A 137,469-nucleotide genomic window follows, 5' to 3' on the forward strand; every position below is an offset into this window, starting at 1 on the left:
TGTGTGTGTGTCCTGCTGCCCCCTGCTGCCGGTGACAGGCCCTGCCGTGTGTGTGTGTGTGTGTGTGTGTGTGTCCTGCTGCCCCCTGCTGCCGGGGACTGGCCCTGCCCTGTGTGTGTGTGTGTCCCGCTGCTCCCTGCTAGTGGGGACGGGCCCTGCCCTGTGTGTATGTGTGTGTGTCCTGCTGCCGGTGACGGGCCCTGCCATGTGTGTGTGTGTGTTGTGTGTGTGTCCTGCTGCCCCCTGCTGGTGGTGACGGGCCCTGCCCTGTGTGTGTGTGTCCGTGTCCTGCTGCCGGGGACGGGCTCTGCCGTGTGTGTCCGTGTCCCGCTGCCCGCTGCTGGCGAGGACGGGCCCTGTCCTGCGTGTGTGTGTGTGTGTCCCGCTGCCCCCTGCTGGTGGGGACGGGCCCTGCCCTGTGTGTGTGTGTGTGTGTCCCGCTGCCGGGGACTGGCCCTGCCCTGTGTGTGTGTGTGTCCCGCTGCCCCCTGCTGGTGGGGACGGGCCCTGCCCTGTGTGTATGTGTGTGTGTCATGCTGCCGGGGACGGGCCCTGCCCTCTGTGTGTGTGTGTGTGTCCTGCTGCCCCCTGCTGGTGGTGACGGGCCCTGCCCTGTGTGTGTGTGTCCCGCTGCCCCCTGCTGGCGGGGACGGGCCCTGTCCTGTATGTGTGTGTCCGTGTCCTGCTGCCCCCTGCTGGCGGGGACGGGCCCTGCCCTGTGTGTGTGTGTCCTGCTGCCCCCTGCTGGCGGGGACGGGCCCTGCTCTGCTTGTGCTCCCTGCTATCTGTGCTGTGTGCTGCCCCCCGGGGTACCGCCCGTACCTGTATCACCATCTCGGCCTGCAACCGCAGCGCACTGGCCGCCCGCCTCCCGGTCTTCCCCCAGCCAGTGATGATGCCCCGGATTTCTCTCTCCTCCTCATTCCCGCTGTGCCCCGTCAGGATCCGGCCTGGAGGGAGCCACAGGTCAGGTGGCACAGTGCAGCCCCGCTCCTTCCAGCTGACCCCAGGCTTCCTTCCCCACTGCCCCGCGCAGCCTCCCCTCCTGACCTTGGTACGCGCACGTCTCCTCCCAGCCGGCCAGGGGCAGGTCCAGGATGCGGCTCATCTCCGCGCTGCAGGGGAGACAGACGAGCCTGGGACGGCACCTCAGGGAGTCATACCCCGCTCCCCTCCCAGAGCTGGGGAGAGAACCCAGGAGTCCTGGCTCCCAGCCCCCCTGCTCTAGCCCACCAGCCCCCACTCCCCTCCCAGAGCCGGGGAGAGAACCCAGGAGTCTGGTGGGCATCTCACCGGATTTTGGGGGTGAAGGCCAGAGGGTGGGTGAGATTGAGCAGTGCGATGTCGAAGTCAAAATTCAAAAGCCCTTTGTAGCCCTCGTGGAGGATGATTTGCCCCACGCGGAGGCCTGAGGGCTCCTGTCGGATGGTGGTCAGTCCTGGGGTCACAGACATATCAGCCCCCCTGGAACAGTGCCCCCTGCCCAGCTCCCCACCGGCTCCCCATGCCACGGTGCCCCCTGCCCAACCCCCTACCTGCTCCCATGCCACGGTGCCCCTTGCACAGCCCCCCACCTGCTCCCCATAACACAGCACCCCCTGTCCAGCCCACTGCCCGCAGCACAGTGGCCCCTGCCCAGGCCACGGTGCCCCTTGCCCAGCCCCCCACCTGCTCCCCATGCCACAGCGCTCCCTACCCACTGCCTGCAGCATGGCACCCCCTTGCGCCCCCCACTGCAGGCTCACCTAAAACCACCATGACTTGGTGCGGGGCCATGGCTCGCCCAGCCTCTGCGTCCCAGACGTTGTGAGCTGCGGTCAGGACCCAGGAGGGGGCTACGATGGAGCCCCCTGCGCTATAGGAATGATGCTGGGGCAGGGGGAAAGCAGTCTCAGTGGGGGTGGGGTGGAGGGTATCGGGGGGACTTCTTACCTTGTCTTTCAACTTCAGATACACTTGCCAGGGCCACGGCTTCCCCTCCGCCTGCTCCCCATGGAAAACCCGCCCGATGGACGGGCTGCGCCCCACAGCCGAGACCTTCGTCTGGAGACACAGAGGCAGGGGCTGAGGGGGGGCTGGAGGGATCCCCCTCCCCTCCCAGAGCTGGGGAGAGAACCCAGGAGTCCTGGCTCCCAGCCCCCCGTGCTCTATGCCCTGGCTCCCATTCCCTTCTAGAGCTGGAGAGAGAACCCTGGAATCCTGGCTCCCAGCCCCCCTGCTTTAACCCACCAGCCCCCTCTCTCCTCCCAGAGCTGGGGAGAGAACCCAGGAGTCCTGGCTCCCAGCCCCCCCTGCTCTAACCCACCAGCCCCCACTCCCCTCCCAGAGCTGGGGAGAGAACCCAGGAGTCCTGGCTCCCAGCCCCCCTGCTTTAACCCACCAGCCCCCACTCCCCTCCCAGAGCTGGGGAGAGAACCCAGGAGTCCTGGCATCCAGCCTCCCCCTCCCCCTGCTCTACCCCACTCCCCTGCCAGAGCCCCCCCCACTCACCCAAGCCCCGCAGCAGCTGGGGGAGGGCCCCCCGGTCACGGTAGCTCTGCAGGTAGAAGGATCTTTGGGTTCCTGGCTTCTTGGTGGCGATTCGCTCCATCTGCTCCTTGTGGGCACCGCCGACCCCCAGAGCGAAGATATCTGGGGTGGGTGGGGTGGACGGAGTCACTAGGGAGTGTCCTTTAGGGGCAAGGCCCCATGCCCTAGCCCCCTGAGCCAGCCAGGCCCCGCCCGGGGGCCGAATGGGAGCCGGCGCCCCCTAGAGGGGACAGGTCCCTGCCCCATTCCCTGCCCCCCTGAGCCAGCCAGTCTCTGCCATGGGGCCGGATGGGAGCCGGCACCCCCTAGAGGGGACAGGCCCTTGCCCCATTCCCCCCCCCCCTGAGCCAGCCAGGCCCTGCCCTGGGGCCGGATGGGAGCCGGCGCCCCCTAGAGGGGACAGGCCCCTGCCCCATTCCCTGCCCCCCTGAGCCAGCCAGGCCCTGCCCTGGGGCCGGATGGGAGCCGGCGCCCCCGAGAGGGGACAGGCCCCTGCCCCATTCCCTGCCCCCCTGAGCCATCCAGGCCCCGCCCTGGGGCCGGATGGGAGCCGGCGCCCCCTAGAGGGGACAGGCCCCTGCCCCATTCCCTGCCCCCCTGAGCCAGCCAGTCCCTGCCCTGGGGCCGGATGGGAGCCGGCGCCCCCTAGAGGGGACAGGCCCCTGCCCCATTCCCTGCCCCCCTGAGCCAGCCAGGCCCTGCCCTGGGGTCGGATGGGAGCCGGCGCCCCCTAGAGGGGACAGGCCCCTGCCCCATTCCCTGCCCCCCTGAGCCAGCCAGTCCCTGCCATGGGGCCGGATGGGAGCCGGCGCCCCCTAGAGGGGACAGGCCCCTGCCCCATTCCCTGCCCCCCTGAGCCAGCCAGGCCCTGCCCTGGGGCTGGATGGGAGCCGGCGCCCCCTAGAGGGGACAGGCCCCTGCCCCATTCCCTGCCCCCCTGAGCCAGCCAGGCCCTGCCCTGGGGCTGGATGGGAGCCGGCGCCCCCTAGAGGGGACAGGCCCCTGCCCCATTCCCTGCCCCCCTGAGCCATCCAGGCCCCGCCCTGGGGCCGGATGGGAGCCGGCGCCCCCTAGAGGGGACAGGTCCCTGCCCCATTCCCTGCCCCCCTGAGCCAGCCAGTCTCTGCCATGGGGCCGGATGGGAGCCGGCACCCCCTAGAGGGGACAGGCCCCTGCCCCATTCCCCGCCCCCCTGAGCCAGCCAGTCCCCGCCCTGGGGCCGGGTGGGAGCCGGCGCCCCCTAGAGGGGACAGGCCCCTGCCCCATTCCCCGCCCCCCTGAGCCAGCCAGTCCCTGCCATGGGGCCGAATGGGAGCTGGCGCTCCCTAGTGGGGACAGGCCTCTGCCCCATTCCCTGGTACTATGTCCACTTACCCAGGTTCTGGTCCGGGTCAGGGACGGCTGCCTGGATTTGTGCTGAGACCCCGGCTGGGTCCAGCCCCACACTGTGTCTCTCTGGTGGGGCAGGAAGAAGGAACCTGAGCGAAGATGCCCCACAATGGGATGGGGGGGGCTGGGCTGGGGTCCTATCCCTGTGCACTGCCTTTGGGGTGCTGGGGGTACCAGGGAGAGTGGGGGGGCTGGTGGGGGGCTGAGGAGGCACGTGGGTCCCTGGGGGTCCTAGGGCGGGAAGGTTTGGGGGATCCCCAGAGGCAGGAAGGTGTATGGGGTGTGTTAAGCCCAAATGTCTGCCCGGGGGTGGGGTATTTGCCCCATGGTGGGGGGTCTGTCTCACCACTTGTGATCAGAACCACGATGTGTTTCCTGGTGCTGGTTCTGGGCGGCTCCGTCTGGATCAGGGACAGAACCTGCCTCAACGCTGCCCCCATATTGGTGCCTCGCTGGGTGAAGCTGTCTAGGGGTGGGATACGACACCCCCATCACCACAACACCACAATACACGACAACCTCGTCACCACAACACACACAACCCAGTCACCCCAGCAATCCAGTAATAACCCTCCAGCAACATAACATACAACAACCCTGTCACCACAAAACACAACCCAGCAACAGAATGAAACAACTCTCCTCCACAACACTATACAACAGCGCAGTGACAACGCCATCACCACCCAGCAACACAACAACAACCCTGTCACCAGGACAAACCTGTTACTCTAACAACACAACACACAATGACAACCCCATCACCACAGCACAACACAACAACCCTCTCATACAGCACTACATAACAACACCACTACCCCATCATCCCAACACAACAACTGCACCATGCCAACAATACCAGGACAAACCTGTCACCCCAACACAACATTCCCGTCAACACAATACTGCACCACAGTTACAACTCTGTCACCACACAACAGCCCTGGCACCACAACACCACATCACAACACACAGTGATAAACCTTTAAACAGAACACAACACACAACATACCATTGTCACAATACAACATCCCTGTTGCCACAGGAAAATGACACAACCCAACATGCAATAACACAATGACAACATTGTCAACCTAAAACAACACACAAGGATGATCCTGCCACCCCAACAGCACAAAGACAATCCTGTCACCACAATACGATGACAAACACAACTTGCCACACCATCACAACACTAACAACACAACAGAACACAACACACATCAGCCCCCATGACTACAACACAATAACCCCATTACTAGAGCGTAACTAACCAACACACAACAACCTCATCACCAAGACATGAAAAGATGCAACAACACAATGGCAACAACACAATGACAACTCCACCACCAAAATGACACAACACAACACACAACAACAACCCCATCACCACAACACACAACACAGCTACACCCCAGGAACTGCATCACACAGCAACACAAGTTAACACACAACACTCAGCGTATCCCAATGCAGTGAAACACAACATAGAACACAAGCCAGTGTCAGGACCCACAACTCACTTGTTTTCTGGAACTGCTCCCAGGCCTCCTCCAAATCTGTGCCACCCTTGGTCAGAGCCGACACCAGCTGGGCTGAGCGGCCGAATGCCACCATCGCGAACCAGATTTTGTCACAGACCTGGGTGGCCTGCGAGTGCCCCAGTGTTAGTGTGGGGGCTGGGGTGGGGCAGAGCTGGGCTGGCAGGGGCTGCGGGTCGGGAGTGAGGGGCACCGGCAGAGCTAGGGGGGCAGGGCTGGGCTGGCAGAGGCTGCGGGTTGGGAGTGAGGGGCACCGGCAGAGCTGGGGGGGCAGGGCTGGGCTGGCAGGGGCTGCGGGTCGGGAGTGAAGGGCACTGGCAGAGCTGGGTGGGGCGGGGCAGGGATGGGCTGGCAGGGGCTGCGGGTCGGGAGTGAGGGGCACCGGCAGAGCTGGGGGGGCAGGGCTGGGCTGGCAGGGGCTGTGGGTGGGGAGTGAGGGGCACCGGCAGGACTGGACTGGCAGAGGCTGTGGGTCAGGAGTGCGGGGCACCGGCAGAGCTGGGGGGGCAGGGCTGGGCTGGGCTGGCAGGGGCTGCGGGTCGGGAGTGAGGGGCACCGGCAGAGCTGGGGGGGCAGGGCTGGGCTGGCAGGGGCTGCGGGTCGGGACTGAGGGGCACCGGCAGAGCTGGGGGGGAAGGGCTGGGCTGGCAGGGGCTGCGGGTCGGGAGTGAGGGGCACCGGCAGAGCTGGGGGGCAGGGCTGGGCTGGCAGGGGCTGTGGGTCAGGAGTGCGGGGCACCGGCAGAGCTGGCCTCCGCTTACCTGGTCCATGATGGTGATGATGAATTCCCAACTTGTTTTCAGATTCTTGGCCCCGATGCTGCCCAATGTGTGCAGGACAAAGTATATGTTGGTGCCTGGGGGTAGGGGTGGGTTATACAAAGACAACAAAGTATCCCGCCCTCTAGCCCCTAGGGTCCCCAGCCCTCCACCCCAGACATGGCTTTGGGGTACCCCGGCTGGGACGAGACAGCTAGAGGGAAAAAAGGGTTTTGAGACCAGCAATCAGGGGCGACCCTCTAATCTTCATGGGAGTTACTCCTGCAGTCTACCTGTCCACCTGTCTGTCCATCCATCCATCCATCTCCCCTGCCATCCATTCATCCGTCCATCCATCTCCCCTGCCATCTATCCCATCCGTCCATGCATCCATCCATCCATCTCCCCTGCCATCCATTCATCCATCCATCCATCTCCCCTGCCATTCATCCATCCATCCATCCATGCATCCATCCATCTCCCCTGTTATCCATCCATCCATCCATCCATCCATCCAACTCCCATCCATCCAATCCAACCTGCCATCCATCCACCCAACCCATCCATCCATCCATCTCCCCTGCCATCCATCCAATCCAACCATCCATCCATCCATCCATCTCCCTTGCCATCCCATCCAACCATCCATCCATCCATCTCCCCTGCCATCCATCCCATCCAACCATCCATCCATCTCCCCTGCCAAGCATGCATGCATCCATCCATCTCATCATTCATCTCCCCTGCCATCCATCCATCCATCCATCCATCTCATCATTCATCTCCCCTGCTATCCATCCATCCATCCATCCATCCATCCATCTCCCCTGCCATTCATCCATGCATCCATCCATCTCCCGTCATCCATCCCTCCATGCATCCATCCATCTCCCCTGCCATCCATGCATCCATCCATCCATCTCATCATCCATCTCCCCTGCCATCCATGCATCCATCCATCCATCTCATCATTCATCTCCCCTGCCATCCATCCATCCATCCATCTCCTCTGCCATCCATGCATCCATCCATCCATCTCATCATTCATCTCCCCTGCCATCCATCCATCCATCCATCCATCCATCCATCCATCCATCCATCCATCCATCTCATCATTCATCTCCCCTGCCATCCATCCATCCATCTCCCCTGCCATCCATGCATCCATCCATCCATCTCATCATTCATCTCCCCTGCCATCCATCCATCTCATCATTCATCTCCCCTGCCATCCACCCATCCATCCATCTCCCCTGCTATCCATCCATCCATCCATCCATCTCCCCTGCCATTCATCCATGCATCCATCCATCTCCCCTGTCATCCATCCATCCATGCATCCATCCATCTCCCCTGCCATCCATGCATCCATCCATCCATCTCATCATTCATCTCCCCTGCCATCCATCCATCCATCCATCTCCCCTGCCATCCATCCATCCATCTCTCCTGCCATTCATCCATCCATCCACGCATCCATCCATCTCCCCTGCCATCCATCCATCCATCTCCCCTGCCGTCCATCCATCCATCCCCCCTGCCATCCATCCATCCATCCATCTCCCCTGCCATCCATCCATCCATCCATCCATCTCCCCTGCCATTCATTCATCCATCCACGCATCCATCCATCTCCCCTGCCATCCATCCATCCATCCATCCATTCATCTCCCCTGCCATCCATCCCATCCATCCATCTACCCTGCCATCCATCCCATCCATTCATCCATCTCCCCTGCCATTCATCCATCCATCCATCCACTCATCCATCCATCTCCCCCATCATCCATCCACTCATCGATCCATCTCCCCTGCCATCCATCTATCCCATCCGTCCATCCCCCCCATTCTCCCATCCATCCATCCCAACGCACCCCTCCATCCCTCTATTCCCTCACTCCCTCTCCCTCATCCACTCTCCTGGTTCAGATGGCTAGAGTCCTGTGCGGATACAAAAATGTGTATCTGCATCCGATCTGCGATCTGCAGAAATTGTCTGCGGTTATTCACAGATTTGCAGGGCTCTCCCTACTGTGGCCAGGCTGTGGCTCTGAGGTGCCCACCCGCTGGAGCCTGGGCGGGGAGAGCCAGGTGGGCAGCTCTGGGGAGTGTCAGTGCTGTGGTTCCTCACAGCTGCCTGCCTGGATCTTACTGTCGGCCCTGCGCAGGTACAACATTGGCATCCACATCTGTGCTGCTCTCTGCAGAAATGGTCCGTGGATATAACGCGGATACACGCGGATTAGCAGGGCTCTGCAGCTGACTGCGTGATACCCAAGGGGATCTTTGGGGCTGGTTTTGGGTCCCCTGGCTCAGGCTGGGGGGCAACATGCTGACCCTGACCTGTTTGTGCGTGCGAGGTGATTTCTTCTGACACGTCCAGATGCTCGGCCACAGAGGTCACGTTGTCGTAGGCATAGCGGCCTGTGGGTTCAGAGCTGGTCAGCAGGGGGTATGGATGGGGGTGGGCTGTAGGGGGACCTCCATGGGATGAGAGGGCCTGGACAGCTACCCCAATGGGGTACAATACAGACCATCCCTTGGGAACCATGGGAGGGTCCCTGAGCTGGGTGGCTGGAAGGGGTTGGACGGATGGAGACATGGGGCATATGGAAAGACAGACACACAAGGGGCAGGATCCCCAGGTTGGTGGGACCACTGGGACTCGGCGTGTGACTCACCCTCACAGCGCGGCTCCTTCCCCGACCACTGGCCTGAGTTCTGGCAGACACGGCGGGCAGAGCCTCGCAGCACTAGGCCCTGGAGGCAGGTGAACGTCACGGCTTTGCCTGGCTCGAAGACGCAGACTTGGAGATGCCCCCCGAGGGGGATGCCTGGCCAGGGGCACAGAGAGTCTGCAGAGAGACAGACCCCAGCTGCCTTAACCACCTGGGGTAGGGACTGCACAGGTTGGAGTCCCCACAGAGTGGGGGTACACGGGGACGGACGATGGAGAGTCCCACCCTCCCTACTCTAACCACCAGTCCCCACTCCCCTGCTAGAGCCCAGAGAGAACCCAGGAGTCCTGGCTCCCAGCCCCCTTGCTCTAACCCACCAGCCCCCACTCCCCTCCCAGAACTGGGGAAAGAACCCAGGAGTCCTACCTCCCAGCCCCCCCTGCTCTAACCCATCAGCCCCCACTCCCCTCCCAGAACTGGGGAGAGAACCCAGGAGTCCTGGCTCCCAGCCCCCCTGCTCTAACCCACCAGCCCTCACTCCCCTCCCAGAGCCAGAAGAAAACCCAGGTGTCCTGGCTCGCAGTCCCCCCTGCTCTGACACACCAGACCCCACTCCCCTCCCAGAGCCCGGAGAGAACCCAGGAGTCCTGGCTCCCAGCCCCCCCTGCTCTGACCCACCAGCCCCACCTCCCCTCCCCTTCCAGACCCCGGAGAGAACCCAGGAGTCCTGGCTCCCAGCCCTCCTCCCTGCTCTAACTCACCAGCCCCCCTCCCTTGCCAGAGCTCGGAGGGAACCCAGGAGTTCTGGCTCCCAGCCCCCCCTGCTCTGACCCACCAGCCCCCACTCCCCTCCCAGAGCCCAGAGAGAACCCAGGCATCCGGGCTGCCAGCCCCACTCACCCTGGGGGACGCACACTGCCATGCGGCCGCTCCACTCGCCGTTGGCCAGGCAGGTGTGGCGGGCGGCGCCGAAGAGCTGGTGCCCGGGCTGGCAGTGGAAGGTGATCGTGTCCCCGATGCTGTACTTGCTCTGCCGGGGCTCATGCCACTCGTTCTCGAAGGTGATGTAGCCAGTGCAGGTGTAGTCTGCAGGGGAGAGAGGGGAGGGGCAGGACTCCTGGGTTCTGTCCCTGGCTCTAGGAGGAGAGTGGGGGCTGGTGGGTTAGAGGAGGGGGGCTGGGAGCAGGACTCCTGGGTTCTCTCCACAGCTCTAGGAGAGGGGTGGGGTTCTACTCACTGATGCAGGAGGGCCTTTGGGCTGACTCGAAGGCATTCCTCAGAGGCGACCACTTCCCACTGGACTGACAGACCCTCCAGCTCACGGGGTGGGCATAGCTGTTTGGGGGGCAGTGATACTTGAGTACACTGCCATTGGTTCGGATCTTGGGGTACATTACCTCGCCCCCTTGGATACCTTCCGCATCTCCACAGACTGCATCTAGGAAAGAAAAAGCAGGGGCTGCGGGTCAGGAGTGAGGGGCACCGGCAGAGCTAGGAAGAGCAGGGCTGGGCTGGCAGGGGCTGCGGGTCAGGAGTGAGGGGCACCGGCAGAGCTAGGGGGGCAGGGCTGGGCTGGCAGGGGCTGTGGGTCGGGAGTGAGGGGCACCGGCAGAGCTAGGGAGGGCAGGGCTGGGCTGGCAGGGGGCTGCGGGTCGGGAGTGAGGGGCACCGGCAGAGCTGGGGGGGCAGGGCTGGGCTGGCAGGGGCTGCGGGTCAGGAGTGAGGGGCACTGGCAGAGCTGGGGGTGCAGGGCTGGGCTGGCAGGGGCTGTGGGTCGGGAGTGAGGGGCACTGGCAGAGCTAGGGAGGGCAGGGCTGGGCTGGCAGGGGCTGCGGGTCAGGAGTGAGGGGCACCGGCAGAGCTGGGGGGGCAGGGCTGGGCTGGCAGGGGCTGCGGGTCGGGAGTGAGGGGCACTGGCAGAGCTGGGGGCGCAGGGCTTGGCTGGCAGGGGCTGCGGGTCGGGAGTGAGGGGCAGGGTCAGAGTTAAGGAGGGCCGAGACCCCCCGAGGCAGTGGAGGAGGAATTTCTTACCGCACAGGCTGTGTCGGAAGAGAAGGAAGAGGAGGAAGGGGACGTGTTCCATAGCCCCAGGGTCTTTGGGGGCTGGAGTTGTGGGGAGAACAGAGGCTCCTTTCCCGGCTGCGTAGGAAGGCAGAGTGGAGGAAGGAGTGTGGGAGCTGAAACCTCAAGCTGGAAAGAGGAAATGGCACGTGGTTCCCAGAAAATGATGCTGCTTTATTCCTCCCCGACCTGGAAGAGAATCCTGGAGTCCAGTCTCCCAACGCCCACCCCCACTCTACCCACTAGACCCCACTCCCCTCCCCAGGCAAGGCTAGAACCCTGGCGTCCTGCCTTCCAGTTCCCCCAACTCACACTCCCCTCCCAGCACTGAGGAGAGAACCCAGGAGTCCTGGCTCCCAGCCCCCCTGCTCTGACTCACCAGCCCTCACTCCCCTCCCAGCGCTGAGGAGAGAACCCAGGAGTCCTGACTCCCAGCCCCCCCCTGCTCTAACCCACCAGCCCCAACTCCCCTCCCAGAGCCGGGGAGAGAACCCAGGAGTCCTGGCTCCCAGCCCCCCCTGCTCTGACCCACCAGCCCCACTCCCCTCCGAGAGCCAGGGAGAGAACCCAGGAGTCCTGGCTCCCAGCCCCCCCCGCTCCAACCCGCCAGCCCCACTTCCCTCCCAGAGCCGGGGAGAGAACCCAGGAGTCCTGGCTTTCTCTGCACCCTAGATCTCGGTTACCCTCCTGTGATGAACTGGGAATGTTCTTAATGTTTTCTCTGAATACTGTGTTGGTGCCTCAGTGTCCCCATGGCAGTTCTTAAGTATCTGGCAGAGCAAAGGGCCAGTGCCCCTAAATGCCTGGCACTCTGTCTCCTAGCGACTGATGGCCTGGGCCCCCCCTCTGCAAAGGTGCCAACTGAAGGTGTTGGAGACAAAGGGATCAGGTGACCTCCTGGCCCGGGAAAGGGGCTGAGCGGAGGAGGGGCTGGAGGGGTGGTTAGTCTGGAGCTGGCTGGGGACGAGGAGTGAAGTGCAGACGTGGGGGTCCGGCTCACTGCCCCCCAGAATGGACCCGGCCGAGGGGTCCGGTTCGCTGTACCTACAAGCTCTGTGTTAGACCCTGTTCCTGTCATCGAATAAACCTCTGTGTTACTGTCTGGCTGAGAGTCACGTCTGACTGCGAAGTGGGGGTGCAGGACCCTGTGGCCCCCCCAGGACCCCGCTGGGGTGGACTCGCTGTGGGAAGCGCACGGAGGGGCAGAGGATGCTGAATGCTCCAAGGAGAGACCCAGGAGGTGAAGCCGTGGGAGCTTCTTGCCCTGAACAAGTCTGCTCCAAGGGAGAGGAGGCTCCCCAAAGTCCTGACTGGCTTAGTGGGGAGCAGTTCCAGAGCATCGCCCGGGGACTCCGTGACACCTCCCACTTTTGCTCTCCTCCTCTGTCTCTGAAATGGAAACTAAGTCAGAAAACCTGGACTCCTCCTCCCTTGCACCAGTCAGTGCCCCGGTCTGGGGCCAGATTGAATCTCGGACCTGGCTGGATCTGTGCTGAGAGGCGATGGGGCTGGGGTTGGAGTCTGTCCGCTGAGCTCCTCTCTCTATATCTACACACACACTGTGTGAGGGAGGAGGTGCCCGGCCTGAGCCCAGCCCCACCTAGATATTGATTTTATGGGACACTCACCATCCTGCTACACATCCTGGACTCCTGGGTTCTCTCCCTGGCTCAGGCAGGGGAGTGGGGGCTGGTGGTTAGAGCAGCTGGGGCTGGGAGCCAGTACTTGTGGGTTCTAATGTCTGTGCAGGGGGCTGGGTGCAGCTGCACAGGAGTTAGCTGATATTTTGGGAGCTGGTTCCCTGCACGGGGTTTCATTTCATGTTCCCTTTTTGCTGTCCTGCTCTGGGAGTTGGGGGTTCAGAGACGTCACAGCCCCTTGGGTGACCAAAAAAGGGAAGGGGAGAGGGGTGGGGTGGAGGCAGCTGACTGGAGGGAGGAACTCTCCCTGATCAGAAGCAAGGATAGCGGGGTCGAGACCCAGAGAAAGAAAGAGAAAAAGATGCTGGAGCAGTTAGGCTCTGGCGGGTCAGGGCAGGGGGGAATCCCCGTTCTGAGGGCCCAGCTGTCTTAGTGCCCTCCCCGGCCCCAGCCATGAGCGGCTAAGTAGGGGTTGGTCCCTTGGGAACCGCAGAGGGGATGGATCCCTAGACCTGATGTGGGGTGGGTAGGGGCAGGGTGGGAGGAAGTCCCAGGACAGGGGTTGAAGGATGGGAATTGGGGAGCACGAGGTGGGGTGGGAGGTGTGGAGACATCAGAGGGGCTGAGCAGAAGAATGGGAAAGCAGGGAAGAAGGGAAGAAAGACAGGGTAGGGGGATGAGAAGAAAAAAGGGAATGAGAGAAAGGAAACGAGAGAAAGGGAGAGAGAAGGAAGGAAGGGAAGCAAGGAAGAGCAATGAGTGAACTTTAGGAGCCCTGCTCCCAAATATATCTCTATTCCTCCCTCCCCACAACCCGCAGATGGCTGCAGCTGTTGCGGTCCTGGCCCGTCTCCTGCAGCTGGCATAGGCCAGCCTGGGCAGGGATGCCCGATGCCACAGCCTGGCCCCCTGGTATTTCCTCCTGGGCCTCCGCCTCATTGCACTCCTTGTGGCTGACGGGCCGTGGGCTCCAGTGAAACCAGACCTGGCCTGTAATTGGACCTTGGTCAATGGGGACTTCCAGCCATTCCGTGCTGCCCTGTGCTACAACCAGCGCTTCCCAGCCCCCATCTCCTCTGCCTGGGGCTTCACCTTCCTTGCCACCCTGCTCCCCGCGGGCCTCATGATGCTGATTCATGCCTAGTTCGGCTGATGGGCTGCAGTCAGAGGAGATGAGGAGTTAGCAGGACCAAGTGATGCAACGAATATGGCTGCCAAACCCAGCATGGCTGCCAAAACCACGCTGGCTGGAAAGCCCAATGTGGCCACTGGAGCCAACTGGATTGACATAATAAATATGGACTCTGAGTCCCAACGGGTTGACCAATCCAAGATGGCCACTACAGGAGCTAAGATGGCTGCCAGCTCAGCCTGGTACTCTCCAGCATTTGGTTTATGCATGGTGCTGCTCCAGGCTACTGAGCTGGGCTTCTTGTGGGCTATGCTGGCCCTACAGTTACCCTTGGTGTCAGGGGCCTACTCCTGGGGCCTTCCTGAGGCTCCCACCTGCCCCCCGGCCCTGGAGTGTGCCCTGTTGGGGCAAGCCGAAAAGAAGATGGCGCTGGAGACTCTGGCCTTCACAGCCTGTGTCAATATAACCTCCTGTCTTGGGATCATAAGGCTGTGGAGGGCGGCCCAGTGCCAGGGCAGATAGGGATGAGGGAATGAGTGTGGGAAGAAGGGGAGTAGGGAGTGGGGGAAAGAGGGTCTGTTTGAAAGATTCAAGATGGCTTCCCAGCCCAAAATGATTGGAATATCCAAGATGGCTGCCCAGCCCAAACTGGCTGGTGTATCCATGACAATTCCCTAGCCCAAGATGGTTGATGTATCCATGATGGCTGCCCAGCTCAAGGCGATTGGCATATCCAAGACGACTGCCCAGCTGAAGGTGATTGGCGTATCCAAGGTGGACACTTGAGGTGGCAGAGGAGGGGAAGAAAAGGAGGAAACCTGTAGAATTACGTACTATTGAGCAGACCCCTCTCAAAAAGCAGAGACACCCATCTATCTACCATCAGTGACATGCAGCGGCAGCTCCAGGCACCAGTGCTCCAAGCGCGTGCCTGGGGTGGCAAGCTGCGGGGGGCGCCCTGCCGGTCCCTGAGAGGGCGGCAGTCAAGCAGCCTTCCATGGCTTGCCTGCGGGAGGTCCACCGGTCCTGCAGATTCGGCGGCAATTCGGCGGTGGGTTCACTGAAGCTGTGGGACCGGCGGACCTCCCACAGGCAAGCTGCCGAATCCGTGGGACGGGGGACCTCCCACAGGTGAGCTGCCAAAGGCAGCCTGCCTGCCATGCTTGGGGTGGCAAAAAAGCTAGAGCTGCCCCCGGTGACATGGGTGTGGGCACCGACACAGAGGGGAACCTGGACTGACCTTGTGGGAGGGGTGAACAAATTCCCCTCCCCTTCCACAATGCCCCTCTGCTACCATGCGTGGTCAAAGATGGCCAAGAATGCAGCCATCTTTGGAGTGGGGCATGGGGGCTGGTTATATGGGAACCCCTCACCTGGCACTGAGATGTGATCACCTCTGGGGAGGCACAGAGGGCCTTTTTATATGGGGACTCCTCGCTTGCTGGTGAGGTCAGCACTGAGTACTAGGGGAGAGCTCCCATACTGAGCCTCCCACTTCAAATTGCTTTCAGAATTGGGTCCTATAGGGCTGATTTTTTGTGGTTCAAACATTTATCCAAACTGCTTTTTTTTTTAAATGATGAAAACTGGTTTATAAAATTTATGATTGTCCCAATATGCTCAAAGTTCAACTTAAATACAAGAGCCTGTGGAATGGGAGCTGGGGCGGGGGAGGGATGGGAAGGGAGTGGGGTCTAGGGAGCGGGTGAGAGCAGGGGGTGGGAGCCAGGACTCCTGGGTTCCTCCTAGTTGCAGAGGAATCTGTGAAGTCCTGGCAGGTTTCCCTTTGTCGGATTGTGTTTTAAATTCACAACATGGACTGAGGCGCAAGGTGGGTGGGGGGCGGAGGCAACTGGCTCGTGTGGTGACTCTCCCAGAAGGAAGGAAGGAAATAAGAGAGGGAAGACGAACAGAGGGAGAGCAAGAGAGACTCAATGAGCGGAACAGGTACCGGGACACAGGGCTGCAAGGGTGGGTGGTGGCTGGAAATCCAGCTGGGGGTGTTGTGAGCTGCTGTCACAGTGTCGTGCCCCCCAGGTTGGCGTAAGAGGGTTGGGGTGCCAGGTGTGTGTATCATGGCTTGGGGATGGGGAGCTGGAAAAGTCAGGAGAGAACTCCTTGCCTGGGTGGAGCCAGATGTGGTTGGACCGGTTCTGGATTGAGTCAGAGCTGCAGGAGAAGAGGGAGAGTGAAAGTGAATATGGGACATGGAGAAAGGAAAATGGGAATAAAAAAGAAATAAAAAAAGAGGGAACAAGGGAAAGAAAGAGAATGTGAGAATGTTGGAATAAGGAAAAGAAAGAAAGAAAGAAGTAGTAAGGGGAAAAAAGAAAGAATGAATACAAGAGAATGAGGGAATAAGGGAGAGAAAGAAAAAAAGAATGAGGGGAATCAGGAAGAGAGAAAGAAAGAATGAATGAAAGAAAATGAGGAAATTATGGAAAGAAAAAGAAGAAAGAAGGAAGGAAAGAAAGCAACAGAACAAGGGAATAAGAGAGAAAAAGAAAACAAGGGAAAGAAAGAAAGGTCTGAACAAGGAGATAAGAAAGAAAGAAAGAAGAGTACGAGAGAATGAAAAAAAAAGAAATAACGGAAGGAGAGAAAGGAGAACCAGGGACTGAGAAAGAAGGAAAAGAGGGAATGCGAAAACAAGACAAAGAAGAAGTGAGTGGATGAGAAAAGAGAGAGAAAGGAACAGTGGAATGAGGGAACAGGAAAGAAAACAGAAGAAATCAAGGGGAGGAGAAAAAGCAAAGAAAGAAAGGCATGAGAAAGAGGCTGAAGGAAAGACTGAGTGAAAGAGGGGAATAGGAAGGAAGAAGATGAGAGACCGAGGACAGGGAAGAGCGAGGGAGCCAGACAGGCAGTGGAGGGTGCTCTGGCCTCTCTCTCTCCGCAGATGGCCGCCATTTTTTCTGGCGTCTCGCGGCTCTTCCAGCCAGCCTTGGGGTGCCTCTCGGCGGAAACCAGCTGCCAAGGCCTGACGCCCTGGTACTTCCTCGTTGGCCTGCGCCTGGTGACTCTGGTCCTGGCCAGCGGACCCTGGGACTCGGACCAGTCCATCCTAGCCTGCGACTGGCTCTCGGAGAAGGCCGGGCCCCAGACCTTCTGCAATGCACTCTGCTACAACCAGCACTTCCCAGCCCCCATGTTCGGCATCTGGGGCTTTGCCTTCCTGGCCACCATCTTCACCATCGGGCTGATGCAGCTCGTACGGAGCAGGAACATCCAGGTGGTCGTAGTGGACAGGGACGTGGAGGGGTTGGCACCTGCTGGAACACCCAGTGTGGCTGCCGGACCAAACGTGGCCACCGACGTCAAGCCGCTCGAGGCAGCCAATATGGCCGACAACGCCAAGCCACTTGACCAATCCAAGACGGCTGCTGGCGAGCCCTGGCGCCACGTGGTCTTTGGCTTGTGTGTGGGGCTGCTCCTGGCCACAGAGATGAGCTTCCTGTGGGCCGTGCTGGCCCTGCAGATGCCGGCCATGTTGGCGAGCTCCTTCCGCTGCGTCCCGGGGAGCCCAGCCTGCCCCTCGGTGCTGGAGTGCACCCTCCCGGGCCGGGCCGACAAACGCATGGCGCTGGCCACCTTGGCCTTCACGGCCTGCGTCAACATGGCCGCCTGCCTGGGCTACGGGATTGTGGGGCTGAGGAGTGGGGCCTGTTGCCAGGGGCAACAGGGGGTGGGGGAAGGAGAGGGCTGTGAGGAGTGTGTTGGGGGTGGAAGGAGCCGTGGGGGGGAGGCAGAGGCCGTGGGGGGAGGGGAGGGGGAAGGGACGATTGTGGTGGAGAGGGGGAGCTGTGGGGGGGAGATGGGGGGCTGTAAGGTGTGTGGAAGGGCCACGGCAGAGGAGGAGAGTAGAGGGGATGGGGGGGCCCATGGAGAGGGCAGGGGCGGTGGGTGGGGAGGGGGTATGGAGATGCAGGAGCTGGATGGAGGGAAGGAGGAAGGGAGGCTCCTGAGGGGGGATTGGGAGGGGGGTAGTGAGGATAGTGCGGGGCTGGAGGGAGGCGTGGGGTGGGGAGGGGACTGGGGGGTGAGGATGGGGGAAGGGAGGAAATGGGGAGAAGCAGGGAGGGGAGTGGGCAGAACAGCAGGGATGGAGGGTGCCAAGCCTGTTGTGGGGAGGGGGAAAGGAGGCATCTACATGAGAGGTGAGGGGCAGCTCTTCATACAGGGACCCCTGGCCCGGGGCTGGGACGCAGCCCCTCTGGGATGGGATGCAGGGGCTGGGCACGTGGGGACCCCTTGCCTAGTGCTGGCACGCAGCCATTCTGGGGTGGGGTGCTGGGGCTGTTCATAGCGGGACCCCTGGACCGGCACTGGGACCCGGCCCTTCTGGGGTGGCAGGGGCTGGGCACATGGGAACCCCTCGCCCGGCACTGGGACCTGGCCCCTCTGGGGTGAGGTGATGTGGGGGTTGGGCACACGGAGACCCCTCACCTGGCACTGGGACATGTCCCCTCTGGGGTGGAGAGGGGCTGGGCACACAGGAACCCCTCATCTGGCACTGGAACACAGCCCCTCTGGGGCAGTGGGGGGTTGGGCACATGGGAACCCCTCTGGCACTGGGACACATCCCCTCTGGGGTGGAGGGGGGCTGGGCACACAGGAACCCCTCATCTGGCACTGGGACAGGCCCCTCTGGGGCAGTGGGGGGCTGGGCACATGGGGACCCCTCACCCAGCCCTGGGACAGGCCCCTCTGGGGTGGGGCCCAGCAGGGCTGCCCAGAGGATTCAGGGGGCCCAGGACAAAGCAATTTTGGGGCCCCTTCCATTAAAAAAAGTTACATTACTATAGAATACTGTATTCTTGTGGGGGCCCCATGGGGCTTGAGGAAAATTGGCCACTTGCCTCCCCTGGGCGGCCCTGGCCCGGGGCTATTTATATGGGGACGACTCACTGTCCCTTTCCTGGCACTGACTTGCAGCCGCTTCTTGTGCTTTACTAAGTGGCCGTTAGGTGGCAGGTTTATGCTGCCATTCTAGCTCCTGAGGTTCCCAAGCGTCCCACGCCAGGGGCCGTATGCACCCCTCTTTTCTCCCTCACCTCCTACCAGGGTCCATGCCATTCTCCCCCTGCATGCCTGGGGCTCTGATCATCCCCCCTGTGACAAAGTGGGTCCGTTCTTAATGTTTCCTCTGAATATTGTGTAGGGGCCTCAGTTATGGCAGACCCTCTGTCTCTGTGGCAGCTAATGCCCCGGGCCCTCCCCCCTGCAAGGGGATGCTAAAGGTGTGGGAGAATAAAGAGATCAGGTGTCTGCCTGGCCCGGGAAAGAGACAAAAGCCAGAAAGAAGGGGCTGGAGGGTGTTTCAGTTGGGGCCTGGCTGGGGACGGGGAGTGAGGGCAGACGAGGGGGTCTGGCTCGCTGGGCCCCAGAATGGACCTGGCCGAGGAGTCCCATTCTCTGTATCTACAAGCTCTGTTTTAGACTGTGTTCCAGTCGTCTAATAAACCTCTGTGTTACTGGCTGGCTGAGAGTCACGTCTGACTGCGAAGTAGGGGTGCAGGAGCCGGTGGCTTCCCCAGGACCCCGCCTGGGCGGACTCGCTGTGGGAAGTGCACGGAGGGGCAGAGGATGCTGAATGCTCCCAGGAGAGACCCAGGAGGTGAAGACGTGTGAGCTTCTTGCCCTGGAGACAGTCTGCTCCGAGGGAGAGGAGGCTTTGTGGGGAGCGGTTCCAGAGCATCACCCGGGGACTCCGTGACACCCTCCCACCCCCCTTGATTTCCAGGACGTATTTAGATATGTAAATAGGTCACCCTACCTTGTTCCTTGTTTGCTAAATTATTTCTCCGATGTCTGGCAGATCAGCAATTCCACGCGCCAGCCTGGCACACGCCACAGCCCCGTGGGCGCAGCTGGGCCGGAAGGGGCTGTTATACTGGAATATGCCAATTGCAACCCACAAGCGGTGCTTTGATCTAGAGACAATTGCAGAAGTGTTTGAAGCTGCTGACTCAGCTGACAGAGGCCGATGGGGGAGGGCTGAGTGTGTCTCACATTTTCCCCATAAAGCTTTCCTGATTCCCCCCCAAATCCACAGAGTTCTACCCGTCGATGCCTGGAACATTCCCTGGAGTTTTGGAATTAATGTGAGGTGGCGTTCCAAAGTTATCATGTTATAAAGGGACCCCTGGCCCTGCACAGAGATGTGTCTGCCTCCGGGGTGATGCGTGGGGGATGTTTATCCAGGGATCCTCGCCCAATGTGCAGATACAGCCACTTCTGGGGTGGGGCACAGGGGATGTTTATACAGGGATCCTCACCCGATATGCAGATATGGCCTCCTCTGGGGAGGGGCAGAGAAACAGAGAAGTGCTATTTCTTTGCTCTGTGAATAAAAACCTACATGCAAATTTTTCCTGCATCTTCATATTTTAACTTAAAGTTTAGAGGCTGGGATGGGATTTAGGACTCAGATGTCCCAACAGAAACCAACTCATCTAGTGGGGGGCAGGGGCTGGGAGCCAGGATTCCTGGGTTCTCTGGGGGTGGAGTGGGGTCTAGTGAAGCTTCCTATCAGCCTGTATTGAAGCTGCTAAACTTGCCCCAAGGAGCCACTCAAGGAAGTAATTTCTTCATCAGTCCCGAGTTTTTATGACTTTTCAGAGAACGAAGCACCAGGGGTTGTCATCCTGCTTGGCTGATATCATCTCCCTTGGGGGAAGCCTTCTCCAGACAACCTGAGCCAAGCAGCTCCTCCTTCATGCCCGGAGCTCATAAGGAAGGTCTGGGCACCCTAAGAGAGTCAGCCTAAAGATGCATGAAACTGAGATGGACTTTTCGGGAAGGATTATGAGCAATCAGAGCCACCGCTGAAGGAAACCGCAAATGCCTCCTTCCAACACACGTTAGTTTGCCTGGTGCTGGGGGATGGTCCCCTGGTTCCATCGGTTCTCTCTTGTTCCACGGGACTCTCAGAAAGAAGCCTACATCCGACTCCAAGCTCTACAAAAGCTAATCTTCTAGTGCCCACCACAGCCTGATTAATAAATTTTAAGACCAGATGGGACCCCTGTGACCACCTCTTCTGATCTCCTGTATAACATAGGTCACAGGACTGCCCTGAATTAATTCCTCTTGGAAATAGAACTTTTAGAAGAACATCCCATCAGATTTTAAAATGGCCAGTGATGAAGTATCCATTATGCCTTATCCCAGTGTTAATTCCTCACTGTGAAAATGTTGTGCCTGGTTTCCGGTCTGAGTTTGTCTAGCTCCAACTTCCATCCGTTGGATCTGGACACACTTTTGTTTGCTAGACTGAAGAGTGTATTATCAGAGCTTTGTTCCCCATCATAAGGTTCTGGGGAGTGGGTGGTCTGGCCTAGCATCACTTTTGGGCTGGGGTCCACACGTGAAGGATAGTAGTTGGTGAGCAGGGTCAGAGGAATTGCTAGAGCTGGGTTCAAAAGCAAGAATCGAGGTCAGAATCAGGCTCAGGTCAGAGACTGGAGATCAAAGGTAATACCAGGCTGGAGTGAGGGTCAGAATGTCATCAGAGGCTGGAGATCAGGAAACAAGGTGACGTCTGGTGTCAGAGCAGGCCTGACATCTGTGTAGTTACCCAGAAAACTTCTGGGGCCACCTTCCAGGGTTAAATAGTGCGCTTGACCAATCAGGGGGCTGCAGGGTATTGTCACTCTGGGTCCTTTGGCGGTACTTCCTGTGGTGCCTACTCACTGCAGTGCTCCCAGGAGGTGGCGCCACATGCCCTGCCAGTGGTGCCGTGGGAGTGTCGGCCCTCCCAGGCTTTGCAGCTCCAGGTTCTAGTGTATGGATCCTTATGCCCATGTGGGATCAAATCTCCCTTTTACCATCTCTGTTCAGCTGAACAGACTGAGCTCCTTAAGTCTCTCATGATCGGGGTGTGGTCTAACTCTACAGCTGTTCTTGTGCCTCTCCACTGAACCCCTCCTTCTCTGAAGGCCAGGACATGGAATTGAAGCTGCTTTGGTGGCACTCATGGATAATCTCCAGCTATCAAGGGGTGAGAGCAGACATCCATGCTCATCCTGCTGGACCTTTCTGCACCACTCCACCCTGTCAAGTGTGCTATTCTGACAGCTGAAGGCCAGACCGGACCATCAGATCACCTAGTCTGGCCTCCTTGTAGCACAACCCATTACATTTCACTCAGTTAGACCTGTACTGAGCCTGATAATCTGGGTTTGGCTGAAGTGTCTTCTAGAAAGACCTCCCATCTGTATCTGAAGGCCCTGCACTTTAAGAAAGATGTGGAGAGATTGGAGAAAGTCCAGAGAAGAGCAACCAAAATGATCAGCAGTTTGGAAAACATGAGCTTTAAAGAAAGATTGAAAGAACTGGGAGTGTTCCATGTAGAGAGGAGACAACTGAAAGGGGATAGAACCGCCTTCAAATATGTCAAGGACTGCTCTAAAGAGGATGGTGATGAGTTGTGCTGCACGTCCACGGTGGGAGGAGAAGAAATTGGCTTAATTTGCAGTGAGGGAGATGTAGGTAGGAAATTAGTGAAAACTTTCTAACTCTAAGGTCGCTCGGCACTAGAGCCGGTACCCAGGGAGGCTGTGGAATCTCCATCATTGGAGGTTTCTAAGCAGAAGTTAGACAAACATGTCTGATGCTCCATCGAGGGCTGGAAAATGCACCTGTCCCCTTGGGATTTGCTTCCAGTAGTTACTCACCTTCACACTTAAAATACTGCCCTAGCAGTATCCTGCCTGAGAGAAGTGGGAGATGTCACGGGGATGGTGCTACAATAGTGTGATGCCTTCTGAGAGGGACACACCCAAAGTGTAGGGATGGGAAACTGTCCTTCTCTTGTCATCCCCCTCAACTGTACAATCCTCCAAGGATTGACTCTTTCTCCATCCTATTCAACACTGACATACATCAACAAGCAGCCAGTGCATGTCCTGCAATGCATGTCCTGCAATATATGTCCAGCCAATGCATGTCCTGCAATGCTCTCCTTCCAGACCTGAAATTCCCTCAGCAGATCTGACATCAGCACCAACCCTGCCTTCCTGTTCGCTCTGGTTGCCAGGACTGGGTTAAGTTCATTAAGCTAAGTACCATTGGTTCAGAACAAAAGCATCCTCACAGCAAGGAGATATTTTACAAAAGAACATATATGGCTGATAGGCAGGTCTGAGCTCATGAGGTGTCACTCACCTTCCACCCGGAGATCTTGGCAGGTCTAAAATCCTTCTAGACTACGTACAGGGCCTGGTTCTGTTGGTGAAAGTATCTAGTCCTTCAGTTCTTGGATGGATCCAGAACTGTTATCTTATCCAGGTTCAAGTCTTCTGTCTGCTAAGGCCTTGGGACCAGGTCGGAGCAGTCTGGGGGTTGTTTCCCCAGCGGGTGACATGTCTAAAGCCTTCTTATGTGCCTTAGGGATTTGCATTAATTACGTCCATTGCCGTTAGTTCCTGTAGGGAGCATTCTTATCTCACCCATTGCGTCAGGAATACAATTGCTAGCCGACCAGATTGCTATATAGGTTATTTATACAGTAGTCTTTGATTTGTTCATAGTCTCTGTCTCAACCCGGGCAAATGATCATTGGGTTTTTTTAAGTTTAGTGGCCAAACTGGAAAACGAGAAAGAAACAAATATTCTGTATTTCTCAGCAAAATGAAACAGCAAAAAATGACAACTTGGGCAGAAAGAACTGTTTCTTTCTGGTGCTTTGAATGCCTTTTCAGATTTTGGCTAAATCTGGAAACAAAAGATCCTTTGGAAATTAGAAGTTGAAATATTTCATATTGGGGGCACTGGGGCATTCTTTATCCCTATTTTGTGTGGGGTTTTGTTTGGTGGAGTTCTTTGTTAAATCTGGCTACATCTTGAAATAAAATGTTGTTTCCAAATGGGAAGCCAAAATATTTAGGTTATGGGTGATATTTACCCTTTTTGGGTGGTATTTTGGGAGATGAAATTGGTTAAATATGAAAATGAACCTTCATTTGGAAACCAAAAGTCAGAAGATTTCATTTTCGGGCGGTTTTGACCCCTTTTTTGTGCTTGGTTTTTTGGTTCAATCTAGCTGACTTTCTACTTGAAATGCCATTTCAAAATGAAAAAGCTGCAACATTTTGTTTGGGAAATATTGAAAGGAAATCTTTGGCGTTTTTTGGAATTCTCCACATTGGCGAGGAGCTTCGGGAGCTTTGGGGGCAAATACACTGTTTGTGGGAAATAATCCACCCAGCGCTGCCTCGGTCATATTGCAATAGTGGAGTCTCTGAGTACCTCGTGTGTCTGTAGTGCTGTAGTGTTGCAGTCATCGCAGACAAGATGGCTGTGCTCTGGGAGGAAGGATCAGCTCACGAAGGAAGAACAGCTGAACCTGAGGAAGATGGGGTGAAGCTGTGGGAGAGCGGAAAGCATATGAGTAGTTCAAAGCCACGGTGCTGTCTGCTTTGGTTCAAGCTGCAGACTCACTATTAGTCAGTTCTGAGATGCAGCTGTCTCTGGGGTGGGGTGGGGTGGTGGGGCTGTTTATACAGGAGCTCCTTGCCTGGCACTGACATATGGCCACCTTTGGGATGGGGCAGAGAAAAGCCATTGAGTTGAGGTGATAGCACTGCTTTGCTCTTTCGATAAAAACATAAGCACAATCTTTTCCTATTTATTCATAATTACACTTAAAATTTTGTATCCCTGGCTCTGGGTGAGGAGTGGGGTCTAATGGTTAGAGCAGGGGGGCTGGAAGCCAGGACTCCTGGGTTCTTTGGGAGGCAAGTGAGGTCCAGCATTTTAGAGCAGGACATTGGCTGGGATTCTAGACTTCTGGCTTCTTCTCCCCTCCCGCCCCTTCGCCCTCCCCGTGGGAGTTGGGGCAGGACTTCTGGCCTCCATCCCAGCAGTGATCCCTTCCACAATAGGTGGAGAAGATGATTCCTTTGCCAGGTGATCTGGGAAAGGGCGGGGAGCCGGGTGTGTGGGAAGATGTTGATGTCTTGGTGACATATCTGACATTTCTCTCTGTCTGCAGCTTCCCTGGGGTGGGGATCCCATAGCCTGGAGAGATAGGGGATCCCAGGACAAAGGAGAGAAAAGAGTGACAGAGAGTGAGAGAGGAGAGAATCTCAGCCAAAGGTATCTGGGAAATGGGGACCAGGGAGACAGGGACCAAGACCTTGGCCTGAGGGGGGTGGAGGGGCGTCTGTGCAGGGCCCATGGAGACGGGGACCCTGATCTTGGCCTGACGGGGTGGAGGGGCGTCTGCGCAGTGCTCAGCACAGTGCTGGACCAGACCTCGGTTTAGGGAGGGAAAATTGGTGCAGCACCTGGAGCCATCGGGGCCCCGATCTCGGTCCAGGTCTGTAGGTGTGGCCATAATAAAAAATTATTACAATAATGGGAAGAATGAATGAAAAAAGGATGAACAGAAGAAGAAGGCGAAATGAAGAGAAGAAGGGAGGGAGAAGGAGAGAAGGGAAGTTTAAATGGGAATGAATTCAGGGCAGGTCTCTGGCCTGTGCCATACAGGAGTCAGACTAGATGACCCCAATGGTCCCTTCTGGCCTTAGAATCTAGGAATCTAAGGGCTTGTCTTGAAGCGCCGAGTGTCACAGCTGTAGCTCCTCCGCGTTGACACGACTGGCGCCTACTGGAGGGGTTCTCCTGTGGACCTAGTGAATCCACTTCCCCGAGAGGCGGCAGCTCGGCAGAGAGAAGATTTCTGCCCTTGACCTAGTGCTGTTTACACTGGGGTTAGGTCGGGTTAACTACGTTGCTCGGGTGTGCGGCTATGCCGGTGTCAGGTCTCAGTGTTGTGCAGCCGTGGGACAGACAGAAAGAAGGAACCCAAACAAATAAAAGCCGCCAGATGCCTCTCCAGCGGGTGGCATGAGGGTCGTGTTACCGTCCCCTCCTTGTCCCCTGTGTCACTCCATGCCATGCCTGTCTCCCGGCAGATGATCATTATCTCCACCCTGGTGAGCCTCCTGCACCCGGTGCTGTCGGCGTTGTCGGGGGCCGTGCAGTGGCAGGGCCTGCAGCACTGGTACTTTCTGCTGGGCCTGCGCCTGCTGGCCATGTACTTTGCCAGTTCGCCGTGGGAGAGTGCCCAGCAGGATATGGCGTGTGCCTGGAGCCCTGGCCAGGAGGCGGAGACCCGGACCTTCTGCACCTCGGTCTGCTACAACCGCCACTTCCTGGCACCCGTCCTGCCCACCTGGGGCTTCTCCTTCCTCATTGCCCTGATCCCCGTCACCGTCCTCAGAATGCTGTACCCCAAAGAGGATCCTCACGGCAAGGGGGGGCAGGAGGTCGCGGCGTCGGCCACATGCAACAAGGCCACCGAGCACAGGTTGGCGGTAGAATCCTATGTGGCTGCCAGACCCAAGATGGGAGGAGAATCCAACATGGCCACTAAATCCAACATGGCTGCCACGGTCAGGCTGCTGGGAGAATCCAAGATGGTTGCCAGACCCAAGGTGGTTGGGGAATCCAACATGGCCACTAAATCCAACATGGCTGCCAAGATCCAGCTGGTGAGAGACTTCAACATGGCCACCACCCCAAAGCTGGTTGGCGCAACCAATGTGGCTACCAGAGCCAGCACGATTGGCCTAAGTGGTGTGACTGGGTCACTGGCAGGACCTGACATGGCCGCCCAGCCGCCATGGTGTGCTGGCGTCATCACCGCGTGCATCGCTGTGCTGCTGGCCACTGAGGTCGGATTCCTCTGGGCCTTGCTGGCCCGGCAGCTGCCCATGGTATCAGGGCCCACCTTCCCCTGCTTCCCCGGCACCCCGGCCTGCCCCCCTGCCCTCGAGTGCGCCGTGCGGGGCCAGGCCGACAAGCACATGGCTCTGGTCATCTTGGCCCTCACGGCCTGTGTCAGCATCCTGGTCTGCCTGGGCTATGGGGGCGCGTGGCTAGGCCAGGCCACCTGTTGCCGTGGGAGACAGGAGGGGGAGCGGAGCCTGGAGGGGGGACACCTGAGGTGCTGTGATGGGTGGGAAGAGGGGGAGATGGGGGAAGGCAGGGTGCTGAGGGGCGACTGGGAGAGTGGGGAGTGGAATGCCGGGATGGGGGTGAACAGGGAATGGAAGGGCCAGGGAGAGGTGAACAAGGGACTGGAGGATGAGAGGGGGGACCAGGAATGGAGCCTACTAGGAGGAGAGGGGAGGAGTCTGGGTAGGGGGGCAGGAGGGGAGCAGAGGTGGAGGAAGGGAGTAGGGATGGAGGGGGGAAGGGGTGTGGGGACTGGGGGGCTACAGGGATTGGTCTGAGGTGGAAGGAAAGGGGGTGGGTGGGTGGGAGTGGAGGCAGGGGGAAATATTGTGGGACGGGCAGAGAAAAATATTCAACAAGCCCTTTTTGGGGGAGAAAATGTTGTGACTAGCTCCAGAGATCTGCATCTTTTCATCCGGGAAGGACTTGAAGGTTTGTGATACAATTTTCGAAGGGGCTGAAATTCTTCCAGGGAAGATGCCCCATCAGCCAGCGTTACTGGGGCCAGGATTTCCACGGCTGTTTTGGTGGCACAAGTGGGACTGGAGAAGTTTATTTGTGGGGAGTGGGGTCTAGTGGATTAGAGCAGAGGGGGCTGGGAGCCAGGACTCCTGGGTTCTCTCCTGGCTCTGGGAGGGGAGGGAAGGGGAGGGGGGCTGGTGGGTTAGAGCAAGGGGGGCTGGGAGCCAGGACTCCTGGGTTCTCTGGGGGTGGAGTGGGGTCTAGTGAACCTTCCTATCAGCCTGTATTGAAGCTGCAAAATTTGCCCTGTGGAGCCAGCCAGGCAGGTCTTTCCGAGCAGTCCCGTTTTTAGGCACTTGCAGAGAACGAAGCAGCAGAGGTTATGAGCTCGCCGCCCTTGGGGGAAGCTGTGCCAGGGAACCAGGGCCCAGCCGCCCCCATTCCCGGAGCTCATTGGGACGCAGGGAGCTGGGACCGGCCTGTGTGCCTGGCTGCCAGCTGGGAGACGCGTGGCTCCACGCCGGGCACAGGCTGACGGGCGCCTGGTGGGAAAAGGGGGTAAGGACACGGCAGCCCCTACGGGCAATGGCATGTGGGGCAAAGGTCAGCTGGCGGCCCTGGCGGGAAAGAGAGGTGGGAAACAATGATTGACATGTAACTAACTGAGCCAATGGAAGGTGAACTAGTCTGAAGCTACAACAGGCCGTTTGCAAACAGAAAGTGAAGACGTGGGAGGAAGCCACGTGCCCAGCGCCCCCGCAGCAGCCGCCAGAGCAGGATCCAGATAGGAAGGGGCGGGGCCAGAGTCTCTCCCCCCTGGGCTGGGAGGTGCCTGGCTGCGGCGGTGGGAGCTGCCCCCCGCCCAGGTAAGCCCCACCCCACCCCTGGCGAGCTTGGAGCCGGGCCCCGGCAGCCGCTACACTGCGGGGAGTGGCTCTGTCCAGCTCCTGAGCCTGGGCCTGGCTGCTGGGGCCCCTCGCACCCACCGGTCACGTGGAGCGAGGACAGCTTGGGCCCTGGGGGGTCGGGTGCGGGGGGCGCCTGAGGCCCGGCATGTGAAGGTGGGTCGGAGGGATGGGTATAAAGCGAGTGCCTGGCCGTGGGGGGTCAGCGGGTGTGGGGTGGCGCCCGAGGCCCCGTGTGTGAAGGTGGGTAGGAGGGAAGGGTATAAAGCGAGTGCCTGGCCGTGGGGGGTCTCATAGACTCATAGACTTTAGGGTCAGAAGGGACCAATATGATCATCTAGTCTGACCTCCTGCACAAAGCAGGCCACAAAATCCTACCCATCCACTTCTATAACCACCCCCTAACCTTTGTCCGAGTTATTGAAGTCTTCAAATTGTGGTTTGAAGACCTCAAGCTGCAGAGAATCCACTAGCAAGTGACCCATGCCCCACGCTGCAGAGGAAGGCGAAAAACCTCCAGGGCCTCTGCCAATCTGCCCCGGAGGAAAATTCCTTCCTGACCCCAAATATGGCGATCAGCTAAACCCTGAGCATGTGGGCAAGACTCACCAGCCAGCACTCAGGAAAGAATTCTCTGCAGTAATCCAGATCCTATCCCATCCAACATCCCATCACAGACCACTGGGCATACTTATCTGCTGATAATCAAAGATCAATTGCCAAAATTAAGCTATCCCATCATACCATCCCTTCCATAAACTTATCAAGCTTAGTCTTAAAGCCAGATATGTCTTTTGCCCCCACTACTCCCCTTGGAAGGCTGTTCCAGAACTTCACTCCTCTAATGGTTAGAAACCTTCATCTAATTTCAAGTCTAAACTTCCTAGTGTCCAGTTTATACCCATTTGTTCTTGTGTCTACGTTGGTACTAAGCTTAAATAATTCCTCTCCCTCCCTAATAATAATTCCTCTGATATATTTATAAAGAGCAAGCATATCCCCCCTCAACCTTCTTTTGGTTAGGCTAAACAAGCCAAACTCTTCGAGTCTCCTTTCATAAGGCAGGTTTTCCATTCCTCAGATCATCCTAGTAGCCTGTCTCTGGACCTGTTCTAGTTTGAATTCATCCTTCTTAAACATGGGAGACCAGAACTGCACACAGTATTCCAGATGAGGTCTCACCAGTGCCTTATATAACGGTACTAACACCTCCTTATTTTTGCTGGAAATACTTTGCCTGATGCATCCTAAAACTGCATTAGCTTTTTTAACGGCCATATCACATTGGCAGCTCATAGTCATCCTGTGATCAACCAATACCCCAAGGTCCTTCTCCTCCTCTGTTGCTTCCAACTGATGTGTCCCTAATTTATAACTAAAATTCTTATTATTAATCCCTAAATGCATGACATTGCACTTTTCACTATTAAATTTCATCCTATTACTATTACTCCAGTTTACAAGATCATCCAGATCTTCCTATATGATATCCCGGTTCTTCTCTGTGTTAGCAATACCTCCCAGCTTTGTGTCATCCGCAAACTTTATTAGCACATTCCCGCTTTTTGTGCCAAGGTCGGTAATAAAAAGGTTAAATAAGATTGGTCCCAAAACTGATCCTTGAGGAACTCCACTAGTAACCTCCTTCCAGCCTGACAGTTCACCCTTCAGTATGACCCGTTGTAGTCTCCCCTTTAACCAGTTCCTTATCCACCTTTCAATTTTCATATTGATCCGCATCTTTTCCAATTTAACTAATAATTCCCCATGTGGAACCACGTCAAATGCCTTACTGAAATCGAGGTAAATTAGATCTACTGCATTTCCTTTGTCTAAATAATCTGTCACCTTCTCAAAGAAGGAGATCAGGTTGGTTTGGCACAATCTACCTTTTGTAAAACCACGTTGTAATTTGTCCCAATTACCATTGACCTCAATGTCGTTAACTACTTTCTCCTTCAAAATTTTTTCCAAGACCTTACATACTACAGATGTCAAACTAACAGGCCTATAGTTACTCGGATCACTTTTTTTTCCCTTTCTTAAAGATAGGAACTATGTTAGCAATTCTCCAGTCGTACAGTACAACCCCTGAGTTTACCGATTCATTAAAAATTCTTGCTAACGGGCTTGCAATTTCATGCGCCAGTTCCTTTAATATTCTTAGATGAAGATTTTCTGGGCCCCCCGATTTAGTCCCATTAAGCTGTTCAAGTATGGCTTCTACCTCAGATGTGGTAATATCCACCTCCATATCCTCATTCCCGTTTGTCATCCTTCCATACCCCTAAGCTCCCCATTAGCCTTATTAAAGACTGAGGCAAAGTACTTATTTAGATATTGGGCCATGCCTAGGTTATCCTTAACCTCCTTTCCATCCTCAGTGTTCAGCGGTCCCACTTCTTCTTTCTTTGTTTTCTTCTTATTTTTATGGCTATAGAACCTTTTACTATTGGTTTTAATTCCCTTTGCAAGGTCCAACTCTACATGGCTTTTAGCCTTTCTCACTTTATCCCTACATGTTCTGACCTCACTAAGGTAGCTTTCCTTGCTAATCCCACCCTTCTTCCACTCCTTGTCGGCTTTCTGCTTTTCCTTAATCACCTCTCTGAGATGCTTGCTCATCCAGCTTGGTCTACACCTCCTGCCTATGGCTTTTTTCCCCTTTCTTGGGACGCAGGCTTCTGATAGTTTCTGCAGCTTTGACCTAAAGTAATTCCAGGCCTCTTCCGCATTTAGATCCACAAGTTCTTCAGTCCAATCCACTTCCCTAACTAATTTCCTTAATTCTTTAAAGTTAGCCCTTTTGAAGTAAAAAACCCTAGTCCCAGATCAGGGCCCAAGGCCCTGTGTGTGAAGGAGGGTTGGAGGGACGGGTAAGCGAGTGCCTGGCTGTGGGGGATTGGCGGGTGCAGGGGGCGCCCGAGGCCCCGCGTGTGAAGGTTGGTCGGAGGAACTGGTATAAAGCGAGTGCCTGGCCGAGGGGGGTCGGCGGCTGTGGGGCTGTGGAGTTGGGTGGGGGCAGTATGGCGGAGCAGACAGACGGGGGGGTTGTGAGGGGCACCGCCAGGCAGATGGGGTGCGGGCCGAGCAGGCAGCACACCGAGTGAGCCTGTCAGCCAGCGCTGTGGTGCAGACACAGCACAGGGCAGTGTTAGCGTGTCAGTGTGCGTGCCGGGGGTCGTGAAGTGTTGGGTGTGTGTGTGCGTGGGGGGGTTGTGAGAGGGGGTTCGATGTGTAACACAATGAACAGCTAAGCACTGCTCTCACCGCCCTTTGAACATCTCGTCACCGTAAGCAGGGCACATCACTTCTCCAGCAGCAGAAGTGCCCTAAAAGTGAGGGGGGGCACGTCGCAGGCACCAGAACCATGGCCCCTGAGGCTCTGCCTCCACACTGCCCCTTTCCCCAGACCCCTTCTCCCCAAGGCCCCACCCCCCACTATACCTCTCTGGCCCTGCCCTCCATTGCCGATAAGAAGTGGGAGGGCAGAGCCCCCTGCTTCACCAAGTAGCATTTCAAAGAGTAGATGGGAAGGTGGCTTGAAGTGCTTTAGCTGGGAAGGGGTTAGGGTTTAGATTGTTCTTGTGTCAGGAGTTGAGTCGAGAGGGGCCCTGTTTCGGGAAGAGTACTGCGCCTGACAGTCATTCGGGAGAGGTGTAGCCGTGTCCTCCAGTTATTCCTTAGCCACTCTGCAGCCCCATACCTCAGGGAGAAGAGATTAAGGAGGCATTAGGTGGGCTATTCTGGGGGCACCCCAAAATCTGATTTATGGGGTAACATGTGGAAGCTAATATCCTAGCCCCCAGCACAGCCTGATTTGTAAATTTTAAGGTCAGCCGGGACCCCTGTGACCACCTTGTCTGTCCTGTATAAGCCAGACCATAGCACTGCCCTGAATTAATTCCTTTTGGAAGTAGAGCTAATAGAAAAATGTTCCATCTAGATTTAAAAATGGCCAGTGATGAACTATTCACTTTGCCCATCATGGGCAGCGCCTGAGCCCCCCTTTGGGAAGGCTAGCCATGCGATCCTGTTCCTTCCACCTGAGGCCCCGCCCCTACCACCCCCCATTTGCCAGAGCCCAAAGCCCCCCCCAGCTTGACCTGAGCTGCTGGCCAGCCCCAGCACCAGGCCACCACTGGGCCATCCCTCAGCCCCAGTGCTGGCCCCAGTGCCTTGTCGCCTGCCAGCCACAGTGCCGGGCCGCCAGCCAGCCCCCACCACCTACTGACCTCTGGCTGGAGCTGATGCCCCACTGGCTTTTGGGGAGAGGGCAGAGTGTGGGTCAGCCAGCCTCCCCTGGCCTATTATACCTTTGGTCTATGGTTATTTCAGTGCTAAGTCTTCTCACTGTTAAACCTTTGTGCCTTATTTCCAGTCTGAATTTGTCTAGCTCCAACCTCCAGCTGTTGGATCTGGACACAGCTTTGTTTGCTAGATTGAAGAGCTCATTATCAAAGCTTTGTTGCCCTTTCTAAGGAACCAGACCGTAGGTGGTCTGGCCTAGCATCACTGCTGGGCAGGGGGCCACACATCAAGGACGGTAGTCATTGAGCAGGAGCTGGAGGAATCACTGGAGCTGGGTTCAAAAGCAAGAATCAGGGTCAGAGTCAGGCTGGGGTCAGAGACCAGAGGTCAGAAGTAATGCCAGGCTGGAGACCAGGAAACATGGCGAGCTTTGGAGGCTCAGCAGGCCAGACATCTGTGTAGTTATCCAGACAACCTCCTGGGGTACCCTCCAGGGATAAATAGTGCGCTTGACTGAACGGGGTCGCAGTGTACTGTCACTCTGGGTCCTTTGGCGGTACTTCCTGTGGTGCCTACTCACTGCAGTGCTCCCAGGAGGTGGCGCCACATGCCCTGCCAGTGGTGCCGTGGGAGTGTCGCCCTCCCAGGCTTTGCAGCTCCAGGTTCTAGTGCAGGGGTGGACAAACTACGGCCTGTGGGCTGGATCTGGCCCCTCATGGCTTTGGATCTGGCCTATGGGATTGCCACCCCTGTGATGCTGCAGGCCCTGCACCGCTCCCAGAAGCGGACGGCACCACTTCCCTAGGGCCCCTGGGGGTGGGGGGGCAGAGGGCTCTGCGCGCCTGTGGGTACCTCCCCCGAAACTCCCATTGGCCAGGAATGGGGAACCACGGCCAATGGGAGCTTCAGGGGAGGTACCCACAGGCACGCGGAGCCCTCTGCGCCCCTTCCCACAGGGGCCGCAGGGACATGGTGCCGGCCGCTTCCCGGCGTGGGGTCAGGGCAGGCAGGCAGGGAGCCTGCCCTGGCCCCAGTGCACGCCACTGCCACCCCAGAACCACTCCAGGTAAGAGGTGCCGGGCCAGAGCATGCACCCCGAGCCCCTCCTGCACGCCACATCCTAACTGCTTACCCTCCTGCACTCCTCCAGCACCCCAACCCCCTGCCCTGAGCTCCCTCCCGCACCCTGCACCCCTCCTGCACCATTACCCTGAGCCCCCTCCTGCACTGTGCACCTCCTCCTGCACCCCAACTCCCTGCCCTGAAACCCCTCGTACACTCTGCACCCCTCCTCTGCCCCAACCCCTTGCCCGTAGCCCCTTTCTGCACACTGCACCCCCCTCCCATACCTTACATTCCCTCCCGCACCCCAACTCCTTGCCCCAGCCCTACATTCATGGCTCTGCAAGCAATTTCCCCATCCCGATGTGGCCCTCAGGCCAAAAAGTTTGCTAACCCCTGTTCTAGTGCATGGATCCTTATGCCCATGTGGGATCAAATCTCCCTTTTACCATCTCTCTGTTCAGCTGAACAGACTGAGCTCCTTAAGTCTCTCATGATCGGGGTGTTGTCTAACTCTACAGTTGTTCTTGTGCCTCTCCACTGAACCCCTCCTTCTCTGAAGGCCAGGACATGGAATTGAAGCTGCTTTGGTGGCACTCATGGATAATCTCCAGCTATCAAAGGGTGAGAGCAGACCTCCATGCTAATCCTGCTGGACCTTTCTGCACCACACCACCCTGTCAAGTGTGCTATTTTGACAGCTGAAGGCCAGATTGGACCATCAGATCACCTAGTCTGGCCTCCTTGTAGCACAACCCATTACATTTCACTCAGTTAGACCTGTACTGAGCCTGATAATCTGGGTTTGGCTGAAGTGTCTTCTAGAAAGACCTCCCATCTGTATCTGAAGGCCCTGTACTTTAAGAAAGATGTGGAGAGATTGGAGAAAGTCCAGAGAAGAGCAACCAAAATGATCAGCAGTTTGGAAAACATGAGCTTTAAAGAAAGATTGAAAGAACTGGGAGTGTCCCATGTAGAGAGGAGACGACTGAAAGGGGATAGAACCGCCTTCATATACATCAAGGGCTGCTCTAAAGAGGATGGTGATGAGTTGTGCTGCACGTCCACGGTGGGAGGAGAAGAAGAAATTGGCTCAGTTTGCAGCGAGGGAGGTGTAGGGAGGAAATTAGGAAATTGCTCCCTCTTCAGGTCAGTCTCTAGAGGTTTCCCTCTGGCTCTTAGTGATTTTCAGCTCTCAGAGATTGTTAGCTCCTAGTGGAGGAACTTCATTGCGGAAGGAGGTTGGGCAGAAACTCTGACAACTGATTTGAGCTCTAGTGAGCACTTAATAAAACAAAAGACTCCTAAGGGAGCCCTGCTTAGCTCTGTCTTTGAACAGGGGAGGGGCAGGTTTCCCCATGCCTGGCGTTCTGAGGTAGCGCCCACATAGCCTGGCACTTGTCCCCACCCCTCTTACTTTCACAGTGGCCTGCAGCCAAGCCTCTGGCTTAGCAAGTTCATTTCAGTTGGAGGTGAGCCCCTCACTCAGGACACGCTAAGCACAGTTCTCCTCCCCTTTACCCCTACAATAACGATACAATTTCACTCCCTTCAGCGTTCAGTACTAAAGTGATTTGTAACCCAACCCCAGCCAGAGTTGATCACTTTGGGCCGCACAGTTTGGTCTGCGGTGTACATAGGCAGCATAGGTGTGTTCATGTAAACAGTCTGGTCCTGAAGTGTTCTCCCCTCCTCAGCTAGCTATCAGGGAGAGCTGTTCAGATCCTGCATACCAAGGTGTCCCTTTCCCAGTGCTGACATGCAGCCACCTCTGGGGTGGGGCACAGGGATGAATTGAATTGAGTGTATAGCCTCAATTTGCTCTGTCAATAAAAATATAGGCATAAATTTTTCCTATTTGTTCATAATTCAATTTAAGATTTTCTATCCCCAGCTCAGGGAGGAGAGTGGAGTCTAATGGGTTACAGCAGGGGGTGGGGGCTGGGAGCCAGGACTCCTGGGTTCTATCCCAGGTTGTGCAAGCGGAGTGGGGTCTAGTGGATTGGAGCAGGGTTGGCTGAGATTCTGGACTACTGGCTTTTACTTCCACCGTGGGAGTTTGGGCAGGATTCCTGGGCTGTATCCCAGCAGTGATCCCTCCCAGAATAGGTGGAGCAGATAATCCCTCTGCCAGCTGATCTGGGAAAGGGCGGGGAGCCAGCTGTGTGGGAAGATGTTAATGGTTTGATGATAGCACTGGCATTTCTCTCGGTGTGCGGCTTCCCCTTCTCTGGCTGCTTTACTCCACGTACGCTGGTCCTGCGGGTAGAATTGCAGCTCCCCTCACCCTGGGGTTGGGATCCCATAGCCTGGAGAGATAGAGGATCCCAGGGCGAAGGAGAGAACAGAGTGTCAGAGAGTGAGAGAGGAGAGAATCTCAGCCAAAGGTATCAGGGAAATGGGGTGTGTGTGAGAGGGGATGGGAATCTACTGGAAGCTGGGCTGAGCTGAGACAGAGAGCAGGAGGGACTGAGAAAAGAAGAGTGGGGGCTCTTGGGGGCAGGGACTGCCTCTCACTGGGCATCTGTTCAGTGCCTGGGGGGACGGGGACCCTGACTTTGGCCTGAGGGTGTGGAGGGGCGTCTGTGCAGGGCCCAGGGAGACGGGGACCTGGATCTTGGCCTGAGGGGGTGGAGGGACGTCTGTGCAGGGCCCAGGGAGACGGGGACCCTGATCTTGGCCTGACGGGGTGGAGGGGCGTCTGTGCAGGGCCCGGGGAGACGGGGACCCTGCTCTTGGCCTGAGGGGGTGGAGGGGCGTCTGTGCAGGGCCCATGGAGACGGGGACCCTGATCTTGGCCTGACGGGGTGGAGGGGCGTCTGCGCAGTGCTCAGCACAGTGCTGGACCAGACCTCGGTTTAGGGAGGGAAAATTGGTGCAGCACCTGGAGCCATCGGGGCCCCGATCTCGGTCCAGGTCTGTAGGTGTGGCCATAATAAAAAATTATTACAATAATGGGAAGAATGAATGAAAAAAGGATGAACAGAAGAAGAAGGCGAAATGAAGGGAAGAAGGGAAGGAGGAGGAGGCAAATTGAAGAGAAGAAGGGAGGGAGAAGGAGAGAAGGGAAGTTTAAATGGGAATGAATTCAGGGCAGGTCTCTGGCCTGTGCCATACAGGAGTCAGACTAGATGACCCCAATGGTCCCTTCTGGCCTTAGAATCTAGGAATCTAAGGGCTTGGTCTTGAAGCGCCGAGTGTCACAGCTGTAGCTCCTCCGCGTTGACACGACTGGCGCCTACTGGAGGGGTTCTCCTGTGGACCTAGTGAATCCACTTCCCCGAGAGGCGGCAGCTCGGCAGAGAGAAGATTTCTGCCCTTGACCTAGTGCTGTTTACACTGGGGTTAGGTCGGGTTTAACTACGTTGCTCGGGTGTTGCGGCCTATGCCGGTGTCAGGTCTCAGTGTTGTGCCAGCCGTGGGACAGACAGAAAGAAGGGAACCCAAACAAATAAAAGCCGCCAGATGCCTCTCCAGCGGGTGGCATGAGGGTCGTGTTACCGTCCCCTCCTGTCCCCTGTGTCACTCCATGCCATGCCTGTCTCCCGGCAGATGATCATTATCTCCACCCTGGTGAGCCTCCTGCACCCGGTGCTGTCGGTGTTGTCGGGGGCCGTGCAGTGGCAGGGCCTGCAGCACTGGTACTTTCTGCTGGGCCTGCGCCTGCTGGCCATGTACTTTGCCAGTTCGCCGTGGGAGAGTGCCCAGCAGGATATGGCGTGTGCCTGGCAGCACCTGGCCAGGAGGCGGAAGACCCGGACCTTCTGCACCTCGGTCTTGCTACAACCCGCCACTTCCTGGCACCCGTCCTGCCCACCTGGGGCTTCTCCTTCCTCATTGCCCTGATCCCCGTCACCGTCCTCAGAATGCTGTACCCAAAGAGGATCCTCACGGCAAGGGGGGGCAGGAGGTCGCGGCGTCGGCCACATGCAACAAGGCCACCGAGCACAGGTTGGCGGTAGAATCCTATGTGGCTGCCAGACCCAAGATGGGAGGAGAATCCAACATGGCCACTAAATCCAACATGGCTGCCACGGTCAGGCTGCTGGGAGAATCCAAGATGGTTGCCAGACCCAAGGTGGTTGGGGAATCCAACATGGCCACTAAATCCAGCATGGCTGCCAAGATCCAGCCAGTGGGAGATTCCAACATGGCCACCACCCCAAAGCTGGTTGGTGCGACCAATGTGGCTGCCAGAGACAACATGGTTGGCATCAGCAGTGTGATCAGTTCACCGGCAGGACCCTACATGGCTGTCCAGCCGCTCTGGCATGCTGGAGTCTTCACCGTGTGCATCGTCGCACTGCTGGCTACTGAGATTGGCTTCCTCTGGGCCTTGCTGGCCCGGCAGCTTCCCATGGTATCAGGGCCCACCTTCCCCTGCTTCCCCGGCACCCCGGCCTGCCCCCCTGCCCTCGAGTGCGCCGTGCGGGGCCAGGCCGACAAGCACATGGCTCTGGTCATCTTGGCCCTCACGGCCTGTGTCAGCATCCTGGTCTGCCTGGGCCATGGGGGCGCGTGGCTAGGCCGGGCCACCTGTTGCCGTGGGAGACAGGAGGGGGAGCGGAGCCTGGAGGGGGGACACCTGAGGTGCTGTGATGGGTGGGAAGAGGGGGAGAATGGGGGAAGGCAGGGTGCTGAGGGGGACTGGGAGAGTGGGGAGTGGAATGCCGGGATGGGGGTGAACAGGGAATGGAAGGGCCAGGGAGAGGTGAACAAGGGACTGGAGGATGAGAGGGGGGACCAGGAATGGAGCCTACTAGGAGGAGAGGGGAGGGGTCTGGGTAGGGGGGCAGGAGGGGAGCAGAGGTGGAGGAAGGGAGTAGGGATGGAGGGGGGAAGGGGTGTGGGGACTGGGGGGCTACAGGGATTGGTCTGAGGTGGAAGGAAAGGGAGTGGGTGGGTGGGAGTGGAGGCAGGGGGAAATATTGTGGGACGGGCAGAGAAAAATATTCAACAAGCCCTTTTTGGGGGAGAAAATGTTGTGACTAGCTCCAGAGATCTGCATCTTTTCATCCGAGAAGGACTTGAAGTTTTGAGATATAATTTTCGAAGGGGCTGAAATTCTTCCAGGGAAGATGCCCCATCAGCCAGCGTTACTGGGGCCAGGATTTCCAGAGCTGTTTTGGTGGCGTGAGTGTGACTGGAGAAGTCAGTTTGCGGGGGGCAAGGTTGGCCCAGCCCCCCCCAGGGGGCAGCCTGTCACATGAGGTCCTAACGCTTCAGAAATGTGGCTCTCTGTGAAGAGACTCTGTCATTATGATACCCAGCTCTGGTCAATAGCTAATGGGGTCACCCTCACACACCCCGCTGAGTGCAAAACAGGAAAAGTCGGGGGAATGATCCTTTGGGGTCCTGTCTCGGAGCCCCTGCTATTCCCCTTAGTCCATTCTGAGTATCCACGTAGGTACCTACCTACATCTTCATCTGGGTGAACTCTGCAGGATGGGAGTGTGATCTTGTGGGTGCATCATGGCGGCTGGGAGCCAGGACTCCTGGGGTCTGTCCTCAGCTCTGGGAGGGGAGTGGGGTCTATTGTTTCAGAGCAGGGGGGGCTGGGAGCCAGGACTCCTGGGTTCTCTGGGGGTGGCATGGAGTCTAATGAACCTTCCTATCAGCCTGTATTGGAGCTGCCAAATTTGCTCCAAGGAGCCACCCGGGGAGGAAATTTCTTCACCAGTCCTGCATTTTTATGACCTTCCAGGGGACGAAGCAGAAGTGCTTGTCATCCTGCTGTAGGCCTGAGACCTGATTAACGCCCCCTCTCTCCGCGTATTAAAGGAGCCTTGAGTGAAACTCAGGAGTTCACCACTAAAATAAAAGAAAAGAGAAAAGAATGTTCTGCTGCTGTTAAAGCCCCCCCACCTCAGGAATGTCCCTAACGAGAGTTATACCCACCAAAGCGGTAAAGTGGAGACGCCCAGGCGCTGGGAAATTAGGGAGGACACAGAAAGAGACTCAACAAATGGTAAGATGAACTCTGACCAGCATTTTATGCTGACCCTCTGCACAAACAGTTACCATTTGGGCATGAAAGAGAAAATGTAAAGAACTTGGGCAGGAAGGAGGACACACATGGTGCCAGTGCGTAATTGGTTAAAATTTCTATTATTTATGGGTGTGAGATATTGTGATAGGTTCAGTAAATGTGAAGGAGGAAGGTAGTCTTACCTAAAGAATGTAAATGAAAAGCAGTGCTCTTTGGGAACCATTTCTGGATTGCAGTTCAACATCTGGCTCCTGGAACTCTGACCCTGCTGTACGTCCAAGACATGCAGAGGCATCGCTGGGAAGCCCCAATGAATGAATCCTGCATAGCCATTAGCTGAAATTTATCTGGATACTGGGAGTGGTGAGCATAAGAGATTTGCTTGGTATACGTGTTCTGTGTGCGTTGCTAATAAATAGATGTTTAGAGCACAACTGTGTAAAAGGAAAAGTTTTCTTTCTGGGAAAAGGTTCTGCAGACCAGTAGAGCCCTGAGCCCTGAGGGAAAGGGCTGGCACTTAAATTGGCCAGGTTTCTTCCTGAGCCCCATGGGTAAAAATAGGTGGCTTACACCTTGAGCCCTCAGTAGGGAAAGAGTGGAGGTGCCTAAATTGATTGGGTCACACCTTGATAGGGTGACCAGACGTCTCGATATTAGGGGACTTGTCCCCCGTCCCGACTTTACATTGGTCGGGACGCACTTTGTCCTGATATTGGGGGACCGTCTGGTGGAGGACGCAAGCCGGCGCTGCCAGCGCTGCTCACCTCTTCTTCCTGGGCCCTGGGGCAACGCAGCTGAGCTCCTGGTGCCAGCCCGCCAGCCGGCAGGAGCCTGCAGAGTGCTGCAGCCCCACTCCCCAGGCACGCACAGAGGGGTCGAGGAGGTCTCCGCTGCGTGCTGCAAGGGCGGGGCTTGTTGGCACTGGCAGCAGGCAGAGAGCTCCCCTGCTCCCCTCAACCCGACCCAACCCGCTTGACCTTAGGAGCCAGAGGGACGGGACCTGCCTGCTGGATGCTTCCTAGGAGATGCTCCAGTAAGACTTGCACTGCTGGGACTCACCTGGCAGGTGCAGGTCCCTCTGGCTGGGGAGGGCTCTGCGTGCTGCCCCCCTTCCTCCCTGAGGGGGGAGGTGCAGACGGAGCAGAGGCAAGCTGACGGGGGAGGCGGGGCGTGGAGCTGCCAGTGGGTTCTCAGCCCCCACCAATTTTTCCTGTGCTCCCCTGGGTTTTTTGTTTTTTGTTTTGCTCCACTGCCAGCTTGCTTTTTTTTTTCTTTCCTTTTTTCTGCTCCCCCCGCCCCAGTGTCCCGATATTTCACCTCTGGCATCTGGTCACCCTACACCTTGAGCTCTCGGTAGGGTATAGGTAGGCTGTCCGAAATTGACCAGATCACACCTTGAGCCCACCTGGAAGAGCCTTATATAGGCTCTTCCAGGTGTAAGAACCTCTTTGTTCTTACTGTGGAAAATTACAGCAAAATGGAGTCTGGAGTCACATGGGTAAGTCCCTGCACACCCTGCTGAGTCACAAGGCGTATCTGCCTCCTCTCAATAGGTCAGTTGTGTAGCTGATGGTCCTTAAAGGGCCATCAAGCAGGCTAGGCAGAGCTAACACCAGCTTGTCTGGGATGTTTCCCAGAAACACAGTGCAAATTTGAAATACAGACAGTATAGATCCAATACTAATAACTTCAACTATAACATGATACAGACATACAGACAGCATAATCATAACCAGCAACCTATAACCTGGTCTTAGACACCTTATATGACCCCCTTTACATAAGATTTGGTGCCACTACAGGACCTTGGTTACAACCCATGTTCTATATGGTCCCAGATTATATCAATAATGTCACAGAAGCGTATTGCAATAATATGAAATCTAACTTAAATAAAAGGGCTGTGAAAACTGCGGCTGGGTGGGCACTATGGAAAGTGTCTTGCAATCTCTCAAGGTTAGTAATATCTCAGGAGAACCAGTTAGGAGACTGAGTTGGAACTGGGTAAAGGATCCCTTGAATCAGTATAAAGCCTCACAATATGCCTCTGTGTCGTCCTCCTCTGCAAAGTGCTGCTGCATTAAAGGAAAAAGAAGAGGAGTCTGGTGGACAATGCTATCAACAGTCCCTGTCTATGCTGTGTTCTGATAGTTCAGAGCTCCAAAGGACATCCTATCATGTAAACGAATTGTAAACAGTTGATATCTCAGTAGTCATGTCTCTTTGAAATGTACTGTGAATGGCCGTATGTTAATTAGTATAGCTAAGTACCAGTGATGGACCTCCTTCAAAGTCATCCTAATTACCTTTGTTCCCTGAGGAACTCCGACTTGTTAAAAGACATGAAATTGTATAAAAGATCTTTGTGTCCTGATTCTGTCATCTCAGATCTGCTTAGACTTCATCAGGTGAAGTTTGAGTCGCAAGACTGATGTCCCAGTTATGCTGGTGCGCCCTGAATATGAGATTTGGACATTAGACTATGTGTCCGATCCTTCAGGATTGGTAGAACCTTTTCTTTTATATTATGAAATAAGATTTACAGAAATGTTCATCATATTTGATGTGGGTACCTGGATGGAGGCCTGAGGCTGGAACGCTTTAAGGGAACTGTGTTGTTTGGATTTCGGAGTAACCAGTAAGGTCATAGAGAAACTGTTTTATGCTGGTTTGGTAAATCTAAGGATTGGAATAGCCACCAACTTTATGGAGATTGTCTGCCCCATTCTTTGCAGTTCATCCTAATTGAGTGACCACAGCTGGCCCCCACTACGACCCCGGTCACAGTGGCGTAGTAGGCAGGATGCACATTACCACAGGTTTATTCGGTTTTTGGATCAGAACCACACATTTTTCAAAATTTAATTTTGATATTGGAGAGTTTAAAGGTTAAAAATCGGCTGCAGTGAGTGACCCATGATCAAGATCCTGACAGAAAAAGCCTGGAAGAATTGTGCTCACAGAGGAGTCTGTCTTTTAAGAAAATGGCTGCATAGCAGGAACTGAAAAATCTGTTAATTGCCAGTGATAAGGAAGCAGAACCAGCCCGAATGCTCGTGGTGAGAAATCAGCAGCTGGAACTTGACCAAAAGCAAAAAATAGCTGAGATGGAAGGAGAAGCTGCTGAGAGAGAACGCCTGGGTTCTGAACATGAACAAAAACTGGCAGATATTCAACTGCACGAACTAGAAGCTAAGGCAAAAGTGGGCAGACTTAAGGTGCAACTCAAGAGAATAAAGGAACAACGGGAACTGTATCATCCTGGAAAGTCAGATGCTCTCAACAACAAAGATGAGGATGGAATCTATCCAGGTTGTAACAATGTTGGCAGGTTGTTTGACTCCAAGCAGTTGTCTGTGTGTAACCACATTTACCCCAACGCTGCCACCTTTTATGTAAATGTTTTTACTGGAACGTGGGTGAAAGTAACCCCGTAACTTGTGCAGAGAATGTAAAAGTCAATGGGAAAAGCTGTTTAGGGCAAATTACCGCTTCTAACATCACTTTTGTTAAAGCAGATCTGGTCAAAGAGGAAGATTATTTACCAACTCAGAGTGTGAATATTGTGAACCTCTATGAGTTTACTGTAAGTGTGCCTTTAGCTCAGAGGTTCTCAAACTGGGGGTCAGGACCCCTCCGGGGGCTGCGAGGTTATTAAATGAGGGGTCGCAAGCTGTCAGTCTCCACCCCAAACTCCGCTTTGCCTCCGGCATTTAAAAGGTGTTAAATATATAAACAAGTGTTTTTAATGTATACAGGGGGATCACACTCAGAGGCTCGCTATGTGAAAGGGGTCACCAGTACAAAACTTTGAGAACCACTGCCTTAGCCAGAATCCATATTGAATGGAATGGTGTTAAACATGCAGTTATAGCGGCTGTGAAAAAGTTGTTGCCTAAGGATCTTTGGATTGGGGATGATATTAAAGCTTTGTTCAGTCAAGTTGATGCCATAAACCAGTCACAGGACAGAAATAATCCCGAACCTGTGTCTACCAGGGGCAAGAATTTGCCTGTGGAGGGTTTCTCCAAATGTTTGTCTGAGGAAGATGGCTGTTTGTCTGTGCGAAGAACCAGGGCACACGTGGCAGAAATTTCTGAGTGTCTGTTGGTATCGCAGAAGTGAATCTGGCATTAGATAAGGCTCAGGAAGATGTTTCTCTAGAGCAAATTAAAGTTGGTGAGCAGGTTAAAGCCCTAATTGAGGAAAGAAGGGCTACAGTCTTGGTGAGTGATAAACTGTTGGCTAGTAAAGCTTGGGGAAGTCAGCCTGACCCAGGTAAAAGTGATGTGTGTAAAGTTGCTCAGTGTAAAAAGACACCATTTGTAGAGAACAGCAGTTTCTCTGCTAAGGCAGGGGAAGGCAAAAAAAGTTTAGATGTGCCTAGGCAGCCTTCTGAACTGATGGCATCATTTGGTAACATTTCAAACAGTGTAAGGCGATGTGGCTTGAAGTGTCTAACGTATTGTAAGGGATTTGTGTTTAGATTGTTATTGTGTCGACATTGTTACTTGTTGTGACTTGAGGTGCCTGGGGCAGCCCACACTGGAAATGCCAAGGGCAGGGCAGGCTGCAAAAACAGAGCAGATTCTCACCAAACTGGTGGGTAACACTGAATTAAACTCCCCAACCCGATATGCCCTGTGCTCCCTGATTCCCCCCCCCCCGCCCTGGTTATCAAGAACCTGAAAAAAAACAATCACCTCCCCCTTCCTTATTGCATTCCACTTCTCTGGCTCCCAGTCAGCACCTAAGTCCAGTGCAGTGAGAAGTTATCTAAAAACTCTGCTCACTCTACTAAATGTTCTTCTGACCCTACGGCCAGCCACGTTGCCAGGTAGTTTGGATCTCACCCAAAACGCCACACTGCCACCCAATCCTTTAGTCTGTAAAACTAAAGGTTTGTTAGAAAAGAAAAGAACAGGAAGAAAGTTGTTAAATGGTGAAGCTCTCAGATACATACCTAAGACGTCAAAGTCCATAGATCAGGTTCTTATCAGTATTGGTGAGTTTGCTGGCTTGAAAGTCCTGCTAGAAGACACCCAAAGCTTGGATGGGTCATTCAGTTCTTTATTTAGTGCTTTAATTTGTCGAAAAGTTCCTCCAGAAGTAAGAAGCAGGACTGAGACAAATGAGCTGATGCAGTTGCCTTTTTATATCCTTTGCCATGCAGCTTGTACATCCTCTGTCCCAAACACAAGCTCACAGCACTTGGGCCTGGAAAAGCTTTTGGAGTCCCCTGTCCACAGGCATGTCGCTATGTGTCCTGCTGACTCATAGCTGTAACCCCTGGCTTCTCTCATTGGGTTCATTGTACAGCTGATGGCCTTTGCTAGGCCATCAAGCAGGCTGGATGTGCTGATGCCAGTCTGTCTGGGGGTGTCATCCAGATACACAGCACAAGTTGGACATTCAAATACACCACACATGTTGATAACTCGCAATGCCAAGGTGATATGTAGATATAAAAGTGATTATTGTAGTTAGTGAATTCTAACTTCTCCACTAACACCTCACCGGGCATATCTGGTAAGATCCATCCCAATTTTACAATATTGCTATCAATAATATCATAATAAAGTGTCTCGCATATTCCATACAGTGTCACACTTGTGTCAGTAGAAAGGGGCCCTGTTTTGGGAAGAGCACCGCGTGTGACAAGCATTTATCAGAGGGGCATAGCCGTGTCCTCCAGGTATTCCTTAGCCACGCTGCAGCCCCATACCTCAGGGAGAAGAGATTAAGGAGGCATTAGGTGGGCTATTCTGGGGGCACCCCAAAACCTGTTTTGGGGGTAACTTGTGGAAGCTAATATCCTAGCCACCAGCACAGCCTGATACATACATTTTTAGGTGAGATGGGACACCTGTGATGACTTCGTGTGACATCCTGTATAACCCAGGCCACAGGACTACACTGACTTAATTCCTCTTGGAACTAGAACTTTTAGAAAACCTCTCCTCTAGATTTAAAAATGGCCAGTGATGAAATATCCACCACCTCCATTGGCAGGTGTGACGAAGTGGGGGATTTTCTTGTTTTTTCAATGGTTTGCATGCAGAGGGAGTGGGACTCAGTGTCCCTGGGTGTTACTGCTTTAAGGAGGTGAGGGAGAGGGAGTTTGTTGTTACACAGGACCGGAGAGGGAGCTTAGGACCCCAGCCAATGGCCTGGAGGATGGAGACCCCAGCGACTGGTGACTTGATGACCTGGAGACCCAGCTCAGGAGCTGCAGCTGGTTCTGGCCAGTGGGAGGACAATGGGCTGCGGAGAAAGGACCTCAGTGGCCTGACCAGCCAGTTCCAGCCAGAGGAGGGCGGAGAGGAGAGAAGGTCCAGGTGTCCCGGTTTACGACCCTGTTTACCTAGAGAGAAGCCAATGGATCGAGGGGACTTGGGGCCGGGGATATCGGAGGCCCAGCTGGGAAGTAGGGGGGCTCTGGGCTGGAGAGGGGGATCAGGCAGAGCCCCCCTGGCTGCAGGGGGACTGGGATGTGCTGGGCTGAGGGAGGCCAGGCCTGAAGCCCTGAGAGTTTCCTGTGCTGTGTTCGACGCTCAGTAAACCTCCTGTTTTACGCTGGCTGAGAGTCACTTTGGGCTAGAGAACAGGGCAGGGGGAGGGGGCATTGTCCCCTTCAGAGGGTGGAGGCCCCGGGGGTCCAGAGCGCGTGGACTCTCCGAGGGGGCCCATGGCAGAGACAGATGTGCTAAGGCTCAGAGAGGTGCGGCTCCAGGAGGTGGAGAGGCTTGACCCTGAGAGACAGTGGACCCTGAGAAGGGCTGTCGAACTGGAAGGGGCACCCCCCACAGACCGCATGGGGCCAAGAGTGGGCTCGATCTGTGACAGCAGGTAATTCCAATGGTTAGTTCCCCTCACTGTTAAACCTTTGTGCCTTATTTCCAGTCTGAATTTGTCTAGCTCCAACCTCCAGCTGTTGGATCCAGACACAGCTTTGTTTGCTAGATTGAAGAGCTCATTATCAAAGCTTTGTTTCCCATTGTGAGGGACCGGGGCATGGGTGGTCTGGCCTAGTGGTCACTGTTGGGCTGGGTCCACATGTCAAGGATGGTAGTCAGTGAGCAGGGGCCAGAGGAATCAGCAGAGCCAGGTTCAAAAGCAAGAATCAGGGTCAGGCTGGGGTCAGAGACTGGAGGTCAGGAGACAATGTGAGGTCTGGAGTCAGAACAGGCCAGACATCTGTGTAGTTACCCAGACAATGTGCTTGGCCACCTTCCAGGGTTAAAGAGTATGGCTGACCAATCAGAGAGCCGCAGTGTACTGCCACTCTGGGTCCTTTGGGCGGTACTTCCTGTGGTGCCTACTCACCGCAGTGCTCCCAGGAGGTGGCTGTGCATGCCCTGCCAGTGGTGCCGTGGGAGTGTCACTAGTCCCTAGCTTTGCAGTCCCCATGTGGGATCAAAACACCCTTTAACCATCTCTCTTTTCTGCTAAACAGATTGAGCTCCTCAGGTCTCTCATGATTGGGGTGTTGTCTAACCCTGGAATTGTTCTTGTGCCTCTCCACTGAACCCCTCTGTCTCTGAAGGCCAGGACATGGAATTGAAGCTGCTTTGGTGGCACTCATGGATAATCTCCAGCTATCAAGGGGTGAGAGCAGACATCCATGCTCATCCTGCTGGACCTTTCTGCACTGCTCGACCCAGTCAAATGTGCTGTTCTGACAGCTGAAGGCCAGACCGGACCATCAGATCACCTAGTCTGGCCTCCTTGTAGCACAACCCATTACATTTCACTCAGTTAAACCTGTACTCAGCCTGATAATCTGGGTTTGGCTGAAGCGTCTTCTAGAAAGACCTCCCATCTGTATCTGAAGACCCTGCACTTTAAGAAAGATGTGGAGAGATTGGAGAAAGTTCAGAGGAGAGCAACCAGGATGTCTGGAAAACATGAGCTATAGAGAAAGATTGAAAGAACTGGTTGTGTTCCGTGTAGAGAGGAGAAGACTGAGAGGGGATAGAACTGCCTTAATATACGTCAAGGGCTGCTCTAAAGAGGATGGTGATGAGTTGTGCGAAATGTCCACGGTGGGAGGAGAAGATGAAATTGGCTTAATTTGCAGTGAGGGAGATGTAGGTAGGAAATTAGTGAAAACTTTCTAATTCTAAGGTCGCTCGGCACTAGAACCGGTACCCAGGGAGGCTGTGGAATCCCCATCATTGGAGGTTTTCAAGAAGTTAGACAAACAGCTCTCGTGCTCCATTGAGGGCTGGAAAATGCACCCCTTCCCTTAGGAATTGATTCCATTGGATACTCACCTTCAGGCTTAAAATACTGCCCTACCAGTGTCCTGCCTGAGAGAAGTGGGAGAGGTCATGGGAATGGTGCTATGATAGTGTGATGCCTTCTTAGAGGGACACACCCAAGGTGTAGTGATGGGAAACTGTCCTTCTCTTGTCAGCCCCCTCAACTGTACAATCCCTCAGGGACTGACTCTTTCTCCATCCTATTCAACATCAACATACAGCCACTGAGCCAAGTGGAGATGGCCCAGAGCTCTACCTGGCCTTTATAGGAGCAGACCACTCTCACAGACTGAGAGGTAACTGGCCCTACTGCCCCTTCATCCCTCTCGATAGACCCTTCCCTTAAACCTCTAGTCCTCAGCTGCCTTGGGGTGAGATCCTTCAATGCTCTCCTTCCAGACCTGCAATTTCCTCGGCAGATCTGACATCAGTGCTGATCCTGCCGTCCTGTTCGCTCTGGTGGCCATGACTGGCTTAAGCTTGTCAAGAGAAATACCATGATTTGGGGAGAAGAATCTGTTTCTTTTTGGGTGCCTTTAAACTCTTTTGAATTTTGTTAAATTTGGATAAATTTTGAATCAAAAGGTTTTTCGAAATGCAAAGTTGAAAATTTATTTTTGCGAGGGCTGGGGGGGTGGCGTTAATTGGCTTTTTTGTGTGTTTTTTGTAATTTTTTTGGTCAAATCTGGCTTCATCTTGAAACAAAATGTGGTTTCAAAATAGGAAGACCAAGTGTTTTGGTTATGAGTGGTTTTATCCCTTTTGTTTTTATTTCGGTGGGGAAGGGGTTCATTGGTTAACTTTGAAAATTAACCTTTGCTTGGAAACCAAAATTCAGAATATTTCATTTTTGGGTGTTTTTGACTTTTTTTTGTGCTTGACTTTTTCTTTTGGTTCAATGTAGCTGAATTTCTACCTGCAACATCATTTTAAAATGTAAAAGCCACAATCTGTTGTTTTGAAAATACTGAAAGGAAACCTTCAGCGTTTTTCAGAATTCTCTGAATTTGTGAAGAGCTTCAGTTGCCCACAAGTGCATTTTTTTCTGGTAATAAATTGTTTGTGGGAAATAATCCACCCAGCCCTGCCGTGGTAGCATTGCAATGGAAGAGTCTGAGTACCCCGTGTGTGTAGCATTGCGGTGTTGCAGTCATTACCTACAAGGTGCTGTGCTCTGGGATGAGATCAGCTCACAGACAAAGAACCGGTGATCTGAGCAAGATGGGTGAAGCTGTGGCAGAACAGGAAGCATATTGAGGGTAAGTCCGGTCTGACATTTAGCCATCTCTGGGGTGGAGCGTAAGGGCGGTTTATACAGGTACCTCTTTCCGGGTATTATGCTATGTCATGCTTATAAGAAGCACATGAGATTTTTTTCAGGGGAAAAGGCAAAATGCCGTGGTTATTGAAGATACAACAATTAGCATATGCATTCAATCACACCACACACACACTGTCCCGCCAGTTGATGTTCTAGTTACCAGTCCAGAGTCCGGATCAATCTAGTGGCCAGCCAGGTTGATCACGGGTAAGGAGGAGCCGGGTTCTGTCGATCGCGACAAGATTCCGGGGAAGTCTTGGCAGGATGAACCCGAAGATTCATGGCAAGGCCACCTGTTCATATAGTGATTTTCCTTCATTGGGCCCAGTGAGTTTTGCACTGTCCTGCTGTAATCAATTGTTGTTTGACAAGTGCTTGTATTTTTAATTGTTTTTTCATTTTGTTCTTTTATAACGTTTTTAGAGAGTTACCCCAGGCTGGTTTTGTCACAGCTATTTTGTCCCCATTGATAGGTGCCTGTCTCATCTTTAGAGTCGTCAATCTGCCCTTCTCTGACATGCCAATAGAGGCGTGTTGCAACTTCCTAGTGCCCTTGTGTCTGTCTTTGGTTCCTCCCTAGAACGCCTGGTTCAGTGATGGCCTTCACACTTATTTTTTAACACACCTGTTCCTCATTCACACACAAAACAGAATTGATTTACACAGAACATTTGAACTTGAACATCGAATTGCAATGCAAGGAAAAAACGACGATTGCCTTCTTTTACTTCTTTTAAAATGTTGAACCTACCACTAAGTGGTGACCCTCAAAGGTCTGTCATTGCCTTGAAATCAGCCCAGACACAGATTCTGGCTGATGCATCTCTGCCAATGGCCTATTAGGACATTCCTTTCTGCTTTCAGAAACGGTGGCTGGCAGGATATGGTCAAATCATACACCAATATATTTAATACATGCTACAGGATTATTTTTTATTTTAAATTATACAAAACACAACCATAAAATCCTACTACTACATTGAGATGTGGCCACCCTTGGGGTGGGGCGGAGGGTTGTCATTGAATTGAGTGTACAGCCTTACTTTGCTCCGTCAATAAAAACATATGTATGATTTTTTCCTATATGTTCATAATTACACTTACAATTTTATCTTCCCGGCTCTGAGAGGGGCGTGGGGCCTAGTGGGTTACAGCAGGGGGGCTGGGAGCCAGGATGCCTAGGTTCTTTCCCCGGCTCTGAGAAGGCAGTGGAGTCTGGGGTATAAGAATGGGGGTGGGATGGGAGCCAGGACTCCTGGGTTCTATCTCAGGTTGTGGAAGAGGAGTGAGGACTGGTGGATTGGAGCAGGGTTGTGTGAAATTCTGGACTTCTGGTTTCTACTTCCACTGTGGGAGTTTGGGCAGGATTCCTGGGCTGTATCCCAGCAGTGATCCCTCCCAGAATAGGTGGAGCAGATAATCCCTCTGCCACCTGATCTGGGAAAGGGCGAGGAGCCAGGTGTGTGGGAAGATGTTGATGGTTTGAAGATAGCACTGGCAATTCTCTCGGTCTGCGGCTTCCCCTTCTCTGGCTGCTTTACTCCACGTACGCTGGTCCTGCGGGTAGAATCGCAGCTCCCCTCACCCTGGGGTGGGGATCCCATAGCCTGGAGAGATAGAGGATCCCAGGACAAAGGAGAGAACAGAGTGACAGAGAGTGAGAGAGGAGAGAATCTCAGCCAAAGGTATCAGGGAAATGGGGTGTGTGTGAGAGGGGATGGGAATCTACTGGAAGCTGGGCTGAGCTGAGACAGAGAGCAGGAGGGAATGAGAAAAGAAGAGTGGGGGCTCTTGGGGGCAGGGACTGCCTCTCACTGGGCATCTGTTCAGTGCCTGGGGCGACGCGGACCCTGATCTTGGCCTGAGGGTGTGGAGGGGCGTCTGTGCAGGACCCGGGGAGACTGGGACCCTGCTCTTGGCCTGAGGGGGGCGGAGGGGTGTCTGAGCAGTGCTCAGCACAGTGCTGGGCCAGACCTCGGTTTAGGGAGGGAAAATCGGTGCAGGACCTGGAGCCATCGGGGCCCCGATCTCGGTCCAGGTCTGTAGGTGTGGCCATAATAAAAAATTATTACAATATTGGGAAGAATGAATGAAAAAAGGATGAACAGAAGAAGAAGGCGAAATGAAGGGAAGAAGGGAAGGAGGAGGAGGCAAATTGAAGAGAAGAAGGGAGAGAGAAGGAGAGAAGGGAAGTTTAAATGGGAATTAATTCAGGGCAGGTCTCTGGCCTGTGCCATACAGAAGTCACACTAGATGACCCCAATGGTCCCTTCTGGCCTTAGAATGTAGGAATCTAAGGGCTTGTCTTGAAGCGCCGAGTGTCACAGCTGTAGCTCCTCCGCGTTGACACGACTGGCGCCTACTGGAGGGGTTTTCCTGTGGACCTAGTGAATCCACTTCCCCGAGAGGCGGCAGCTCGGCAGAGAGAAGATTTCTGCCCTTGACCTAGTGCTGTTTACACTGGGGTTAGGTCGGGTGAACTACGTTGCTCGGGTGTGCGGCTATGCCGGTGTCAGGTCTCAGTGTAGCGCAGCCCTGGGACAGACAGAGAAAATGGAAGAAAGAAAGAAAGAAAGAAAGAAAGAAAGAAAGAAAGAACCCAAAGGAATGAAAGCTGCTAGCTCTCTCTCCCGCGGGTGGCGTGTGGATTGTGTTAGCGTCCCCTCCTTGTCCCCTGTGTCACTCCACGTCATTGCTGTTTCCCGGCAGATGTTGATCATCGTGTCCACCCTGGTGAGCCTCCTGCACCCGGTGCTGTCGGCGTTGTCGGGGGCCGTGCAGTGGCAGGGCCTGCAGCACTGGTACTTTCTGCTGGGCCTGCGCCTGCTGGCCATGTACTTTGCCAGTTCGCCGTGGGAGAGTGCCCAGCAGGATATGGCGTGTGCCTGGAGCCCTGGCCAGGAGGCGGAGACCCGGACCTTCTGCACCTCGGTCTGCTACAACCGCCACTTCCTGGCACCCGTCCTGCCCACCTGGGGCTTCTCCTTCCTCATTGCCCTGATCCCCGTCACCGTCCTCAGAATGCTGTACCCCAAAGAGGATCCTCACGGCAAGGGGGGGCAGGAGGTCGCGGCGTCGGCCACATGCAACAAGGCCACCGAGCACAGGCTGGCGGTAGAATCCTATGTGGCTGCCAGACCCAAGGTGGTCGGGGAATCCAACATGGCCACTAAATCCAACATGGCTGCCAAGGTCCGGCCGGTGGGAGACTTCAACATGGCTGCCATCCCCAAGCTGGTTGGCGCAACCAATGTAGCTACCAGAGTGGCCTGAGTGGTGTGACTGGGTCACTGGCAGGACCTGACATGGCCGCCCAGCCGCCATGGTGTGCTGGCGTCATCACCGCGTGCATCGCTGTGCTGCTGGCCACTGAGGTCGGATTCCTCTGGGCCTTTCTGGACCGGCAGCTGCCCATGGTATCAGGGCCCACCTTCCCCTGCTTCCCCGGCACCCCGGCCTGCCCCCCTGCCCTCGAGTGTGCCGTGCGGGGCCAGGCCGACAAGCACATGGCTCTGGTCATCTTGGCCCTCACGGCCTGTGTCAGCATCCTGGTCTGCCTGGGCTATGGGGGCGCGTGGCTAGGCCAGGCCACCTGTTGCCGTGGGAGACAGGAGGGGGAGCGGAGCCTGGAGGGGGGACACCTGAGGTGCTGTGATGGGTGGGAAGAGGGGGAGATGGGGGAAGGCAGGGTGCTGAGGGGGGACTGGGAGAGTGGGGAGTGGAATGCCGGGATGGGGGTGAACAGGGAATGGAAGGGCCAGGGAGAGGTGAACAAGGGACTGGAGGATGAGAGGGGGGACCAGGAATGGAGCCTACTGGGAGGAAAAGGGAGGGGGCTGGGTAGGGGGGCAGGAGGGGAGCAGAGGTGGCGGAAAGGAGTGGGATTGGAGTGGGGAAGGACTGAAGGGGTTGGAGGGCTACATGGCATGGTCTGAGGGGGAAGGAAGGTTGTGCAATGTGAGGGGGCTATGAGCTTTTGGCAATCATGGGATTGCCCATGATGACCCCCTTAGGCACTTCCAAGTATCCACCTAAGAACCTGTCTAAGTCCAGGGCTGCCTGGGGGGGGGGGGGGCAAGTGGGGCAATTTGCCCCAGACCCCGCAGGGGCCCCCACAAGAGTTTTTCGGGTCCCCTGGAGCGGGGTCCATCACTCACTCAGGGGGCCCTGGAAGACTCTTATGGGGCCCGGGCCCCCGGAGCTTCTTCTGCTCTGGGTCTTTGGCGGCAATTTGGCGGTGGAGGGTCCTTCCACTCTGGGACCCGCTGCTGAAGTGCCCCGAAGACCCACAGCGGGGGGGTCCTTCCACCCCAAGACTCGCTGCCAAAGTGCCGGATCTTCAGGGCACTTCGGTGGTGGGTCCCAGAGCAGAAGGACCCCCCCGCCTCCAAATTGCCGCCGAAGCGAGGGCCCCCCGCCGCCAAAGACCCCAGACCCCCTGAATCCTCTGGGCGGCCCTGTCTAAGTCTTCAGCTAGCTGGGCTCTCCAGGACAGGAGTGGGGTCTAGTGGGCTAAAGCAGGGGGCTGGGAGCCAGGACTCCTCAGTTTTATCCCAAGCTCTGGGTGGTGAGTGGGGTCTAGTGGTTAGAGCAGAGGGGCTGAGACCCAGGACATCTGGGTTCTCTCCTCAGCTCTGGGAGGGAAGGGGAGGGGGATCTAGTGGGTTAGAGCAGGAAGCTGGCTGGGCTGCTGCCCTCTGGGCTTCTGCTCCCACCTGTGAGTATTTGGGCAGGACTCCTGCACTCCGTTCGCGCAGCGATCCTCCCAGAATAGGTGGAGCTGATCTGGGAAAGGGCAGGGAGCCAGCTATGTGGGAAGGTGTTCATGTGTTGGGAGTAGCTCTGGGATTTCACTTCTGGCTTCAGCTTCTCCTTCTCTGGCTGTTTGGCTCGAGTGTGCATCTGTGGAAGCAACTCGGGTCCTCCACCCCCAGGCACGGAGCCAGCAACCTGGAACGATAGAGGATCCTTGGACAAAGGAGAGACGAGATTGGTGATAGAGACTGGTAGAAGAGAGACTATCAGAAAAAGGTATCTGGGAAGAGGTTTGTTTGGGAGGGAGAGAGGGAGGATGAAAATAACACAGGGAGCTGGGCCAAGCCAGAGACAGAAACAGGACAAGAAAGAAAAAGAAAGGAAGGGAATGAGAATGACAGAAAGGAAGTAAGAAAGAAAGAAAAGAGGGGACTAAGAAAGCAAACGAGAAAGAAAGAAAGAACAAAACCAGGGAATGAGGAAGGAAGGAAGGAAGGAATGAGAAAAGCAAGGCCGAAGGAATGAAAGCCCACTAGCTCGCTCTGGGTGTGTGGCATGTGGGCCACGTGGTCATCCCTTTGTGCCCCCCACAGCACTCCACTCCATGTCTCTCTCTGGGCAGATGTTGATCATTGTCTCCACGCTGGTGAGCCTGCTGCACCCGGTGCTGTCGGCCATGTCGGGGGCTCTGCGGTGGCAGGGCCTGGAGCACTGGTTCTTCTTGCTGGGTCTGCGCCTGCTGGCCCTGTACTTCGCCAGCTCGCCGTGGGAGAGCGCGCGGGATGATCTGGCGTGTGCCTGGAACCGCAGCCAGGAGGAGGAGAACCGGCGCTTCTGCACCTCTGTCTGCTACAACCGCCACTTCCTGGACCCCGTCACGCCCACCTGGGGCTTCTCCTTCCTCATCGCCCTGCTCCCCATCACTATCCTCAGAATGCTGTACCCCCAGGAAGATCGTCAGGGCCAGGGTGGGGAGGAGAACATGGCATCGACCAGATCCAACATGGCTGCTGGGCACAGGTCGGTGGGAGAATCCAATATGGCTGCCAGATCCAACATGGCTGCTGAGCACAGGTTTGATGGAGAACCCAATGTGGCCACCAAACCCAAGCTGGCAGGGGAAACCAACACGGCTGCTAAATCCAATGTGGCTGCCGAGCCCAGGCTGGTGGGAGACTCCAACATGGCCGCCACCCCAAAGCTGGCTGACACGACCAACATGGCTCCCAAAGAGAACATGCTTGGCGTGAGTGGTGTGAGCGGGCCGCTGGCAGGACCTGACATGGCCACCCAGCAGCCCTGGCATGCTGGAGTCTTCACCGCGTGCATCGCTGTGCTGCTGGCCTCTGAGGTCGGTTTCCTGTGGGCCTTGCTGGCCCGGCAGCTGCCCATGGTATCAGGGCCCACCTTCCCCTGCTTCCCCGGCACCCCGGCCTGCCCCCCAGCCATAGAGTGCACCATATGGGGCCAGGCCGACAAGCGCATGGCGCTGGGCTCCCTGGCCCTCACGGCCTGTGTCAGCATCCTGGTCTGCCTGGGCTACGGGGGCGCGTGGCTAGGCCAGGCCACCTGTTGCCGTGGGAGACAGGAGGGGGAGCGGGCCCCAGAGGGGGGGCGCATGAGGGAAGGGAGCGGGTGTTGGAAGCAGTGGAGAGAGGGGGCGATGGGGGAAGGGAGGGTGCTCAGGGGGGACTGGGAGGGAGGGGAGTTTGGGGGTGGCACTGGGAAGCGGGTGTATTGGGAGGGGAAGGCAGGTTATGGAGAGCAGCAGGCAGGGGACTGGAGGATGAGAGGGGGGAAAGTGGGGCCCAGGAATGGGGGATACGTGGAGGAGAGGGGAGGGGGTGGAGACAGGGGGAGATTGAGGAGGGGAGAGTGCTGAGGGGGGACTGGGAGGGAGAGCAGCTGGGGGGAGGGCTAGGCAGGGGAGGGGAAAGGAGGCTGAGGGGGGAACCTGGAACGGAGGGGAGGGGGCTGGGTGAGGTGGGGAGAGGAGTGGAGGTGGCAGAAAGGATGGGGGATTGAGGGGGGCCAGTGCACTGGGGCGTGGGGCACTACATGGCAGGGTATGAAGATGGAAGGGGTTGTGGGGATGGGATGGGACACACGGTGGATAATGGGGGTGGTGCTGGAGAGGCCAAGGCTGGAAACTTACTTTTTTTTTGGGTGGGGATGAAATCTGGGCTTCCTCACCATCCACCCGTCACCGGGAGCTGGGACTCTGCGCACGGATTTAAGCTGTCTTGGCCTTCACCCAAGCCTGGGAAGCGTTGGATTTCACGTTCAATTCCCTCTCCAGATCCGCTGAGTTGGAACTACTTCTGGAGACTTTGTCTGTGTGAATAGCAGCAGCCTTTCCGAGAAGCCATGGTCCTGTCGATGGTCTGTGCTCCCCTTTTTATAACCACGATGTGCCCTTCAGAACAGTGACCAGAGAAACCAGTGGATACGTGCAGAATTCCCTGGGAACATTGGTTGAACCGCTTTGCGTCTGGAATCTCTCCTGCAGAACGTCTGATGGGACCATGATTTAGGACTAGAACAAGATCTGATGACCATGGCTGGATTTGGTGACCACTTTGACCATGCCAGCCAGTCTGGATTTGGTGGCCATATTGGATTTGCCAACTGGTCTGCAATGGGAGGCCAGATTGATCATGCCGACCAACCTGTGTTTGGTGATTGCATTAGTCAAGCCGACAAGCATGGATTTGGTGGCTACATGGCTATGCAAATAAGAATGGATTGGAGGCCATAGGAGATTTATTAACCATCCCGGATCTGGTGGCCATATTTGCCAAACATCTTGGAATCAGTGGCCATATTGAATCTGTTTTTTTTATTCTTGAGAGACTAAATCAGATTAATTTTATCACTATAGCACTAGTCAGTATCTATGCAATGAATATATCTTTAGATGAAAAATGGCTATTTTATGCCCCCCAAAACATTTTCATTTAGGTCTAATTTTTTCCCAGTTGTGGCACAAAAAATACCAAAAGATTTTTCACTGTCGGAGACCTGAATTTTCCATGTTTTGGCTTTTGTCAAAACACCCAAAAGATTTTACCAAAAACTTTGAAATGCAGAACACAATGTTGGGAACAACTTGAACTGGAACAAAACAGAGTTTGTAATACAAAAACGTCTTTTTTGCCTTTTAAATTTAATAGAAAATTCACTGAAATGATTGAACTCCCTGGTGTAACACTCCAATCAGCATCAAGCTACCTATCTAGGGCGGGCGGGCTGGCTGGCTGGCTGGCTTTCTTTCTTTCTTTTGATGATTTTTTTTTCATTTCAGTCAAAAAATTTCATGCAACTTGGCTTTTTCCAGTGAAAACTTCCGAACGGTCATTTTTTCACAGGTCTGCCATCCAAAATTCCCATCGTCTCTCCCTTTTAAACTTTCCTGACCTTTTTCTGGTGACCAAAGCAAGCCTGTTTTTTAACTGAATTCTCTCCTCATTGAAACACAGCAAAAACATTTCAGAAAGGGGTCTTTCCAAGGCATTTTGTCTAAACAGAGCACAACCAAATGAAACCTCAGATGTTTATATAGCTGTAACGGGAGCGCAGTCTCACGCCTGAAACAAGGCAAGGGAGCCAGGAACTGGGATGGCAGAGGGAAGGGGGAATCTTCCTGGATTCTCTCCCCGGCTCTGGGAGGTGAATGGCAGCTAGTGGTTAGAGTGGGGGGGCTGGGAGCCAGGACTCCTGGGTTCTCTCCCTGACTCTGGGAGGTGAGTGGCGTCTAGTGGCTAGAGTAGGTGGGGCTGGGAGCCAGGACTCCTGGGTTCTCTCCCTGGCTCTGGGAGGTGAGTGGCGTCTAGTGGCTAGAGTAGGTGGGGCTGGGAGCCAGGACTCCTGGGTTCTCTCCCTGACTCTGGGAGGTGAGTGGCGTCTAGTGGCTAGAGTAGGTGGGGCTGGGAGCCAGGACTCCTGGGTTCTCTCCCTGGCTCTGGGAGGTGAATGGTGTCTAGTGGTTAGAGTGGGGGGGGCTGGGAGCCAGGACTCCTGGGTTCTCTCCCTGGCTCTGGGCTGCAAGTGGAGTCTGGTTACAGTGGGGGGCTAGAGGTCAGGAACCTGGGTTCTCTCCTGGTTCTGAGAACAGACTGGGGTCTAGTGACTAACTACCTTTGAAAATTTGCCCTTTCAGAACAGGGCGAGACTTGGAAGTGAATTCAAACGATGACTCGCTCTGTGAGGAAGCTTTAATGCAGGCAGAAATAGAGAGATGAATGATGCCAAGAGTCTTGTAAATACTATTACTTGCCATAAATCATAATTTGATGGTCAATATTGTGACACTGATGGGTGGAGGTGAAGCTGCTGCTGTCGCTTGATTAAAATACATTTCCCATTCATCACCCCAGCTGTTGTGCAATTTAACCTCAGCTCCGAGTCGCCTGGGAATTTACCTCTGGCTTCGACGGGCTCATCCCAGGCTCGCCTGGGAATTTACGTCTGGCTTCGACGGGCTCATCCCAGGCACCTGTAGGATCTTTGCCTGGGAGGTATCCTTTCGGCTATCGGTTTAACAACGTTTCTTTTCATCTGGGACCTGCCCCGTAGGCAGAGCCGTAGATTCCACAGCCAGGAAGGATCTGGGAGCAGCCAGGCTGTAGGGAGGCCCTGCATGAATTCCTGGTGGAACGAGAGCATAGCCCTCAGAATAAACAGCCCCTCAAGTGGAGAATCCAGTGGGATCCTGGTGGGGGGAATGAGGAAAGGAAGACACGTGTAGGCAGATCAGTGATGGGAACCGAGTTACAGGCGTGCAGTTCTGACTCATCCAAAAACCAGAGACAGATCCGAGGTGGTTGGGACAGGAGCTGGGAAAAGGCAAAGAATAGAGGGAAGGGTCTGAACGTGAAAAGTCGGAGGCAGGGGCAGGGCTGGGAGCCAGGACTCCTGGGTTCTCTCCCCAGCTCTGGGAGGGAAGTGGGGTCTAGTGGTTAGAGCAAGGGGGGCTGGGAGCCAGGACTCCTGGGTTCTCTCCCTGGCTCTGGGAGGGGAGCAGGGTCTAGTGGTTAGAGTGGGGGGCGGGGGCTGGGAGCCAGGACTCCTGGGTTCTCTCCTCAGCTCGGGAAGGGGAGCGGGGTCTAGTGGTAAGAGCAGGGGAGGCTGGGAGCCAGGACTACTGGGTTCTCTCCCCAGCTTGGGGAGGGGAGTGGGGTCCTGGGGGTGGAGAAAGAAGGCAAGGGAGTGGGGAATGGGGAGGGCCGAGGCAAAGGAGAATGGGTGGAATGGGGAAGCTGCTGGCTTGCTGAGTTCCCCTGCACTGCGAATTACCCTCCATTAACCCAAACCCAGGGCAGGGCAGGATAGGGCGGTTGATGAGCCGCACACCCCAAACCGTGCCCTTAATGCGGCTCGTCCAGCGGCCCCCAGCCAGCAGCCAGCCTGGGAACGCACCTCACTGTCCCTCAGGGCTTAATTCGCAATGAAAGAGGTGCTGGGGCCCCAGCAAGGCTTTCGCTTTCATAATCAAGGACGCAAGTCCAGGGGGCTGGGGCTGAGCCCCAGGAAGTGCTGGTCTTACCTGCAATGAGTCTGCAGGGACTTAGCCAGCGAGAACTGTGGGAAGTGGGAACCCACGGCTGGGATAGAAGAAGGTTTCAGGTTGGAACTGAGGGGCAGGCTCAGGGAGGCAGGGCTGGGCTGGCAGGGGCTGTGAGTCGGGAGTGAGGGGCACCGGCAGAGCTGGAGGTGGGGCAGGGCTGGGCTGGCAGGGGGCTGCGGGTTGGGAGTGAGGGGCACCAGCAGAGCAGGCGGAGGCAGGGCTGGGCTGGCAGGAGGCTGTGGGTCGGGAGTGAGGGGCACCGGCAGGGCTGGACTAGCAGGGGCTGCGGGTCAGGAGTGAGGGGCACCGGCAGGGCTGGGCTAGCAGGGGCTGCGGGTCAGGAGTGAGGGGCACCGGCAGGGCTGGGCTAGCAGAGGGCTGCGGGGCGGGAGTGAGGGGCACCGGCAGGGCTGGGCTAGCAGGGGCTGCGGGTCAGGAGTGAGGGGCACCGGCATGGCTGGGATAGCAGGGGCTGCGGGTCAGGAGTGAGGGGCACTGGCCAGGCCAGAGGGGGATATACCTGAGTGGACAATCCACCCCTGTCTTGCCCCTAAAGTCTGCGTTGATTTATCTGCGGCTGCAGCTTTGGGGTGCAGTAACCCCGACTCATCGGTGGGTGGCAGCGTGGAGCTACATTTGGGGTCAGGTGAGAGTTCTCCGACTGGCTCCTATGGCACCCCACTGCTCCCCTCCCCGCCCCCTCACGTTGGTCTGGATCCAGCTGGGCTCAGCAACCCCCTTCTACGATCTGCCCCGGGGTTCTCCCTCGCAGAGCTGCACCTCTTCCCGCGCCGTGTCTAGACACCGTCTAGCGACTGGTCACTGCTCGGCGGGACAGACAGACTCTGTCCCAGGCTGTGAGTCCCATATGGCCCAGCCGGGGGCAGGTTTCTGGGGGAGCAGCGGGGGCTGGAGCCAGACTAGAGTGGCCTCAGAGAGAGACACTGACCTAGCCTGGGTTGGAAACTGGCAGGCGCCCGTTTGCTGGAGCAGGGTCTGGTCTGGAGATGGTGCCCCAGGGCTCCCCATTCTTGGATGGCCTGCCCCAGGGGCCCAGCCAGACCCCACTCGCTCACTTCGAACTGCAGCTGTTTAAATCTTTGCAGCTAGGGGCACTGGCCCCTGCCCCTTTCCCCCCAGCCCCAGTACCACACCCTTCCCCTGAGCCAGGTCTCTGGGCACGGTGGCACCTATAAGGGGGAGCTGCTGAAGTACCTACAATGCCACAGCTCACCGGGCCTGCTGCTGGCACCTGAGTGGTTTGGGGCACAGACTAACGAACCCCAAGGATGCCACTGGTGGTAGCAGTGGGATGCCAATCAGCAGATTTCCCTGGGAGGGTTCCAGGGGCAGGTGTCACGGTTACGAGGCCTACATGGTGGGTGGAAACGAACAACCCTGACACGCAGAGTGTTTTCCCGGGCGGCGGGAGCGGGAAAAGGCAGGTAGGCAGATGGGGTCACCCATACTGTCTAGGAAGGAGTATGGCAGAAAGAGATCTAGGGATCATAGTGGACCACAAGCTAAATATGAGTCAACAGTGTGATACTGTTGCAAAAAACGCAAACGTGATTCTGGGATGCATTAACAGGTGTGTTGTAAACAAGACACGAGAAGTCATTCTTCCGTTTCACTCTGCGCTGGTTAGGCCTCAACTGGAGTATTGTGTCCAGTTCTGGGCACCGCATTTCAAGAAAGATGTGGAGAAACTGGAGAGGGTCCAGAGAAGAGCAACAAGAATGATTAAAGGTCTTGAGAACATGACCTATGAAGGAAGGCTGAAGGAATTGGGTTTGTTTAGTTTGGAAAAGAGAAGACTGAGAGGGGACATGGTAGCAGTTTTCAGGTATCTAAAAGGGTGTCATCAGGAGGAGGGAGAAAACTTGTTCACTTTAGCTTCTAATGATAGAACAAGAAGCAATAGGCTTAAACTGTAGCAAGGGCGGTTTAGGTTGAACATTAGGAAAAAGTTCCTAACTGTCAGGATAGTTAAACACTGGAATAGATTGCCTAGGGAAGTTGTGGAATCTCCATCTCTGGAGATATTTAAGAGTAGGTTAGATAAATGTCTTTAAGGGATGGTCTAGACTGTATTTGGTCCTGCCATGAGGGCAGGGGACTGGACTCGATGACCTCTCGAGGTCTCTTCCAGTCCTAGAGTCTATGAATCTTCATGCCCAGCACTTGGGGAAGGCTGGGGTGGACCCTCCCTTCTGAACCAGCTGGGTTTTCTTGGCTTGCTGCTCCAAGGCGACACCCAGGAGACGGCTGAAGGACAGAGACCTGATACCCTAGGGGGAGAGAGACCCGGCTATGGGGGCTGCAGAGCAAGGGGGCCCAGCTGTCCGGGCAGGGGTGCCCAGGGCTGAATGGGACGTCATGGCAGCCAGCGGGAAGCCATGGGGCTGTGCCCTGTGCAAGCGGCTGGAAGGCATGTTGAGCAGGCCGTTAACCAGCTGGCGGCGGAAAGGGGGGGTGCTGCGACCCACAGTGAACAGTTGGAGGGAGGGAGACGTGGGAAGCCACCAGCCGCCAAAGGGAGGAGACGACGTTGAGACCTTTCAATGGGTCCAGGCTGCAGACCAGCCCCCCTGGGATGTGACGGGGACACGGCAAACAGCGATCGCTCTAGCCACCCCCCGTTGGGCAGCGGAAGGAGCCTCCCAGCACACCCTGTTTGTCACCACCAGGGCACGGGCAGCCGAGTCAGGGCCGGTGCCAAGTCCTGGGGTCCAGGCAGGAGTCAGAACCGGGGTCGGAGGCTCAGAGCGCTAGCCTGAATTCGGGGACCCAGGTCGGGGTCCTCGTGCCGACGCCAGAGGTCAGGGCTGGAGTTTGGGGGTGGAAGCTGAGGGTCTGAGCCAGGGCTGGGAATCTGAGCCTGAGGCGGGATGTAGGCCAGGGCCCCCACCTTGCACAGACCTTTCTGGGCTGAAAGGGGGCGGCTGGCCACTCCCGGCCTGGCCAGGCGTCAGGGTGCTGCGGGAAGCCCGGATGGAGGTGGAGCCCGTCCTGTGGCCCCCAGCTCCTGTCCTGTCCATGCAGAACCCGACAGCCCCAGACACTCCCAGCCAGGTGACCCCCGAAAAAACCCTACTGGGCTTCCCTCGTTTCCTTTGCCTATCAGGGCTAGCACAACTCCCCAGCAGCATCCCCCTGTGGGGGCCAGACCCTGTCTCTGGACGGGCACTCACAGCGAGCCCCAGGTGAGCTTACGACCCAGGAGCGGGTCCTTTCTACCGACCCGGCGTGGAGGGGCTGAAGGGAGATGTGGTCCCTTGCTTTGCAGATCCATCACGCTGGGAAGTAGGGGAGGGGACAGTGGGGTTTTTGAGCAGTGGGGTGGCTTTGTGGGGAGCTGAGCAGATTTGGGGGACAGAGATGTTCAGCTGGCAAGGGGCAATGGAGGGGACTCCCAGCCCCCCTGCTGTAACCACCAGCTCCCACTCCCCTCTCTGAGCCAGGGAGAGAACCCAGGAGACCTGGCTCCCAGCCCTGCCCTGTTCTAACCTGGGTTATTCTCTGGTGCCCCTTTGAACTGCACCTCGGCTGCTTGTTCACGAGGGGACTGGCGCCAGGGTGAGTTCTCCTTCTGGTGCTAACTTGTCTTTCCCGTTGTGTTGGGATTGCAAGGCTCAGGCTACGTACAGAGAGACAGAGCTCCCTTCCCTCCGGTCTGGAAGAAACCAGGCATAAAATCTGCTGGGCTAGGGAATCCCTCCCTTGCTGCTAATATGTACATTGTACAACAACATTAATGAGCAGCGTGTCGCCGGCTTTCATCTGGTCCCTCACGAGACTCTGTTTATGGATAAGCACCGTGAATGTGGGGCACAAGGGGCACTGAGTCAGTCTGGGCTGCTGACGCAGCGCTAAACCCTTTGCCGTTTGGCACCGAGGTGCTACCCCTCCGCGTTGTGTGCCATGGCCCCTGCTGGGGGCAAGACAGGGATGTGGGAGGGACCTGTGGAGAGGGATGTGACGCTGCTTGCTGAGGAGTGAGATGGGTATTGCTGGGGTCAAAGGGAGACCCCCGTGGAAGGGTTGGAAGCACCCGTATCAAGTTGACTTGAATTGCTGGGCCATTGGCAAAGGCCTGAGAGGCTGTTCCCCGATGTGAGAGCTGCCAGTGTGATGGGAATCTTGTGCCACGTGCCACGTCTGGGACTTGGTCCCTTCCACCCAGGGCTGACTCCGGAGTGAGAGTGGATGTGAGTCCTGCATGGCCCTGGGAAACATGGGAGTCACCGAGCAGGACCACATGCAGGAGAGAGACAATCTCATGCAGGAGCTGGAGCCGGGAGCCTGTCACCTCTGCCAGCTCCCACAACCTGTGGGGAAATTACCCGGATTCTTCGCCATTGGGGACGGTGGCCTGGGCCGAAGCAGCACAGTGCCAGCCAGATAGGCGAGACCACCACAGATCCCCATCCTTCCCCAGGCAGAAGTTGCAAGAGAGGCTGAGACAGGTGTCGTCCAACTTCTGGGAGCCCAGGGGCCCTGCCCTGAGTGCACCCCACAGAACCTACAGAAGAAGACGACGTTCACCACCCGACATGTCGCGTTTAATGTCATGCCTTTTGGAGTCTGCGATGCCCCTGGGTCATTCCAAAGGCCGATGGGCGTTGCACCATCCGGGACGTCCTGCCTGGTGTCTCTCGATAACACCGTCCTCACCAGGAGGGCATGTGAGGAGCCCCAGCGGGAGCTGGGAGCTCTGCTGGAGAGGCCATCCCAGCAACATCACGGGATGATACCAGACAAATGCACTTGTGTTCTGGGGTGAAGTAAATTACTTGGGGCACGTGATTGCAAGGGGGGACACAAGGACAGCCCCTGACCAGGTGAAAGCCGTCTGACCCTGACCCATGCTATCATCCATTTCTGAGGCGCAGAGCTGCATTGGGCCCACCATCATACAACTGGAGAGAAAGCCACCGCTGATTGTGCCACAATCTCACGGCCACCGCACAAGCTGGCAGAGGAGGGGCAAACATGGTAGTTAACGGCCTGCATGCCAAGAAGCCTGTGTGGAGCTAAAGTAGAGGCTGACGCCTGCCCCAGAACTGCACCCAGATCCTCAGCTCTCATGCAGTATAGACAGAAAATTTGTCCTTGATGCTCTCTGAGCTTAGCCCTATGGAGGCAAGGAAAGTCACTGCAGATGCCAGGTGGGCCCTGAGCTCCATGCGTGACTAGGAGACAGCTGCTGGCAGTGCCATCCTCCACAAAACTTTGTTGGGACTTCCTCCTGGGGGTCGCTTTCCTGCCAAGGACAGACCATCAGTCACTCAGGTACCTTCTTAATTTCCATGAACTCCAAGGACAAAAGACGCAGAAGCTTGAGCCTCTGGCTCTGTTCCTGCACCAGGTTTGAAGCAGAACGCTGCTGCTGCTGCCCTGTCGAGAAGTGAGAGGTGGGACAGTGCCAGCCATGAAGAAAGGGTCACCGAAAATGGGCTGAAGGCATGATAACGGGTCAAAACTGTGCAGGCAGCTTTGACACATGGCGAGAAAGGGTTAAGCATCCTGTAGGATTAATGACCCAAATTCAACCTTTAGGGACATCTTGGTAGATAATGTTTTTGTGTTTTGTGTGTTTACACACTGTAATTCTCTGTATCTCGGGGGAACACCCTGCACCCCCACGTTCATCCTTGTAATATGATTGTGTGGTATCCAATGCAAAGCTTGTCAGGTTGGGTGTCTTTGGTAGGCTCATGATGCGCTGAGCATTGTTGTTATAGTGATGTCGTAGGTTGTAATTTCACATTATGAGGCTGAAAATGTGTCTTCATGGCTGAAAACCAGCCCAGACAAAACTCTCCAGTGCAGAGGGGCAGTTCACACCTCATCAGGGGACAGACCCAGCCCAGCCTCACAGGAACAAGGACACTGGCCTAGGCAGCAACAAAGGATCTGTTGGACTCTCGAGTGAGTCACCCCCCTTCCCTTGGGCAGTTTGGGACTGCGATAGGGTAATGCTCACCTGACTCTGAAGTGGGGGGGGGCAAAGCCAAGAGGGAAGAAAGGACACAATAAAAGGGAGAGACGTTTGCCGTGCTTTTCCTCTCTCTTCCATTTACATCTACAGACACCACCACCAAGCAACTGAAGTGCTGCTCAAAGGGGAGAGCCTGGCTGAAGGGCAGCCCGCCAGCCTGTGGGGAGAAGCATCGATGTTTGTAAGGGCACTGAAAGGGTTAAGATCAGCTTAAACTGCGTTTTGCTTTTATTTCATTAGACCAAATCTGACGTGTTGTGCTTTGACGTATAATCATTTAACATCTATCTTTTGTAGTTAATGAATGTGGTTGTTTATTCTACCTGAAGTAGTGTGATTGGTTTGCAGTGTGTCAGAGACTCCCCTTGGGATAACAAGCCTGGTACATATCAATTTGTTAAATTGATGAACTCATATGAGCTTGCAGTGTCCAGCGGGCATAACTGGACACTGAAGATGGAGGTGTGCCATTGCACTCTACGTGATTGGATGAAAACATACTAATGAGTGTGACTATAATGTAACTGGAATATGCTTCATGCAGAAGCTCTCTTGACCCAGCAGATCACCGGTCCAGATAACACCAGAGGGGAACGTCCCAGTGGCGCAGCGGGCAGGGTGCACGTGCAGCTTGTTACTCCAAGTGACGTTCACACTCTAAGCAGCGATATTTGTGATTTTTAGTGAGTCTTAAGTGGAGTGGCTAAGAACGGTCGGGAGGAGGTCACCGTGCTGTATGTTCTGTTGGTTTATTTCGGGTGAGGGAAATATGCACAAGAAAGCAGGAAAATGAGTCCCAGTGAGGTAGCTACAAATCTGGAGCTGGCCAGACTGGAAGCGGCGGAGAGGCAAAGGGCTGGGAGTTTCAAATGTGGCCTGCAGAAATGAGGCTCGAAGCAGTAGCTGCGGCCAGGGAAACTGTGGATGCAGAGACAGCCAGGGAGGAGGCTGCATCCAGAAGGGCCAGGGAAGAGAAAGGGAGAGAGAAGAAAGAGAAAGAGAGAAAACACCAGCTGGACCTGCTAGAGAAGCAGAACCAGAACCCCCCGGCCCCACTGGCTCCCGTCACTCTAAAACTCCCCAAGTGGGAACAGCGAGAAGGACGGTATTGCTGACTAGCTGGCCACCTTCCAGAGGCTGCGTGCAGTGCAATGAAATCCCTGAGGATAAGAGAGTCCCCACCCTGACTGTGAGATTAACAGGTAAAGCCTGAAATGCGTTCAGTGGAATTGTCTGTCGAAGATGCTTTAGACTATTGTTAATTTAAAGATACTGTCGTGCGAAGTTTTCAGATTACCCCAGAAACCTATCGAGTTACATTTAGGAATGTTAAGAGGGATGTTGGGCTGAGTAATGGGGAAGATGAGAACAAAACGAAAGATTTGACGGGAAAGTGGGTGGGGGCAAAGGTGTTACCAGCTTTGAGGGAACCTTGGCTCCAGGGCATTTCCTGGGCCTGTGTAAGGCGGATGTGACGCAGCGTCTATGGGACAAAGACGTAAGGTCTGTGGATGAGATGGTGTCTCTTGCTGGTGCCTTTGTCAAAGTCCGACTCAGGACTCACAGTTTGGCAGATGGCTCTGTTTGCTAGCACAGCGCTCTGCTAATACACCCAGATAGTGGGAGCCCCATGCATGCCCCACACTGCCTCCGTTTATACTGATCAAAAGGGAGCAGAACTGACACATTCGCCGGAGGCCAGACATACACAATGAATTTCCTTGCTAACTTTTACCAATCTCCAGCTAATGTTTCACCATCAGCTCATTGTTTATGCCTTAATGTTCCTCTTCCGGTCACCTGTATTTTAACATTTCAGCTCTTTTGCTTAAAGGCACACACTGCAATTCTTTAATTCTTTCTATTTTCACAATATCATTCACTCTACTTTCACATCTTCAAACAGACCCAGGCGTCTATTGAAAACAAACCAGGAACGAGGTGTTTGAAGCTGGTGGGACGGGAAGATCCCATTTTATCCCTAGCAAGAGGGAGAGGTGCTGGGGGGCTGGGTACTGACCTCCCCCAAACCATTCCTCTCACCCCCGTCCCAACCCCCCTGTAAAAGCAGAGGAGCCCCAAAGGTGCTATCCGTGTAATTGCAGTGACTCCCTGAGGAATAAATGCCCTGTGCTAGGTGGAAGCAGGCAACCAACAGCTCACGTTAGTTCTGCCGGCCTCACCGCAGAACCCCCCAGGCCATTGGCTCGGTGAGATTAGCCTCTGCAGAACAGACATGGAGCATGTTGAGTTTGTCAAAATTAATGGCAGGGAGGACTTGGGGCAGAGGGATACAGGGGCCCAGATCTCTCTGGTTAAGCAGCGTGTGGTCCCAAAGGCCCGTATGCTGCCTGGCCAAATAGCAGAGATTGTGGGGGTGGGCGAAAGCTGATTCCTCGTACCATTAGCTCAGATCCATGTGGTGTTGGAAGTGTGACTGTGGGGCTGCTGGATCACCTCCCATTCGACCTGCTCCTGGGGAATGAGTTTACAGTATTTGCCTGGAGCAGGAGGGAGGGTTATGCTGGGACCCCCGAGGGAAAGGGTCAGTGTCAGGAACTGCTGAGAGAATGGGAGAGAGTCTCCTTGATTCCTCTGCAGCTGGGGGGAGCCACATGCTCCCAGGTGGGAGGGCGGTTGAGAGCAGCTCCTGCCCTGCAGCTGGAGGCAGCCCCACCTCAGGAAGGGACGGGGGTGTAACGCCTGCCAGGGAGAGAGACCTGTCCAGGGTGTCTGCTGAACCAGAGACGGACCCGGCCCTAGGGAGCAGAGATCCCCTGTCCCAGAGGGGAGCCCAGGGAAGGGACATGGGATCTCAGAAACCACTGGGCTGGGTGAGGATTCCTGTGACTCGGTAACGCAGGGAACCAGGGGGCTTCCAGGTGTGGGAGGGGCTGAGGCTGGCCACTTCCCAGCAGAAGGCAAGGTGCCCTCAGGTGCGGGGCCAGGAGAGGTGCCATCCCTGATCAAGGAAACTGGCAGGATTTTACAGATGAACAAGGGACAGGCCCCTTCTCAGGGGGCCCAGAGGAATGTGTCTGGGGGGGGCCAGAGGAGGAAACCGGGGGAGGAATTGTGGGGGGTGCAGGAATGTCTCCTCACTAGTCACTTGGAGAAGGAGGCCCAGGACCAAATGGCCGAGTCAGCATTGGTGCACCCAGGTGGTCAGCCCGTGACCCGGGTTGTGAGAGGAACCGTGTGACTGACCTCCCGGAGGGGGCAGTCACCCAGCGGACGTCTCAGCGACAGAGAAAGGGGTGGCGGAGGGGTCCCGCTTTGGCTATTTCTGATACGTTTGTGGACAGTAACTGATTCTCTTTACATCAAGATGCAGCTCCAAGGCCGGTGATAACAGAGGAGTTGGGACCAGGAAACGGCCAGCGGGTTTGTCACACTGTAAATGACCCAACTGACAGCTCCGTGGTTTGCGCGTTGGCCTGCTAAACCTGGGGTTGGGAGTTCAGTCCTCGAGGGGGCAATTTGGGGCAAAAATCTGTCTGGAGATGGGTCCTGCTTTGAGCGGGGGGTTGGACTAGCTACCTCCTGAGGTCCCTTCTAGGCCAGAGAAGGGGGTGTTTTCCTCCCGGCTGGAGAGAGCTACTGGGAAAAGGTGCATGTGATCTAAGGGTAAATGACTCTAGCACAGATCACAGCCCCCCGGGGAAGGACTCAGTGCTGGGAGGGGGGACACAGCGTAACCCCAAAGAGGGAACTGGATTTTCTACATATGTACAGTCCTGGGGTTGGGAGACAGCTCCCCCAAGGGCCAGCCAATGCGCAGGATCCCCCTGGACCCGTCTTGCCAGGCACCAACATTCCAGAAACACGATGAAATTACGAGCCCATACAGAGGGGGACACTGGAGGGAAGGAAAAGCCAGTGACTGATTACGGGGGAGGGAGTCAAAGGACACCCTGGGCAATGAACAAACTAACCTCAACCCACACTGAACAGAGGGCGCGTGTGACGTTCCCCTGGTGTTATCCGGAGTGGTGATCTGCTGGGTCGCCCCAGTCCCCGACTCTGGGAGCCAGCCTCACCCTGCTCTGCAGTGCGAACCCCACCCCTGGGCTGGTCAGGCACAGCCCCTGGCATGTCAGCTAGTGCCGTTTGCTTGCACAATCCAAGCTGTGGCGGGTGCAGGGTGTTTCCCGGAGATACAGAATGTCACAGCGTGGTGTGATACAGATCCTTGTACACACCCATCTGTGATAAAAAAGTGTTGGTATTAATGTTAAGTTTCGGGATAAGAATTTTGTTACCGATGTTACATCTTATGGTAATGGTACTTGTCAGTTAATACCTGTAAACAGATTTAAAGCTTATCACAGCAGAGAAACCATAACAAACCTGGTTTGCTGTGTGTGGTTGGGGGAAACTGAGGCACACCGCCTCATGGCCTTGATGGCTGGTTGCCAGAAGAACTATAACCCAAACTGCCTTCGACCTAGTCAGTGACTATCCCTCTTGCAGTAAATGAAGGGGGAAGGTGTGACGCTCGGGGGAACACCCTGCACCCCCACGTTCATCCTTATAATATGATTGTGTGGTATGCAATGCAAAGTTTGTCAGGTTGGGTGTCTTTGGTAGGCTCATGATGCCCTGAGCATTGTTGTTATAGTGATGTCGTAGGTTGTAATTTCATGTCTATAGTTATGAGGCCGAAAATGTGTTTTCATGGCAGAAAACAGGCCCAGGCAAAACTCTCCGGTGCAGAGGGGCAGTTCACACCTCATCAGGGCGTGGATGGGACAGACCCAGCCCAGCCTCACAGGAACAAGGACACTGGCCTAGGCAGCAACAAAGGATCTGTTGGACTCTCGAGTGAGTCACCCCCCTTCCCTTGGGCAGTTTGGGACTGCGATGGGGTAATGCTCACCTGACTCTGAAGGGGGGGGGAAGCCAAGAGGGAAGAAAGAACAGGATAAAAGGATGTCATGGACTCCCAGGTCGTGCCCACTCGTGGCCCTGTGCGGTCCCTGGGGGGAATCCCCTTCAGTGCGACAGCCCTTCTCAGGGGGCCACTCTCTCCTGGGGTCAGGCCCCTCCACCTCCTGGAGCCGCACCTCTCTGAGCCTTAGCACGTCTGTCTCTGCCGTGGGCCCCTCAGGGAGTCCCCTCGCTCTGGGCCCCCCGGGGCCTCCTCACTGCAAGGGTACGATCCCCCCCCCCGCCCTGAGTGACTTTCAGCCAGGGTAACACAGGAGGGTTTATTGAGCGTCTGACCCCAGCACAGGAAACTCTCTGGCCTCAGGCCTGGCCTCCCTCAGCCCAGCACATCCCAGTCCCCCTGCAGCCAGGGGGGCTCTGCCTGCTCCCCCCTCTCCAGCCCACAGCCCCCTGCTTCCCAGCTGGGCATCTGAGATCACCTCCCCCAAGTCCCACCACTGTCCATTGTCTTCTGTCCCAGGTAAACAGGTCGCTGGGGCCCTCTCTCTTCTGTCCTTTGTTCCCTCTGGCTGGAACTGGTTGGTCAGGTCACCAGGGTCCTCTCTCCACAGCCCTTTGTCCTCCCACTGCCCAGAACCGGATGGCTGCCAAGCTGGGGTGGCCTCTTAGTTTCCAGGGTCACCCAGTTGTTGGGGTTCCCCATCTCCAGGCCATTGTCCAGGGGTCCCAGCTGCCAGGCGAGGTCACACCTGGTCCTCTGCAACACCAACCCTCTCCCACCACCTTGTGAAACATGCAGCACACAGGGAAACTGAGGCACACACACGCTAGTCATGTAAAAGGTTACAAAAATCCCCAACTTCGTCACAAAGGGAGAGACATTTGGCAGGCTGTCCCTCTCTTCCACCTCCGTCTACAGACACCACCACCCAGCGGCTGAAGTGCTGCTCAAAGGGGAGAACCTGGCTGAAGGGCAGCCCGCCAGCCTGTGGGGAGAAGCATCGATGTTTGTAAGGGCACTGAAAGGGTTAAGATCAGCTTAAACTGCGTTTTGCTTTTATTTCATTAGACCAAATCTGACGTGTTGTGCTTTGACGTATAATCATTTAACATCTATCTTTTGTAGTTAATGAATCGGTTTGTTTAGTCTACCTGTAGCAGTGCGATTGGTTTGCCATGTGTCAGAGTCTCCCCTTGGCATAACACGCCTGCTACATATCAATTTCTTTGTTAAATTGATGAATTCATATAATCTTGCGGCGTCCAGCGGGCGAAACTGGACACTGCAAGTTGGAGGTTCCCAGAGTGTGTCTGGGACCGGAGGTATTGGCTAGTGTCATTCGGTTGCACAATCCAAGCTATGGCTGCTGAAAGTGCTCACTCAGGTGGCTGAGAGCAGCTCCCGTGCCAGAGGCTGTGCGTGACCAGCTGGGGAGTGGCGGTTCCCAGAGAACCTGGTTCCTCGAGTCGAGGACGGGGGTGACCCAGCAGATCACCGCTCCGGATAACACCAGGGGAACGTCACACGCGCCCTCTGTTCAGACAGTGCAGGTTGAGATTAGTTTGTTCATTGCCCAGGGGTGTCCTTTGACTCCCTCCCCTGTAATCAGTCACTGGCTTTTCCTTCTCTCCAGTGTCCCCCTCTGTGCGGGCTCGTAATTTATTCAGCTTTCTGGAATGTTTGGTGCCTCGGGGTCTGGCAAACCAAGGATTGAGAATGTAACCAAAAAGTTCCTGTCTATGCCGCATTCTGCTAATTCAGAGCTCGAAAGGAGATCTTAACATGTACATGAACGATAAACATAGTGATATCACTGTCTTGAGCTCTCTTTGGAGAAAGTAGCAGATCACCTGCAAATGATGGGAAATAGGCAATTGCGTATGTTAATCCATGTATCAGAGGGGTAGTCCTGTCAGTCTGGATCCACAAAAACAATAAGGAGTCCGGTGGCACCTTAGAGACTAACAGATTTATTTGGGCATAAAAGCCCATTTCTTCAGAGGTCACAGAGACCCCCTTGAGGCTGTCACCTGACATGCTGAAGTTACCTCTGAGCCTGTTTTCCTGCCAGCCTGGGACTCCAGAACCCTGCCCTGTCGAGCCAGACACGCCAGCCTGCTGCAACCCAGACCCAGGTCTGAACCACACCCCAATGCTGCAGGCTTAACTGGATACAGCTCAGCAAGTGCTCCTGTCTCCAGCACCCAGACACCCAGCTCCCAGTGGGGTCCAAACCCCAAATAAATCCATTTTACCCTGTAAAGCTTATACAGGGTAAACTCAAAATTGTCCACCCTCTATAACACTAATAGAGAGATATGCACAGCTGTTTGCTCCCCCAGGTATTAATCACTTACTCTGGGTTTGTTAATAAACAAAAGTGATTTTGTTAAGTATAAAAAGGAGGATTTAAGTGGTTCCAAGTAAGAACAGACAGAACAATTCCATGTGGAGCACCACATCACAGCAGCTCAAGGGTTTTTCCTTGCCCAATACCCTCGTGTTTCCAAACCCTTGTACTTGCCTTGAGTTTCAGTCTCTAGCTCAGGGTCTGTTAAACAAACGGGAGTTGGGTTTTACTACAGCCGCATCTAGGGGCCTTGAGCGGAGGGGAGGCTTGGACGGCGCTGAGGCTGGTGAATTGGGTCGCTCAGCTTACGGCTCGCTTGACGCTCTAGCGGGACAGCCCAACGACCAGCCGGTCTCGTGCCCAGGTGCCGGCCTCATCATCCTGCAGAGATGTTGTGTGGGATGGGCCTTAATCCCTCTTCAGTTCTCTGATCCCTCCCGGGGGCTCTGTGCTCCCAGGTGGAGGGACCCAGCTCCACCCTCTCCACCAGCTCCTGATCCCGGGCCCATGGGGTTTGCCCAGCCAGTCCTGCCCTGCTGGAGACCCCTGGCTGGGGTGTGGTCACAGGCTTGGCAGGCCCCAGTCGATGTCCCATTCTGCGCCGTGTCACGGAGAGCTTTCGGCTGCCGAGAGGGGGCTCCTGGAGACCCTCTCACCGAGGGCTGCTCGTCATCCCCCAGCAGTGGTGAGTATGGGCTGCGACGCTCCGGGAGCGCCGGCTGACGGCGTTACACCGTGCTATGGCTGGGGACATCTGGGGTCGAGACGCTTACCCCATGGCCGGCCTGGATGGCGCAGGTAAGGGCTGGGTAACGTCTCACTCCTCGGGGCGGCCCCAGGACAAGCCATGCTGCCTCCCTCGCCCCGGGCAGCTCAGACTTTTCTGGGACCCTCCCTCACCCCGAACGAGGCGGTGGGTCCCACCAGGCAGTGGCAGGCGACTTCTGCATGTGGCCATGGCTGAGGCCTGCGCTGAGGTGAGCGGGGTCGGGGACGGACACTCTCGTCTTTGGAAGATAGAATTAGGGAAGGAGATGGCGCTCAGGCCATGGGGCAGCAGGCTAAGAAGGCAGACGGCTGAACCAGCTGAGATAGGAGGGAGAACATCCCGATGCCCCAGGTACCGTCTGGATTGACGGACGGGCTGGGTCCCAGCAGCTCTCTCCCCGGGGATGCCTCTCCCGCGGCTTCGCCCTGAGCATCTCCACCCCCGGTCTGCCCCCACCTCCGCCCCTCCAGCGCGTAACTGCCCCCGGCTGTACTGGGGGGCGCTGTGGCCGGCCACTCCCGGGTTACACCACAGAGCCACACCGGACCTGCTCTCGGGCTGTCCGTCCCGCAGCTGTCACAGCCTCTGCTCTGTGAGTCTCCCACCCGCCCCGTTCCCCCCGGCCCGTTAGCAGCTAGGTGTGCGCCGGCCAGCGAGAGCCTTTGGAGTCTGACCTGTGAGACGCTCACATCCTAACGCGTGTGACCAGAGCCCAGAGACGCTGGGCTGATGCCTGCCCACAAGCAGGTCGGCTGGCGAGAGAGCAGAGGTGGAGCTGACGTGTTGCTGGGCAGAGCGGGCGCGTCAGTACCCAGGGCGAGTCAGCGGGAAATAGCCCGTTTCCTCCCCCGACAGCCCAGGGACGCGCCCTGCCCAGGCACCTGTTCGACGTGGACTCGGAATACATTCCATGGGTGGTGAACCCGAGCGCCCATCTCCCGCACGCCGAGCTGGGTGTGTGCGACATACGTGTCTTGTGAACCTGGAACCGAGACGTGTAATCGCTCCTCACTCAAGCCTGGCCCCAGCTGTGCAGCACCGTCCTGCCCAACGTGGGGAAACTTGACTTTAAACGTTAACTGTCACAAAAGTTTTTAACTGTACAAGTGTGCACAGGGAGCCTGCCTGGCTCCTCCCTGAAGCCAAGGTCAAGCTACCAGTCAGGAGGGGTGAGGGGCATCGGAGCCAGGTCCGGGAGAGTGGGGTAAACACTCCGTGGTGTCAGAGCCGGGTCAGGGCACACCGGGTAAACGCTCTGCGGCGTTAGAGCCGGATCAGGGCACATGGGGTAAACGCTCCATGGTGTCAGAGCCGGGGAGGGGGACGTGGGGTAAACGCTCCGTGGCATCGGAGCCAGTTCAGGGCACGCGGGGTAAACGCTCCACGGCATCAGAGCTGGGTCAGGGAAAGTGGGGTAAACGCTCCACAGCGTCAGAGCAGGGGAGGGGCACGTGGGGTAAACGCTCCGCGGCATCGGAGCCAGGTCAGAGAACGTGGGGTAAATGCTCCGCGGAGTCGGAGCCAGGTCAGGGAACATGGAGTAAATGCTCCACAGTGTCGGAGCAGGGGAGGGGCACGTGGGGTAAACGCTCCGCGGCATCGGAGCCAGGTCAGGGAAGGTGGGGTAAATGCTCCGCGGAGTCGGAGCCAGGTCAGGGAACGTGGGGTAAACGCTCCATGGTGTCGGAGCCGGGTCAGGGAATGTGGGGTAAATGCTCCATGGTGTCGGAGCCGGGTCAGGGAACATGGGGTAAACGCTCCGTGGCGTCGGAGCTGGGGAGGGGGACGCAGGTAAACGCTCGGCGGCGTTGGAGCCGGGGAGGGGAACATGGTGTAGACGCTTGGCGGCGTCGGAGCTGGGGAGGGGGATGCAGGTAAACGCTCCGCAGCATCGGAGCCGGGGAGGGGAACATGGCGTAGATGCTCGGTGGCGTCGGAGCTGGGGAGGGGAACATGGCATAGACGCTCGGCGGCGTTGGAGCTGGGCAGGGGGACGCAGGTAAATGCTCGGCGGCGTTGGAGCTGGGGAGGGGAACATGGCGTAGATGCTCGGTGGCGTCAGAGCTGGGGAGGGGGATGCAGGTAAACGCTCGGCGGGCGTCGGAGCTGGGCAGGGGGACGCAGGTAAACGCTCGGCGGCGTTGGAGCCGGGGAGGGGAACATGGCATAGACGCTTGGTGGCGTTGGAGCTGGGGAGGGGGACGCAGGTAAACGCTCGGCGGCGTTGGAGCCGGGGAGGGGAACATGGCATAGACGCTTGGTGGCGTTGGAGCTGGGCAGGGGGACGCAGGTAAACGCTCGGCGGCGTTGGAGCCGGGGAGGGGAACATGGCATAGACGCTTGGTGGCGTTGGAGCTGGGGAGGGGGACGCAGGTAAACGCTCGGCGGTGTTGGAGCCGGGGAGGGGAACATGGCATAGACGCTTGGTGGCGCTGGAGCTGGGGAGGGGGACGCAGGTAAACGCTCGGCGGCGTCGGAGCCGGGGAGGGGAACATGGCATAGACGCTTGGTGGCGTTGGAGCTGGGGAGGGGGATGCAGGTAAATGCTCGGCGGCGGCGGAGCCCGGGAGGGGAACATGGCGTAGATGCTCGGCGGCGTCAGAGCTGGGCAGGGGGATGCAGGTAAATGCTTGGCGGCGTCGGAGCCGGGGAGGGGAACATGGCATAGACGCTTGGTGGCGTTGGAGCTGGGCAGGGGGACGCAGGTAAATGCTCGGCGGTGTTGGAGCCGGGGAGGGGAACATGGCATAGACGCTTGGTGGCGCTGGAGCTGGGGAGGGGGATGCAGGTAAATGCTCGGCGGCGGCGGAGCCCGGGAGGGGAACATGGCGTAGATGCTCGGCGGCGTCGGAGCTGGGCAGGGGGACGCAGGTAAATGCTCGGCGTCATTGGAGCCGGGGAGGGGAACATGGCATAGACGCTTGGTGGCGCTGGAGCTGGGGAGGGGGACGCAGGTAAACGCTCGGCGGCATTGGAGCCGGGGAGGGGATGCTGGTGAACAGACTCTGCCGACGTGTTGAGTGCTGGAGATGTTCGCTTGGGACTAACCCCACCAAACAGCGCTTCGCCGGCACTTCTGGCTTCTGGCCGTCTGCTCTCTGGCTGCTCGAGACGCGCCAGGGGAGGGTGTGAAGGGGAAGCCCCCTAACACCTTGTCCCCTGAGCCACATCTCGGGCCGCTCCCGGGGACCCCCCAGGGCTAGCACCCTCACGGCACCCCTGCTCGTGTCCCGGCCCACTCCTGCCATGTCACCCCAATAGCCCAGCGGGAAGAACCGACCAGGGACGGCTGTCGAGCAGCCCAGCCCGAGCTCCCCCTGGCATTCATTCGGGGCATCCTGCGGCCGGAGCGGGTGCTCCCCGGGCTCCACGGCTTGCCCTTGACCCTGTGACGCTTGAATTTGGCTGTTACAATTCTGCTCTCAGCCAGTGATGGAGCCGCAAACCTCTTTATTAAATACACAAAAATATAAAACTCTGCAGAAAGGGGCGCGATTTCCTCTCACGTCAAATGTACACGCGGGTCGGGAGTGCGGGGCACCGGCAGAGCTGGGGGGGCAGGGCTGGGCTGGCAGGGGCTGCGGGTCAGGAGTGAGGGGCACCGGCAGGGCTGTGGGGGCAGGGCTGGGCTAGCAGGGGCTGCGGGTCGGGAGTGAGGGGCACCGACACAACAAGCCTTCCTGTAACAGATTCAGCCGTTAATTACTCAAGTCCTGAGAGCGAGTCGAAAGGAAATTGTGACGAGCCAAGAGATGTGAGCATCCTGCCCCGAACCACAATCACACACCCAGCCCTGCCAGTGCCCCTCACTCCCGACCCGCAGCCCCTGTCCCCCCTGCCCTGCTCCCCCCCCAGCCCTGCCGGTGCCCCTCACTCCCGACCCACAGCCCCCTGCCAGCCCAGCCCTGCACCCCCAGCTCTGCCGGTGCCCCTCACTCCCGACCCGCAGCCCCTGCCAGCCCAGCCCTGCCCCCCCAGCTCTGCCGGTGCCCCTCACTCCCAACCCGCAGCCCCTGCCAGCCCAGCCCTGGGTTCCCCCAGCCCCACTCCTGAGCTGCACGGCCGGTTCTCTCCCCGGCTCTGGGAGGGGAGTGCGGTCTAGTGGGTTAGAGCAGGGGCTGGGGTGGGAGGTGGGGGGATGGGAGCCAGGACTCCTGGGTTCTATTCTGTTCACACCCTAAACTGTTCACTCCAAATTCAAACAACCTCGAGGAGTGAATCGTAAACAGGAAACTTGTGGCTGGGGACAGCGGAAAATCTTGCAAAAGACACAAAGAAAAGACTTGAGCAAGAACGACAAGGAATCCACCAGCGCCCAGGTGGGCAGATGGAAACTGCCCCGGCCTCGCCCAGCAGGGGGTGCCGTGGGGTGGGGGGCACTGGCTGTGGGGGAGCTCCCAGCTATTCCATCCCCGGCCTCGCCCAGCAGGGGGCGCTGTGGGGTGGGGTGGGGTGGGGGGCACTGGCTGTGGGGGAGCTCCCAGCTATTCCATCCCCAGCCTCACCCAGCAGGGGGCGCTGTGGGGTGGGGGGCACTGGCTGTGGGGGAGCTCCCAGCTATTCCATCCCCGGCCTCACCCAGCAGGGGGCGCCAGGGGGTGGGGTGGGGTGGGGTGGGGGGCACTGGCTGTGGGGGAGCTCCCAGCTATTCCATCCCCGGCCTCACCCAGCAGGGGGCGCCGCTGGGTGGGGTGGGGGGCACTGGCTGTGGGGGAGCTCCCAGCTATTCCATCCCCGGCCTCGCCCAGCAGGGGGAGCCGCTGGGTGGGGTGGGGGGCACTGGCTGTGGGGGAGCTCCCAGCTATTCCATCCCCGGCCTCGCCCAGCAGGGGGCGCCGTGGGCGGGGCAGGTGATTAGGGGTGGGGCTTACACGGGGGGCAAGGCTTCCTGCTCCATGGGAGGGGGCAGGGGGAATTCCCCGTTGGCGGGGGGATCCGGAGGGGGCGAGGTGGGTCTGGGCACCATCCCGTTGGCCTCCGCTGCCCCCTGCGGCACAGGGTCGCCCCCCTGCTCCCCCGGGGCCAGCAGAGGCTCCGAAAGGGGCCCCTCGCCCTTGGCCCCAGCCACGTCCTCCATGGCCACCGAGGACACCCGGGAGTGGCGCTTCCCGAAGAAGGTGGTCAGCGTGGGCCGCCTGGATTCACCCGGCCCGGCCTGCTGCCCCCCGGCCCCGGCCTGCCCCTCGGCCTTCTCCTCCGGCAGGCTCACCGGCCCCGCCCACTCGCCAGGCCCCGCCAGCCCGCTGAAGGTGGTGGAGCCGGACCGTCGCCGGCTCCGACAGTGCAGCGCCACGGCGAGCAGGGCCAGCACCACGATGGTGACAACCACCAGCACCACAATGATGCCCACGGGCAGCTTGCGGGTGGCGGGGCTGGGGCTGGAGGCCGGCATCGGCGTGAAGACCTCTGAGTCGGGCTTCGGTTTCTTGGCAGGCGGGGTGGGGAAGAGGGCAGGGGGCGAGCGTGTGGGGGTGGGCTGGTTCTTCGAGGGCCCAGCGGTGTGGTCTGGGGCAGCCCTGTAGCGGCCGGTCCGATCGGTGCTGGCTGGCACGGTCTGGTTGTACCCGCTCCGATCGGTGCCCTTGGCGGGCTCCATGGGGGCACTTGTGCTCTGCCTGTCCATGCCTGGCACGGTCTGAGTCTCCTGCCCCGGACCCGGGCTCCCTGCCACCGTGCCCGCTTGCCGCTTCAGCCCTTCCTGCTTCAGATCCGTGACGGGCTGTTCGCCACCCGCTGTCGTCGCCCCGGCCAGGCCGGATCTCAGGGCCACGGTCGCCTCCGCAGAGGGAAGGCCAGATGGAGACACTGGCCCAGCCGAATCCTTTGTTGCCAGCGTCTGGGCGGCGGTGGGTTCCTGCTGTGCCGCGGTGGGTGGATTCCTGGCTAGTTCGGCAGAAGGCTTGGAGCTGTTTCTGGCTAATTTGTCAGGGGGCTCGGGTCTGTTTCTGGCTAATTTGTCAGGGGGCTTGGTGCTGTTGCTGGCTAATTCGGCAGAGGGCGAGGCAGTTTCCGGACCAGTACTGATGTGCCGGCTTTCCTCACTGGTCCCTGGGCTGGCCATCTCCTTCCCTTTGGGTGATGTCTGTGCACAGGCTGCAGCTACCAGGAGAAGCAGGAGTGTAGGCTGGATTTTCAGCTGGGGCCAGGCCCCCAATACGGCCATGGTGTCTGGGCTCCCTCGTCCCGGGCCGGGGCTCGGCGGACGGGTATGGAGCAGAGGAGACGGAAGACGCTCCGGACGCGCAAAGACCAGCCTGGCAGCGAAAGGGAAAGTGGGTCAGTGTAAGAGTCTCTCCCAGCAGGGGGCGATGAGGAGCATCACTCCAGATTCTTGGCTCCAGATTTAAACCAGATTTAGCATCAAACATCAAAGGGGGAACTGAGAACTGCCAGATGCAGAGAGCACCAATGGGAAGAGCTGGGGGGGCACAGGGCTGGGCTGGCAGGGGCTGCGGGTCGGGAGTGAGGGGCACTGACAAAGCTGGGGGGGGCAGGGCTGGGCTGGCAGGGGCTGCGGGTCGGGAGTGAGGGGCACTAGCAGAGCTGGGGGAGGCAGGGCTGGGCTGGCAGGGGCTGCGGGGCGGGAGTGAGGGGCACCGGCAGAGCTGGGGGGGTGGGAGGCTGGCAGGGGCTGCGGATTGGGAGCGAGGGTCACTGGCAGAGCTGTGCTGGGTGTGTGTGGGGGGAGCCTAGTGAATTTCACTCTATGGGGCTAATCCCCCAAAATGATCCCTTGTAATTTTCCACTCTGTCCCCGGCTCACCCAACGGCTGGGCTGCACCTGCTGAAATATCAGCACCCGCCCCACACCACAGAAACCTCGGCGGGAGCCAGACATCTCCCAGACCAGCCGGCCCCACCCACCTGGCACCGAGCCCTGGGCCCCCCCAGCTCTGCCAGTGCCCCTCACTCCCGACCCGCAGCCCCTGCTAGCCCAGCCCTGCCCCCCCCCAGCTCTGCTGGTGCCCCTCACTCCCGACCCGCAGTCCCTGCTAGCCCAGCCCTGCCCCCCCAGCTCTGCCAGTGCCCCTCACTCCCGACCCACAGCCCCCTGCTAGCCCAGCCCTGCCCCCCCAGCTCTGCCGGTGCCCCTCACTCCCAACCCGCAGTCCCTGCTAGCCCAGCCCTGCCTCCGCCCCCCAGCTCTGCCGGTGCCCCTCACTCCCGACCTGCAGTCCCTGCTAGCCCAACCCTGCCCCCCCAGCCCTGCCTGTGCCCCTCACTCCTGACCCGCAGCCCCTGCTAGCCCAGCCCTGCCCCCCCCAGCTCTGCCAGTGCCCCTCACTCCCAACCTGCAGCCCCTGCCGGCCCAGCCCTGCCCCCCATAGCCCTGCCGGTGCCCCTCACTCCCGACCTGCAGCCCCCCCCCAGCTCTGCCGGTGCCCCTCACTCCCAACCTGTAGCCCCTGCAGCCCGGATGCCCCCTCCACTCCTGACCAGCAGCCCATTGCTATGTAGCCAACTACCAGTCCCCTGCCTAACCCCCCACAATTCCTCCCCGCACAGCCCCAGCCAGTGAGCTCCTTCTCCAGCTGATCCCACCGCACACACCAATTGCCCCCAACGTACCTCGTGGCTGGAGAGCCGGGGCCAGCTCGTAGCTACAGGTGGGGCTGGGGGCTGGGGTGTGTGGGGGGGGGTCTGAGCCCAGGACCAGCACGTGGCAGCCCCTCTGCTGCAGGACGAGGCAGGAACGAGTGAACGAGAAAGGGTGAAGAGGAGGAGAGGAAATGGTGAAAGACCTGGAAGGAAGTGGCGCCCAGTGGCAGCTGGGAGAGAAACGATTAGCTGCTCAGTTCCCTATTTGAGGGGCGGGTGGAGGGTGGGTGGCAGAAAAGGGGCTTGGGTGGATTTGGGCCCAGAAATTCAGAGGAGGCAGCTGGGAGTGGGGGTGGGGCATTTAGGAGAGGAAATAGGGGGGCTGTGGAATAGGCTATGGGACATGGGGCCTGTTCCCTTTGGGGGGCGCTGGCTCTCACGTGGCCCCATGGCAGGGCCTGGCTGGCTCGGGGGTGGGGTGGGGAATGGGGCAGGGGCCTGTCCCCTCTAGGGTCAAGTATCAGAGGGGTAGCCGTGTTAGTCTGGATCTGTAAAAGCAGCAAAGAATCCTGTGGCACCTTATAGACTAACAGATGTTTTGGAGCATGAGCTTTCGTGGGTGAATACCCACTTCTTCAGATGCATGCCTCTAGGGGGCGCTGGCTCCCATCCGGCCCCAGGGCAGGGCCTGGCTGGCTCGGGGGGGGGAATGGGGCAAGGGCCTGTCCCCTCTAGGGGGCGCCAGCTCCCATCCGGCCCCAGGGCAGGGACTGGCTGGCTCAGGGGGGCAGGGAATGGGGCAGGGGCCTGTCCCCTCTAGGGGGTGTCGGCTCCCATCCGGCCCCAGGGCAGGGACTGGCTGGCTCAGGGGGGCAGGGAATGGGGCAGGGGCCTGTCCCCTCTAGGGGGTGCCGGCTCCCATCCGGCCCCAGGGCAGGGCCTGGCTGGCTCGGGGGGGTGGGGAATGGGGCAGGGACCTGTCCCCTCTAGGGGGCGCTGGCTCCCATCCGGCCCCAGGGCAGGGCCTGGCTGGCTCGGGGGGGCAGGGAATGGGGCAGGGGCCTGTCCCCTCTAGGGGGTGCCGGCTCCCATCCGGCCCCAGGGCAGGGCCTGGCTGGCTCGGGGGGGTGGGGAATGGGGCAGGGACCTGTCCCCTCTAGGGGGCGCTGGCTCCCATCCGGCCCCATGGCAGAGACTGGCTGGCTCGGGGGGGTGGGGAATGGGGTGGGGGCCTGACCCCCCCAAGGGGCCATGTTTGCATCTAGGCACAGATCACAGACCCACCGTCCAGTCAAGAGTGAGAATCTTTATTTTGCCAGTCGGCCCTGGGTCCATTCTGGGGGGCAGTGAGCCAGACCCCCCACGTCTGCACTTCACTCCCCGTCCCCAGCCAGCTCCAGACTAACAGCCCCCTCCAGCCCCTCCTCCGCTCAGCCCCTTTCCCGGGCCAGGAGGTCACCTGATCCCTTTGTCTCCAACACCTTCAGCTGGCACCTTTGCAGAGGGGGGGCCCAGGCCATCAGTTGCCAGGAGACAGAGCGCCAGGCATTTAGGTGCACTGGCCTTTGCTCTGCCAGACACTTAAGAACTGCCATGGGGACACTGAGGCACCAACACAGTATTCAGAGAAAACATTAAGAACATTCCCAGTTTGTCACATCTCTCCCCCCTTCGAGACCGAACTGAGCGAGGTCACTCCAGCCAGTGACCTGGGGAAGTTCGAACCCACCAACTTTCCCATGGATGCCCCAGCATCTCTCCCATTCCTTGGTGTGAGTTACACCAGGACAGTCCAGTCTCACGCCCTCCCTTAGGTCGGGTGTGCTCGATGGCACTTGCAGGCCGCATGTGGGAAGGTTTATGCGGCTTGAACCCTTTTGCCACCCCAATACCCCTGGGGTTCAAACTGGGACAGGGTCTTCTCCCAGCTCTCTGGGCTGCGATTCGAGCTCTCTTGGTTAAGAGCCCCCATCTTGGCCTTTGCCAGCTCTGGGCTTGGGCAGCCGCTTCCCACCTTGTGTCCCAGACACAACACCTCTGCCGTCCCCCCTTACACTCTCCAGCTTTTACCGTCAGTCCCACCTCCTTGAGGCAGCCCAGCCCCCTCTTCACCTGGGACACCTGTTCCTCCCAGGTCTGGCTAAAGATGCACGTTATCAGTGTCTGCCAGGGCCAAGTTCTCCATCCCCCTCTGCTTGTCTAGAATCTCCTCAGGCCTAGGGATGGGGTCGGCATCGGACACTGTGATGGCTTTAAGGTATCGATGGTCCCCACTAAACCAGATCATCCTGTCTCCCTTGGGGATCAGCCCCACGGGTGAGGCCCATGGGCTGTAAAACGGCTGGATCCCATCTAAAGCCAGCATGTCCCTGACCTCTCTCTCCAGGTTCTGGGCTGCTTTCCCAGTGACTCTGAACAGGGAGCACCTGATGGGGAGATTGGGTCCCACCTCAGGGAAGAGATCCCCCAGGGGGTCTTCCCCCTTCTCCTCCCAATCCTTCCTTTCCGGGTCCAGGGGTCCCCTCACTCTCCTCCCATCCAGCAGCTCGAACGGGAAGAACCCTGTGGATTCCTGGGGCACCACCAGCTGCCTCCCGATTCCCCCCAGTTCTACTTCCCCCTGGGGAGCCCATTCCCGGTACAGGAATCCCTTCTCCTGCAGGACTCTGTCCCTGCAGCCTTCCCCAAGGGGGTTTGCAGCGCTGTGGCCAGCAAGTTCCCTCAGCTTCTCCAAGGAGGGATCCCTCTGCAGCTCGGTCTGGGATTCAGCGTCTGGGGCAGGGAGTGGGACCTGCCCCCTCTCGCTGGCTGGGCCAGGGGTCACAGCCCCCCGAGCCCTGTCCCTGGTAGCTGCCTCCCTGCTGTGTAATCACTTCCCAGCAGCACGTCTGGACCAGGCAAACCTGGTTGGCAGCTGACCTGCCCTGCCTGGGTGTCCCCCCACTCAGCTGGGGTCTCGGCTCCCCCCGTGCTCAGCGCTGCCCTTGCTGTCCCAGTGGGGGCAGGCAGCGAGCTCTCTGCTCTGGTCACAGCATCAGAGCCAGCGTGAGCCCCCTCTCTGGTGTGCAGGGGGGCGGGGAGCATCTCTCCCTCCCACTCAGCCCCAGGGGGCTGGTTACAGGTAGGCAGGTACCCTGAGCCCAGCAGCCCCTCCCCACTGCCAGCCAGGTCATTTGCATTTTCACTGACCATTTCCATCCCACAGCGAGTCGCCCCAGCGGGGTCCTGGGGAAGCCACAGGGTCCTGCCCCCCCACTTCGCAGTCAGACGTGACTCTCAGCCAGCCAGTAACACAGAGGTTTATTCGATGACAGGAACAGGGTCTAAAACAGAGCTTGTAGGTACAGAGAACCGGACCCCTCCGCCGGGTCCATTCTGGGGGGTGGGGAGCCCAGCCCCCAGCCCTGGGGCTGCCCCCGTCTCCCCAGCCAGCTCCAAACTGAGACTCTCCAGCCCCCCCTTGGCCTTTGTCTCTTTCCCGGGCCACGAGGTCACCTGATCTCTTTGTTCTCCAACACGTTCAGCTGGCACCTTGAGAACGGCATGGGGAAACTGAGGCACCCACACAGTGTTCAGAGACAACATTAAGAACATTCCCACTTTGTCACAGGGGGTGAATGGGGGACACACCGAGCCCCCACCCAGGGGGTGTTAACGGAGCCAAGAGCTTCGGCCACTTGTCCGTAGCCCCACGAACCGGCCGCTGGCAGAAATTTCCCATGTCCCATAGAGCAGCCCTTCTGTGCCCCATGGAGGGCCAGGGAGGCAGGGGGTGCTGACCCCTCTGTGCCCCATGGTGGAAGACAGTGGGGGGGTCCTCAACAGGCTTGTGCCCCTCCAATTTTCAAAGTGTCCCCCCAAAATCTCAGCTCTGCCCCAACATCCATGGGGGTGAATCCTGCTTCTTGGGGTGGGGGTGTTGCCTCCTGGTGCCCCCCCCGTGCCGGTGCTCACGGCCCCCTCCCCCCTCCGCGTCGGAAGAACTCGGAGATGTCCTGCAGGGTGACATGGGGCTGAGCCCCCCAGGCCGGTGCCTCGGGGTCCCACAAGGCCGTGGTGCTGCCAGCGCTCTCCGGCGCCCCCGAGTGGACGCCGCTGGAGGTGCCACTCCCCGAGCTGCCGGCGGGCCCCCGGTACCAGTCCTCGGCGCTGGGTGGGGGGCGCGGGATCCACAGGTCGCCCGTCTCCGCCTGGGGGGCTCTGTCCAGCTGGGGCGGGGCGGCCGGCTCGATCCACAGCGCCCCGCCCCGGCGCCACACGCTGGGCACCCCCCGGGCCCGGGCCCCCCGGAAGAGCCGCTCGCCCAGCAGGGCCGAGATCACCACGAAGAGGCCGGCCACCCCCGCCAGCGCCACCATGGGCACCAGGCAGGCGGCGCAGGGCAGGGCGGGGGGCGGCGAAGGGGGCGGGAGCTGGGGGCTGGGGGGCAGAGACGGGGGCATCATCGGCGATTGGCTGCGGAGAGAGAGAGAGAGAGAAGGGGAGATAAATGGGGGGTTTCTGGGGGGGGAGGCGCCGGATCTGACCCAGGACTGGCTTGGGAGGGGGGAGGAGGGATGGGACACGGGGGTCTGTCCCCTCTGGGGAGCACCAGCTCTGACCCAGGCCTGGCTTGGAGGGGGCTGGGACGTGGGGCCTGTCCCCTGTGGGGGCACCGGCTCTGACCCGGCCCCAGGGTGGGGGACTGGGTCAATTGGGGGTGCAGGGGCTGGGACGTGGGGCCTGTTCCCTGTGGGGGGCACCGGCTCTGACCCGGCCCCACGGTGGGGAACTGGGTGACTCGGGGGTGCAGGGGCTGGGACGTGGGGCCTGTCCCCTGTGGGGGGCACCGGCTCTGACCCGGCCCCACGGTGGGGGACTGGGTGACTCAGGGGTGCAGGGGCTGGGACGTGGGGCCTGTCCCCTGTGGGGGGCACCGGCTCTGACCCGGCCCCACGGTGGGGGACTGGGTGACTCAGGGGTGCAGGGGCTGGGACGTGGGGCCTGTCCCCTGTGGGGGGCACTGGCTCTGACCTGGCCCCAGGGTGGGGGACCGGGTGAATGGGGGGTGCAGGGGCTGGGACGTGGGGCCTGTCCCCTCTGGGGGGCACCGGCTCTGACCCAGCCCCAGGGTGGGGGACCGGGTGACTCGAGGGTGCAGGGGCTGGGACGTGGGGCCTGTCCCCTGTGGGGGGCACCGGCTCTGAAGGGGGGAATGGGCCGTGGGCTACTCACGTCAAGGCTGGGAGAGGAGGGTGCCCGGCGCGCCAGCGGCTCGTGGGGGGTGGCGAGGACCCGCAGGCCGGGCTGGGCGGTGCCCCATGGCTGGTGGGGGCCGTGTCGGGAGCCGGGCGCGGCTGGGGGGGGAAGTGATCGATGCCGTGACGCAGCGTTTCCTGCCCGGAGCTGTTGGCGCGAATGACGTGATGGAAACAACTATCGGGGTGGGGAGAGGGGCTCAGCGGGGGGGTGCCCTGTCCTCAGAGCTTTGTGTGAACCCAGGCGTCCTGGCCAGCTCCCCGTTCAGACCCCTCCCTTCAGTCGCCTTCAGCATCTCCGTCACTTCCTGTCTCAAACCTGTGTGCAGCTTGGCTGGGACTTCACCGCCCGCCCCGCCCCAGAGGGGCCGCGTCCCAGCGCCGGGCAAGGGGTCCCCATGTGCCCAGCCCCCTACCCCAGAGGGACTGCGTCCCAGTGCCAGGAGAGGGGTCCCCAAGTTCCCAGCCCCCCACCCCAGAGGGGCTGTGTCCCAGTGCCGGGCGAGGGGTCCCCGTGTGCCCAGCCCCTGTGCCCTGAGAGTGTGACAAAGTGGGTTTGCCCCTTGTTATGTTGTGTACCAGTCTGTTGTGCATGAATGCGGTGTGTGCCTCAGTTTCCCTGTGTGCTGCACCAATGCCTGGGTGGTTGGATTTGCGGGGGGGACTTTGGCTGAGACCCTCGGGGCAGGTGAGGCCTCTCCAGCGGCCGGTGCCCTTCGTCACCCGGGACCCAGGAGGGGGATACGACCGGGGATCAAGGCAAGGACCAGAGGAGGGGCAATGGGGGGAGGGGGTCTGCAGCCCAGCAGCTGGAACCGGGCAGGCTCCTGTTTGGGACTCGGGGGGCAGAGCCCAGGGCACCAGGCCCAGGGTCCCCCCCCACATGGACGTTGCTGGAAGTCCCTGATGTCTGTGCTAACAAGCCCTGCCCCGTTGGCTACTAACCCGCAGGCGGCGCTTGGAGCCGGGCGGGACTTGGGGGCCTCCTCTCTCGGAGCCGGGGGGGAGACCCGGGGGGGCCTCCTCTCTCAGAGCCGGGGGGGCAACCCGGGGGCCTCCTCTCTCGGAGCTGGGGGGAACCCGGGGGGCCTCCTTTCTCAGAGCAGGGGGGGACCCGGGGGCCTCCTCTCTCACAGTCGGGGGGGGGACTCAGGGGGGCCTCCTCTCTCAGAGCCGGGGGGGCCTCCTCTCTCGGAGCCAGGGGGGAGACCCGGGGGGGCCTCCTCTCTCGGAGCCGGGGGGACCAGGGGGGCCTCCTCTCTCGGAGCCTGGAGGGACCCGGGGGGCCTCCTCTCTCACAGTCGGGGGGGGACTCAGGGGGGGCCTCCTCTCTCGGAGCCGAGGGGGGACCCGAGGGGGCTCCTCTCTCGGAGCCAGGGGGGACCCAGGGGTCTCCTCTCTCGGAGCCGGGGGGGACCTGGGGGGGCTCCTCTCTCACAGCCGGGGGGGACCCGGGGGGGCTCCTCTCTTGGAGCTGCCTGTCCCTGGGCCACGAGCTTCCCCAGCTGCCCCCTTCCTGGGTCTGACCTCGGAGCATCCAGCACCCCCGTCTCCCCGTGCGCCTCCCACAGCAAGTCCGCCCGGGCGGGTCCTGGGGGAGCCTGGGCCCTGCCCCCCAGCTCCGCACTCAGACGTGACTCAGCCGGGGACACAGTCGGCAGGATCACGGCGTAGGGCAGAGCCTCTTAGCACCGAAATCAGGGACTTTCAGCCAAGTCCATCTCGGGGAGTCCTGGGCCAGACGCCCTGGGCGCCCCCTCGTCCAGTCGCCCCACGCAGACTGCTGGCCTCCAGCCACCCCACCACCAACACCCCCCTTTGCTGCTCCTCCTCTGTCTCCCTTCCTGGGCCAAAGGTGTCAGCTGGTAGCACCCCCCTCCTGGGTCTCAGCTTACACAGCTGGGCAGCCTCACCTGCCCCAGGGCCCCAGCAAAGTCACCCCCCCAATTCCCAGCACACAGGGAAACTGAGGCACGGCCAGTGTTAGTATAGGACAGTAAGACTCACATGCAGCATACCCAGGTGAATAAAATCCTGTTTCTCCCCACGCTGAGACCGAACTGAGCGGGGTCACTTAGCCAGCGGCCTGGGGAGGTTCGGGCCCCTCTCCGGGACAAAGCATCGGCTGTCACGCTGGCCCACCCCCCAATGGGGACCCCGCCGTGTCCTGGTCCTGAAGCTGGAGACTGCACCTCAGGAGCTTGGCACGGGCCCTTTGTGCGGTGCAGCCAGGTCAGGGGGTGGTTGGTGCCCGTGGAGAAGTGTCGCCCGGACAGATCTGCCCTGGTTTGTGGGGGGCCCACACCACGGCCAGGGGTCCCTTCTCGACGGCCGCGTTGTTCTGCTCTCGGGGCAGCTTCCTGCTCAGGTACCCGCTGAGGTGTCTCCCCCTTTCCGCCCTCCTGCATTAACACCCCCCCGGCCCGTGTCGGAGGCGTCGGTGACCCTCGAGTCTGGGTTTGCCAGAACCGGGCCAGTGCCCAGAGCCTCCTTCAGCGCCCGGAGAGCCTCCCGGCACCGCCCGGGCTGGACCAGCGTGTCTGGCTTCTGGCACAGCCCAGTGCTGGGGGCGGCTGTGGGGCACGAACCTCCAGCAGCACCCACCACCCCGCTGAAATTCTGGGCCTGGTTCTTAGTCTGGGGAGCGGCCGGTCTCTGATCGCCCCCCCGGGCCAGCTCTGGCTTTAGGCAGCCGCCCCCCACCCGGCAGCCCAGGTGCGACACCTCGGCCAGCCCCACCTGGCATGTCCCAGCTTTCCGTCAGCCCAGCGTCCCGGAGCCGGCCCAGCGCGTCTAACCCGCGGCACGTGGCTCCCGGCTCTGGCTGTCAGCGCTAGACGCCAGGCACAACTCTCCAGCCGCGGAGTAACTGGGCCACCGGGCGCCGGGAGGCGGCAGGGCCAGGCCCTCGTCTAACCCCAGAGTGGGTAACAGCAGATTTCAGTCGGGCATCTGGATCCCAGCGTACTTGCCACTTGCCCCCGGTGAGAGCCCGAGGAGTGAGATAACGAGCCCCCCCCCCCCCCGCTTGTCCAGGAGCTCGTCAGACGCAGGCCTGGGCTCGGCATCGGGCACGGTGATGGCATCAAGCCTCCGATAGTCCCCACACAGCCGGATCGACCCATCCTTGGGGACCAGCCCCACGGGAGAGGCCCAGGGGCTGGCGGACGGCTGGATCCCCCCAAAGCCAGCATGCCTCCCACCTCTCTCCAGGGCCGGGGCTGCTTTCCCAGTGACTGAACGGGGAGCATCTTCCGGGGGGGGGCTCCTGTCTCCATCTGGGGGCAGCCAGGTCAGGGAGCCCAGGCCAGTGGGAGAACGGCTGCCGGTAGGACCCCAGCCCCTCGGGTCTCCGCTGCTCGGCCGGGGTTAGCGGGTCGCAGAGGGGAACCGATCCGGGCGAAGGGCTGAGTCCCACCAGGGGATCCTCTCCCTGCTCCTACCACTGGCCCCACATGCCAGCACCGGCTTCCCCCGTCCCCGTTCGGCGTCATGGTGCTGCCATGTTTCCCGGTGAGCCAGCTCCCGCCACGTCGCTCCCTCGTTCGGCCGCGGACAAGCGGAAAGGGCCTGTCCGTGGCCGCCGGGGCCTTGTTCTTCCTCCCCGGGGGTGAGGAGCATCGCCTGGTCCCGGTGCCGCGGGAACGGGCACGCGCTGGGCGGCTGGACCAGCCCTTCTGCCTCCCCGGCCCCTGGCTAGATTCTCCCTGGCCAAGCCCACGTTTTCCCGGGAAGCCGGTACACACTGCACCCCAGGCTCTCCGTCGGGGGACGCCTGCCCCTCGCATCCGGCCCTGCCCACGTCCGGGGTCCCCCCGCTGCCCCCCGCACAGCAACTCCTGCGATGCGAGCAGCGGGGGGGAGATACCTTGGGGAGGGGTCGCTCAGTGGCTGGACCATTGGCCTGCTCAACCCAGGGTGGTGACTTCAGTCCCTGAGGGGCCACTTAGGGATCTGGGGCAAAATCAGTCCTTGGTCCTGCTAGTGAAGGCAGGGGCTGGACTCCGGGACCTTTCGGGGTCCCATCCAGTTCTAGGAGATGGGTATATTCCGCCCCCCCCCAATTACCAGGCCTGTGGGTGCTGGTCCACAAAGATTTTCAGCATCATCTGCAGAGTCCCACTGAACCCCTCCACCAGCCCGTTGGACTGGGGGTGTTGGGCCAGACCCCACATTTCTCCCGCAAGCCGCAGAGCAGGGCTGACATGACGTTGGACCCCTGGTCTGTAAGGACCTCGCTGGGGACCCCCACCCGCTGAAGATGGTCGGCAGCGCGTCTGCCACGGTCTCTGCCTGCGGACAGGCCAGGGGTAGCGCGTAGTGAAATCGACCCCCACCAGGCTGGATTCCTTCCGCACCCGGGTCACCCTGCTGAGGGGCCCCACTACGTCCACGGCCACCTGCTGGAACGGCCCCGCTAAGCCGGTCAGGGGTCTCGGGGGGGCTTTACGCTTTCCCCACACTCGGGCAGGGGTCGCGGGACCTGCACTGCTGCAGGACGGCATCATAGACCCCGGGGGGGGGCCACATCGCGGCGCCGGGTGAGGGGTCCCCATGTGCCCAGCCCCCCCAGAAGGGTCTGTCCCAACGCCAGGCAAGGGGTCCCTGTGTGCCCAGCCCCCCCACCCCAAAGGGGCCGTGTCGCAGCACCGAGTGAGGGGTCCCCGTGTGCCCAGCCCCCCACCCCCACGGGGCCTGTCCCAGAGCCAGGTGAGGGGTCCCCATGTGCCCAGCCCTCCCATCCCAGAGGGGCCTGTCCCAGCGCTGGGCAAGGGCTCCCCGTGTGCCCAGCCCCCCGCCCCAGAGGGGCCTGTCCCAGCGCTGGGCGAGGGGTCCCCCTGTGCCCAGCCCCCCCACCCGAGGGGTCCCCGTATAACCAGCGGCCCCACCCCAGAAGCAGCCACATCTCGGCCGCACCCCAGAAGGAAACCCCGGCAGCGAACGCGCCAGCAGAGTTTAATGCTGGAATGTCCCAGCAGGTTTGATGAAACTAACAAAACCCACCAAGCGTTTCAAGTTTCCAGGGTGTTTTCGGTCGCCCCCTTTGCAATGAAAAACCAGCAGGGAAAATTGGGACAAAGCCGCAGCCCGGAGCCACCAAAACCCTAAATTTTGGGGGCGAGGTAGATTTGGGGAGCAGCGAATACAAATTCCCAGCCTCTCCCAGCAGGGGGCGCTGTGGGGAGTGGGTGCTGGCTGGAGGGGGGGCTCCTGGGGGGAGGTCAGTGGTTGGGGGCTGAAATGGGGCCCCAGGGGTTGTTGGGGGGAGGAGGGAGGGCAGGGCTGAGGAGTTGGGGTGGCGGCAGGGGGCATTAAAGGGACTTGGGGGTGGGCTGTATTCACAGTGCAGACTTGGGAATTTAGGGGGGAAGGGTTGGTTTTGGGGGGATCCTGGTTTCAGTGCAGCCTTAGGGAAATTTGTGGGGGGCGTGGGAGGGATTTGGGGCTCAAGGTAGGTTTGTTTCTAGTGCAAACTCAGAGAAGGTCAGGGGTGCTTGGGGGCAGTTTTGGGGGCTGGGGAGGGTCATGTTTCCTGAGCAGACGCAGGGGAAACTAGGATGGGGGGCAGGTTCGGGGGGGGGTGCATTGACAGTGCAGATCTCGAGGAGTTTGGGGAGGCTGTGGGGTGGTTTTGGGCGGCCCCTCATCTTTCCATTGCAGAGACAGGGGAATTTGGGGTTGCTGAGGGGAGAGACGGGGAGTCTCCTTTCCAGTGCAAGCTCAAAGGAATTTGGGGGTGCAGTGGGGTTCATTTTTCAAGTGCAAACTCAGGGGCTTTGGGGGTGCAGGGAGGTTCAGGGAGAACTCGAGGGGTCCCTTTGATTTCAGGTCCGGGACCCTTGACTTTTCCCCACCAGTTCAGCAGGCGATTCGGGGTCTGTCCTGCTGTGGCCGGCAGGCTCCAGCCCCCACTTTCTCCTTCCATCTGGCCACCCCCAAACCCCAAATCTGCCTCCAACTGCCTTCATCTCTCGTCCTTCTTGGAACCTTTCGACGAATGCCAGGCCGTCGACCTGCGGGGGAACGAGGGTTCAGATCCAGCCCGGGGGAGCTGGCTGGGGAGCTGTGGGGAGCAGGGTGGGGGGCTGGTTGTGGGATGGGGTGAAGGTGCTGTGTGGCAGGATGGGGGGCTGGCTGTGGGTTGGAGCAGTGGGACACTGTGTGGCAGGGTTGGCTGGTGTGGGGGGCGCCATGGGGGGAGGTAGTCGGGGAGGCGTGGGGCGCAGGCTGGTGAGGGCACTGTGGGATAGAGATGGGGGGGCTGGCTGGGGTTGGGGATGCTGTGGGGCACAGGCTGGTGGGGGAGCTGTGAGGCAGAGGTTGAGGGGTGCTGTGGGGTGGAGAGAGGGGGCGGGGGCCACTGTGGGACACAGGCTGGTGGAGGGTGCTGTGGGGTGGAGGTGGGGGGCACTGTGGGGCAGAGGCAGGGGTGCTGTGGGGCACAGGCCGGTAGGCACCGTGGGGCACTGTGGGGAGCAGGCGGGCAGGTGCCGTGGAGCAGTGGGGCTGTGGAACAGAGGGGGGACACCGTGGGGCGCAGGCCGGCAGGCGCCGTGGGGCAGAGGGGGGCACTTTGGGGCTGAGGTGGGGACGCCGTGGGGCAGAGGGGGCGCTTTGGGGCGGAGCTGGGGATGCTGTGGGGCAGAGGGGGGCGCTTTGGGGTGGAGCTGGAGACGCCGTGGGGCAAAGGGGGCACTTTGGGGCGGAGCTGGGGACGCCGTGGGGCAGAGGGGGGCGATTTGGGGCTGAGGTGGGGACACCATGGAGCAGAAGGGGGGTGCTTTGGGGCAGAGGGGGTGCTTTGGGGTGGAGCTGAGGACGCCGTGGAGCAGAGGGGGGCGATTTGGGGCTGAGGTGGGGACGCCATGGAGCAGAAGGGGGGTGCTTTGGGGCAGAGGGGGTGCTTTGGGGTGGAGCTGAGGACGCCGTGGGGCAGAGGGGGGCGCTGTGGGGTGGAGCTGGGGATGCCGTGGGGCAGAGGGGGGCACTTTGGGGTGGAGCTGGGGACGCCGTGGGGCAGAGGGGGGCACCGTGGGGCACTCACCGGATGAAGGTTTTGAAGGCGGCCGAGTTGGGGTTGATGCACAGGGGGACCCGCGTCGCCTTCTGCTGCTCCAGGATGAAGCCGTGAACCAGCTCTGCAAGAGAGGGGGGCAGCTCCAGATCTGGGGGGCGCGGGGGAGAAATTCACTGTGGGGGGCTGGAGAGGGGGTCGGGGGAACGGATCCCAACCGGGGGGTCCCTTGTGGGGGTGGGGGGTGGCTGTGGGAGCCAGAGGGGGTCTGTGGGGGTTCATGTGAGGGGAGCTGGTGTTTGGGAGGACGGTGGGGGGGTTGGAGGGGTGTCAGGGGTTGGGGGTGACAGCAAGAGGTCCCAGGGGGTGAGGGTGAGTTTTAGGGGGGCTGTGGGAGCCCCAGGGGTAGGTCAGTGTGTGGGGGTGATGGGAGGCGGCGGGGGGCCTGGTGGGGGAGGGTCAGCATGTGGCAGTGTCTGGGGAGCGGGGGAGGGTCAGTGTGCGGGGCTAGCGGGGAGCACCGGAGGGCGGTGGGGGTCACCTTTGGCCTGCCAGACGGAGCGCAGGCCCCGCTCACAGGCGTTGTCAAAGCGGGGGGCCATGGGGGGCTGTGGGAGGGAGGCAGTGTCAGTGTGCGGGGGTGATGGGGGGTACCGGGGGGCACCAGGGAGCCCGGGGGCAGCGGGGGTCACCTTTGGCCTGCCAGATGGAGCGCAGGCCCCGCTCGTAGGCGATGTCGAAGTGGGGGGCCCCAGGGGGCCCTGGTGAGGGGATCAGCATGTGGGGGTGATGGGGAGTACCGGGGGGCACCAGGGAGCCCCAGGGGGCGGCGGGGGGCAGGGTCAGCGTGCGGGGGTGATGGGGAGTACCGGGGGCACCAGGGAGCCCTGGGGGTGGCGGGAGGCAAGGTCAGCGTGCGGGGGTGATGGGGGGTACTAGGGGGCACCAGGGAGCCCCAGGGGGCGGCGGGGGGCAAGGTCAGCGTGCGGGGGTGATGGGGGGTACCGGGGGGCACCAGGGAGCCCCGGGGACTGCGAGAGGGAGGGAGGGTCAGTGTGTGGGGGTGATGGGGGGTACCGGGGGCACCAGGGAGCCCCAGGGGCGGCAGGGGGCAGGGTCAGGGTACAGGGATGATGGGGGGTACCGGGGGGGCACCAGGGAGCCCCAGGGGTGGCAGGGGGCAGGGTCAGTGTGCGGGAATGATGGGGGGTACCGGGGGGTACCGGGGAGCCCCGGGGGCGGCTGAGGGCAGGGTCAGCATGCGGGGGTGATGGGGGGTACCAGGGGGCACCAGGGAGCCCCAGGGGCGGCAGGGGGCAGGGTCAGTGTGCGGGGATGATGGGGGGTACCGGGGAGCCCCGGGGGTGGCTGGGGGCAGGGTCAGCGTGCGGGGGTGATGGGGGGTACCAGGGGGCACCAGGGAGCCCCAGGGGCGGCAGGGGGCAGGGTCAGTGTGTGGGGATGATGGGAGGTACCGGGGGGTACCGGGGAGCCCCGGGGGCGGCTGGGGGCAGGGTCAGTGTGTGGGGGTGATGGGGGGTACCAGGGGGCACCAGGGAGCCCCAGGGGCGGCAGGGGGCAGGGTCAGTGTGCGGGGATGATGGGGGGTACTGGGGGGTACCGGGGAACCCCGGTGGCGGCTGGGGGCAGGGTCAGCGTGCGGGGGTGATGGGGGGTAACGGGGGGCACCAGGGAGCCCCAGGAGCAGCAGGGGGCAGGGTCAGTGTGCGGGGATGATGGGGGGTACTGGGGGGTACCGGGGAGCCCCGGGGGCGGCTGGGGGCAGGGTCAGCGGGCGGGGGTGATGGGCAGTACCGGGGGCATCAGGGAGCCCCGGGAGGTGGCGGGGGTCACCTTTGGCCTGCCGGATGGAGTGCAGGCCCCGCTCGTAAGCGTCATCGAAGCAAGGGGCCATGGGGGGCTGCAGGAGGGAGGGTCAGAGTGCCGGGGTGATGGGGGGTACCGGGGGGCACCAGGGAGCCCCGGGGGTGGCGAGGGGCAGGGTCAGCGTGCGGGGGTTATGGGGGGTACCGGGGAGCCCCGGGGGGGGCAGGGTCAGCATGCAGGGGTTATGGGGGGTACCGGGGAGCCCCGAGGGCGGCAGGGGGCAGGGTCAGTGTGCGGGGGTTATGGGGGGTACCGGGGAGCCCCGGGGGCGGCGGGGGGCAGGGTCAGCGTGCAGGGGTTATGGGGGGTACCGGGGAGCCCCGAGGGCGGCAGGGGGCAGGGTCAGTGTGCGGGGGTGATGGGGGGCGGTGGGGGGCACGAGGGAGCCCCGGGGCCCAGTGGGGGGGTCACCTTTGGCCTGCCAGACGGAGCGCAGGCCCCGCTCGTAGGCGTCGTCGAAGCGGGGGGCCGCGGGGGGCTCGAAGTCGCTGGCGTAGACGCGCCCCGAGCCCAGGCCGTGGCAGCAGCGGCACATGGACGTGTGGTAGCGGAGTCGCCCCTCCTGCAGGTACGGGTGGGCCAGCGCCTCCCGCGCCGAGATCCGCCGCGCCTGCGAGAGCCAGCGTGGGACCCCAGCGCTCCCGGGGACCCCGGAATCTGAACCCTCAGTGCTTCTGGGGACCCCAGTGCTCACAGGGACCCCGGCATCTGAACCCCCAGTGCTTCTGGGGACCCCGGAATCTGAACCCCCAGCGCTTCCAGGGACCCCAGTGCTCACAGGGACCCCGGCATCTGAACCCCCAGTGCTTCTGGGGACCCCGGAATCTGAACCCCCAGCGCTCCCCGGGACCCCAGTGCTCCCAGGGACCCCAGCATCTGAACCCCCAGCGCTCCCGGGGACCCCGGAATCTGAACCCCCAGCACTTCCAGGGACCCCGGTGGCTGGGGGGGGGAACCTAGTGCTCCCAGGGACCCTGGAATCTGAACCCCCAGTGCTCCCGGGGACCCCAGTGCTCCCAGGGACCCCGGCATCTGAACCCCCAGTGCTTCTGGGGACCCCGGAATCTGAACCCCCAGTGCTCCCAGGGACCCCGGAATCTGAACCCCCAGTGCTCTCAGGGACCCCAGAATCTGAACCCCTAGCGCTTCTGGGGACCCTGGAATCTGAACCCCCAGTGCTCCCCCGGTGACGGGGGGACCCCAGTGCTCCCAGGACCCCAAATCTGAATCCCCAGCGGTCCCGGGGACCCCGGAATCTGAACCCCCAGTGCTCCCAGGGACCCCGGAATCTGAACCCCCAGTGCTCTCAGGGACCCCAGAATCTGAACCCCTAGCGCTTCTGGGGACCCTGGAATCTGAACCCCCAGTGCTCCCCCGGTGACGGGGGGACCCCAGTGCTCCCAGGACCCCGAATCTGAATCCCCAGCGGTCCCGGGGACCCCGGAATCTGAACCCCCAGTGCTCTTAGGGACCCTGGTGGCCGGAGGGGGACCCCAGCGCTCCCGGGGACCCTGGAATCTGAACCCCCAGTGCTCCCCCGGTGACGGGGGGGACCCCAGCGCTCCCAGTGACCCCGGAATCTGAACCCCCAGCGCTCCCGGGGACCCCGGCGTCTGAAGCCCCAGCACTCCCAGGGACCCCGGCGTCTGGGGGAGGGAACCCCAGTGCTTCCAGGGATGGGGAACGGACCCAGGCATTCGGGCAGGGGACCCCCAGTGCTCCCAGGGATCCAGGTGTCTGGGGGGGGACCCCCAGCGCTCCCAGGGACAGGGAGGGGACCCAGGCATCCGGGTGGGGTCCCCCAGTGCTCCCAGGGCTGGGAAAGGGACCCCGGTGTCCGGGTGACTCACGGGGTCGAAGACCAGCAGGCGGCAGAGCAGGTGAACGGCCTCGTGGGTCGCCTCCCCCGACAGCAGGTGCAGCACGGACAGCGCGGGCTGGGGGACACGGCGCCTGAGTGGGGCTTCCCTCCCCCGGGGCCCCCAATCGCCCCCCCGGCCCAGCCCCCCACTTCTCCAGTCCCAGCCCCCCAATTCCAGCCCCCCACTTCTCCCAGTGCCCCGATCCCAGCCCCCCTTCTCCCTGCCCAGCCCCCAGATCCCAGCCCTCAATTCCCCATCTCAGCCCCGACTTCCCCCAGGCCCCCGGTTCCCCCCACCCCCAGGGGCTCACCAGTTTGTGGGCGCCCCGCAGCACGTGGGCCCGGGCCCCCTCGCAGGCTGAGCGCAGGGCGTGGGGAGGGGGGGTGCCGAGGAGGTCTGTGATCAGGTCCAGCTGCAGGGCGTGGGGGGGGGGAGTTAATGGGGGGTGCGAGAGCCTCTCCCCATGCAACCCACCCCCCCAGCCCCTCCATCCACATCTCCTCTCCCACGTCCCCCTAACCCCTCCCCACCTCTCCCCAGCTCCTCCCCCAGATCCCCTTCCCCACCCCTCCCCTCTCCCCCCCTCTCCCCTCCCCACTCTTCCCCCATCGCTGCCCCCGCCCGGCCCCCACCTGCTGGATGGGGCTGGAGCCCTGGAAGAGGATGCGCCGGCCGAGCAGCTCGGCGAAAATGCAGCCGACGGCCCAGAGGTCGATGGGGGGGCCGTAGTGGGGGGTCCCCATGAGGATCTCGGGGGCCCGGTAGTACTGGGTCACCACCTCCTGCGTCATGGGCTGCCCCTCGTCCGGCTCCTCCAGCCGTGCCAGCCCGAAGTCACATATCTGCCGTGGGGAGAGGGTGAGCCCGGACGCCTGGGTCCCCCACCCAGCCCCTCCCCCACTGCCTGGGAACACTGCAGGGAGCCCAACCCGGACGCTTGGGTCCCCTGCCCATATCAGTTTCTGGGGAGCACTAGGGGCCCCCCAGTGGAATAGTCCCAGACATCTGGGTCCCTGTCCCCATCCGGTGCCCAGGGGCCTTCCCGGACGCCTGGGTCCCTGTCCCCGTCCGGTGCCCGGGGGCCGTCCCGGACGCCTGGGTCCCTGTCCCCGTCCGGTGCCCGGGGGCCATCCCGGACGCCTGGGTCCCTGTCCCCGTCCGGTGCTCAGGGGTCGTCCCGGACGCCTGGGTCCCTGTCCCCATCCGGTGTTTGGGGCCGTCCCGGACGCCTGGGTCCCTGTCCCCGTCCGGTGTCTGGGGGCCGTCCCGGACGCCTGGGTCCCTGTCCCCGTCCAGTGTCTGGGAGCTGTCCCGGACGCCTGGGTCCCCTCCCAGAGGCTGAGGGGTCGGGGGGGGGTCTCACCTTGAGGACGCAGTTGCTGTTCACCAGCAGGTTCCCTGGCTTGAGGTCCCGATGGAGCACGCCGGCCGAGTGCAAGTATTTTAGCCCTGAGGGAGGGGGGCAGTGTTGGGGGGGCTGGGATTGGGACCCCCCAACCTGCCCTTCTCCCTGCTCAGGGATCCCTCCAGGAGAGAAGCTGGGGAGGGGCCGGTGATGTATGGGGGGATGCAGGGTGGCCGGGGGGGGGACTGCACTGGGGATGATGTTTTGGGGCGGATGAGGATGGATATTTGGGGACCCCTGAGAATTGGGACGTTTCGAGGGGATGTGGGGATTGGGTGAGACTGGGGGGGGGCAGATGAGGGGTCTGGGGGTACGTGGAGGGTTTGGGGGTTTGGGGGGTCCCTGGGAGGTTTGGGGGGCGGGTCTCACCGCGCAGGATCTGGTAGAGAAAGACCTTGACGTGCTCGGCGCTCAGCGGCTGGGGGGACACGATCACCTTGTGCAGGTCGCTCTGCATCAGCTCCGTCAGCACGTAGCTACCGCCCGGCGGGGGTCAAGGGCGCAGCTTGGGGGGCAGCGCCCCATGGCCCCCCGTCCCCCTCCGCCCAGCTCCCATCCCCCAGAGCCCCAGCCCTCCCCTCCGTCAGCACGTAGCTACCGCCCGGCGGGGGTCAAGGGCGCGGCTTGGGGGGCAGCGCCCCATGGCCCCCCGTCCCCCTCTGCCCAGCTCCCATCCCCCAGAGCCCCCCTCCGCCCAGCTCCCATCCCCCCGAGCCCCAGCCCTCCCCTCCCTCAGCACGTAGCTACCGCCCGGCGGGGGTCAAGGGCGCGGCTTGGGGGGCAGCGCCCCATGGCCCCCCGTCCCCCTCCGCCCAGCTCCCATCCCCCAGAGCCCCCCTCCGCCCAGCTCCCATCCCCCAGAGCCCCAGCCCTCCCCTCTGTCAGCACGTAGCTACCGCCCGGCGGGGGTCAAGGGCACGGCTTGGGGGGCAGCGCCCCATGGCCCCCCGTCCCCCTCTGCCCAGCTCCCATCCCCCCGAGCCCCAGCCCTCCCCTCTGTCAGCACGTAGCTACCGCCCGGCGGGGGTCAAGGGCGCGGCTTGGGGGGCAGCGCCCCATGGCCCCCCGTCCCCCTCTGCCCAGCTCCCATCCCCCAGAGCCCCAGCCCTCCCCTCTGTCAGCACGTAGCTACCGCCCGGCGGGGGTCAAGGGCATGGCTTGGGGGGCAGAGCCCATGGCCCCCCGTCCCCCTCCGCCCAGCTCCCATTCCCCAGAGCCCCCCTCTGCCCAGCTCCCATCCCCCCGAGCCCCAGCCCTCCCCTCCCTCAGCACATAGCTACTGCCCGGCAGGGGTCAAGGGCGCGGCTTGGGGGGCAGAGCCCCATGGCCCCCCGTCCCCCTCCGCCCAGCTCCCATCCCCCCGAGCCCCATGGCCCCCCATCCCCCTCCGCCCAGCTCCCATCCCCCCGAGCCCCAGCCCTCCCCTCCGTCAGCAGGCGGCTGTGAGGCTGCCCCGATAAGCCCCACTCCCCCCAGACCCCTAACCACCCCCGACACCTCCCATTGCTGCCAGTTACCCCTCAGGGCAGCCCCCCCCACTCCCCCGCCCCTCCCCCACGGGGGGGCGGATACATCTCCTCGAAGCAGTCAATCTGGGGGGGCTGCAGGATATCCAGCGCCGACAGCACCTGAGGGGCGGGGGGGGGTGAGACCCCAGATACCCCCACAGGGTCCCAGAGCCATCCCCACGGCAGCCCTCCTGCCCCCACTGCAACCCCCATCCCGACTGCAGACCCCCACCCCCCACTGCAAACCTCATCCCCACTGCAGCCCCCCCGCCCCCCACTGCAACCCCCAGCCCCACGGCATCCTCCATACAGCGACCCACACCGCTCCGTCAAGCCCCCCCACTGACCCATAGCCCCCAGCCCCACTGCAGCCCTCGCTTCATAAATGTCGCCCCACTCACAGCCCCCCCGCAACCCCACAGCTGCGCCCATGTTCTGCAGCCCCCCACAAACCCTCCCTACCACCCCCCATCCTGGTGCCCCCCCAAAATCCCCCCCCCCGGCTCACGTTCTCATGTTTGAAGTAACAGAGCATCCTGAGTTCCCGAAAAAACCCGTTTGCAGGAGACGAGATTCTGGAAAACGTTCGGCATCTTCTTCAGCGCGACCCGCTTCCCGTCCCGGGGGTCCGTCACCGACCTGGGCAGAGACAGGGTGCCCCTCACTCCCGACCCGCAGCCCCCCGCTCTGCCGGTGCCCCTCACTCCCGACCCGCAGCCCCCCGGGCCCCGGGTCTGCCGGTGCCCCTCACTCCCGACCCGCAGCCCCCCGGGCCCCGGGTCTGCCGGTGCCCCTCACTCCCGACCCGCAGCCCCCCGGGCCCCGGGTCTGCCGGTGCCCCTCACTCCCGACCCGCAGCCCCCCGGGCCCCGGGTCTGCCGGTGCCCCTCACTCCCGACCCGCAGCCCCCCGCTCTGCCGGTGCCCCTCACTCCCGACCCGCAGCCCCCCGGGCCCCGGGTCTGCCGGTGCCCCTCACTCCCGACCCGCAGCCCCCCGGGGCCCCCGCTCTGCTGGTGCCCCTCACTCCCGACCCGCAGCCCCCAGCTCTGCCGGTGCCCCTCACTCCCGACCCACAGCCCCCCCCCCGCCCCGGGTCTCACCACACAACCCCGAAGGCCCCGTAGCCAATGGGTCGATCCGGTTCGGGCTGCACGGTCATTGGGGCGGGCGCCGGTGAGATCTGGGGTGACTCCCCCTGCACCCCAGCGGGGCAGTAACGTTTCTGGGGCGCCCTCAGCCCCGCTGCCAGGGGGGGCTGGATCAGCCCGGTCAGCGCCCCCAGGACGTTGCTGCACAGCGGGGGCTGGAGCGCGGGGCTGGGGCCCTGGAAGGCCATTGGGGGGCAGCTGCGGGGGTCCGGGGGGAGATGGGAGGCCGGAGCCGGGAGGCCGGAGCGGAGGGTTGGGGGGTGGGGGATGGGATGAGAGGCAGAGCCTATTGGGGCGGGGGGGCGCTGCTGGGAGTCTGGGGGAGTGGGCAGGATGCGGCGGGGCTGGGGTGGGAACTGGGGGGCCTAGGAATTGGGGGCTGCGGGGCAGGGATTTGGGGGCAGGGAAGGGGGGCGGTGGGGCAGGGATTTGGGGGCAGGGAATTGGGGGACTGAGGGGCAGGGAAGGGGGGCTGAGGGGCAGGCTATTGGGGGGCTGGATGTGTCGGGGCAGAGAAGCTGCCGGCCGGGGCTGCACTTGAAGACCCTACTGTAAACAATCCCGGCTGGGCTGGGGGGCAGGGCGGGGATCGGGGGCACAGGCCCCCCCAGTACTTAAATCGCACCCATCCCCCCAAACCCGGGGGCGGGGCACAGGGATGGGGGCGCGGGGGGAGGGGACGCTGGGGGGCGCAGGGCTGGGGGGCAGTGGCGGGGGGCGGGGGGGAGGCGGGGGTCCCCCCGCGATGGGCTCCGGGAGCGGCCCCAGGCCCGCGGCGGCGAAGGGAGGCGGCGGCTCCGGCTGGTCCTTTGTTAAAGGTAACGGCGGGGGGGGGGGGGGCGGAGAGACTCCGCCCAGCTGGGAAAAATCCCCCGGACAGAAATCGGGGGGGAGGGGGGCGTGAGGGGGTGTGGGGGGATGGATAGATAGATGGGGGGGGGTGGGGGATAGACAGATAGAGGGGTTGTGGGGGGATAGATAGATGGGGTGTGGGGGGATGGATAGATAGAGGGTGTGGGGGGATGGATAGATAGATAAAGGGGGTGTGGGGGGATAGATAGATAGATAGATAGAGGGGGTGTGGGGAGATAGAGGGGATTTGGGGGGATAGATAGATAGAGGGGGTGTGGGGGGATGGATAGATAGAGGGTGTGGGGGGATGGATAGATAGATAAAGGGGGTGTGGGGGGATAGATAGATAGATAGAGGGGGTGTGGGGGATAGATAGAGGGGGTGTGGGAGGATGGTTAGATAGAGGGGGTGTGGGGGGATGGTTAGATAGATAGAGGGGGTGTGGGGGGATAGATAGAGGGTGTGGGGGGATGGATAGATAGATAGAGGGGGTGTGGGAGGATAGATAGAGGGGGTGTGGGGGGATAGATAGATAGAGGGGGTGTGGGGGGATGGATAGATAGAGGGTGTGGGGGGATGGATAGATAGAGGGGGTGTGGGGGATGGATAGAGGGTGTGGGGAGAAGGATAGACAGATAGAGGGGGTCTGTGGGGATAGATGGGTGGATGGGGATAGACAGACAGATAGAGGGTGTGGGGGGATGGATAGATAGAGGGGGTCTGTGGGGATAGATGGGTGGATGGGGACAGACAGACAGATAGAGGGTGTGGGGGGATGGATAGATAGATAGAGGGGGTCTGTGGGGATAGATGGGTGGATGGGGATAGACAGACAGATAGAGGGTTGGGGGATGGATAGAGGGTGTGGGGGATATACAGACAGAGAGAGAGTGGGGGGGTTGGATAGAGAGATAGAGGGGGTGTGCGGGGATAGATAGAGGGTGTGGGGGGATGGATAGATAGAGGGGGTCTGTGGGGATAGATGAGTGGATGGGGAGAGACAGACAGATAGAGGGGGTGTGGGGGGATGGATACATAGATAGAGGGGTGGGGGGATGGATAGATAGAGGGGGTGTGGGGGATGGATAGATAGAGGGTGGGGGGATGGATAGATAGATGGGGTGTGGGGGGATGGATAGATAGAGGGGGTGTGGGGGATGGATAGATAGAGGGTGGGGGGATGGATAGATAGATGGGGTGTGGGGGGATAGATAGACGGTGTGGGGGGATGGATAGATAGAGGGGGTCTGTGGGGATAGATGGGTGGATGGGGACAGACAGACAGATAGAGGGGGTGTGGGGATGGATAGATAGAGGGGGTGTGGGGGATGGATAGATAGAGGGTGGGGGGATGGATAGATAGATGGGGTGTGGGGGGATAGATAGAGGGGGTGTGGGGGATGGATAGATAGAGGGTGGGGGGATGGATAGATAGATGGGGTGTGGGGGGATAGATAGATGGTGTGGGGGGATGGATAGATAGAGGGGGTCTGTGGGGATAGACGGGTGGATGGGACAGACAGATAGAGGGTGTGGGGGGATGGATAGTGGGTGTGGGGGGATGGATAGATAGATAGAGGGGTGGGGGGATGGATAGATAGAGGGGGTGTGGGGGATGGATAGATAGAGGGTGGGGGGATGGATAGATAGATGGGGTGTGGGGGGATAGATAGACGGTGTGGGGGGATGGATAGATAGAGGGGGTCTGTGGGGATAGATGGGTGGATGGGGACAGACAGACAAATAGAGGGTGTGGGGGATAGACAGACAGATAGAGGGGGTGTGAGGGGATGGATAGATAGAGGGGGTGTGGGGGGATGGATAGAGGGTGTGGGGGATATACAGACAGATAGAGGGGGTGTGGGGGGATGGATAGATAGATAGAGGGGGTGTGGGGGGATGGATAGAGGGTGTGGGGGATATACAGACAGATAGAGGGGGTGTGGGGGGATGGATAGATAGAGGGGGTGTGGGGGGATGGATAGAGGGTGTGGGGGATATACAGATAGATAGAGGGGGTGTGGGGGGATGGATAGAGGGTGTGGGGGATATACAGATAGATAGAGGGGGTGTGGGGGGATGGATAGATAGAGGGGGTGTGGGGGATGGATAGAGGGTGTGGGGGATATACAGATAGATAGAGGGGGTGTGGGGGGATGGATAGATAGAGGGGGTGTGGGGGATGGATAGAGGGTGTGGGGGGATGGATAGATAGATAGAGGGGGTGTGGGGGGATGGATAGAGGGTGTGGGGGATATACAGACAGATAGAGGGGGTGTGGGGGGATGGATAGAGGGTGTGGGGGATATACAGACAGATAGAGGGGGTGTGGGGGAATGGATAGAGGGTGTGGGGTCTGTGGGGATAGATAGATAGATAGAGGGGTTGTGGGGGGATAGATAGAGGGTGTGGGGGGATGGATAGAGGGTGTGGGGGATATACAGACAGATAGAGGGGGTGTGGGGGATGGATAGAGGGTGTGGGGGATATACAGACAGATAGAGGGTGTGGGGGGATGGATAGACAGATAGAGGGGGTGTGGGGGGATGGATAGAGGGTGTGGGGGATATACAGACAGATAGAGGGGGTGTGGGGGGCTGGATAGAGGGTGTGGGGGGTATACAGACAGATAGAGGGGGTGTGGGGGGATGGATAGACAGATAGAGGGGGTGTGGGGGGATGGATAGAGGGTGTGGGGGATATACAGACAGATAGAGGGGGTCTGTGGGGATGGATAGACAGATAGAGAGGGTCTGTGGGGATAGACGGGTGGATGGGACAGACAGGCAGATAGAGGGTGTGGGGGGATGGATAGACAGAGGGGGTGTGGGGGGATGGATAGTGGGTGTGGGGGGATGGATAGATAGATAGAGGGGGTGTGGGGGGATGGATAGAGGGTGTGGGGGATATACAGATAGATAGAGGGGGTGTGGGGGGATGGATAGTGGGTGTGGGGGGATGGATAGATAGATAGAGGGGGTGTGGTGGATGGATAGAGGGTGTGGGGGATATACAGACAGATAGAGGGGGTGTGAGGGGATGGATAGATAGATAGAGGGGGTGTGGGGGGCTGGATAGAGGGTGTGGGGGATATACAGACAGATAGAGGGGGTGTGGGGGGATGGATAGATAGATAGAGGGGGTGTGGGGGGATGGATAGAGGGTGTGGGGGGATGGATAGACAGATAGAGGGGGTGTGGGGGGATGGATAGATAGATAGAGGGGGTGTGGGGCATGGATAGAGGGTGTGGGGGGATGGATAGACAGATAGAGGGGGTGTGGGGGATGGATAGAGGGTGTGGGGGATATACAGAGAGATAGAGGGGGTGTGGGGGGATGGATAGACAGATAGAGGGGGTGTGGGGGATGGATAGAGGGTGTGGGGGATATACAGAGAGATAGAGGGGGTGTGGGGGGATGGATAGATAGAGGGGGTGTGGGGGGATGGATAGAGGGTGTGGGGATATACAGACAGATAGAGGGGGTGTGGGGGGATGGATAGATAGATAGAGGGGGTGTGGGGGGATGGATAGAGGGTGTGGGGGATATACAGACAGATAGAGGGGGTGTGGGGGGATGGATAGATAGATAGAGGGGTGTGGGGGGATGGATAGAGGGTGTGGGGGATATACAGACAGATAGAGGGGGTGTGGGGGATGGATAGAGGGTGTGGGGGATATACAGACAGATAGAGGGTGTGGGGGGATGGATAGATAGATAGAGGGGGTGTGGGGGGATGGATAGAGGGTGTGGGGGATATACAGACAGATAGAGGGGGTGTGGGGGAATGGATAGAGGGTGTGGGGTCTGTGGGGATAGATAGATAGATAGAGGGGGTGTGGGGGGATAGATAGAGGGTGTGGGGGGATGGATAGAGGGTGTGGGGGATATACAGACAGATAGAGGGGGTGTGGGGGGATGGATAGAGGGTGTGGGGGATATACAGACAGATAGAGGGTGTGGGGGGATGGATAGACAGATAGAGGGGGTGTGGGGGGATGGATAGAGGGTGTGGGGGATATACAGACAGATAGAGGGGGTGTGGGGGGATGGATAGACAGATAGAGAGGGTCTGTGGGGATAGACGGGTGGATGGGACAGACAGACAGATAGAGGGTGTGGGGGGATGGATAGACAGAGGGGGTGTGGGGGGATGGATAGTGGGTGTGGGGGGATGGATAGATAGATAGAGGGGGTGTGGGGGGGATGGATAGAGGGTGTGGGGGATATACAGATAGATAGAGGGGGTGTGGGGGGATGGATAGTGGGTGTGGGGGGATGGATAGATAGATAGAGGGGGTGTGGTGGATGGATAGAGGGTGTGGGGGATATACAGACAGATAGAGGGGGTGTGAGGGGATGGATAGATAGATAGAGGGGGTGTGGGGGGCTGGATAGAGGGTGTGGGGGATATACAGACAGATAGAGGGGGTGTGGGGGGATGGATAGATAGATAGAGGGGGTGTGGGGGGCTGGATAGAGGGTGTGGGGGGATGGATAGACAGATAGAGGGGGTGTGGGGGGATGGATAGATAGATAGAGGGGGTGTGGGGGATGGATAGAGGGTGTGGGGGGATGGATAGACAGATAGAGGGGGTGTGGGGGATGGATAGAGGGTGTGGGGGATATACAGAGAGATAGAGGGGGTGTGGGGGGATGGATAGACAGATAGAGGGGGTGTGGGGGATGGATAGAGGGTGTGGGGGATATACAGAGAGATAGAGAGGGTGTGGGGGGATGGATAGATAGAGGGGCTGTGGGGGGATGGATAGAGGGTGTGGGGGATATACAGACAGATAGAGGGGGTGTGGGGGGATGGATAGATAGATAGAGGGGGTGTGGGGGGATGGATAGAGGGTGTGGGGGATATACAGACAGATAGAGGGGGTGTGGGGGGATGGATAGATAGATAGAGGGGGTGTGGGGGGATGGATAGAGGGTGTGGGGGATATACAGACAGATAGAGGGGGTGTGGGGGGATGGATAGAGGGTGTGGGGGGTATACAGACAGATAGAGGGGGTGTGGGGGGATGGATAGATAGATAGAGGGGGTGTGGGGGGATGGATAGAGGGTGTGGGGGATATACAGACAGATAGAGGGGGGTGTGGGGGGATGGATAGATAGATAGAGGGGGTGTGGGGGGATGGATAGAGGGTGTGGGGGATATACAGACAGATAGAGGGGGTGTGGGGGGATGGATAGATAGATAGAGGGGGTGTGGGGGGATGGATAGAGGGTGTGGGGGATATACAGACAGATAGAGGGGGTGTGGGGGGATGGATAGAGGGTGTGGGGGATATACAGACAGATAGAGGGGGTGTGGGGGGATGGATAGATAGATAGAGGGGGTGTGGGGGGATGGATAGAGGGTGTGGGGGATATACAGACAGATAGAGGGGGTGTGGGGGGATGGATAGATAGATAGAGGGGGTGTGGGGGGATGGATAGAGGGTGTGGGGGATATACAGACAGATAGAGGGGGTGTGGGGGGATGGATAGAGGGTGTGGGGGGTATACAGACAGATAGAGGGGGTGTGGGGGGATGGATAGATAGATAGAGGGGGTGTGGGGGGATGGATAGACAGATAGAGGGGGTGTGGGGGGATGGATAGTGGGTGTGGGGCGATGGATAGACAGAGGGGGTGTGGGGGGATGGATAGTGGGTGTGGGGCGATGGATACATAGATAGAGGGGGTGTGGGGGGATGGATAGAGTGTGTGGGGGATATACAGACAGATAGAGGGGGTGTGGGGGGATGGATAGAGGGTGTGGGGGATATACAGACAGATAGAGGGGGTCTGTGGGGATAGACGGGTGGATGGGACAGACAGACAGACAGATAAGAGATGGGAGCAGAGTCAGGCTGGGCTCTACCCTGACAGCTGGTGGTGAATTTCGGGGAGTGTGGAAGGGATTTCAGGCAGTGTGAACTCTCAGGTGTTTCCACGGGCACACCCAGCAAGGAGCCTGGGATGGTTATTTTGACAGCTCTGGGATCCCGAAATTCTTTGTTATTGGGGCAGGGTAAATAAAGTGCTGCCGCCTGCTTATGTGAATGAGGAACTAGGAGACGGCTTTATGGCAGAGATGTCTCAATATAAGTTAAGTGACACTTGCTAGACGAGGGACATGGGTTCCAGTACCAGTGAGTTGCGAGAGGTTGGGGACTGGGGTGTGTACCCGATGGTGTGGGCCCCTTTGAGGGTCTGGCACACCAGTTGCACGTCCTGCTCTCTCCGCTGTTAAAGAGCAGAGCTGGTTTTGGTGCCATTAGGAGTCCGTCTAGAGACTGGTGAGCTGAATTCACGTTGGGCCAGTGGTGCCCCAGCCCCAGGGCCCCCGACCAAGTGCTGAGATCACCGAGTGCTGTGCTAGCTGGGGGAGCCTGCAGACCCATCGCTCAGCGGCTGGCAGAGCGGAGCGGTTTGCGGCGCGCTGGAGCAGCCCCTGGCACAGTGAGCGGAGTGAGGCGGTTTGCAGGGTCGGCTGGAGGAGCGGCACAGCTGGCGTGGTGGAGCTGGTGGTGGTGAAGGCTGCAGCAGAGCTCCACGGAGAGGTGGAGCAGTTGGCCCTGGCCCACGTAAGCTGCCCCTTAACACCCTGTGTGTGCCCCCCCCATTTCCACCCAGGCTGGGGGGGTAAAACTCTGCAGATAAACTCTCGAACTCTGGGGTGGCACTGACCAGAGACTTGCGGGTTGTTGGACGTTGGGGTGATTGGGCTTAAGACCCCAAGGCGGAGAGGACAGTGCCAGGCGTACTTGGAGGTGGGTTTGCTTATGCTCTGCGTTATAACCCTGTTTGTGGTGTTTCTCCACTGGATGCCGCATTGTTTCTTTCCTTTAGTAAAAGGATTTTGCTACACTCAGACTCCGCGCTTGCGAGAGGGGAAGTATTGCGTCCTAGAGGCGCCCGGGGGGGTGGTATGTGAGTGGCCCAGGTCACTGGGGGGGGGCTCGAGCCGGTTTTGCATTGTGTTATGAAACGGATCCCCTGGGTACTGAACCCGGCCCTGGTTGCTGCCAACTAGAGGGGCAGAAGGGTTACAGTTAGATAGAGTGGGTGTGGGGGGACAGATAAATACATGGGAGGATGGGGATAGATAGATAGAGGGGGTGTGTGGAGATAGAGGGGGTGTGGGGGGACAGATAGAGGGGGTGTGGGGGGATGGATAGACAGATGGGGGTGGGGGGATGGATAGATGGGGTGTGTGGAGATAGATCGGGTGGATGGGGATAGATAGAGGGGGTGGCTAGGGGTAGATAGATGGGGGCTGTGTGGGGATGGGTGGGTGGATGGATAGATGGGGTAGATAGAAGGGGATGGCTGGGGATAGATAGAGGGGGTGGCTGGGGGTAGATAGAGGGGGGCTGTGTGGGGAGGGGTGGGGGGATGGGGTAGATAGAGGGGGGCTGTGTGGGGAGGGGGATGGCGTAGATAGAGGGGGCTGTGTGGGGTGGGGGAGGGGGTAGATGGGGGCTGTGTGGGGAGGGGTGGGGGGATGGGGTAGATAGAGGGGGGCTGTGTGGGGTGGGGGATGGGGTAGATAGAGGGGGCTGTGTGGGGAGGGGTGGGGGATGGGGTAGATAGAGGGGGGCTGTGTGGGGTGGGGGATGAGGTAGATAGAGGGGGCTGTGTGGGGTGGGGGAGGGGGTAGATGGGGGGCTGTGTGGGGAGGGGTGGGGGATGGGGTAGATAGAGGGGGCTGTGTGGGGTGGGGGAGGGGGTAGATGGGGGGCTGTGTGGGGAGGGGTGGGGGATGGGGTAGATAGAGGGGGCTGTGTGGGGTGGGGGAGGGGGTAGATGGGGGGGCTGTGTGGGGAGGGGTGGGGGATGAGGTAGATAGAGGGGGGCTGTGTGGGGTGGGGGATGGGGTAGATAGAGGGGGCTGTGTGGGGAGGGGTGGGGGATGGGGTAGATAGAGGGGGGCAGTGTGGGGTGGGGGAGGGGGTAGATGGGGGGCTGTGTGGGGAGGGGTGGGGGATGGGGTAGATAGAGGGGGCTGTGTGGGGTGGGGGAGGGGGTAGATGGGGGGGCTGTGTGGGGAGGGGTGGGGGATGGGGTAGATAGAGGGGGGCTGTGTGGGGTGGGAGAGGGGGTAGATGGGGGCTGTGTGGGGAGGGGTGGGGGGATGGGGTAGATAGAGGGGGGCTGTGTGGGGACGGTTGGGGGGAAGGGGTAGATAGAGGGGGCTGTGTGGGGTGGGGGAGGGGGTAGATGGGGGGCTGTGTGGGGAGGGGTGGGGGGATGGGGTAGATAGAGGGGGCTGTGTGGGGTGGGGGATGGGGTAGATAGAGGGGGCTGTGTGGGGAGGGGTGGGGGATGGGGTAGATAGAGGGGGCTGTGTGGGGTGGGGGAGGGGGTAGATGAGGGGCTGTGTGGGGAGGGGTGGGGGGATGGGGTAGATAGAGGGGGCTGTGTGGGGAGGGGTGGGGGGAAGGGGTAGAGAGAGGGGGCTGTGTGGGGAGGGGTGGGGGATGGGGTAGATAGAGGAGGGCTGTGTGGGGTGGGGGAGGGGGTAGATGGGGGGCTGTGTGGGGAGGGGTGGGGGATGGGGTAGATAGAGGGGGCTGTGTGGGGTGGGGGAGGGGGTAGATGGGGGGCTGTGTGGGGAGGGGTGGGGGAGGGGGTAGATAGAGGGGGCTGTGTGGGGTGGGGGAGGGGGTAGATGGGGGCTGTGTGGGGAGGGGTGGGGGGATGGGGTAGATGGGGGGGCTGTGTGGGGAGGGTTGGGGGGAAGGGGTAGATAGAGGGGGGCTGTGTGGGGAGGGGTGGGGGATGGGGTAGATAGAGGGGGCTGTGTGGGGTGGGGGAGGGGGTAGATGAGGGCTGTGTGGGGAGGGTTGGGGGGATGGGGTAGATGGGGGGTGGCTGGGGATACACAGACAGTAAACTGGTCAACTGAACGCTCAGTTGCTTGAACTGTGGCCCCATCCCCTGCACCGCCCCTGTCCCCGAGAGGCCCCGCCCCTTCCCCTGAGGCACCACCCCTTTCCCCTCAGGCCTCGCCCCCTCAGGCCCCGCCTCTGCACCGCCCCTTCCCTCTGAGGCCCCGCCCCTGCACCACCCCTTCTCCTGAGAGGCCCCGCCCCTTCCCCTGAGGCACCATCCCTTTCCCCTCAGGCCTTGCCCCCTCAGGCCCCGCCCCTGCACCCTCCCTTCCCCCGAGGCCCCGCCCCTGCACCACCCCTTCTCCCTCAGGCCCCGCCCACCTGCCACTCACTGCTCTCCCCCCTCCCCCCGCGCCACCACCAAACAGCTGATGGGCGGCGTCCCCGGAGTGCTGTGGCCGGGGGTGCTGGGCCCCCTTCTTCCCCCGCGGGTGTTTAAGCTCCGGAGCCCCCTGGAGTCGGCGCCGGTGCCCGGCCCCCGGCTGCCCCGCTCCGCCGGGTTTATGGCTGCGCGAGTGGCGGGCGAAGGTTCAGTGCGACGCCAGGCTCCGGGGCACCGGCCAATTCCTTTGATCCCATCTCGCCGGCCCTTTGCCTGGAGCCGGTTCTGGAGATTCCTGGGCCCGGTTTTTACAATGAATCCCTCTGTGTTACGCACCCGCTCGGCTCCGGGTCCGGCAGCCACTCCTATTGCCACGGTCGCCGCTTTGCCGTCTGAGCGGCTGGAAAGCCAGCAAAGGAAAAGCGCCCAGTTAGCCGGATCACAAAGCGCGTCTCCCCCCGCGGTGTTTGCAAATCCCAGAGCCCCCGGCACAGAAATGGCCGCTCGGCTTCCCCGAGGTGAACGCGGCTGAGCACTCGCCCCTGACTTCAGCTGCAGCAAAAAGAAAAATCCTGCTGCTCTTGGCCTGTTGAGATCGGGAAGCACAAAGCAGCTTGGGGAAAAAACGTGGCCCCGACGGCCATTTCGCCACAATGGGTTTTCTCTTTCTTACAGCCCCGGCCCACCTGTCGCAGCACCATCTTTTGCGAGGCCCCCATGGCATCCCCACAGCTGGGCTGGCGATGAAACTCGGTGATGTCAAAAGCAAAGGGGGCAGTCAGCCATTGCAAAACCACGGCAAGGGAACGCCTTTGCAACCCCCCCCAAAACCAGCACCAACGCCCTGGCAAACCAGCCAGGACAGAAACGGTCCGAACAACGACAACACAACCACAGCAAAAACAAGCAGGAGAAACCATTGCAAAAACCCACAACAAAGACATCACAAAAATCACAAGGAAGAAAAATGGCAAAAACACAAAACCCCAAAATGTTGCAAAAACCATGAACCAGCTTGAAAAAGTGCAAAATCAGCCACAAACGTTGCAGAAACAACCAGGAAAAAAATGGCAAAAAGAAGGAGAAACCACTGAAAAAGAACATGGCAAAGATCTTGCAAAAAATAACACGGAAATAAACAATTGCTAAAATCCAAAGCCAAAAATATTGCAAAAACAACAAGGAAAAAGACTGCAAAAAACACAAAATTAGCAACACAACCGTTACCGGGGGAGGTTGAGCATTGGCCTGCTAAACCCAGGGTTGTGAGTTCAATCCTTGAGGGGGCCACTTAGGGAACTGGGGTATAAATCTGTCTGGGGATTGGTCCTGCTTTGAGCAGGGGGTTGGACTAGAGACCTCCTGAGGTCCCTTCCAGCCCTTATAGTCTGTGATTCATTGCAAAAACAAGAAGGAACAAGACTGCAAAACCACAAAATCAGCAGCACAACCATTGCAAAACCACAACAAGGGGGCAAAAAACATTGTAACAACAACAAAACCGTTGCAAAAATGACAAGGAAAAAACATTGCCAAACCAGCACCTCCCAAAACCCTGCAAACACCACCCAGCCAGCAACGCAAACATTGCCGGAAGGCAGGGAAACACGCTGCAGAAACAAGACGATTACAGAACCCCCAGAGCGTTTGCTGTCGCGCGGGGGTTTGGGTTTGAAATGACGCTTTGTGCCCGAGGAGCTGGCGTTTGGCAGACCAGCCGCCGCTTTGATTTCATACGATGCAGCTTTCGCCACGTCACCTCCAGCCGTTCCAAACGCTGCTTGGGCCCCATGTTTGCATTTCACCCCAAAGACTTTTCCCTTCCACCTTTAGAGCCGTTTCCGATCCCAGAACCGAAAGGCCACAAGAGGAAGGGGGGGCAGGTGGAAGCTGTTGTTAGATTTGTGAAAACATTCATCACTTTACAACACTCGTTAACCCGCTTTGCGGCCAAGGCCCTGGGTTCCTTCACACGCGGCTCCAGCGAGCGCTGGCCCTGGACGCATGCGAAAAGAAACTTTTGTTAGCCTCAGGGCTTGGCTACACTGGCGAGTTGCAGCGCTGGTGGTGGGTTCACAGCGCTGCAACTTAGTAACTGTCCACACCTGCAAGGCACATCCAGCGCTGCAACTCCCGGGCTGCAGCGCTGGCTGTACACCTGCTCTGCCTGGGGTGTTGCGATTGCAGCGCTGGTGATGCAGCGCTGCTCGTCAAGTGTGGCTACCAAAAGCGCTGTAATTGGCCTCCAGGGTATGAGGAGGTAACCCAGAATTCCTGTCCACAACAAACCGGAGGAATGGCTGAACTCCGAGCTCCCCAGGAGCTGCTTATCTAAAAAACAAACACAGCTCCTGTTTGCTGAGCGAGCCGAGGCAGGCAGGGGAATTGCTTTGGAAGGGTCACAGCTGTTTGCTTGAAGAGAGAAAGGCACGCTCACACGGCAGGGGGGCAGGGGGGAGTCCGTGCTGAGCAGCTGCTTATGTGGTCTGAGGGCTATTTAGGGTGCATAATTTGCAGTTAGTGAATAAGAGAGGGGTGGGGGAAGGGCTTAAAACTTTTAAAATGATTGAAGGTAGGCGCTGTGTGTCTTCCAGTCCTTAGAACTTGCAAGGCAGGGAGCTGAGAACAGTGTCAGCTCCAAAAATCCACTCTCTGTCTCCCCCACGCACCCCCTCACCCCCCTCTTTTGAAAAGCACGTTGCAGCCACTTGAATGCTGGGATAGCTGCCCACAATGCACCACTCCCAACAGCGCTGCAAATGTGGCCACGCTGCAGCACTTTCCCTACACAGCTGCACGAAGACAGCTGTAACTCCCAGCGCTGCACAGCTGCAAGTGTAGCCAAACCCTCAGATTTTGTGGTGTCTTATTGTGATGAACTAGGAATGTTCTTAATGTTTTCTCTGAATACTGTGTTGGTGCCTCAGTGTCCCCATGGCAGTTCTTAAGTGTCTGGCAGAGCAAAGGGCCAGTGCCCCTAAATGCCTGACCCTCTGTCTCCTAGCAACTGATGGCCTGGGCCCCTCCTCTGCAAAGGTGCCAGCTGAAGGTGTTGGAGACAAAGGGATCAGGTGACCTCCTGGCCCGGGAAAGGGGCTGAGCAGAGAGGAGGGGCTGGAGGGGTGGTTAGTCTGGAGCTGGCTGAGGGCAGACGTGGGGGTCTGGCTCACTGCCCCCCAGAATGGACCCGGCCGAGGGGTCCAGTTCGCTGTACCTACAAGCTCTGTTTTAGACCCTGTTCCTGTCATCGAATAAACCTCTGTTTTACTGGCTGGCTGAGAGTCACGCCTGACTGCAAAGTGGGGGGGCAGGACCCTGTGGCCCCCCCAGGACCCCGCTGGGGCGGACTCGCTGTGGGAAGCGCACGGAGGGGCAGAGGATGCTGAATGCTCCAAGGAGAGACCCAGGAGGTGAAGACGTGTGAGCTTCTTGCCCTGAACAAGTCTGCTCCAAGGGAGAGGAGGCTCCCCAAAGTCCTGCCTGGCTTGGTGGGGAGCAGTTCCAGAGCATCGCCCGGTGACTCCATGACACTCACCACCTTCCCTGGGCCAGCGGCTGCCGGGCAGCGCCGGAGATGAGCTTCGAGCTCCATGGGGCTGTTCGGCGGGTGGGGGTAACACCCCTGGGTGCTGAGTGCAAGGTCATGCCGAGCCCCTCCCCAGGGTGGGCTGCGGATCGACCTGCCTCGGCATCACTCTTAGCCCAGCGCGTAAACATCAGCAGGCAGACAGGGCATATGGGGACCAGGAGGGAGAGAGACGGAGTGGGGGGGGGCTGGGAGCCAGAACTCCTGGGTTCTCTCCCCAGCTCTGGGAGGGGAGTGGGGGCTGGTGGTTAGAGCAGGGGGGGCTGGGAGACAGGGCTCCTGGGTTCTCTTCCCAGCTCTGGGAGGGGAGTGGGGGCTGGTGGGTCAGAGCAGGGGGCTGGGAGCCAGGAGTCCTGGGTTCTATTCCCGCCGTCCCCCTAATGTCCTTTTGAAGGGCTGAGAAAGTAACACCCCAAATGTGTGACATTTGCATTTCACGGTGGGGGGAATGGAACATGGGACCTTTCCTCTCGGGGGGGGCAGCTCTTCTCCAGCACCTCCCCTGGACTTTCCCCTGGGCCGTTCCCTCATGCCCCGGTTGTGTGCCAAGGGCTGGGTTGGGGTGTGTGTTCCCACTGGGTGGGGCGTGTGTTCCCAGTGGGTGTTTCCCGTGTGCTGGCACCTGCTGGGTCTCGGCCTGTCCCTGGGTCTCATAAACTCCCTGCCCTCCCTGCACCCCACCCCCGCATCTCAAGCGGGTTCCGTGCTGCAGGGAGTGGGGGGGGGCTTGGCAGGGGGTTTGCCAGGGGGCTGAGGAACAAATCATCCTCCCTCTGGAATGAGATTAGCCACATCTGGAATTAATCTGGAATGACTCCAGGGAGAACCCTTTGTTCTGACTAAACATAATCCACTTTGGAATCGGGTTCAAGGGGAGGTGTGTCCACATGGGCACAGCCAGGGGAGCAAATGCCAGTTCATTTCAGCTTTGAATTCACAGTAGAGTCAGTAAACCCCTTGAGGGGTGCTCTCTTTCTAATTCAGTTTCACTTCACTTCCCAAGGCCTTGTCTACATGGGGACAGAAATTAATCTGACCCAGCCAAAATGGTGACTTTCAAGTGGATTCATTAAGCTCTGTTAAGCCCTGTGTGGATGGTTTTGTTCCAAATTCACATGGCTTCGCCTGCCATAGCTCCTGGACTGTTCTCCCAGCGCTGGTGGGGAGGGCGATTGGTTCCCCGCTCGGCCGCCCAGATCCACCTGCTCCAGCATCCCTGCCCAGAGTTTGACACAGGAGTCCAGACTGACTCCATGGCTGTCGTTTATTAAGCTGGTCACAGGGAGGAGGAGAACTGGGGCTAGGGGAAACTGAGGCAAAGCCCCCAGAACTTGATGGGACACCTTGATGGGGTCTCCTCCATTTGCAGGACTCGGCACAGCGTTGAGACCTTCTGGGGTTTCAATCCCTTCCCTCCGAAAGACGTTCTTCAAACAATCAGAGAATCTCAGCGTTGGAAGGGACCTCAGGAGGTACCTAGTCCAACCCCCTGCTCAAAGCAGGACCAACCCCAACTAAATCATCCCAGGGCTTTGTCAAGCCCTGACCTTAAAAACCTCTAACGAAGGAGATTCCACCAGCTCCCTAGGGAACCCATTCCAGTGCTTCACCACCCTCCTAGTGAAATAGTGTTTCCTAATATCCAACCTAGACCTCCCCTACTGCAACTTGAGACCATTGCTCCTTCTTCTGTCATCTGCCACCACTGAGAACAGCCGAGCTCCATCCTCTTTGGAACCCCCTTCAGGGAGTTGAAAGCAGCTATCAAATCCCCCCTCATTCTCTTCTGCAGACTAAACAATCCCAGTTCCCTCAGCCTCTCCTCAGAAGCCATGTGCTCCAGCCCCCTAATCATTTATATTGCCCTCCGCTGGACTCTTTCCAATTTTTCCACATCCTCCTTGTAGTGTGGGGCCCAAAACTGGACACAGGACTCCAGACAAGGCCTCACAATGTCGAATAGAGGGGAATGATCACGTCCCTCGATCTGCTGGCAATGCCCCTACTTATACAGCCCAAAATGCCGTTAGCCTTCTTGGCAACAAGGGCCCATAGACGTTGAGTTGATGGTAGCTGATGTCAAGACAAGGGTCCGAGCCCATATCCGGGGGAGTGCAGGGAGCAGGGCGGGGGGTCAGCAGGGGGCGCTCTCCCTTGCCAGTCAGGGCTGGCCCCAGGGCCCCAAGGTGCTGCTGGGGGGGCTGTTCTGCAGGGGGGGAGTAGGGGGTGCTCTCGGCTCTGGCACCCCAGCTTTTTGTATTGGGGTGTCCCCAGTGTAGATTCATTTGCTCCCGCTTGGCAGATGGCCCCTGAGCAGCTCACGGGGCCAGTGGGACAGAGGGTGGGGAGGGGCCCAGGATGTTGCAATGGGTTTACGATGTTTGCACAGCCAGCGCCTGCCTGCGTCAGACCTCTCCCCACGGCCGCTATAAGAGTGGGGGTCACCCCGGGTAGCTCCCAGCGCCCCAGTGCCGACGGACACGGCGTGAGTGACGGGACGTGGGGCCTGTCTCCTGCCGGGGGCATCAGCTCCCCTCTGGCCCCATGGCAGGACAGGCTGGCTCCGGGGGGGGGGGGGGGGGAGAAGCCCCACATCCCCAAATCCCCAAATGAATGAAAACCTACCCAGAATAACCTCCTTGCCCCCATTGTCTTCCCAGAATGCTTCGCTTCATCCTCCTCCTCGCCCTTTGCCTGGGGGTCGCTGGCAATGTCAGTAAGTTTGGGGGGACCAGGGCAGAGCGGGGGGCTGGGCAGGGGGTGCTGGGCCACAGGGAGCGACTGGGCTGGAACCCCCTTTAACCCTTTCCTCTCTGGATCCTTTTCGGCCCAGTCCAACTCAGCCGCTCGTCCTTTTCTGGGGAGTACGGAGGGGGCGGAGGAAAGAGATTTTCTCACTCTTTGAACCAGCTGGATGGGCCCATCACTGCCTTTCGGATCCGAGTGAATTGGCTGTTCATCGTAGGGTGAGTGAGAGCCCCAGGTGGGGCAGCAGGGGGCTGCAGGTCGGGAGTGAGGGGCACCAGCAGAGCTAGGGGGGCAGGGCTGGGCTGGCAGGGGCTGTGGGTCGGGAGTGAGGGGCACCGGCAGAGCTGGTGGGGGCAGGGCTGGGCTGGCAGGGGCTGCGGGTCGGGAGTGAGGGGCACCGGCAGAGCTGGGGGGAGCCCAGGGCTGGGCTGGCAGGGGCTGTGGGTCGGGAGTGAGGGGCACCGGCAGAGCTGAGGGGCTGCGGGTCGGGAGTGAGGGGCACCAGCAGAGCTAGGGGGCCAGGGCCAGGGTGGCAGGGGCTGCAGGTCAGGAGTGAGGGGCCCCGGCAGAGCTGGGGGGCTGCGGGGCGGGAGTGAGGGGCCCCGGCAGAGCTGAGGGGCTGCGGGGCGGGAGTGAGGGGCCCCGGCAGAGCTGGGGGGCTGCGGGGCGGGAGTGAGGGGCCCCGGCAGAGCTGAGGGGCTGCGGGTCGGGAGTGAGGGGCACCAGCAGAGCTAGGGGGCCAGGGCCAGGGTGGCAGGGGCTGCAGGTCAGGAGTGAGGGGCCCCGGCAGAGCTGGGGGGCTGCGGGTCAGGAGTGAGGGGCCCCGGCAGAGCTGAGGGGCTGCGGGGCGGGAGTGAGGGGCCCCGGCAGAGCTGAGGGGCTGCGGGGCGGGAGTGAGGGGCCCCGGCAGAGCTGGGGGGCTGCGGGTCAGGAGTGAGGGGCCCCGGCAGAGCTGAGGGGCTGCGGGGCGGGAGTGAGGGGCCCCGGCAGAGCTGGGGGGCTGCGGGTCAGGAGTGAGGGGCCCCGGCAGAGCTGAGGGGCTGCGGGGCGGGAGTGAGGGGCCCCGGCAGAGCTGAGGGGCTGCGGGTCAGGAGTGAGGGGCCCCGGCAGAGCTGAGGGGCTGCGGGTCAGGAGTGAGGGGCACCGGCAGAGCTGGTGGGGGCAGGGCTGGGCTGGCAGGGGCTGCGGGTCGGGAGTGAGGGGCACCGGCAGAGCTGGGGGGAGCCCAGGGCTGGGCTAGCAGGGGCTGTGGGTAGGAAGTGAGGGGCCCCGGCAGAGCTGGGGGGCTGCAGGGTGGGACTGAGGTGTGTCTCCCCCAGGCTGCAGGTGCGGTACGGGTCAAAGTGGAGCGACTACGTCGGTGGCTCCTTGGGGGACCTGGAGGAGATTGTCCTGCACCCCGGCGAGTCCATCGTGCAGGTGTCGGGAAAGTACAAGATCTACCTGCGCCGGCTGGTCTTCACCACGGACAAGGGCCGCAGCTTCTCCTTCGGCAAGGACACGGGCACCAGCTTCAACGCGGCCCCCCTGCACCCCCGCACCGTCCTGCGCTATCTGAGCGGCCGCGCCGGGGGCCTCGTCGACGCCCTCGGCTTCCACTGGGACACCTACCCCGTGCACTGCCTGCGCTGCAGCCTGGCGGGGCCTGGCCTGGGCTCATAGGAGGTGCTGACCTGGGAGGGCCTGGGGGGGGCAGATGTTCTGGCAGGTGTTGGGGGCAGCGTGGGGGTGATCGGGGGGGTTGGCTTGCAGTGGGCAGCCGGGGGGGCAGAGGATCCCCAGGGAGGCAGAAGACAGACCCATCCCTCAAGCTTGATTCATTGTGGCCGGTACCCCCCTCCCCCGGCTGCCAGGCGGATTTTCTCTCCGTCTGTCTGTCTGTCCTCCCTCTTCCCAGCCTCCTCCCTTCGGCTTCGCGCCCCTTCGCTCCCTCTGCCATTGTGGCCCCCCGCTCACCCAGACCCCCCCATGCTGGGCCCCCCCCAGGGTTAGCCCCCCGCCCATGTCCACACGTGTCACAGGACCATAAACCCGCAGCCATTTGGCACCAGCATAAACCGTCTCTTTCTTGTGTCTTCGGCGCATTAGCCCTTGGGGTCCCTGCGGGATGGGGCCCCCCCCCGGGTCGCCCCCACCCTGCCACCCAAACCCACCCTGCACCAGGGCGCTGAACTGAACTGGCCACTAGGTGGCAGCAGGAGGCAACACAAGAAACCACCGGCCCCAGAAAACTGGGAACAGGACACGGGGCCTTTCCCCTGTAGGGGGCGCTGGCTCCGAGCTGGGCCTGGGTGGGACTGGCTGGATCGGGGCCTTTCCCCTGTAGGGGGCGCTGGCCCCGAGCTGGCCCTGGACAGGACTGGCTGGATCGGGGGTGGGGGTGGGATCGGGGCCTTTCCCCTGTAGGGGGCGCTGGCCCCGAGCTGGCCCTGGACAGGACTGGCTGGATCGGGGGTGGGGGTGGGATCGGGGCCTTTCCCCTGTAGGGGGCGCTGGCCCCCAGCTGGCCCTGGACAGGACTGGCTGGATCCGGGGTGGGGGTGGGATCGGGGCCTTTCCCCTGTAGGGGGCGCTGGCCCCCAGCTGGCCCTGGACAGGACTGGCTGGATCCGGGGTGGGGGTGGGATCGGGGCCTTTCCCCTGTAGGGGGCGCTGGCTCCGAGCTGGGCCTGGGTGGGACTGGCTGGATCAGGGCCTTTCCCCTGTAGGGGGCGCTGGCTCCGAGCTGGGCCTGGACAGGACCGGCTGGATCAGGGGTGGGGGTGGGATCGGGGCCTTTCCCCTGTAGGGGGCGCTGGGCCCGAGCCCTGGGCAGGACCGGCTGGATCGAGGGTGGGGGTGGGATCGGGGCCTTTCCCCTGTAGGGGGCGCTGGCCCTGAGCCCTGGGCGGGACCGGCTGGATCGAGGGTGGGGGTGGGATCGGGGCCTTTCCCCTGTAGGGGGCGCTGGCCCTGAGCCCTGGACAGGACTGGCTGGATCGGGGGTGGGGGTGGGATCGGGGCCTTTCCCCTGTAGGGGGCGCTGGCCCTGAGCCCTGGACAGGACTGGCTGGATCGGGGGTGGGGGTGGGATCGGGGCCTTTCCCCTGTAGGGGGCGCTGGCCCTGAGCCCTGGACAGGACTGGCTGGATCGGGGGTGGGGGTGGGATCGGGGCCTTTCCCCTGTAGGGGGCGCTGGCTCCGATCTGGCCTGTTTTAGCTGCGGCCTGGCCTGGCCCGTTAATTGCCCCCCGGGGGAGGCCCCGGCCTTTGGAGGGGGGCGAGGGTGGTGACCGAATCCCCGTGCTCAATAGAAGGAAATGGGGCAGGCGGAGCCGGCTGCAAAGCCCCAGCGTCTGAGGCAGCTCCGAGAAGTGGGAGACGCCGCAGGGCATCACTGGCCAGGAACTGGAGCCCCGGGGCTGTCACAGGCTCCCAGGTCGCGCCCACTCGTGGCCGCGTGCGGTCCGTGGGGGGGGCCCTTCCAGTGCGACAACCCTTCTCGGGGGGCCACTCTCTCTTGGGGTCAGACCCCTCCACCTCCTGGAGCTGCATTTCTATGAGCCTCAGCACGTCTGTCTGTGCCGTGGGCCCCCCCAGGGAGTCCCCTCGCTCTGGGCCCCTGGGGCCTCCACCCCCCGAAGGGGTAGATGCCCCCCCCCGCCCTGTCCCCTAGCCCGGAGTGACTGTCCAGGGCTTCCCAGAGGATTCAGGGGGCCTGGGGCAAAGCAATTTCGGGAGCCCCTTCCATAAAAAAAGCTGCAATACTATAGAATACTGTATTGCTGTGGGGGTCCCTGTGGGGCCCGGGGCCTGGGGCAAATTGTCCCACTTGCCCCCCGCCCCCAGGCGGTCCTGTGACTCTCAGCCAGCGTAAAACAGGAGGTTTACTGAGCGTTGAACCCAGCACAGGAAACTCTCAGGGCTTCAGGCCTGGCCTCCCTCAGCCCAGCACATCCCAGTCCCCCTGCAGCCAGGGGGGCTCTGCCTGCTCCCCCTCTCCAGCCCCAAGCCCCCCTGCTTCCCAGCTGGGCCTCCGATATCCCCGGCCCCAAGCCCCCTCTGTCCATTGGCTTCTCCCCAGGGAAACAGGGTCGTAAACAGGCAGGCCTGGGTCTCCTCCCCTCTCAGCCCCCCTCTGGCCGGAGCCGGCTGGTCAGGTCACCGGGGTCCTCTCCCTGCAGCCCATTGTCCTCCCACTGCCCAGAACCAGCTGGCTGCCAAGTTGGGGTGGCCTCTTAGTCTTCAGGGTCACCAGTTGTTGGGGTTCCCCCTCTCCAGGCCATTGTCCAGGGGTCCCAGCTGCCAGGCCAGGTCATACCTGGTCCTCTGCAACCAGCAGCCCTCTCCCACCACCTTGTGAAACATGCAGCACACAGGGAAACTGAGGCACACACACACTATTCACGTCAAACTCCACCAAAATCCCCATCTTCGTCCCATCAGACAGCTGCCCTCAGCAGGAATCGTGTCTAACAGGGCAGAAAGCTGCGAGCTAGGAAACCCCCTTAACCGCTCCCCGAAAAGCCTCACAAGGTTTGGACGTCTGGTGCGTTGCCAGACAAAGATAAAAACCATCGTGGGGAAGAAACACGAACTGGAGACTCGCTGCAGCCTCGAAAAATCAGTGTAAGAAATGCACAATATTGCAAACTACGCCCGTGGCTGGTAAATGGTTACGACAACACGCCACAAAATTGACGGGGCAAGTAACCAAAACAAAACAAGTTCAAAGAAGCAGGAGAAACCCTGGAGGCCTGGGACGGGCTCCCGCTCTGCTAGCCGGGGGGCAAACAGTCCAGAAAGCGAGGCCGGGAACAGAAGAAACCACTTGCAAAAGCTGTGAAAATCAGCAAAGCCCAAGCTGTGCGTCCCTGCAGGGCCGGCCTTAGGAAGTGCGGGGCCCAATTCAAACATTTTCGGCGGGGCCCTGGCAGGGATGACTAAAAATAAAAAAACATGTAAAAAAAAAGCCTTTCATTTCTTCCATGTATTATTTACTTTCCATAACTATATAAATAAAACAATTCTATATTATGTACATTGCATCATACATGCTGTTGATTGGTTATTAATGGCCGCCTTTTCACATGTGTGGGTCCCTGCCACTCCCTGGGGGTGTGCACATGTCTGGGTCCCAGCTGCTCCTTGCCCCACTCATTGCAGCAGGTGTGCAGGGTACTGCCCTGGGAACTGCAGGGCACCAGTGGACATGGGGCCGGCTGGAGATGGAGAGGAAGGGGGCTGGAGGTAGAGTCTGGCTGCAGGCAGGGCAAGGGGTGTGGGGCTGGCAGGAGACGGGGGTGTGGGACTGGCTGGCTTCAGGCAGGGGGGTGCAGCAGAGGTCGGCTGGAGACAGGGCAGAGAGTGCAGGGCTGGTGTGGACAGGAGTGTATGTGGGGCTGGCTGGCTTTGGGCAGGGCCACAGGTTGGCTGGAGACAGGGCAGGGGGTTTGGCAGGGGCTGGTTGTGGGCACGGGGTGCAGAGCTGGCTGCTGGCAGGGGGGGCGGGGCTGGTGCGGACAGGGCAGGGGGGTGCAGCAAAGGCAGCTGGAGCCCCGGCCCTTTAAATAGCCCCCAAGGCTCCTGCTGTCCCAGGGCTCTGGGGTCTATTTAAAGGGCCTGGGGCTCCCCTGCTTCTACCCCGCCCCGGACCTTTTAAATAGCTGCGGGAGCCCTGGGGAATGCATGGGGGTGGCACGGCTCCGGCGGCTATTTAAAGGACCGGGGTGCAGAGGCAGCTGGAGCCCTGGCCCTTTAAATAGCCCCTGGAGCCACTCGCTATCCCAGGGCTCTGGGGCTATTTAAAGGGCCCAGAGCTCCAGCCGGGAGAGCGGGGCTGCAGGGTAGGGCTTCGCTCTGGCCGGGGCTCCAGCCGGGAGAATGGGTCTGCAGGGTAGGGCTTCGCTCTGGCCGGGGCTCCAGCGGGAGAGCGGGGCTGCAGGGTAGGGCTTCGCTCTGGCCGGGGCTCCAGCCGGGAGAGCGGGGCTGCAGGGTAGGGCTTCGCTCTGGCCGGGGCTCCAGCCGGGAGAATGGGGCTGCAGGGTAGGGCTTCGCTCTGGTCGGGGCTCCAGCCGGGAGAGTGGGGCTGTGGGGCAGCCGCGCTCCCGCCGGCACTTTGGTCAGGGGAGCGGGGCCATGGAAGACCCCGGAGCAGACCTCAGCCGAGGTGAGTAAAAAAAAAATTAAAAAGGCACCTAAGGTGCGGGGCCCGATTCCCGGGAATCAGCTGAATCGGCCTAAAGCCGGCCCTGGTCTCTGTTACAAACTTTGGCGGCGAACAGGAGGCTTCAGGTTGCCCCCTTGTGCCTGAAGAGTGCGGAGAGAACTGGCAAAAGGCAACTGCAGCGAAAGTCAGAAATGAAATGGGGGCCACGGCCGTGCAGCCACCACCGTCCGAGGAAAGCCACGCTCCGGTTAACCCGGGACCCAGGCGGCGCCAGACCCGGAGAAGTGGGCGCCCGAAGGGAGAAGTGGCCGACGACACAGTCCCCGGGTTGGTAAATCGGATGAAGGGGGAAATGGACAGTTCGCAGAGCACATCCGGAGGCAGGAGCTGCAGCTCCATCGCAGGGGAGCGAAGGGGAAAGAATTTCAGAGCAAAAGCCTGAGATGGAACTGGTGCATGAACACCTGGAGTCCCCCCAAACGGTGAACGGCAGCAGAAAAGGGCCCTCCTGCCATCCGCTGGGCATGCGGACCAAAGCAACAGGCACAGCAGGGACAAAGTCAGGTTTTGTCAGGGCGAAGAGAGGTGGGGGAAGTCGGAACAAATTAATGGGGCCCAGCGGTCCGGAAGGGGGCCTGGGGCCCGGCTTCCCTGGCTTTGTTGGCCCTGTTTAGCCAGTCCGCCCTTGCTGGGGGGCCTGAAAAGTTGTTTTCACCAGGGCCCGAACCCACTCTCGGCAGCCCTGGGTTTTGCAAGACCAGGTAATGACCCCCCTCTGCTCTCAGATAAAAACTGTAGGGTGAGGGTTCCCGCCTGCTTCGACCCCAGAGCCGCCCTCGGAGCTGAAAATAAAACCTTCTTTCTCAACTGCTGCTACCTGTCGGCTACGTTTCCTTTGTGTCAAACTCACAGCTGCTGCCTGGACCTGATGGTCCCTTGACAGGGCTCATCCCGCTTGGCTCAGGGAGCTTTTTACAGTCCTGGAAAACTGAACAGAATTGCGAACAAAGAGAAAACCAGGGCAAAACTTCGCTTTAAAGAACTCCAGTAAATGAACGACTTTAACCCTTCAGGAAAGCAACAGCTGCAATTTCCCCTCACTTGAAGGTCCGGTTGCCACGCAATGGAAATTCAAACTCTGCTTCTAGTCCTGACCACTGCTGAGTATTTGAAACGTGGGTTTTCCTTACTTCCATACGGCAGGTTTAGAATAAAGTTAATATAAAGTTGTGACGAAGTGGGACTGTTCCTAATCTTTTTTCTGAATACTGTGTGGGTGCCTCAGTTTCCCCTATGCCTTTCTTAAGTGTTGTGACAGACCCAGGACAGCTGGGACCAGCAGAGCAGTAGAAGGGAGAGATCCTGGCCACTGGCTGAGCAGTTTTCTGTTCCATGAGTGACCAGAGCAGCGGCTGCTCCAGGCTAATGAGAACCCCTGACTCCAATGAACGTGCTAAGAGTCAGGTGAGGCTGTTAAGCACCTGACTCTAATGAAGGCCCCTCTGATGCTATAAAGGGGCTCTCTCCAGGCAGGCCAAGGGAGCCAGAGGAGAGGAAGGGTGTGAGTAGGCATCCTGCTGGAGAACTGAGAAGTCCAAGTGTTATCAGACACCAGGAGGAAGGTCCTGTGGTGAGGACAGAGAAGGTGTTTGGAGGGGGCCATGGGGAAGTAGCCCAGGGAGTTGTAGCTGTCACACAACTGTACCAGGAGGCACCATAGACAGCTGCAGTCCGCAGGGCCCTGGGCTGGAACCTGGGTTCCCCCCCGAACCTCCCAACTCCTGATCAGACACAGGAGGGATTGACCTGGACTGTGGCTTCTACCAGAGGGGAAGGTCTCGGCTGTTTCCCAACCACAGGGTGAATCTCTGGGGCAAGCAAATCTGCCAATAAGCGCAGGACCCACCAAGGCAGAGGAGAACTTTGTCACCGTGTCTAGGTGGGGGGATCAGGGGCTGTGGTTGGTGCAGAGCCCGAGAGGGCAGGGGTGATGGTGTCTGCACAGAGAATGGCCGACGTCTCCTGGGCCCCTCCCCGCAAGGTGCCAGAGGAAGGGGTTGGAGAACAAAGATGAGGTGCCTCCTGGCCAGGAAAGAGACAAAGGCAGAGGAGGGGCTGGGGGGGGTTCAGTTTGGAGCTGGCTGGGGAAATGGCGGGAGTCCCAAGGCCAGGGTCTACGCTCCCTCTTGGTACTTAAAGTGCCGCACGGGATCTTTTCAGGGGGAATAAGGCAAAATGCCACATTTATTAGTAATACGTGTATCAGTTAGCACTGGATCATGTGCATCTGCTCACTCACACTCACGCACACACACAATTAGTTGCTCCCCCTGACTGCACTGGCCAGGTGAGTTAGCTGGGGGAAGGGTGGAGCCGGGCCTCTGCCGATCCGGATCGATGCTCCATGTCGACAAGACGAGACGGGGCCCCTCTGCAAGACACCTCACTTATAGCCGCGTCCCCCTCCTGCAAATCTGCATCAGCTTCAAAATCTGCATCTGGGTCCGTTGAGCCTTTGTGCTGCTCCCTTCTGGGGGTTGTCCGGCTGCCGCAGAGGGTGTTCCCAAAGGAAGGGGCTGGCTTCTAACCCCCGAGGCCGTCAGTGTCTCTGCTCTTCTTTAACGAGCCCACCTGACAGGTTTTACTGTCCTTGGGGCTGGATCCCAGCCCCTCACCAAGGGGTGCAGCTGGCTGGAGGTGCTGCCTTCCCACCTTGCTCAGTCAACAGGGCAATTAAGGGAGTCGGGGGGGGGGGGCAGATCTTATTCTACTCTGAGCAAAAAGACATTTTTCTTCTACACTAACTATCCTTAGCGGCTGTAACTTTATCCCAGGCTTAACACAATGTTTTCTATCAGTTTTTCTACACAGGGCTCTGATACAAAGTTGTATGAAAATAGCTTAATAGAGGGTTGTGCTAAAGTGGGGGGGTTCCTTGGGTTTTCTGTGTTTCCCAGTGGTTTGCATGCGGGGGGCGGGGGGGGAGCTCAGCGTCCCCGGGTGTTACTGGTTTAATGAGGGGAGGGGAGAGGGAGTTTGTGGGTACAGAGGACCGGAGAGGGAACTTAGGACCCCAGCCTGGAGGATAGAGACCCCAGCGACTGGAGACCCAGAGACCCAGCTCAGGAGTCACAGCTGGTTCTGGCCAGTGGGGGGCAATGGGCTGCGGGGACAGGACCCCGGTGACCTGACCAGCCGGCTCCGGCCAGAGAGGGGCTGAGAGGAGACCCAGGCCTGCCTGTTTACGACCCTGATTCCCTGGAGAGAAGCCAATGGACAGAGGGGACTTGGGGCCGGGGATATCGGAGGCCCAGCTGGGAAGCAGGGGGGCTTGGGGCTGGAGAGGGGGAGCAGGCAGAGCCCCCCTGGCTGCGGGGGGACTGGGATGTGCTGGGCTGAGGGAGGCCAGGCCTGAAGCCCTGAGAGTTTCCTGTGCTGGGTTCAACGCTCAGTAAACCTCCTGTGTTACGCTGGCTGGGAGTCACTCCAGGCTAGAGAACAGGGCAGGGGGAGGGGGCATTGTCCCCTTCGGCCCAGAGCGAGGGGACTCCCTGGGGGGCCCCACGGCACAGACAGACGTGCTGAGGATCAGAGAGGTGCGGCTCCAGGAGGTGGAGGGGCCTGACCCCGAGGGAGAGTGGCCCCCCGAGAAGGGCTGTCGCACTGGAAGGCCCCCCCCCCCCCACGGACTGCACGGGACCACGAGTGGGCACGACCTGGGAGTCCGTGACAAGGGTTATGCAAAATAGCTTAATACAGGGATTTATCTACACCTGCCCCCCAGAGGGACCTGGCTGGGGGGCCTGGTTGTACCTACAAGCTCTGGTCTGGACTCTGTTCCTGTCGGCCAATAACCCGCCTGTGTCACTGGCCGGCTGAGAGTCCCGGGGAATCGCGGGGGGTGGTGGTGCAGGGCCCTGATGCCCCCACGCGTGACACAAGTATAGAAAACGCCTTCAGTTACTAAATGAACACAACAAATAAGGCAAAACGTATGAGTTTGTATCAATCTTTATTACCGGTTTTAAATCACAAGGTAATAACTTGCTTATCGCAACGTTTCAGCCTGGTGTGTCCCTGGCTGGGTTTTAAACACGTTGGTTTAGTAACCAAGCTCTGAAAGCCGGATTATCTGCTCTCGTTATCAACAGCCCACGGGGCCGTTTGCTCTGGAGCATCAGTCTGTCCTGTGCTGTGTCGTGCGTGTCACGTGGCTGCTTTTTCACCATGTTTCGCTCATGGCGACAAACATCATGTTGACACTTTTTAAATAGCAGTGGCACTGGACCCTGCTGGGGCAACCTGCCTATTAGTCAGACCGATTTTGTTTGCGACGTTCAGAAAAGGGCTTGGTTATACAGACATGTGCATGTATTTCTGCCTTGACAAATAATGCACTGCAAACAAAACGACTTTTTTTAATTCCAGGTTGTTTTTATTCAAAGAAATAAATGTCAGGGGAACGTCAGCATTAAGGCACAGGTAATACCGGGGGGGAGCGTGCTGGAACCCCCAATTCCTTCTTTTTGTATCATCAGGAGCTTGCCTATAAAGCAGCCTCGTGAGGTACGGGGGGAGAGGTTCTGATCTGCCGAGAGTCGTTTCTCTCTCCAGAGACGTGTGTCATTAACGCAGCTGCAGTTACGGGAATTGTGTTGTGTGGTTGTCACTAAAACTTGCTGTGAGTTGGGAGATCAGCCTGTAACGCGGCTGGACTCATGACAAGACATTTACATGTAAAAGTAACGTCCCTGCTCCAAGGCTCTGGCTCCTGTGCACACCCCGAGCGCTGCGGGACACACGGGATAGTGCCTGTCCCGGAGTCAGACACTCGGCCACCTGGAGAGCCCCGGAGGGCGTGTTCCTCTCTGTGGCACCCCAGGAAAAGGGGCAGGCGATGCCCCCGGTTGGGAACAGGCTCCATGGCCGTGCTGGGTGTGAGGTGGGGTCACAGCTACACACAGACTCAACCTACATTCCCATATACCCGCCCCACACCAGTCCCCCATTTCCCAGACATGCTGATTCTTCGGGAGGCCCCCAAAGCGACCGGCCCCAAGCACCGTCCTGGGCCCACCATGAGGGGCTGGCACAGTTGGCCAATGCAGTCTGTCCGGCAGTCAAAGACGGAGATCGAGGGACAGATGGGGCAGGAATGGAGGGGAGTAATGTCAGATGGCCAGATAACAGAGTTAGCTTGGGGTGCTGGAGGGAGTTTGGGGTGCTGGAGAGGGTTCAGAAGTGGGTTTGGGGTAAAGGAAGGGTTGGGGTGCAGGGGGGTTGGGGTACTGGAGGGGTTCAGGGTTCAGAAGTGGGTTGGGGTAAAGGAGGGATTGGGTGCAGAGGGGGTTGGGGTGCTGGCTCTGGGACAGGATTCAGGCCTGGGGGTTGGGGTGCAGGAGGAGGTATGGGGTGTGGAGGGGTTGGGGTGCAGGAGGGGGTTCAGGGTTCAGGAGTGGATTTGGAGAAAAGGAGGAGTTGGGGTGCAGGGGGAGTATTGGCTGCAGGGGCGTTGGGGTGCTGGCTCTGGGGGGGCCTCCAGGCTGGGGCAGAAGGTTCAGGGTGAATGGGGTTTGGGCTGCTGGCTCTGGGACAGGGCTCAGGGCTGGGGTAATGGGGTGCAGGGAGGGTGCTGGCTCTGGGAAGGGGCTGACAGCTAGGGGGTGGGTGCAGGAAGGGGTTCAGGGTGCAGGGGGGTTGGGGTGCTGGCTCTGGGAAGGGGCTTACGGCTGGGGGTTCAGGATGCAGGAGGGGTTGGGGTGCTGGCTCCAGAGGGGGGGCTCAAGGCTGATGCAGAAGGTTTGGGGTGCAGGAGGCCAGCTGGGGAGCATCAGGCTAGCGGGACCTGTAACCACGGAGCTGGGGCATTAGCGCCGCTCCTCGTCCGCAGTAACCTGGCCAGGTGTGTTCGCTGCTAAACCACGTCCCATGGGCTCATCGCGCAGGTGCGTCGGAGCTGGCTGGATGGGCAGCGTGTGCAGGGTTTGGGGGGAACGTGGGGGGCACCAGTCCCTGGGGGGGGATGCTGGGTGCAGGATTTGTGGATACAGGGGAGCACAAGTCCCTGGGGGGGTCGCTGGGTGCAGGGTTTGGGGGTACAGAGGGGCACCAGTCCCTCAGGGCAGGTCACTGGGTGCAGGGTTTGAGGGTACAGGGGTGCACCTGTCCCTGGAGGGGGTCGCTGGGTGCAGGATTTGTGGATACAGGGGAGCACAAGTCCCTGGGGGGGGTCACAGGGTGCAGGGTTTGGGGGTACAGAGGGGCACCAGTCCCTCAGGGCAGGTCACTGGGTGCAGGGTTTGAGGGTACAGGGGTGCACCTGTCCCTGGAGGGAGTCGCTGGGTGCAGGATTTGTTGTGTCAGCAGGGAGCCCGTTAGCTGTGGTTGTGGCAACAGCTAACGGCCGCCCCTTCGAGTGGCGATTTCGCAGCCTCCCCCCGAGATAAGGCTGCATGAGGCGGGAGGGCGGGGGGGCGCTCTCCGCCGGACCTTTGGGTCGTGGGGCCGGAGGGGCCGTTACACCACAAGTCACTGATATCAGTCAATCCGGGTCTGGCGCAAGCGATGGGTATCAGTGACGGGCGGGGCCAGGGGGGCTGAACTGGGGATAACTGGGGGGTCAGCGCCCCATGGACACATGCGGCTCCCTTGCCAGGGCTCCTCGCGGATCCGTCTCGGTGCCAGCGGCTCTGTGACCTTCTGGGGCTCACCCCTCGCTGAGCTTCCCCCCCGGCTCCTCACTCAGCTCGCGTGAGTCCCCCAGGCGGGGGGAGCCGCGGGCACCTCGTGGGGGTTCCCCCTCCCAGGGCCTGGTGCCTCCAGCGTCTCGCTGGCCACGTCTCCGAGCATGGGGCCTGGATCCGTCCCTGCAGCCCCTCTCTGCTGCCAGCTTCCCGGCCACGTCTCCAGGGGCACTTGGGGACCCTCCCGTCGGCACCCGAGGGCTGCACCGTCCCCGACCTGCCCGGCCTCTCCCTGAGCCGGATCCTGCCCCTCTCCCGGGGCTCCCCCTGCACCTAGAGCAGGGCCTGGATCCGTCCCTGCAGCCCCTCTCTGCTGCCAGCTTCCCGGCCACGTCTCCGGGGGCTGGGGGGGCACTTGGGGACCCTCCCATTGGCACCCGAGGGCTGCACCGTCCCCGACCTGCCCGGCCTCTCCCTGAGCCGGATCCTGCCCCTCTCCCGGGGCTCCCCCTGCACCCAGAGCAGGGCCTGGATCCGTCCCTGCAGCCGCTTTCTGCCGCCGGCTGCCTGGCTCTAGTGTCACCGCTCAGCACGGCTGGGACAGGGGAGCCGGGAGCTGGTGCTGGGCTGGGGAATGGGCCCCTCTCAGCCCCGGGCACCCGTCTGGGCAGGGGTGGGGCCAGCACCCACCCGGGGGAGAACCCGCCGGGATCACCCGGGAGGGCAGCAGGCCCCGGGAAGGGGGTGGGGGACTGGCTGGGGGGGAGAGCCGGGTGCTCAGCCTGTTGCTGGCTCCACATAGGATGATGCTGCTGCAAATCCTCGGGGTGACCCTCCTGCTGCTGGGGGACTCGGCCGGGCAAAAGGAGAGTGAGTAGAACCAACCCCCAGCTGTGCCGGCGCCCCTTACCCCCGACGTGCAGCCCCCCGGCCCCCCTAGCTCTGCCGCTGCCCCTCACCCCCGACGTGCAGCCCCCCGGCCCCACCAGCTGTGCCGGTGCCCCTTACCCCCGACGTGCAGCCCCCCGGCCCCCCCTAGCTCTGCCGCTGCCCCTCACCCCCGACATACAGCCCCCCGGCCCCCCTAGCTCTGCCGGTGCCCCTCACCCCCGACGTGCAGCCCCCCGGCCCCCCCAGCTGTGCCGGCGCCCCTCACCCCCGACGTGCAGCCCCCCGGCCCCCCTAGCTCTGCCGGCGCCCCTCACCCCCGACGTGCAGCCCCCCGGCCCCCCAGCTGTGCCGGCGCCCCTCACCCCCGACGTGCAGCCCCCCGGCCCCACTAGCTCTGCCGCTGCCCCTCACCCCCGACATGCAGCCCCCCCGGCCCCCCTAGCTCTGCCGCTGCCCCTCACCCCTGACATGCAGCCCCCCGGCCCCCCTAGCTCTGCCGCTGCCCCTCACCCCTGACGTGCAGCCCCCCGGCCCCCCCAGCTGTGCCGGTGCCCCTCACCCCCGACATACAGCCCCCGGCCCCCCTAGCTCTGCCGCTGCCCCTCACCCCCGACATGCAGCCCCCCGGCCCCCCCAGCTGTGCCGGTGCCCCTTACCCCCGACGTGCAGCCCCCCCCCCCCCCCAGCTCTGCCGCTGCCCCTTACCCCCGACATGCAGCCCCCCGGCCCCCCCAGCTGTGCCGGCGCCCCTCACCCCCGACGTGCAGCCCCCCGCCCCCCCTAGCTCTGCCGGCGCCCCTCACCCCCGACGTGCAGCCCCCCGGCCCCCCTAGCTCTGCCGGTGCCCGTCACCCCCGACATACAGCCCCCCGGCCCCCCTAGCTCTGCCGGTGCCCCTCACCCCCGACGTGCAGCCCCCAGCACCCTAGCTCTTCCGCTGCCCCTCACCCCCGACGTGCAGCTCCCCCGCCCCCCAGCTGTGCCGGTGCCCCTCACCCCCGACGTGCAGCCCCCCGGCCCCCCTAGCTCTTCCGCTGCCCCTCACCCCCGACATGCAGCCCCCCGCCCCCCCAGCTGTGTCGGTGCCCCTCAACCCTGACGTGCAGCCCCCCGGCCCCCCTAGCTCTGCCGCTGCCCCTCACCCCCGACATACAGCCCCCCGGCCCCCCTAGCTCTGCCGCTGCCCCTCACCCCCGACATGCAGCCCCCTGGCCCCCCCAGCTGTGCCGGTGCCCCTCACCCCCGACGTGAAGCCCCCCGGCCCCCCTAGCTCTGACGGTGCCCCTCACCCCGACATGCAGCCCCCCGGCCCCTCCAGCTTTGCCGGCGCCCCTCACCCCCAACGTGCAGCCCCCTGACCCCACCAGCTCTGCTGGTGCCCCTCACCCCCAACGTGCAGCCCCCCAACCCCACCAGCTCTGCTGGTGCCCCTCACCCCCGACGTGCAGCCCCCCGGCCCCCCCAGCTGTGCCGGTGCCCCTCACCCCCGACGTGCAGCCCCCCGACCCCACCAGCTCTGCCGGTGCCCCTCACCCCCGACGTGCAGCCCCCCGGCCCCCCCCAGCTGTGCCGGTGCCCCTCACCCCCGACGTGCAGCCCCCCGGCCCCCCCAGCTGTGCCGGTGCCCCTCACCCCTGATGTGCAGTCCCCCGGTCCCCCCAGCTGTGCCGGCCCCCCTCAGCCCCGACATGCAGCCGCCCGGTCCCCCCAGCTGTGCCGGCCCCCCTCAGCCCCGACATGCAGCCGCCCGGTCCCCCCAGCTGTGCCGGCCCCCCTCACCCTCGACATGCAGCTCCCCGACCCCCCCAGCTCTGCTGGTGCCCCTCACTCCCGACCCGCAGCCCCTCCCGATTCAGTGTATGACTCTGGCTCTGATCCAGTTTCACTCGTTCTTTCCAGGCCAGCGCCGACACTCGTATTCCGGGGAGTACGGCTCGGGCTCGGGGACCCCATTTTCCTACTCGGGGCCAGACCGATGGGGCCCCATCACGGCTCTCTGGATCTGGGAGCATTGCAATAGCTTCATCAGTGGGTGCGTGGCGGGGGGTCATGGCTTTGGGTTTGGGGGCAGGGAAGGGAGAGAGGGATTGGGGGGAGGGTCGGTGGATTTGGGGGGAGGGGAGAGGGGGATTGGGGGGAGGGTCAGTGGGTTAGGGGGGCGGGGAGGGGAGAGAGGGATTGGGGGAGGGTCGGTGGGTTTGGGGGGCGGGGAGGGGAGAGGTGGGTTGGGGGGAGGGTGGGTGTGTTTGGGGGGCGGGGAGGGGAGAGAGGGATTGGGGGGAGGGTCGGTGGGTTTGGGGGGCGGGGAGGGGAGAGGGGGATTGGGGGGAGGGTCGGTGGGTTTGGGGGGCGGGGAGGGGAGAGGGGGATTGGGGGGAGGGTCGGTGGGTTTGGGGGGCGGGGAGGGGAGAGGTGGGTTGGGGGGAGGGTCGGTGGATTTGGGGGGCGGGGAGGGGAGAGGTGGGTTGGGGGAGGGTGGGTGTGTGTTTGGGGGCGGGGAGGGGAGAGAGGGATTGGGGGGAGGGTCGGTGGGTTTGGGGGGTGGGGAGGGGAGAGGGGGATTGGGGGGAGGGTCGGTGGGTTTGGGGGGCTGGGAGGGGAGAGAGGGATTGGGGGGAGGGTCGGTGGGTTTGGGGGGCTGGGAGGGGAGAGAGGGATTGGGGGGAGGGTCGGTGGGTTTGGGGGGCTGGGAGGGGAGAGAGGGATTGGGGGGAGGGTCGGTGGGTTTGGGGGGCTGGGAGGGGAGAGAGGGATTGGGGGAAGGGTCGGTGGGTTTGGGGGGCGGTGAGGGGAGAGGGGGATTGGGGGGAGGGTCGGTGGGTTTGGGGGGCGGGGAGGGGAGAGGTGGGTTGGGGGGAGGGTCGGTGGGTTTGGGGGGCAGGGAGGGGAGAGAGGGATGGGGGAGGGTCAGTGGGTTTGGGGGGCAGGGAGGGGAGAGGGGGATTGGGGGGAGGGTTGGTGGGTTTGGGGGGCTCTACCCAGATCTCAGGGGCTGCTCTCATGCCTCTGCTCCTCCCCAGCATCCAGCTGAAGTTCGGGCACCAGTGGGGCGAGCTCTTTGGGGCGAAGACGGGGCCGGCGCTCGAGGTGACCCTGTTACCCCGTGAGCGGATCACGCAGATCTCGGGCAAACATTACACCTACATCTACCAGCTCATCATCTCCACCAACCACGGGCGAACCTTCTTCTTCGGCCAGCCCTACGGCTACAGCTTCAACGCCGTCCCGCTGAGCTGCTCCGAGTACCTGGCCTTCATCACGGGGCACTACAGCGGGTCGAGCCTCACGGGCATCGCCATGCACTGGGCCGACCCGCGGGCGCGGGAGTGAGAGCCAGCGCCAGGCGGAGCCCAGTGGCAGGGAGTTCCCCAGGCTAAAGGCAGCTTTTCTCTCTTCCCGTCTTCGCTTCCAGGCCAGAGACTGGGAAGCCAATTCCTTATTTGAAGTAGCAGTTGATTGCTTAGCAGTGAGGGGAGAGAAGGATGGGGGGAGGGTCGGTGGGTTTGGGGGGCAGCGCAGGGAGAGAGGGATTGGGGGAGGGTCGGTGGGTTTGGGGGCAATGAGAGGAGGGAGGGATTGGGGGGAGGGTCAGTGGTTTTGGGGAGCAGCGTGGAGAGAGAGGGTTACATGAGCTCATGAAATTAAGAAGCAGGAAAATCAAGTGGCAGGCTGTTCCGCATACTAACCCCTACCTCTGTGTCTTTACCTGCTTGTACCCTCTGCTTCCGGCAGGGTGGTACCAATGCTTTGCCAGAATTAGTTGTTAATTAACTGCAGCCTGTTTGCGCTAACGAGGTGCTAATTAAAACCCTAATGCATGAAACTGCTCTCCAGTTTCTTGGCTTCTCAGGGGTGTGTGGTTGGGGGCTGTTGATTCTGTCAGGAGGAGGAGGTTGGTGGTTAAAAATCCTGAAACGGGCCGACAAACTTCTGAGCTGCTGGGGAATGTTCCTGAGAGTTGGGGCGAATCCTGGGGGGGCTGAGCGACGCTTCTTTCGGGGGGATCCCCTTCAGCCCAACTGCGCCACGAGCCTGGGAAATGCCGGGGTCTTTTATTGGCCTTCTGGGTTCTGGCAGGGCTGGAGTAAAAGGATGTGACTCCGGATTGACCCTGGGGGAGCTGAGATCAGAACCCAGCCCTGGCCCCATTGCTGTCAGGAGTGACTCCGGATTGACCCGGGGCAGCTGAGATCAGAACCCAGCCCTGGCCCCATTGCTGTCAGGAGTGACTCCGGATTGACTCAAGGGAGCTGAGATCAGAACCCAGCCCTGGCCCCATTGCTGTCAGGAGTGACTCCGGATTGGCCCCGGGGGAGCTGAGATCAGAACCCAGCCCCGGCCCCATTGCTGTCAGGAGTGACTCCGGATTGACCCCGGGGGAGCTGAGATCAGAACCCAGCCCTGGCCCCATTGCTGTCAGGAGTGACTCCGGATTGACCCGGGGAGCTGAGATCAGAACCCAGCCCTGGCCTCATTGCTGTCAGGAGTGACTCCGGATTGACTCGAGGGAGCTGAGATCAGAACCCAGCCCTGGCCTCATTGCTGTCAGGAGTGACTCCGGATTGACTCGAGGGAGCTGAGATCAGAACCCAGCCCTGGCCCCATTGCTGTCAGGAGTGACTCTGGATTGACCCCGGGGAGCTGAGATCAGAACCCAGCCCTGGCCCCATTGCTGTCAGGAGTGACTCTCTGGATTGACCCAGGGAGCTGGGATCAGAACCTGCTCATGGCCCATTGCTGTCAGGAGTGACTCCGGATTGACCCCGGGGGAGCTGAGATCAGAACCCAGCCCTGGCCCCATTGCTGTCAGGAGTGACTCTGGATTGACCCCGGGGAGCTGAGATCAGAACCCAGCCCTGGCCCCATTGCTGTCAGGAGTGACTCTGGATTGACCCCGGGGAGCTGAGATCAGAACCCAGCCCTGGCCCCATTGCTGTCAGGAGTGACTCCGGATTGACCCAGGGAGCTGGGATCAGAACCTGCTCATGGCCCATTGCAGGCAGGGGTGACTCTGGATTTAGCAGCACTATCAAATCCTTTCTCCTCCTCTCAGGGGCCCAGGCCACAGCAGAGACACGGACACACAAGGCAGCTGGTTTAAGGAGCTGAGGTTATTTTGTGCTCGAAGCAGCTGGGGGAGCCAGGACTCCTGGGTTCTATCCCGGCTTGGGTTGGGGGTGGAGGCTAGTGGGTTAGAGTGAGGTGGGGGGGCTGGGGGCCAGGACTCCTGGGTCCTCTCCCCAGCTCTAGGAGGGGAGTGGGGTCCTTCACCCTGGTGCATCTCACACAGCAGTGTAGGTTTGTGCTGGGGGGAGGGTTATATCCCATATGGTGGACAGGAGATGGTGTGGGGTGTATCCCTGTCACGGAGTCCCCGGGCGATGCTCTGGAACTGCTCCCCACCAAGCCAGGCAGGACTTTGGGGAGCCTCCTCTCCCTTGGAGCAGACTAACAACCCCCCCCAGCCCCTCCTCTCTGCTCAGCCCCTTTCCCGGGCCAGGAGGTCACCTGACCCCTTTGTCTCCAACACCTTCAGTTGGCACCTTTGCAGAGGGGGGGGCCCAGGCCATCAGTCGCTAGGAGACAGAGTGCCAGGCATTTAGGGGCACTGGCCCTTTGCTCTGCCAGACACTTAAGAACTGCCATGGGGACACTGAGGCACCAACACAGTACTCAGAGAAAACATTAAGAACATTCCTAGTGTGTCACAATCCCCCATGTGGGAAGGGGGCCGGGGGAGGCTTTTCCCCCATTACGGGTGCCAGGGGTGGGCTAGGGGGGCAAGTGTGCCAAAGGCACAACCAAGAGAGAGTTTGTGCTCCTGATTTATTGACACCAACTCTGTCGGGACAGAAATGTCAGTGGGAGGAGGGTTAATATTTAGGGTGGGGGATCCAGCTGATCCGGCCCCAGGTCCCTGCCCCACGGCACCCCCTGCCTGCTCCCTGCAGCCGGATGGGAGCCGACACCCCCTAGAGGGGACAGGCCCCCACCCCATTCCCTGCCCCCCTGAGCCAGCCAGTCCCTGCCCTGGGGCCGGATGGGAGCCGGCGCCCCCTAGTGGGGACAGGCCCCCGCCCCATTCCCTGCCCCCCTGAGCCAGCCAGTCCCGCCCTGGGGCCGGATGGGAGCTGGCGCCCCCGAGAGGGGACAGGCCCCCGCCCCATTCCCTGCCCCCCCTGAGCCAGCCAGTCCCGCCCTGGGGCCGGGTGGGAGCTGGCGCCCCCCAGAGGGGACAGGCCCCTGCCCCATTCCCTGCCCCCCTGAGCCAGCCAGTCCCTGTCCTGGGGCAGGGTGGGAGCCAGCGCCCCCCTAGTGGGGAAGTAAATTTATATTTGTTTATATATAAAAATATCTAGGGTGACCAGATGTCCCAATTGTATAGGGGACCCCCAGTGTTTGGGGCTTTAGCTTATATAGGACCCTGTCCACCCTCCCGTCCCGATGTTTCGCACATGG

General features: G+C 59.9%; 7 protein-coding genes across 7 annotated transcripts in view; 2 read left to right on the forward strand and 5 right to left on the reverse strand.

Moving 5' to 3' along the window:
• Positions 1-15,808, reverse strand: part of LOC127051175 (complement factor B-like) — a 30,152-nt gene extending 14,344 nt beyond the window's left edge. Inside the window, 16 exon segments of the mRNA XM_050953145.1 lie at positions 823-950; positions 1,051-1,136; positions 1,294-1,438; positions 1,746-1,869; positions 1,933-2,037; positions 2,459-2,631; positions 3,904-3,984; positions 4,265-4,384; positions 5,445-5,571; positions 6,224-6,318; positions 8,564-8,644; positions 8,902-9,075; positions 9,799-9,984; positions 10,136-10,336; positions 14,972-15,194; positions 15,683-15,808. Of these exon segments, the coding sequence (XP_050809102.1) occupies positions 823-950; positions 1,051-1,136; positions 1,294-1,438; positions 1,746-1,869; positions 1,933-2,037; positions 2,459-2,631; positions 3,904-3,984; positions 4,265-4,384; positions 5,445-5,571; positions 6,224-6,318; positions 8,564-8,644; positions 8,902-9,075; positions 9,799-9,984; positions 10,136-10,336; positions 14,972-15,194; positions 15,683-15,808 (2,175 nt within the window).
• A 58,631-nt stretch (positions 15,809-74,439) lies between these two features.
• On the reverse strand, positions 74,440-76,113 carry LOC127051176 (uncharacterized). The gene has a single exon (XM_050953146.1). The coding sequence runs from the start codon at positions 76,111-76,113 to the stop codon at positions 74,440-74,442; it is 1,674 nt and encodes a 557-aa protein (XP_050809103.1).
• A 606-nt stretch (positions 76,114-76,719) lies between these two features.
• SPN (sialophorin) lies at positions 76,720-81,122 on the reverse strand. The gene is made up of 2 exons (XM_050952377.1): positions 80,856-81,122; positions 76,720-79,540 (listed from the first exon to the last, which is right to left on the reverse strand). Exon 2 carries the CDS (start codon positions 79,447-79,449, stop codon positions 78,154-78,156), a length of 1,296 nt encoding a protein of 431 aa, XP_050808334.1. The 5' UTR covers positions 79,450-79,540; positions 80,856-81,122; the 3' UTR covers positions 76,720-78,153.
• Positions 81,123-84,108: 2,986 nt separating this feature from the next.
• Positions 84,109-86,357, reverse strand: C5H16orf54 (chromosome 5 C16orf54 homolog). The gene is made up of 2 exons (XM_050952443.1): positions 86,040-86,357; positions 84,109-85,280 (listed from the first exon to the last, which is right to left on the reverse strand). The coding sequence occupies exon 2, from the start codon at positions 85,268-85,270 to the stop codon at positions 84,776-84,778; it is 495 nt and encodes a 164-aa protein (XP_050808400.1). The 5' UTR covers positions 85,271-85,280; positions 86,040-86,357; the 3' UTR covers positions 84,109-84,775.
• Positions 86,358-91,001: 4,644 nt separating this feature from the next.
• On the reverse strand, positions 91,002-101,077 carry LOC127051177 (serine/threonine-protein kinase NLK2-like). The gene is given in 12 exon segments (XM_050953148.1): positions 91,002-92,076; positions 93,108-93,228; positions 95,376-95,574; positions 96,815-96,901; positions 97,137-97,238; positions 97,459-97,668; positions 98,190-98,275; positions 98,601-98,707; positions 99,804-99,859; positions 100,248-100,289; positions 100,291-100,378; positions 100,842-101,077. Coding segments are annotated over 12 exon segments (1,383 nt in total). The 3' UTR covers positions 91,002-92,027.
• Positions 101,078-101,634: 557 nt separating this feature from the next.
• LOC127051178 (zymogen granule membrane protein 16-like) lies at positions 101,635-118,950 on the forward strand. The gene is made up of 4 exons (XM_050953149.1): positions 101,635-101,707; positions 117,201-117,256; positions 117,346-117,506; positions 118,608-118,950. The coding sequence occupies exons 1-4, from the start codon at positions 101,635-101,637 to the stop codon at positions 118,948-118,950; spliced, it is 633 nt and encodes a 210-aa protein (XP_050809106.1).
• An 11,110-nt stretch (positions 118,951-130,060) lies between these two features.
• Positions 130,061-134,833, forward strand: LOC127050845 (zymogen granule membrane protein 16-like). The gene is made up of 4 exons (XM_050952431.1): positions 130,061-130,186; positions 130,922-130,989; positions 132,910-133,042; positions 134,031-134,833. Exons 1-4 carry the CDS (start codon positions 130,074-130,076, stop codon positions 134,338-134,340), a joined length of 624 nt encoding a protein of 207 aa, XP_050808388.1. The 5' UTR covers positions 130,061-130,073; the 3' UTR covers positions 134,341-134,833.
• The last annotated feature ends 2,636 nt before the right edge of the window (positions 134,834-137,469 follow it).

Source organism: Gopherus flavomarginatus, chromosome 5, assembly GCF_025201925.1.
Source record: "Gopherus flavomarginatus isolate rGopFla2 chromosome 5, rGopFla2.mat.asm, whole genome shotgun sequence".
NCBI classification, from domain to species: Eukaryota; Metazoa; Chordata; order Testudines; family Testudinidae; genus Gopherus; species Gopherus flavomarginatus.

What these genes read in the sequence shown, in the direction of transcription:
- LOC127051176 (XM_050953146.1), bottom strand. Translation starts at nt 76,113, where the DNA reads ATGTTCCCCTCCCGGGCTCCGCCGCCGCCGAGCATTTACCTGCATCCC.
- SPN (XM_050952377.1), bottom strand. Translation starts at nt 79,449, where the DNA reads ATGGCCGTATTGGGGGCCTGGCCCCAGCTGAAAATCCAGCCTACACTC.
- C5H16orf54 (XM_050952443.1), bottom strand. Translation starts at nt 85,270, where the DNA reads ATGATGCCCCCGTCTCTGCCCCCCAGCCCCCAGCTCCCGCCCCCTTCG.
- LOC127051178 (XM_050953149.1), top strand. Translation starts at nt 101,635, where the DNA reads ATGGGCTCCGGGAGCGGCCCCAGGCCCGCGGCGGCGAAGGGAGGCGGC. An exon ending in GGGGGTCGCTGGCAATGTCA is followed by an intron (nt 117,257 to 117,345) that starts GTAAGTTTGGGG and finishes CCCCTTTAACCC; the next exon opens with TTTCCTCTCTGGATCCTTTT. An exon ending in AATTGGCTGTTCATCGTAGG is followed by an intron (nt 117,507 to 118,607) that starts GTGAGTGAGAGC and finishes TGTCTCCCCCAG; the next exon opens with GCTGCAGGTGCGGTACGGGT.
- LOC127050845 (XM_050952431.1), top strand. Translation starts at nt 130,074, where the DNA reads ATGCGGCTCCCTTGCCAGGGCTCCTCGCGGATCCGTCTCGGTGCCAGC. An exon ending in CGGCTCCTCACTCAGCTCGC is followed by an intron (nt 130,187 to 130,921) that starts GTGAGTCCCCCA and finishes GGCTCCACATAG; the next exon opens with GATGATGCTGCTGCAAATCC. An exon ending in CTCGGCCGGGCAAAAGGAGA is followed by an intron (nt 130,990 to 132,909) that starts GTGAGTAGAACC and finishes CGTTCTTTCCAG; the next exon opens with GCCAGCGCCGACACTCGTAT.